Genomic DNA, 144,179 nt, shown 5'->3' with positions numbered 1-144,179 from the left:
TTTGCCTTTGGGTGAAACTTTACAACAACAGATACCAATATGAAATTGTTGGCTTTTAGCAACTATTGAATGTAAAACAGCATTGAAGTATGAAATAAAAACAGAAAATGATGGAAATACTCAGCAGGTCTGGCAGTGTCAATGCAGAAAGAAACAACATTAACCTTTCATCAGTTTCTGATTTCCTAGTTTTAGCAATCAATTAATAAATATAGGCAACAGGTGCGGAGATCACGACGTGCGATTACCCGGTCCGTTGAAAATAATGCAGGCAGCACACAAACTTCACGTCCATGATTATAGTGTGCAACCCACTGCTCGACACGTTGATGGGTGCCTGCACGCTCAGCAGGGGGCCCCCAAGTTCATGCAAGGCTAGCACCAATTAAAGCTATCCTGCACTTCTTAAAGGGGAGGTGCATTCTGACTGCAGATTTCGAAAGTGGCTGGGAAAAACTGTAGGAGCAGGAAGAAACAGGAGAAATGGTACAGCAGGCCAGAGAGAGAGAGGGCTCCTAAGTTCTCAGAGGCAGCTTTGGAGGTTTTAGTCCAGGAGACTGAAAGGGGATGGATAATGCTCTATCCTTGGGGGCCAGGAGGCCTTCCAGACATTCAATGCAAAGGCATTGGGAGCAGGTGGCCCTGGAGGTCAATGCCACGAGTCTGAACCCAAGAACCTGAATACAGGGCCGGAAGAGGTTCAATGACCTCACATGAGTGATCAAGGTCAGTGAATACAACTCCAAGTGCCATATCCTGCCAACTGCACCACCATCCTCTAACACTGCTCACTGAAGCACACTCCCATCACTCACCCATCAGAATTCTATCAATCAGGACTCATGCCCAACATTCAAATGCTTCACCTCACCCTCACACACTTAGCACTGCTACAAGCCTCACATCAACAGCTCATAGCTGAATAGCTAATAATATATGAAACCTATGACAAGCACATTACCCATCACATAGCAACACACTCACTAACACTCTTCCTTCTCTCTTGCACAAAAAGGTGGTCCACAACAGGAGGGAGCAGTCACAAACTGATGGGGTACAGGCACAGCGACATCTTCACCCTCATGGAAGAGACAGTGCTCAGCATTACTGATGCAACCATCACTAAAGCCATGGCAAGCAGTGTTATTGAAATCATCCAGGACAGTGATATGCTCCTGCCTTATGTACCTTCTGAAATGCCACTTCATCACCATCCCACAATTTGGTATGATGTACAAGCTTTAGATGGTGTAATCATGCAACTCTTCCTTTTCCGCCCCACCCTCCCCTTCCCTCACCCCAATCTTCTCCTCGTGCATTTATGCTTTCAGATACCTAAGAACTGCTGCCTAGTTAGTCAGTGGTGCCTGAAGATGAAGGCCCAGAGGAAGACAGATCTCTGAGGAAACAGCACCATCTGACATTCACAGCCACCAGTTCAGATACTGGCACTGCACATACCTTAGAGGGCAGTATAGAGACAGGATCAGCACAGAGTGAGTCAATAATGGGCTGCAGCGAGGCCTTGGGGAAAGGATAGCTTGGGTGCCAGCTCCCCGGAGGGTCAGGTCACAAAAGTGTTCTGCTGCAGAGGACTCAAATGAGGACTTCAATGGGATGGCATATAGGAAAAAGCTGATAGCCATGCACACAGAAATGCTTGGTACACTGGCAAGCCTGCCAGAAAGCCTCGTCACTATCAGGGGTACTGGCAGAGTGGCAGAGTTGGGAGCATGAATGCTGTGTTCCAGAGAGAGGACAGTTTGGCACAGGGCTTCGCACAGAGTTTGCAGCCATCCTTTCCAGCATGGAAGTGGTGGCCAACTTCACAAGGACACCTGCGGACCCTGCCATGATGCAGCACCTGATGGCCAATGTCTCAGCTTCCATTGTAGCACAGGCAGAAGCCATCCAACATCTGAGTGCTGCAGTGGAAGCTCAGGCTGAAGTCTTGAGATCTCAGCTTATTGCCATGCAACACCAGCTTGATGCCATGCAGAATTAGACTGCCGCCATCATGGCTGTAGATACCAATGCTCAAAGGAGCTTGCAGGCTCTTACAGCAATCTGCTCCAGCAGATTACTAGGATTGCTGAGGCACCACCCAGGGGAGTGGCAGAGGCTCTGTAGAGCATGAACCTGCTGTCCTCTCCCACGATGACAGCATTCATGCTCCCACCACTGCCACTCCACCAGTACCTCTCAGTGCTGTCAGCCAATCAGCCCAAACTGCTGCCGCCATGCCGAGATAGTGGAATCCAAATCCGGGCCCTCAATGCCCAGAGCTGTTCGAGGTTATCCTACAAGTTCATCTGCAGTTTCCCCCAGTGAAAGTCAGGAGCCTTCCACCAGCCACAATAGGAGCACTAGGCCAGGCAAAGGTACTCAGGAATGCACAAAGCTGAAAATTGTATTTATTTTTGGAAGTGTTGTTGGATAAAGTTGATATGGAAAAGTTGTTTTGTGGAGTCATTTATTTCAGGATTTTAGTCAAGAGGACACTGTGATGGTCCATAACAGAGGGATGGTAAAGTGAGGAAGCATGGAGCAGTGGTGATCTGGGGAGTTTTTCACAGCAACCAAAGTCTGTTGAGACACTCGAGGACAGTCCATCCAGAGCAAAAATGTACCAGCTTCCTCCTCCTCCTGAGATACTCACCAAGTCCTTGTCAAGAGATGCGCCCTCATGATGACCAGAATGCGTTGGATTCAGCAGACAACCATGAATCACAAGACATGCTCCAGCAAGGACTCAAGGGCACCCCCCGAGCCATCCCGGCAGCAGAACCGTTGCTTCTAGACACCACTGGTCTGCTCCTTGACGCTCCTAGTTGCAGCACGGCTCTCATTGTAGGAATGCTGTTCACATGCGGACAAGTGGCAAAGGGGAGCCATCAGCCATGTGTACAGCCAGTGGCCCATATCACCGAACAGCCATCCTCTGGTTCAACACGATGGCTCATAAATGGCTGGATCAGCTGACTGGTGCAGGATGAAAGCATCGTGACTGCTGCCAGGATAGCGGGAATTCACCAACATGATGGTCTGGATGTGATCGCACACCAACTGCACACTGAGGGAATGGAGCCCTCTGCGGTTACGGTACATCTCCCTATTGAGATGCAGCAGCCACAAGGCCACGTGAGTGCAGTCAATGGCTTCCTGAACCATGAGGAAGCCTGTTATCTAGCAAAGTCACGTGCCCGCTCCTTGAGGGCTACGGTGACCTTGACAGCTTCTGCCAGTGCCGCACTCGCCCTGCTCAAAGGCTGCAGGTTTGGTTCAAGGAGGTGGCAGAATTCTGCGACCATCCTCTTGGTGAAGCACTACAGATACTACTCCCGGCTGAGATCCAGGTAGGAGAAATGATCTTCAAAGACCCTAGTTGGATAAGGCCTCTTGCTGAGAGCCCTCATCTGCCCCCTCTTCAAACAGCTTCTCCTCTCTGATGCCTCTGCTCAGTCTTGCTTTGATGCTACAGCAACTATAGCTGCCATGACTGGGACCAACTGGTGTTCTCAGAGGCTTTTCCAAGCCACACAACTCCTTCCAAAGGTCCTGCACCACTCCCCCATTCCCTTCTAACTGAAAGAAATTCTGTCAACTCCTCCTCCAACAGAGTGCTTCCACTAATTCTGCTGCAACAAGTCGACAATCAAAAGTACCTTGACTGAAAGTTGGATGGTGATCCCTTTAAATACCGCTGTTGTGGGCATCCTCATGCAGCTGAACTCATGTTCAGCTGTGCGTGTTTAAGAGAGGGCATTAAGAGGGTCAGTAACATTGAAAATGGCAGCTCATGTGTCAAATCAGCATTAGATGCTAACTGACATGGACTGCCTACTCTGCGTACGTCCGGCGCAATCATGGCACGCCTCCGCGATCACCCTTCAAAACATGGCAATTGGAGCGGGCAGCACTGGAACTGTTCTGGGGTGGACCCCTACCATTTCTTTCCCGAGCCTGCTCCTGTAACGTCGTACTGTCAGCGCTATGGAGCCCAATTTTGCAGCCAAAATGTTAGTGTTACTCTCTTTTCCAAGTCCAGCAATATAAAATTCCTTTGTGTCAGTCGCACCAAGGAGAGAATCAAAATGAAGTTGCATAAACACGAAGATGCAAAAGATAGCAAGTTTAACTCCTAGGTCAATGGCATGCACATCTATCCCACTTTTTTCTAATCATATATCTGACCAGCATTGTCTCTGAACAGTTGCGTCGATGGGCCTCTTGCGCTGTATCTTTGAAGTACGTCCAAAGAGTATGTATTTGCACAGGCAATCAAAGCAGCCCTTGCTTGCTCAGCCATTTCTGCCCGAAAACATTCCTCTCCTAGGCAGCTACATAGCACCATGTTCTCTGGGTTACAAGCTAAGCCCCAGTTGACAATTCTTGTATGTTTTTTACTTTAATAAGTATTATGTCAGAGGATATCACTGGTGTGAGGTGCAATCTTTGGTATCATTGTAAATAGTAAAAAGGGTTAAAAGAATCAAGTGGAAGAAATATTTAGTGGGGGTGGGGTGGGGGGGCTGTAAAGGGGGTTGACGGCAAACCATCATTGCTCGCCACCATTATCCCACTGAAACTGACTAGAACTTTAGAATGTCAGGCATGTGCAGATTAGTGTGGAAAGTTGTGGTCTGTCACTCAGGACTCCAACACAAGCTGTGCTTTGTGCACCACCCCCTCCACCCCCTACCCCAGAGCCCGCAATCAAATCAGCGAGAAGTTCAATTTTCCTGCCCCCAAATTGCTGTTAGAAACCCCATAAAAAGTTACACCTTGTTCAATCAGGTGTAACTAGGTTTTTAACGGCGAAGTGATTAATAAAATTTGATGAACAACAGAACTGGCCCGGAAAAAATAATTTACTAATTGTAGCATGCTGTTAAATGATGAATTGGTAGATTTTTTAAAACTAAATTCTTTTAATAATTTTTTTTAAGTTTTTACAGAATATTTTAGCTTCCACCTCCACCCCAATCTTTAATTTGATCTTTGTAAACATTTTGTAAAAGTGATTTTATTTTACTATTTACTGTTTCCTGGTTGAAAATCCTTTAATGTGATTGGCTGCTTGGACAGCCTGATGGCATCACTGCAGCTCCATGCTGCAAATGTCCAGTAAAGAACGCTGCAATGAGTTGCAGCATCACTGCATGGAGATAGAGGTGATTTTCTTGCCAGAGATTGCTAAAGCCCTCAGCGAGGCTTACTTCAAGGTCAGCAGCAAGCACCTTGCTTCGCACTGACCGCAAACTCCAGACCAATGCATTGCTAATATAAGCAGGTAACGCACTGCTGAAAAGTCTACTTATACTATAATGCTGTGGTGACATAGATTTGCTGAGAATCACCTTTGCCAATAAATCTCATGAACTAATGTATAATTATTGCTCTTTGAAATCTTAAATAAAAACAACTGAGCTTATGCTAGTGTAATGTAATTCAGTTCCAGCTTCATCTTGCCTTAGCTTTACTCCAACGGAAATGAAGTAGGCTATTATGTAATTCAGGGATTAACATTGTGCCATACATCATCTACTTAATTCTACATTAGCACCGCAGCCTCACAGCTCCAGCGACCCGGGTTCAAATCTGGGTACTGCCTGTGTGGAGTTTGCAAGTTCTCCCTGTGTCTGCGTGGGTTTTCTCCGGGTGCTCCGGTTTCCTCCCACCACCAAAAGACTTGCAGGTTGATAGGTGAATTGGCCATTATAAATTGCCACTAGTATAGGTAGGTGGTAGGGGAGTATAGGGACAGGTGAGGATGTGGTAGGAATATGAGATTAGTGCAGGATTAGTATAAATGGGTGGTTAATGGTCGGCACAGACTCGGTGGGCCGAAGGACCTGTTTCAGTGCTGTATCTCTAAATCTAAAAAAAAAATCTAAAAAAATCTAAATCTAACCTCAACAAGAAGCTTTCTTCTATGTTACCAATGTTCATTCAATATGAAAGGCTGAAACTGTAGTATACAACATGATGCGTGGGTGCTGGGTTACTAACAACGAGGTTGTGAAGAAATTAGCTTTTCACAGATAATGAAGGAATCTAGAAAAAGAAAATATATATCCAGGAGACTTATTCTTAAAGCTCTGGTACTGATCCTTGCAGTAAACCTCAAAAGCATTCTTTTGCATTTACTCTTACCTGTCGACATCAAGGGACAGGATGGCAAACAAAATGAGTCATCTCAAGCATTTTTGCAAAAAGTAAATTTTATACACTTGCCTGTTAACTTAAGTTCTTAACTAGGCAATTTTAGAAATAGCTTGTGTACTTAGAAGGGAAGAATGTCCTGGATTCTACGTTAAGAATAATGGCAAGGCAATTCCATTCACTGTTAACCACGAGTAAATCGGACAGCAACTTTCAGCCTTTCTTTTTGCCTATTACCAGTTTTTATTGCTTCTCAATATTTCATTTTTATATCCTATCCACACATGCACTGCACTCATTATGGATTTGCAGCACAATCAAGAACTTAGGGAAGTATAAACGGTTCATTTCGGAGATCAAATTTCAGAGAAAATAATGTTCACCTTCTGCTCAAAGTTCTGTGTGCAGCTACAAATTGGGACATTTACATCAGACTGGTATAAATGTGTTGTAAATCTCCTGTGAATTTAAACTGGAATTCAACCATTGGTACAGTCATACATCAATGCAAATAATGTAACAGATGCCTGGCCTGAGTTGGGGAGCAGCCTTCATTGTAACATCTGGGAGAAATCTCAACCAGGTGGCTGTTATCATAGCCCAAAGTGAATACATCGCAACAGGTATGAATATTTAACTATATTTCTTAAAGGACATACGAATTAAGAGCAGAAGTCGGCAATTCAGCCCGTCGAGCCTGCTCCGCCATTCAATAATATCATGGCTGATCTGTTTGCGTTACGAATTCCACACTCCCGTTTACCCCCAATAACCCTCGATTCCCTTGCCTAACAAGAATCTATCTACCTCCGACTTGAAAATATTCAATGACCCCGCCTACACCACCTTCTGAGGCAGAGAGTTCCAAAGTCGCAAAACCCTCAGAGAAAAAATTTCTCCTTATCTCTGTCCTAAAAGGACAACCCCTAATTTTAAAACAGTGTCCCCTAGTTCTGGACTCCCCCACAAGAGGAAACATCCTTTCCACATCCACCTTGTCAAGACCGTTCAGGATCTTATAAACTTCAATCAAGTCTCCCCTCACTCTACTAAACTCCAGTGAAAACAAGCCCAGTCTGTCCAACCTTTCCTCATCAGACAACCTGCTCATTCCAGGTATCAATCAAGTAAACCTCCTCTGAACCACCTCCAACACATTTGCATCCTTCCTTAAATAAGGAGACCAAATCTGCACACATTATTCGAGATGTGGTCTCATCAATGCTCTGTATAGCTGAAGCATAGCATCCTTACTTTTATTTTCAATTCCTCTTGTAATAAAGAATAGCATTCCATTAGCTTTCTTTATTACCTGCTGTACCTGCATACTGACCTTTTGTGACTCCTGCACTAGAACATATAGATCACTCTGCACTTTGGAATTCTGCAGTCGTTCTCCATTTAAGTAATACTCTGCTTTTTTATTCTTCCTGCCAAAGTGAACAACTTCACATTTTCCCACATTATACTCCATCTGCCAGATTTTTGCCCATTCATTCAACCTATCAATATCGGTCTGCAACCTCCTTATGTCCTCTTCACAACATACTTTCCTACCTATCTTTGTGTCATCTGCAAATTTAATTGCCATGCCATCCCTCCCCTCATCTAAGTCATTGACATAAATTGTAAAAGGTTGAAGCCCCAGCACAGACCCCTGCGGGACTCCACTCGTCACATCCTGCCAATCAGAAAAGGACCCATTTATGCATACTCTCTGTTTTCTGCCAGCCGGCCAATCTTCTATCCATGCTAATATGTTACCCCCTGCACCATGAGCTCTTACTTTGTGCAATAACCTTTTATGTGGCACCTTATCAAATGCCTTCTGGAAATCCAAGCACAGTACGTCAACGGGCTCCCCTTTATCCACAGCACATGTCACTCTTTCAAAGAACTCCGACAAATTGGTTAAACATGATTTCCCTTTCACAAAGCCATGCTGACTATTCCCAATTACCTTGAGTTTTTCTCAGTGCCCAGCTACAACCTCCTTAATGATCAATTCTAACACCTTCCCCACAATAGATGTCAAGCTTACTGGCCTATAGTTACCTGTTTTTTGCCTCCCCAACAGCCCCCCCCACCCCCCACCCACCTTCTTGAATAGAGGGGTTATATTGCTATCCAGTTTTACATTTCTAGCTAGCTTCCTCTCATACTCTAATTTCTTTCTCCTGACTAACCTTTTAGTTATTCTCTGCCATTCTTTATATTCTGACCAATCATCTGAACTGCCACTCATCTTTGTGCAATTATATGCCTTTTCCTTAAGTTTGATGCTTTCCTTAACTTCTTTACTTAACCATGGATGGTGGGTCCTCCCCTTAGAATTTTTCTTTATAGTAGGAATATACTTATTCTGAGTATTCTGAAATATCCCCTTAAATGTCTGCCACTGCTTCTCGATTGATTTATCTCCTAGCCTAGTAACCCAGTTAACTTCAGCTAACTCAGCTTTCATGCCCACACAGTTGCCCTTATTCAAGTTTAAAATACTAGTCTTAGACCTACTCTTCTCTCTTTCAAACTGGATGCAAAATTCAATCATATTGTGGTCGCTGCTACCTAGAGGTGCCTTTACTCTGAGGTTATTAATTAATCCTGTCACATTACACAATACCAAGTCTAATATAACCTGCTCTCTGGTTGGTTCCAGAATGTGCTACTCTAAGAAACTTCCTCATTCAGGCTACTATTACCAATCTGATTTTTCCAGTTTATATGTAGATTAAAATCACCCATGATTATCGCTGTCCCTTTATCACAAGCACCCAATATTTCTTCTTGTGTACTCGTCCTACATTGTGATTACTGTTTGGGGGCCTGTAGACCACTCCCACTAGTGACCTCTTTCCCTACTATTCCTCAACTCCACTCAAAACGATTCTACATCCTGATTTCCCGAACCGAAGTTATCTCTTACCACTGCACCAATGCCATGCTTGATTAACAGTGCTACCCCTCCATCTTTACCTAGCTTCCTATTCTGTCGTTTTGGTAAAGGAAAGCTGGAAAAGTATTGTGTCCTGACGACAAATACTTTGTGTCATTCTTCACAGTAGAAGATAAAAAGAACATATTTGAATGTGTGCAGAACCAGAAATCTAATGACAGTGAAGCACCTAAAGTAACTAATAGTAAAGAAAAACTGCCGAAGAAATTAGTGGGACTAAAAGCCTATAAATCCTCTTGGCCTACATCCTAGGATTTTAAAAGAGGTAGCTGCAGGGACAGTGGATGCACTGATTTTGATTTTCCAGAATTCACCAGATTCTAGAAAAATGCTAGAATCTATTAATAGGGACATGGTAACAGGGCAATTGGAAAATGATAAGGCTATAGCTGACAGAGTAGATAAACGGGAACCAATAGATGTAGTATATTTGGATTTTCAAAAGGCATTTGATAAGATGCCACACAAGCAGTTGTTACAAAATATTAGGAATTTAAGGAATAGGAGCAGGAGTAGGCCGTACAGTCCCTTGAGCCTGCTCTGCTATTCAATAACAGCATGGTTGATCCTCAACCTCGACTGCACTTTCCTGCTGTGGCTCAGTTAGTAGCACTCTCATCTTGGAGTCAGGAGATTCTGGGTTCAAATCCCACTCCAAGACTTACGCACAAAGATCAAGGCTAACACTCTAGTGCAGTACTGAGGGAGTGTTGCACTGCCAGAAGTGCCGTCTTTCGGATGAGACATTAAACTGAGGGCCCCAGCTGCTCTCTTTGGTGGAAGTAAAAGATCCCATGGCAGAATTTTGAAGGAGAGTTATCTCTGGCCAATATTTATGCCTCAATCAGCATCACAAAAAAAACAGATTACCTGGTCATTATCGCATTGCTATTTGCAGGAGTGTGCTGTGCACAAATTGGCTGCTGTATTTCTAAATGACAACAGTGACTACACTTCAAAAGTACTTCCTTGGCTGTAAAGCACTTTGAGACACCCAGTGGTCATGAAAACCTATCTTTCATATCCCTGGATTCCACCTTAGAGTCCAGAAATCAATCAATCTCAGCCTTGAATAAACTCAATGGGCCGGATTTTATTCTGGTGACAGGGATCCCAGTAGTGGGTAGAAAGGCAGAGGGAGACCCCAACTCGGCCCTCCATTGAACCCCCAGTGCGATTCCATGGTGGGCAGTCAATTAACTGCCCGCCGTTAAGGAGCAATCCCTTTAAGGGATGATTTCCTGCCTCCATAGCTGCCAGCCAGCCTGAAGGCCGTCAGCTCTGCAGTACCGGCAGCGCCACTGCTCACAGTGGCGTCTGCCAGTACTCCAGGAGGCCCTGCAGAGTAGAAGATTGAAGACGACCCCGCGCGAAGTAAGTGGGATCAGGGTCATAGGGGCCAATCAGGCAAGCCCTGGCGATGGAATTGGGGATGGTGTTACTGAGAGTTGGGGGAGGCAAAGGGGTCCTCTCGGGAGTAGGGGGGGCGGGGGGGGGGTGGTCAGTGCCACTGGGGTGGGGGGGGGGGCTCTCCAGGGGCCCGGAATCACCCCCAAAAAGAAGCAACACCCTCCCCGACCCCGCTAGGAGGCCACCAGATTTTACCTGGCAGTATCTTCCCATGGCAGCGGGCCCCTCCCCTTCAACAAAATTGAGGTGGACGTGGGAAACGGCCCTTAAGTAGCCATTAATTGGTTGCATAAGGGCCTCAATTGGCCTGGGTCTAGAAGGCCATTCTCAGCCTTCCTTAACCCGAAAAAATGGCAGGGGGCCCAGGTGACGTCAGGAATGGGGTGGGGGGGAGGGCGGGGAAATGGAAGACCCCCTCCCCCCAGCCCCCGTGCCTGCCTCCAAGGACAGAACAATTGTGCAATCACCAACGAGCATCCCCACTTCTGACCTTATGATGGAAGGAACGACATTGATGAAGCAGCTGTAGATGGTTGGACCTAGGACATTACCCTGTGGAACTCCTGCAGTGATGTCCTGCCCAATGACTGAGCATTAACAGCCCTCTGGGGTAGATAATTCCAATGATTCACAACCCTCTGACAAACTTTCTTTTCATCTCAGTCCTAAATGGATGACCCCTTATCCTGAAACTATCTTTCCTAGATTTAAACTCTCCAATCAGGAGAAACAGCCTCTCAGCACCTACCTGGTCATCCCTCTCAGAATCTTACATGTTTCAATTAGATAACCTCTTATTCTTCTAACTTCCAAAGAGTATAGGCCCATTCTGCTCAATCTCTCCTCATATGACAACAATCTCATCCCAGAAATCAATCTATTGACCTTTCATTGCACCCCTCTAAGGCAAATATATCCTTCTTTAAGTACAGAGACTAAAACTGCACACAGTACTCCTGGTATGGTCTCACCAAACCTCTGTACAACTGCAGCAAGACTTCCTTACTCGTGTACTCTAACCCTATATTTTCTGGTGTTTAGAAGAACCAGAGGTGATCTCAACGAAATATAAAATTTTTGGAGGGTTTGACAGGGTAGATGCTGAGAAGCTGATGTCTCTATAACTGGGGGTCCTGGTTTCAGGCTAAGAAGTTAGACTGAGATGAGGAGAAATTTCTTCACTGAGAGGGTTGTGAATCTTTGGAATTCTCTACCCCAGAGGGTAGTGGATGCTCAGTTGTTGAGTACATTCAAGAATGAGACCATTATATTTTTGGGCACTTATGGACTCAAGGGATATGAGGATAGGGCAGGAAAGTGGAGTTGACATGGAAGATCCACAATGATCATACTGAATGGTGGAGCAGGCTCAAGGGACTGTGTGGCCTACTCCTAATCCTATTTTTTACGTTCTTAGGTCGCCCTGTTCACACAGGGCCTTCTTAGAGGGTGCCGCGCTGTATCAGATGCCTGGTTAAAGAAAGTTGCCGCATAATGAACAGTGAGCTCCATCCTTCACATCTGGCCGCACAATCGAGGTTTTCAACCTTTAATTGCCAATTTGACATGAAGACCTTTCAGGCATGTGTTGGCCTGCTATTTAAGATAACTGTTTTCTGATAGACTGTCTTACTTCCAGTGGCATAAAAATTGATTTCTGCTTTGGACTGTACACACAAACATCAGCTAGTAACATGTCTTGCCACAAGAATTAAGCTATTAATTTTGGATTGGTCTTTAACAGTTGAAAGCATTTTCTACATTGCACTCTTCTCAGTGGCAATGGTTCATTCAAAGTAGCTATTCCGATAACCTCTGACAACAGCTTGTTTACTTGTAACTTTTTTTTAAATCAGATCATGGCACACTACAGAATAAGTGCTGTATTATAAACTGCACATTTACTTGTACATCCATATAATGAAGGTCTTCCATAGTTGTATTACTTGAGTAATATTATTCAGTAACATGTTCAGAGTCCATCTTAAGAATAGCTTGGGTCGGGCAAGAAAGATGGGTATTGAATTCTCAAGAGGGCAATAAAATACTATGCTTCTCTAGTTGTTGGTTGACCTTGGATTCTCTACGAGAACTACTGGATATTGGGAGTGCATTTTCAGTTTGTTTTAGACTTAAAATTTGGCTTGGCTGTAGTTACAAAGCTAAACCCAAAAAATGTAAGCCCTAATGGCTGGTGTGCAATTCCAACCATTAAAGAACAATTATTGGAGAGGATTCTGAGAGACAGGATTTATGATTATTTGGAAAAGCATGGTTTGATTAGAGACAGTCAGCATGGCTTTGTAAGGGGCAGGTCATGCCTCACAAGCCTAATTGAATTATTTGAAGATGTGACAAAACACATTGATGAAGGAAGAGCAGTGGATGTGGTGTATATGGATTTTAGCAACATGTTTGATAAGGTTCCCCATGGTAAGCTCATTCAGAAAGTAAGGAGGCATGGGATTCAGGGAAAGTTGGCTGTCTGGCCACAAAATTGGCTGGCCCATAGAAGTCAGAGGGTGGTAGTAGATGGAAAGTATTCAGCATGGAGCTCGGTGACCAGTGTTGTTCCACAAGGATCTATTCTGGGACCTCTGCTCATTGTGATTTTTATAAATGACTTGGATGAGGAAGTGGAAGGCTGGGTTAGCAAGTTTGCCGATGACACGAAGGTTGCTGGAGTTGTGGATAGCATGGAAGGTTGTTGTAGGTTGCAACGGGACATTGACAGGATGCAGAGCTGGGCTGAGAAGTGGCAGATGGAGTTCAACCTGGAAAAGTGTGAAGTGATTCATTTTGGAAGGTCGAATTTGAATGCGGAATACAGACTTAAAGACAGGATTCTTGGTAGTGTGGAGGAACAGAGGGATCTTGGGGTCCATGTCCATAGATCGCTCAAAGTTGTCACCCAAGTTGATAGGGTTGTTAAGAAGGCGTATGGTGTGTTGGCTTTCATTAACAGGGGGATTGAGTTTAAGAGCCGCGAGGTTATGCTGCAGCTCTATAAGGCCCTGGTTCAACCACACGGAATATTGTGTTCAGTTCTGGTCGCCTCATTATAGGAAGGATGTGGAATCTTTAGAGAGGGTGCAGAGGAGATTTACCAGGATACTGCCTGGACTGGAGGGCATGTCCTACGAAGAAAGATTGAGGGAGCTAGGGCTTTTCTCATTGGAGCGAAGAAGGATGAGAGGTGACTTGATAGAGGGGTACAAGATGATGAGAGGCATAGATAGAGTGGATAGCCAGAGACTTTTTCCCAGGGTGGAAACGGCTATCACCAGGGGGCATAATTTTAAGGTGATTGGAGGAAGGTTTCGGGGAGATGTCAGAGGTAGGTTCTTTACACAGAGAGTGGTGGGTGCGTGGAATGCGCTGCCAGCGGTGGTAGTAGAAGCAGATACATTAGGGACATTTAAGCGACTCTTGGATAGGTACATGGATGATAGTAGAATGAAGGGTAGGTAGTTAGTTTGATCTTAGAGTAGGTTAAAGGTTCGGCACAACATCATGGGCCAAAGAGCCTGTACTGTGCTGTACTGTTCTATGTTCTATGTTCTAAGGGTATATTCTGCCCCCACCGTGCTCTTCCCAATACCAACCACCACTGAGGAAAATGAATACATACTTACTTTCAGATTTCCAGACACTTCCCTCATCCCTCTCAACAACACAACTTGCACTAATACAGCACCTTTACCAGAATGAAACATTCCCCAAATCACTTTACAGAAGCGTTATGCATTATGAAATTTGACAACGAACCACATTAGGAGATATTAGGCCAGATGATCAAAAGCTTGGTCCAAGAAGTAGGTTTTAAAGGAGGAAAGAGAGTTAGAGAGACGGACAAATTTAGGGAATGAATTCCAGAGCTTAGGACCTAGGCACAGCCTAGTTGAAGGAACAGCCAACAATGGTGCAGCGATTAAAATATGGAATACTCAAGAGGGCAGAATTGACTGAGCACAGAGATCTAGCAAGGTTGTAGGTCAGGAAGAGATTACTGAGATAGGGAGGAGTGAAGCCCTGGAGGGATTTGAAAACAGGGATGAGAATTATAAAATTGAGACATTGCTTGATCAGCGAGCACAGGAAGATGAGTGAACAGGACTTGATACGAGTTAGGGCACAAGCAACAGAGTTTTCAATAACTTCAAATTTGTGGAGGGTAGAACTAGGTTGGTCATTAGGGAGTGCATTGGAATAATCAAGCCTAGAGATAGCAAAGGCATGGATGAATATTTCAGCAGCAGATAAGCTGAAACAAGGGCAAAGTCAGGCAGTTTTATGGAGATAGAAATTGTTGTGGTAGTACATTAGTTAGTATGTTGAGATAATCATTTGAATATGTTTATGCAAACATATACATCACAGGAAGTGATGTAATGTCACGTGTTGCAGCCATATTGCTCAGTTAGTGGAAGATGTAAGCAAATGCCTCCCAATAAAGTTCAGTGTTCAACCTCTATGCCAGCTTTTCGACTATGTTTGCATTAGTCTAAAGCCCCAGTAAATACAACAGAAATAGATGGCCTTAGGGTTTAGTGCTAGGGAGCTCATCTCAGAGTCAAATATAACACCAAGGTTGCCAACAGTCTGATTCAGCCTAAGACAGTTGGCAGGGAGAGGGATGGAGTCAGTGACTAGGGAACAAAGTTTGTGACAGGAACTGAAGACAGTGGCTTTGGTCTTCCCAACATTTAATGGGAGGCAGTATTTGCTCATACAGTACTGGATGTCACACGAGCAATCTGATAATTTAGAGACATGGTGGCGAGGTAGAGCTGGGTGTTGTCAACGTACATATGAAAACACATTTGTCTTTTTGGATGATGTCACTGAGGGGTAACAAATAGGTGGGAAATAGGAAGGGGCCAAGGACAGAGGTAACTGTGCAGGAGCTGGTAGATAAGCCATTGCAGGTGATCCTCTGGCTACAACTGGACATATGAAAATTTAACTAGGCAAGTGCAGTCTCACCCAGCTGGACAACAGTGAAGAAGCGTTGGAGCAGAATTTTGTGGTTTACTGTGTCAAAAGTTGCAGATAGGTGGAGGAGGATGAGGTGGGATAGTTTACTTTTGTCACAGTGAACTTGGACGTCACTTGTGACTTTGGTAACAGTCATTTCGGTACTGTGATGGGAGCAAAAACAGGATTCAAACACGGAGGTCAGAGAAAAATGGGCAGAGATTTGGCAGGTGACAAGACTTCATTACTACTGCAAAATCCTAGCCCATTTGTTGCAACAATAATAATTTCAGCTAAAAATTATCTTGTATATACTTTTCAGAATACAGAGATTCGAGTGTGCTTCAAGGATAGAATGGAACTTAGGATTCAGAAGTTCACTTCTCAATATTGCAACTGAAACTAGCAATAAGATAAATCCTGATTTCACTTGAGGTCTAACTATATAAGACAGTATTGGTTGCAATTACATGGCACAGTATTTGGAACTGTCCATCTGTCACTAATCGCCACAGCCCATCTATAAAGAAACGAGAATCGGAATGGTAAAGAGACAGATATGACAAGATATTGCCATGTTTCTACAGAATATAAAGCGTACAAAGGGGTTGATAAAAACCAGCTGAGCTGCTTCCAGTGCTATATCAGCCCACTCTTTCAACCTGTTACTCACTTGTAACACACTCTGTGTTTTGTGTTCGCTTGCACTGTAACAAACACAACCCTTGGCCTGTTACTTATTTAATTCCCCGTCAGATCTCTAGTAATCTACATTTAGAAAGGAACTCTGTAGCAATCCATTGTCCCGGAAGTACTGTTCGTAAAACTTGCTTGTTCCTGTCCGAAAAAGTGAGAACCAAAGCAAACGAAAGAGACCTGTTGACAGGATGAACCAAACGGTGTAGCTCACCTGTTCAACGTAGTCCTGTACCTCCTCCAGCTCTCTGAATGTGGATTCACTGGGGGTCAGGGCGTAAAACATCAGCCTGACCCCCTGTGAAAAAGAGAGGTTAGATTGCAGTTGTAGAACCATGCTTAGTGGAGGAAAAGAGAACGAAACTCTCGACTCGTGGAAGCCCTGCTCACAAGTGTTTGTAATAGATCCGGTTTGTGTGGATCGAGAGATAATTTGTAATTGCACAATCCCGAGAGAAGCAAAGCCGCAAAGGACAGGGAAGTGAAGGCAGGAGGCGGGTCAAAGCATGTCAGTTTCCAATCATGACACAAGAGAGTGGTCGGTGGCACCGGGCCCACTGCAACATCACTTGCCTTGATTCCACTGGACGGGAGAGTAAACAGTCCTTGCACCATTACCATTAGCAAGAGTAATAGCACTTTGCCATTGTCATTCAGGAATTGGTAAACGATGTACCGCAACTCCTTCAAAAAATTGCTTTGGAGTTCCTATTAAATGCATAACCATTTTGTTTGCATACACCAATTTAAGAATTCCGTGCCCCTCCCACACAAGCACTGGAGAAGGTGCAAAAAGATTTAAAAACAAGAAATGCTGGAACCACTCAGCAGGTCTGGCAGCATCTGTGGAAAGAGAAGTAGAGTTAACATTTGGGGTCAGTGACCCTTCTTCTGAACTAGCAAATATTAGAAATGTCAAAGGTTATAAGCAAGTGAGCCGGGGGTGGGGCAAGAGATAACAAAGGAGAAGGTGTAGATTGGGCAAGGCCACATAGCTGACCAAGAGGTCACTGAGCAAAGGCAAACAATATGTTAATAGTGTGTTGAAAGACAAAGCATTAGTACAGATAAGGTATTAACGAACTGAAGATTGAACAGCAGAAAGAACAAACATGAAAAAAAAACAGTGGGTAAGCAAACTGAACAAACTACAATGACATGAAATAAACAAAAGAAAAAGCAGGACCCTGAGCTTCCGGTTGCTGGCTATTTCAATACCCCCCTGCTCTCACGCTCACATCTCTATCCTGGGCTTGCTGCAGTGTTCCACTGAACATCTACGCAAACTCGAGGAACAGCATCTCATTTTCTGATTAGGCACACTACAGCCTGCCGGACTGAACATTGACTTCAATAATTTCAGAGCATGACGGGCCCTCCATTTTACTTTTATTTTTAGTTATTTTTTCTTTTTTCTTTTTTACATTCTTTACAAATTTTTTTCTTCTTTCTTTTGTTTATTTCATTTCATTGTAGTTTGTTCAGTTTGCTTACCCACTGTTTTTTTCACGTTTGTTCTTTCTGCTGTTCAATCTTCAGTTTGTTAACACCTTATCTGTACTAATGCTTTGTCTTTCAACCCACCATTAACATATTGTTTGCCTTTGCTCCATGACCTCTTGGTCAGCTATGTGGCCTTGTCCAATCTACACCTTCTCCTTTGTTATCTCTTGCCCCACCCCCGGCTCACTTGCTTATAACCTTTGACATTTCTAATATTTGCTAGTTCCGAAGAAGGGTCACTGACCCGAAACGTTAACTCTGCTTCTCTTTCCACAGATGCTGCCAGACCTGCTGAGTGGTTCCAACATTTCTTGTTTTTATTTCAGATTTCCAGCATCTGCAGTATTTTGCTTTTATTTTAGTGCAAAAAGACTTAATAGACGTAATCAGAACTGACAGTTTATGACTATCTGGAAAGACAAAACAGGCTGGGGCTCTTTTCTCTGGAAAAGATAAAGCCGAGTGGTGACCTGATAAAGGTCTCCTGTGGGAGAGTCCAAAACCAGAGGCCATTATTATGTCTTGTAGTTCCCAGAGCTCTGAAATAATCATACTTTTTAACACATATTGGATCTTGCATCTCTTATATTTAACACGTCGCTCACGTGGCAGAATGATGCAATGTATGCTCGATACATAGATGGTAGTGCAGTAGTGGTTGATGTGGTATTATGAATATATATGAATATAGATAGTAAATCATTTTGGGATGAAATCACAATATAACATCCCTCTTTCTTTATTGAAATATCTTTTACTATCAGTGTTATTTTTCCAAAAATAATTTTTTTCTTCTCTGGCTACTAAAGAAAATTTATAATCAACTTTTACAATTATACTTGTAACTGTGAACACCTTAAAACTCTTTGATGGCTCATTTTCTTTCACAGCATTATTAACAATATTGTTCCAGTGGTAAGATATTGTGCCTCCATCTCGTGGATTTGGTTGTCGTCATCCCTCTCTGCAATGAGTTGGCATGCTGTACTGGCGGTGCTGTAGAAAATGTGCTTGATGTTGGTGATGTTGTGTCACTCTCTGGTGATGTTGCTAATGTTGCACCACTTGCTGGTGATGTTGCTGATGACTGTCTCTGCTTTACCAGTTCTGATGTAGACCAAATATGGACTCTGTTCCTTCTCATTTGCTTACTGGTTTCAGTCTCGATGATGTATGATCTCGGAGTCTCAACTTCAACAACAACTTTTGCTGGGTTCCAGGCTTTCAGGATTGGATCTTGTGCATGCACAGATTGTCCTTTCAACAACTCAAGCAATGATTTTTCGTGTTTTTTTTTTTGAAATGCTGACTTCCTTCTACCTGTGCATCAGTGATTTGTCATCTGACTTCCTCATGATCATTTAGAGGATGTATCTTGCTTTGTCGAGATGTTTTCTGCCATTGAATAACTCTGCAAGTGATTTCATGTTGACCTTGAGAGTGACAATAAGGCAAGGTTTGGGTCATCCTTTGTCCCTCGGCATTGTTTAAGTGTCTTTTTGACTGGATGTGTCTTTCTATAAAACCATGTCCCCTTGGGTAACGTGGAGACGAGGTTATGATGTTGAATCCATACTGTTCGGCAAACTCCTTAAACTGTCTGGAGGTGAATTGGGTTCCATTATCACGTATTACTCTTTCTGGAATCCCTTGCTCAGCAAACAGGACTTGTACTGCTGTAGTGAGTGTTGTAGCTCTCAAATCATTTACCTTTCTGATGAATGGGAACTTTGAGCAATAGTCTGCTAGCATAAGATACCTTTCTTGGTTATGCACGAAAAAGTCGGCTCCCGCAATATGCCATGGTCTGGGTGGTACCTCACTAACCATTATCTTTTTCGGCTGTGTATTTCTATGTTTCTGGCACACTGCATGTAGATAACTTTATTTCAATGTCTTTGTTGATACCTATCCAGTACACAGCAGATCTGGCTCTAAGCTTACACTTTTCCATTCCCATGTGGCCTTCCTGTATCTTCTGGAGAAGTTCTCTCTGCATCTTTTTGGGTGCAATGATTCTGGATCAGGCCAGCAGAACACCGTCTTCTAGTGAGATGTCATCTCTGATTGATCAATACTGCTGTATTATTGGTTGTGTTTTCTGCATTTTTTGCAGCCATCCCTGAATCACTTGCTGAGAGAGCATCTGTAACTCTTCATCTTTACTGATCTCATCGCTGATTTGACTCAATTTCAGTGGTGTCACATTCACTATGTAATGTATCTTTACACCTCGATCTTTTATCTTGTGTTTCTCATGTGGTAACAGATGAGATAGGGTATCCGTTAGCACAATTTCTCTAAAAACAAAATACTGCGGATGCTGGAAATCTGAAATAAAAACAAGAAATGCTGGAACCACTCAGCAGGTCTGGCAGCATCTGTGGAAAGAGAAGCAGAGTTAACGTTTCGGGTCAGTGACCCTTCATCGGAACTCTGCCTCTCTTTCCACAGATGCTGCCAGACCTGCTGAGTGGTTCCAGCATTTCTTGTTTTTATTATAGCACAATTTCTCTTCCTGGCTTGCATTTCAGAGTGAAATCTTAACTCAAGCCTCAAGAGTAACCTCTGTAGTCTTGCTGGTGCTCTACACAGATTTTTCTCTTGCAGATCTGTTCTAATGGATGATGATCACTCTCCACGATGAATACTGTCCCATAGAGATATGTATGGAATTTCTCGCAACCGTACACCACTACCAAAAGCTCTCTTTCTATGTTGGCATACTTGACCTCAGCTGATGTTGGAGCTTTGTATGCAAATGCTATCAGCTTTCCTTCTTGTACCAGAGCCGCTCCCACTCCTTTTGCAGAAGCATCTACTTGCAGAGTGACAGGTTTCACTCTGTTGTAGTATGACACACTTGTCTCCTTGTATATTACTTCTTTGAGTTTACTGAAACTCCTCTCATGTGAGAACATTGGTACTCATTATTTTCTCTCATCAGCTCTCATAGGTTAACTGTGCACTCTGACATGTGAGGTATGAAAGAGCTCATGCACTGAATCAAGACAAGAAAACTTCACAGCTCTTTCTTGTCTCTCAGAGCTTCCATCTCAAGGATAGCTGTGACTTTTTCAGGACTTGGCTTGACTGTATCAGGTGTGTACACCATTCTGAAGAACTGGCATTCTGTCACCTTTACAATGCATCTGTCTGTGTTTAGCTTGATCCCAGCTTTCCTGGTTCTGTCCATGGCTTTATGTAGTTGGTAGTCATGGTCTTTTCCACCTGCACCATAGATCTGGATATTATGAGCTATGCCAAGTGCTGCTTTGCATCCATGTATGTCTTATTTACTTTTTGCTGGAATACACCCTGGCACACTTTAAGGCCAAAAAAAAGATGCAGGAATTTATACCGTCCAAAGGGTGTGTTGAATGTTGTCAACAGCAAAGATTCCTCATCAAGCTTCAGGTTCCAGTAGCTGTTTCTGGCATCAAGCTTGCTGAAAACTTTTGCTCCTGCCAGTGCTGGCATGGTTTTTTCCAGTGTTGGAATAGGGTAGTGATTCCTCTTTATTGTTTGGTTAAGATCTTTGGGATCCAGGCAAATTCTTAGCCAGCCATTTGGCTTCTCTCTCACTACAATGGAATTTACCCAATCTGTATGCTCTGTGACTCTGACAGTCACTTTATTTTCTTCCATCTCTTTGAGTTCTCTCTCAAGCTTTCCTTTTAGCTCTATTGGCACTTTATATGAGGAATGAATCACTGGTTTCTTCTCCGGGTCAATGGTAATGTGTTACTCAAAATTTTCAAAGCATCCAACTGTCTCATCAAAACACTCTGGATGCATTTGGACCAGCTCTTCCTTGCTTCTGATTGGAGGGGTTTCTTCAATGGGTGTGCTACCTTCCACCTTCATTGATGCCTCCTTCATCTCAGCTGCTGATCTTCGCAACTGCTCAACCCCAGGATAGTTGGACCATCTGTTTCAATGACGTGGACCGTATAGTTAACATCTTTTCTTTTGCGTGTCCCTCTGATTTGCCTCATTCACAACTGTCGAATCTTATTTCCACCATATGGATGTTTTGGTTTCTTTTATTTCTCACGTGCCCTGTTGCTCTGCCTCTGGTAATTCCTTTACCATCTACTTTCTTTGTCCTGTGCATCTTTTCCCAGTGATTGGGGTTTCTACAAGCTCAACACATTGATCCTTATGTGTGACATTTCTTACTGTCTGTGAACTTGTAGTCGTCCACATCTCTTGCACATCTTTCTCTATCTCTGGTGTGCATTCCTTTGTTGCTGCATCAACCCTGTTTCCTTTCCCTTGATTTAACTGAAGGCTAGCCGTTGGGTTAATCAGCATCTTCATCTGTCTACTCATGGCTTCATATGCTCTGGCAGTGTCGACAGCCTGCAATATTGTAAACTTGTTCTTTCCAATTAGAACTTTTTGTACATCAGCATGTGCAGTGACCCAAATAAGCTGACCTACCAGCCTTTCATCCATGTCCTTAAATTTACACTTGCTGGCTATGTTTCGCATTCTGGTTAAGAAATTTTCAATAAGCTCACTGGTTCCTGTACCAGGCTCTGAAATTCATAATGTTGGATCCGATGGTTTGACTTTGATGAAAGATTTTTTTATTCTTTCATGGGGTGTCGGTGATGCTGGTGAGGTCAAGCATTTGTTGCCCATCCCTAATTGCCCTTGAGAAGATGGTGGTGACCTGCCTTCTTGAACTGCTGCAGTCCATCTGGAGCGCGTACACCTACAGTGCTGTTGGGAAGGGAGTTCCAGGATTTTGATCTAGCAACAGTGAAGGAATGGTGATATAGTTCCAACTCAGGATGGTGTGTGAATTGGAGGGGAAGTTGAAGGTGGTGGTGTTCCCATGCATCTACTGCCCTTGTCCTTTTAGGTGTAAGCGGTTGCATGTGTGGAAGGTGCTGTCGAAGGAAGCGTGGTGAGTTGTTGCAGTGCATCTTGTAGATGATACATACTGCTGCCACTGCACATCGGTGGTGGAGGGAATGAATGTTTAAGATGGTGGATGGAGTGCCAATCAAACAGGCTGCTTTGTTCTGGATGGTCAACCTTCCTGAGTGTTGTTGGAGCCCACTCATCCAGGCAAGTGGAGAGTATTCCATCACACTCCTGACTAGTGTCTTGTAGATGGTGGACAGGCTTTGGGGAGTCAGGAGGAGGGTTACTCACTGCAGCATTCCCAGCCTCTGATCTGCTCTTGTAGATACTGTATTTATGTGGCTGCTCCAGTTCAGTTTCTGATCAATGATAACCCCCAGGATGTTGATAGTGAGGGATTCAACAATGGCAATGCCATTGAATGCCAAGAAGAGATGGTTAGATTCTCTCGTATTGGAGATGGTCATTGCCTGGCATTTGTATGGCACGGATGTTACTTGCCACTTATCAGCTCAAGCCTGAATGTTGTCCAGGTCTTGCTGCATATAGATACTGACTGCTTCAGTATCTGAGGAGTTGCGAATGGTGCTGAACATCGTACAATCATCAGCAAACATCCCCACTTCTGTTCTTATGATGGAGGGAAGGTCATTGATGAAGCAGCTGAAGATGGTTGGACCTAGTTCACTACCCTGAGGAACTCCTGCAGCAATGTCCTGGGGCTGAGCTGATTGGCCTCCAACAACAATAAAACAATAACCATCTTCTTTTGTGTTAGGTATCATTCCAACCAGTGACTTACAGTTTTGCAAGGGCTCCTTGATGCCACACTCTGCCAAATGCTGCCTTAATGTCAAGGGCAATCACCCTCACCTCACCTCTAGAGTTGAGCTCTTTTGTCCATATTTGGAATAAGGCTGTAATGAGGTCAGGAGCCAAGTGGCCCGGTGGAACCCAAACTGAGCATCGGTGAGCAGGTTATTGCTGTTTAAATGGTGCTTGATAACACTGTCGATGACACCTTCCATCGCTTTCCTGTTGATCGAGAGTAGACTGGTGGGGCAGTAATTGGTCGGTTTGAATTTGTCCTGCTTTTTATGGATAGGACATACCTGGACAATTTTCCACATTGTCCAGTAGGTGCCAGTGTTGTAGCTGTACTGCAACAGCTTGACTAGGGGCGCGGCTCATTCTGCAGCACATGCCTTCAGTACTACAGCTGGGATGTTTTCAGGATACATAGCCTTTGCAGTGTCCAAGCCTTCAGCAGTTTCTTGATATCACGTGGAGTGAATTGGATTGACTGAAGACTGGCATCTGTGATGCTGGGGACCTCAGGAGGAGGCCGATATGGATCATCCACTCGGCACTTCTGGCTGAAGATGGTTGCAAATGCTTCGGCCTTTTCATTTGCACTGATGTGCTGGGCACCCCCATCATTGAGGATAGGGATATTTGTGGAGCCTCCTCCTCCTGTTAGTTGTTTAATTGTCCACCACCATTCACGACTGGATGTGGCAGGAATGCAGAGCTTTGATCTGTTCCGTTGGTTATGGGATCACTTAGCTCTGTCTATTGCATGCTGTTTCCACTGTTTGGCATGTAAGTAGTCCTGTGTTGTGCTGAATTTCTCAAAAATCTTATCTAGGTTTTTACTGTTGCCCTCAGTCATTTCTCAGCTATTGAAAAGATCTAATCCTTTCTCTCCTATCCACAAAAGAATGTAGTTGACCTTTCTTTCTCCACTAGTATGATTCTGAAAACTACTGAATTTCAATTTGCACTTTTACTTAAACTTCTTGAGTGCCTCCATGACGTTCTTGCCCTCCCAATTCATCATGGGCTGGAGCTGCGTGTTCATTGCTGCAGCAGCAGCCATCTCGTTTTTTCCCCACAATCAAATTCAGCATTTATATCACTCATAGGGTTTGATTTATACTCACAAGCACCTTGCTGCCACTATATTATGTCTTGTGGTTTCCAAAGCTCCAAAATAATCACACTTTTTAACACAGATACTGGAGCTTGCAACTCTTATATTGTACACATCTCTACACATGTGGCAGGAGAATATAATGTACACAGACTGTAGTGCAGTTGATGTGGTATTATGGCTTTACATGTGTACATGCATGAATAATATAGACACTAAATCATTTTGGGATAATATCATAATATAACAGCCATAAATAAAAGATGGTCACTCAGGAATCAAATAAGGAATTTTAGCTCCCCCTTGGTGAATCTTTGTTCACCAGTTTCCAATTATAAGGCAAAGAAAGCAGCACAAACAGGCTTTCTTAGGTTTAAAGAAGAAAAGTTGAAATTTATTAAATTTAAACTTAAACCCTAATTCAGTTAACGCCTACGGAAACTCGACACGCCTACGCTAGCATGCATACCTGAGACACACATGCAGATAGCGACAGAAAGAAAGCAAAAAAAATAAAGTGGAAAAGTTTGAGGCACTATCTGAGGAATTTTTTGTGTTACGGTTCTTCAAACTCACTGTAGTGTCCTTTATTGTAGGTAGATCTTGCTTTTCATTGGGGCCCACTATTCTTCTTAAACCATTTTCGCTGTAGGAGACTTTTCTCTCTTGTGGTTTATGTGTCTTCAGTGGATTTGGAGTTCTGTGAGAGAGAGATGGGAGCAGGAAGACAGCAGAGGCTGTGGCGAGCCAGGCAGGAGAGATCCTCTCAGTCTAGCAGCATTCTGCTTTCTGCCCAAACTTGTTGTACAAATTCAAAAAACTCATGTTGCCCAGCAAGTTAGTCATGTAACTAGCTGGTTTGACCATGTCCATTTGTGTATCTTAGCATCTTAGCAGTCAACCTGGAATGCGAGCTCCCCCACCTTCAACGTCTGGTGATCAAAAGTCCATTGTGGGTTGAATGTGTCAGGGAATGGCTGCTTTGTCCTTCCAAACACTGTCTGTTAATATGCAAATGTCTTTCCAGCCAAGATCTGGCAATTTTTTTCAAAAGCAAGTCAACAACTTCACAAAACTTCACTTCAACAACAGTTTGAAATTTAATGTCCACGTGCAAAATTAATATGCCTCATGCTTGGCAGGTGGGGGCCTGCATGACATCATCACACTTCATTTTCAGATCACAGGCTTCACATTATCTTGGGCTATTCCAGTGTGTTCCCAGCACAGTGTAGGCAACCTTGTTTGGAGGTGTCAACCTCTGACTGCTAGCACCCTTGCCCTTGAATCAGAGGACTGTGAATTGAAGTCCCACTCCAGAGACTTCAGCACTTATTCTAGGCTGTGAGCAGTACTGAGGGAATGCGCCACTGTCTCTAAATTATCAAACTGCTTGTATGACATCCAGTACTGAATTAGCAGAAATTTCCTTCAATTAAATATTAAGAAGACCAAAGCCATTATCTTCAGTCCCACTCTGTGCAATTAGAAATTGTTCCTTGGCTCCCAATTCACACAAACCGGATCCATTATAAACACCTGTGAGCAGGATTTCTACCTTGTCCCATAGTCACTGACTCCATATGCCTCCCTGGCAACTGTCTGAGACTGAGTCAGTCTGTTCAGAACCCTGGTGGCATACTTGTTCCTGAGATGAGTTTCCAACGACACATTTGCGCCATCACTATGATTGCCTACTTTCACCTGCTTAACATCGCCCAACTGGTATATGTTAATGATTTGGATGTAAATATAGGGGGAATGATCAAGAAGTTTGCAGACGACATAAAAATTGGCCGCGTGGTTGATAGTGAGGAGGATAGCTGTAGACTGTATGAAGATATCAATGGACTGGTCAGATGGGCAGAAAAGTAGCAAATGGAATTTAACCCAGCGAAGTGTGAAGTGATGCATTTGGGGAGGTCAAACAAGGCAAAGGAGTACACAATTAATGGCAGAATTACTGAGAGGTGTCGAGGAAGTGAGGGACCTTGGAGTGTATGTACACAGATCCCTGAAGGTAGCAGGACAGGTTGATAAGGTGGTTAAGAAGGCATAAGGAATCCTTTCCTTCATTAGCCAAGGCATAGAATATGAGAGTAGGGAGGCTATGCTGGAACTATATAAAACATTAGTTAGGCCACAACTTGAGTACTATGTGCATTTTTGGTCACCTCATTACAGAAAGGATGTAATTGTATAGAGAGGGTACAGAGGAGATTTACAAGGATCTTGCCAGGACTGGAAAATTGCAGCTATCAGGAAAGATTGGCTAGCCTGGGGTTGTTCTCCTTGGGATAAAGGAAACTAAGTAGATATTTAATGGAAATGTACAAAATTGTGAGGGGCCTGAATAGAGTGGATGGGAAGGGTCTACTTACCTAAGCAGAGAGATCATGGACTAGGAGGCATAGATTTAAAGTGATTGGTAGAAGGATTAGAGGGGAGACGAGGAAAATTGTTTTCACCTAAAGGGTGGTGGGGTTTGGAACTCACTGCCTGAAAGGGTAGTAGAGACAGAAAACCTCATCACATTTAATAGTTGCCTGGATGTGCACCTGAAGGGCCGTAACCCTTTGGGCTACGGACCAAATGCTGAAACGTGGGATTAAGCTGGGTGGCTCTTTTTTTTGGCTGGCACAGACATGATGGGCCAAGTGCCCTCTTCTGTGCCATAAACTTTCTATGATTCTATGACTGCACCCCGACCTCAGCTCATCTGCTGTTGCTCTCGTCAATGTCTCTGTTATCTCCAGATTTAACTATTCTAACGCACTCCTGGTCAGCTTGCCACATTTTACCTTCCGTAAACTTGAGGTCATCCCAAACACTGCTGCCCATGTCCTAACTCTCACCATGTCCCATTTACCCATCATTCCTATGCTCGCTGACCCATATTGGCTCCTGCTTAAGTAACGCCTCAATTTCAAAATTCTGATCCTTGTTTTTATGTTCTTTTGTTTTCAAATCCCTTCATGGTCTCACCCCTCCCTATCTCTGTCATCTCTTCCAGCCCCACTACCCTCTGGCATATCTACACTCCTCTAAAGCTGGCCTTTTGAGCATCCCTGATCTTAATTGCTTCAGCAACCATGCCTCCAGCTTGCAAGACCTAAGCTATGGAATTCTCTCTATAAACCTCTCCCATTCTCTACCTCTCTTGCTTCCTTTCAGACACTCTTTAAAGCCTACCTCTTTAATCCAGCTTTTGGTCATCTGCCCTAATGATTCCTTATGTAAGGTTAATTATTTATTGAGCAATTTGCCTTATCCTGAAATTGTTGCAACTGTACCCACTCACACATTCACTCACACACAACACACACACACACACAAGAAGAGACAGATAGAGAGGAAAAGGGGTAAGTGGTTTTCAGGTGAAGTCAGGTTTCGGGGTTCATGGTAAACATGTTGAATTCTCTCGGAGGTCAAGTTCTCGTTGGTTGCAGGCCTGAGGTGTTTGTAGATTTCTCTGTTGGTTGAAAGTTCAGTTTGAAGACAGAGGATCACTTCCAATTCACTGCTGCACAAGTTGAAAATGTAGAATTCCCAGCAGGGTGCCTTCCTTCTTGGCTTGTTGGATTTTTCTCCCAGCTCTCAGCTGGACAAGCTTTTGTGATGTTTTTTCCTGGGTCTCCCTATGTCGTTCTTCAGGGAGCTATCTTTTAAGGTCAAAAATGTTTTCACAACTTTGAAGCACATTGTTCACTTTTTTAAAAGTCCATTTTTATAACTCTTCAGGGTGAGTTCTTGTAGTTTCAATCGCTGCACTTTATGCGAGCATCGCAAAATACTGTTCACTTGCTTGCTTTATTTAAATAAAGCCATTCTTTGTTATGAGCCTATGTTTCAGTCTGGTATCCTGGATAATCCAGGAAATTATAGGCCGGTGAGCCTTACGTCAGTGGTAAGGAAATTATTAGAGAGGATTCTTCGGGACAGGATTTACTCCCATTTGGAGACAAATGGACTTATTAGCGAGAGGCAGCATGGTTTTGTGAAGGGGAGGTCGTGTCTCACTAATTTGATTGAGTTTTTTGAGGAAGTGACGAAGATGATTGATGAAGGAAGGGCAGTGGATGTTATCTATATGGACTTTAGTAAAGCCTTTGACAAGGTCCCTCATGGCAGACTGGTACAAAAGGTCAAAAGGTGAAGTCACATGGGATCAGAGGGGAGTTGGCAAGATGGAGTCAGAACTGGCTCGGTCATAGAAGACAGAGGGTAGCAGTGGAAGGGTGCTTTTCTGAATGGAGGGATGTGACTAGTGGTGTTCCGCAGGGATCAGTGCAGGGACCTTTGCTGTTTGTAGTATATATAAATGATTTGGAGGAAAATGTAGCTGGTCTGATTAGTAAATTTGCGGTCGACACAAAGGTTGGTGGAGTTGCGGACAGTGATGAGGATTGTCAGAGGATACAGCAGGATATAGATCGGTTGGAGACTTGGGCGGAGAAATGGCAGATGGAGTTTAATCCGGACAAATGTGAGGTAATGCATTTTGGAAGATCTAATGCAGGTGGGAGGTATACAGTAAATGGCAGAACCCTTAGGAGTATTGACAGCCAGAGAGATCAGGGCGTACAGGTCCACAGGTCACTGAAAGTGGCAATGCAGGTGGATAAGGTAGTCAAGAAGGCATACGGCATGCTTGCCTTCATCGATCAGGGCATAGAGTATAAAAATAGGCAAGTCATGCTGCAGCTGTACAGAACTTTAGTTAGGCCACACTTAGGATATTGCGTGCAATTCTGGTCGCCACACTACCAGAAGGACATGGAGGCTTTGGAGAGGGTACAGAAGAGGTTTACCAGGATGTTGCCTGGTCTGGAGGGCATTAGCTATGAGGAGAGGTTGGATAAACTCAGATTGTTTTCACTGGAACGACGGAGGTGGAGGGGCGACATGATAGAGGTTTACAAAGTTATAAGCAGCATGGACAGAGTGGATAGTCAGAAGCTTTTTCCCAGGGTGGAAGAGTCAGTTACTAGGGGACATAGGTTTAAGGTGAGAGGGGCAAAGTTTAGAGGGGATATGCGAGGCAAGTTCTTTACACAGAGGGTGGTGAATGCCTGGAACTTATTGCCGGGGGAGGTGGTGGAAGCAGGTACCATAGAGACGTTTAAGAGGCATCTTGACAAATACATGACTAGGATGGGAATAGAGGGATACGGACCCCGGAAGTGCAGCAGGTTTTAGTTTAGGCAGGCATCAAGATCGGCACAGGCTTGGAGGGCCGAATGGCCTGTTCCTGTGCTGTACTGTTCTTTGTTTGTTTTAAGACTATATATCCAGACTGCCTTTTAAAAACAATAGAATCACATAGAATCACAGAAACATACAACACAGAAGGAGGCTATTCGGTCCATTGTGCCTGTTTCGGCTCTTTGGTAGAGATATCCAATTAGTCCCACTCTGCTGCTCTTTCTCCATAGCCCTTTTAATTGGAAGTATTTATCCAATTCTGTTTTGAATGTTAGTATCAAATCTGCTTCCACCAAACTTTCAGGCATTGCATTGCAGATCACAACTACTCTGTAAATAAATCTTTCCTCATGTCACCTCTGGTTCTTTTGCCTAACACCTTAAATCTTTATCCTTTGGTTCCTGACTTTTCAGCCACTGAAAACAGTTTCTCCTTACTTATTCTATCAAAAGCCTTCAAGATTTTGAACACCACTATCAAATTTCCTTTTACCTTCTCAGCTGTAAGGGGAACAACTGCAGCTTCTCCAGTCTCTCCACACAACTGAAGTCCCTCATCCCTGGTACCATTCTAGGAAATCTCTTCTGCAACACAAGGCCTTGACATTGTTCCAAAAGTAAGAAGCCCAGAATTGAACACAGTACTCAAGCAGAGTCCTAACCAGTGTATTAAAGAGGTTTCGCATAACTTCCTTGCTTTCATACTCTATTCTTCTAATAATAAAGCCAAGGATCCCATTGACCTTTTAACAGACTTCTCAACTTGTCCTGTCACCTTCAAAGATTTGTGAACATACAATCCCAGGTTTCTCTGTTCCTTCACTCCCTTTATAATTGTATCATTTAGATTACATCACCTCTCCTCATTCTTCAAATGCATCATGTTACACTTCTCTGCGGTGAATTTCACCCGTCATGTGTCTGTCCATTTCACCAGTCTGTGTTCTCCTGACGTCTGTTACTATCCTAATCATTGTTTGCCACATTTCTGAGTTTTGTGTCATCAGCAAAGTTTGAAATTATGTCCTGTATACCCAAGTCCTTGTCATTTATATATATCAAAAAGAGTAGTAACCTGAATACTGCCGCCGAGGCAACACCACTGTTTTCTCCCCTCCTGTCTGAAAAACAACTGTTCACTACTACTCTCTGCTTTCTGTCCTTTAGCCAATTTTGCATCCACACTGCCACTGTCCCTATAAACCCATGAGCTTTAATTTTGTGAACAAATATCTTATGTGGTACTTTGTAAAACAACTTTTGAAAGTTCATGTAAACAATATGAACCTCAATACCCTCATCAACCCTTTCTGTTACTTCATCAATGAACTCAATCAAGTTAGTCAAACACTATTTTCCTCTTATGAATCCATGCTGACTTTCATTTATTAGCCAATACTAATCCAAATAGCAATTAATTTTTTCCCCTGATTATTATTCCAAAAGTTATCCCACCACCAGCATTGAGCTGGCTGGCTTGTACTTGCCAAATTTATCCTTTCCCTTTTTTTGAACATGGATGTGACATTTGCTCAGACACAACCCCCAAGAAGGATTAAAAAGTAATAAACAGAAACCCTGCAATTTCTACCCTTACTTCCCTCTGTCGCCGAGGATACATCCCATCTGGACCAGTTGACTTTTCTAATTTGAGTACAGCCAACCTTTTAACCGCCTGCTCTTTATTTTTATCCTATCCAATATTATTACTACATTGTCAAGAAAACACGTTATGCTGAATAAGGATTTTTTAGTTCATCATTTGGAAACCTACATTAAACTTTTAAAAAGGAAAGCTGGAATCCTACATGCAACTTTTAAAAAACTGCCAGCTAAGATTTGCAATGAAATATCTCACATTCCAGGACATCGAAGCGGAGATGCATGTCTAAAAGTCCAGGACAGGCATGACGCGTTGAGTAAATTATCTAGTATCGCCCTCGTTAACAAGACATTCAAAGGCATCTTGGAGCACACTAGTGGAAACATACCTCCAAGGGGTTAACATTGAAACAGTACAACCTGAGACAGATTTGGGATTCTTAGACTTTGGACCTCATTAAAGTAAAAAAGAAGAGAGAACCATGTGACAGTCTCCCCAGGCTGTGTGAACTTGGAGTTTTTGTTACACACAGCAGACCAGCTTTGAGAGCTAACCAGTGCAGACCCCAGTGGGGCTATCTCTCTCTCTCTCTCTCTCTCTCTCTCCAGGTAACATTGCAAGTTTCAAAACCTGTCTGCGACTATGGAACATCCGAGTCTACCATTGCTGCAGACAGAGACCTTGGGGGTGGAAAGCCACCTACACCACTGTCTCCAAGAAAACCCTGAACCAGGTGGCCCAGCTGCAAGTGCACTTCTACCAACCAGAAACTTCAGAACCATGAATTCAGCCAGAAGACAACTGAATCACGAGACCCCACAAACTGTATATTTTTTTTGTGTTCTGGACTCCATTCCAACCAAACTATTCTTCATCACTCTGTAATCTATTTGTGTGTGTGTGTGTGTGAACATTGGAGTGTAGTTTACTATTTTTACTTAGATTGGGTTTTGATTTAAGTACAATAAGCTAACCTCTTTCTTGTTTAAACTCAAGAAAATCTGTCCGATTGGTTCTTTTATGATCAGAGCACGTAAAGGGTTAAACACTCAACGAATTGGTAAACACATCCACTGTTTAAAAAGGAATAAACCCTGTTGCGATCAAAAAAGGAGGGATAAGAGGAACCTTTCAACTCTTCCTCAACTGATCATAACAGAAACTTGGGGGCTTGTACCTGGAATCAAAACCAAAAGACAAATGAGACATTGGAAGTGGGAAACCAAATTGATCCCTAGAAAACATTTAAAAACTTCAATACAGATTTTCTTGTGGTTTTCACTGCTAGAGTACTAAAATGTCCACATTTGAGGCCAGTACCTTCCTAAAAGAGCGTGAAATAACTTGGGACAGGTTAAAAGCCCTATCTATAGAAATGTTGAGGAATGTAACTGGGCAGTTAGGGATTACTATCCATCCAAAAGCTGGGAAACCCAAAATCCTAAAACTTGTGGCCAACCATTTTCACTTAAACCTGAAAACTCAGAAACAGGTTTAGAGCAGAAACAGACAGGGTAACGTTAGCTAAGATACAACTAAAACAGAGGAGACTAGAATTAGAATTCTAGAAGGAGGAAGAGGAGAGAGAGTATCAGGAAAGACAAAAAGAAAGAGCTTTCCAGAAGGAAGAAAGGGGGTTAAGGTGGCTCGGACTAACTAGGGAAAGACCCGATGCAACCAGTGAAGGCCACGCTGGAGAGGGAACAGAGGGCTGAGTGCTGAGCTCTTAAAGTTCTGATAGATGATACCAAAGTTCAATGAGGGGAAAGTGGAAGCATTTTTCATCTCTTTTGAAAATCTTGCAAGACAGCTGAAGTGGCCGGCAGAGAAATGGACCCTTTTATTGCAAAGCAAACTAACAGGAAAAGCCCTGTTGATGTTTATTCACCATTGCCCATGAGAGTTCATCAGACTATGAGATGACTAAAAATGCTATCCTGGGTGCATATGAGCTAGTACCAGAGGTGTACTGCCAAAAATCCCAAACCATCTGAAAGCAGCCTGAACAAACTTACCTTGAGTTTGAAAGAGTTAAGCTGCTTGCTTTTGACCAATAGATACGGGCACTCAAGTTACAGCACATGAATGAAAACCTCTGAGAGGTGATCCTTTTCAAGGAGTTCAAAAACTCGCTCCCCCTTTCCCATTTTTGTGGCATTTTGGCCAGTCAACATGCTGTCTTATGTGGGCTTGGTATTTTCATGTACCGACATGTCCAACCTTTGGAAGTTCGTGGACTATTCTTAGTACTTCCTTATGGTACTTCGGTGACACCACTATCTGGTGAACCACTGTCCACCCTTCATCCGCAGTTACTCCTGAATGAACAAGGATCAACTTTTTTATTGGGCTCTACGGTGAGAATAGTGGATAATTACTTGAAATTAAAACCAAACCCATGATTTCTATGTTGACTTCATCTGTGCCTCCTGTGAAGGAGCAGGGTATCTCTGACAGAAATGTCCAGATTTCCACATTTAACTGTGCAAAGAAATATTGAACAATTTCATGAAATGAGTCGCTCATTAAAGATCAAAATCTGGCATCTGCACAGTCAAACGTGGAAATCCAGTACCCTGCTCCTTCAGAGGAGGCACAGATAAAGTCAACATAGAAATCATGGGTTTCATTTGAACTTAAGCTAATTATCCACTATTCTCACTGTGTAGCCCAATAAAAAAGTTGTTTCTTGTTCATTCAGGAGTAACTGAATTTTTAATGGAACCTTAAGTCATAATTACTGATACAACTTCTCTGGCCCTGAAAAATTAATTTTACCAGCTAAAACCTCTCACCACTAGACCACCAGCACCACATATAAAAAGCAAGCCATTGAAAAACTTAGGAAAGATTTTTAAAAAGAACTTTGAGTTACTAACCATTCTGGGGCAAATTTGAAGCAGTAAACAAATGTGTTCTAAAGGCCAGTGTCTTAAATCTGCCACATAAACTGCACCTGAATTTTCCTCCCAAGAAACACCAGTTACCTTTAAAGATTGCCTCAAGCCTACTGCTCCACATTTAAGTGGGTTCAAAGTGTTGAAGTTAATTGCAAGAACAGTCCATGTGTGTGCATGATACAAAAATACTACGTTAGTGCTGGACCAGCAGTATACTTCAGGGCAGAATTTTATGCGGACTCCAGGGGCTAGAAATGGAGGCAGTGACAGCTAGATGGGGGGGGTACTAAATCAGGGCAGGAGACATCAGACTGGAAGTCTGACATTGTGACAGCCCATCTCGATTTTATCGATGGTGGCAAACATGGAAGGTGGAGAGCAAACATCGACACAGTGGGCAGGCAATTAAGGTAGTTAAGCAGCCTATTGACACAATTTTATTCCTAGTTTTAAATTTTATAAACAATGCTCAGGAATCAAAAGACTTCAGAGCCTTGACTAGTTGACGGAGGTGATATGGAGGTGGGAGCTCAAAGCTGGGTGCAAAGTGTCATGGTCCTGTAATTTTTATTCGGAATATGCAGTTTGCCTTTAAGGCTTGCAAGAGATCAGTATTGCTTTAAGAGCTGGCAAGCCTTAGGAGTTATAGGAAGGTGCATTTTTGTTGCCTTAGAAACAGCCATTTGGAGACTGCGATTCAAAGAGTGCATTCTTAATACCATGGAAACAGCCACTGGGAGTGAGCCTGATGTAACATTTGTTACAATTCAGTTTTGAACTGGCAGTTAGTAAGACAGTTTGAACACACAGACAGAAGACACAGTGGACACAGCTGTGGTGAGCACACCTGGAAAAAGAGCTCTCTACCATTTAAACTGAAGGAAAAGGATTTTAGTCTGATTATTATTATCTCTCAAAATTCTAAAAAGTCAAGCCAAGACAGAGATCTCTGGTAATTTAAATTGAAGAAAGGGAAGTTAGACTGTGACAATCTTTTATCCTTAAAAAACTCTAAATCAGATTGATTCCATTGAAACTGTTTGCAAGTTGTTAATTGTTGAAATTCGCTGAAGAAGGAAAGCGTCACTGAAGTTAGACTATGGACTGTTTTACTGTGGAAGAACCTTTTTTCCCGCATCGGACGACTGTGAGGACTGTAAATTTGCAAGGACTCTAATTTTTTCTATTTTAAACGTTGTTCACATCTTCATAGTGTTTAAGAATTTAGTTCTTTTAATTAAAGAGTTAGTTTGTTGATATAAAGACACAGGGCAGCACAGTGGTGTGCTGCCATGGTTAGCACTGCAGCCTCACAGCTCCAGTAGCCTGGGTTCAGTTGTAGGTACTGCCTGTGCGGAGCTTGCAAGTTTTCCCTGGGTGCTCCAATTTCCTCCCACAGCCAAAGACTTGCAGGTTGATAGATAAATTGGCCATTGTAAATTGCCCCTAGTGTAGGTAGGAGAATTGAGGGAAGGGGGGGGATGTGGTAGGGAATATGGGATTAATGTAGGATTAGTATAGATGAGTGGTTGTTGGTCAGCACAGGCTTGGTGGGCCAAAGGGCCTGTTTCAATGCTATATGACTATGACACCTGGTTTGGTTAGCCTCATTCAGGGGTTAATAGATGGTACAATTTGGTTGGTGTTTCTTTAATTTGGAAAGTTTTTAAATAATACGTTAGCAGATCTGTGGAATGACGGGATTGAATTAACAGTGCATTGGTCCCACCACAATCAGAATCGTATATTTTGATTGGGGGCTTTGACTGGAGCGGTCGGACATAATGTATTTATTGGGGGCTCGTTCACAACTTGAATAACATATTAATTGGGGGTCTCACTCAAGATTTGAATCACATATTAATTGGGTTCCTGGATTTGAATCATATCTTAATTGGGGGCTCGCTCGCAGTTGAATCATATCTAATTCAGTGGCTCGCGTCTGGGATCAGAATCAGACTAATTTGGAGGGCTCACAATTGAAATCATAGTAATTGCTCATCTCTGGGATAAGATAAGTATTATCTTATATGTATTTGGCATCAGATTAATTGATTTCGTGTCTGGGATCTTATCAATTGGAAACTTGATTGTTGGGATCTACATCTGACACCAATTACAAAGAAATTAAAAGAACCAGGTCTCTTGTATAATAAGGTTCAGTCTATACCATTGTTATGGCATTAGTGGTTGTCGCAGAGATTTTGGGAAAACAGAATGTTTCCCTCGGTGACTTGATAACTTTAACTAAGAACAAATTAAAAGAATTGGCAGCGAAATTGGGGTTGGAATCGAAATCAGGTGCCAAAAAAGCAGAGATAATTGTATTAATAGCCGAACATCTGGAATTACTAGAAGAAGATGATGATGAGGGTGATACAGATGAGGGGCAATATGAAGAACAAGAAAGGGAAGAAATGGAAAAACTGGAGCTTCAGCAGGAAAAAGAATTAAGAAAATTTGAATTGGAAAAAGAGGAAAAGGATAAAGAAAGGGAATTTAAGCTAAAAGAGATGGAACTAAGACAAAAGGGTAGTCTTGAATCCAGGGAAAATTCGGGTCAGGAAGAATCTGAATTTAGATCAGGACCCAGCAAGAAGTTGTTTAAATTTATACAGGCTCTTCCTAAATTCGAGGAAAGGGACACAGAGGCATTTTTCATATCTTTTGAAAAAATAGCCAAACAGATGAAATGGCCGAAAGAAAGCTGGATGCCATGCTTCCTGAAGAGGCTTCTGCAGATTATGAGGTGTCAAAAAAGGCTATTCTCGCTGCGTATGAGTTAGTCTCTGAAGCTTACCATCAAAAGTTTAGGAACTTACGGAGATTGGCTGGGCAGACATATTTAGAATTTGAGAGGGTGAAGCAAATGAATTTTAACCGTTGGATACGGGCATTAAAGATAGAAACCACGTATGAGAACCTTCGAGAATTAATTCTCTTAGAAGAGTTTAAAAACTCCATTCCTTCAGTAGTGAGAACTCATTTAGATAACCTGAAAGTTTTGAAGCTAGGCAAGCAGCAGAGATTACTGGTGATTTTGAGCTTGTGAATAAGCCAACCTATTTTGTCCGTCACCCTCATAAACCCAAGAAGGATAGAAAGTGGGAGAGTGAAAGGAAGGCAAGTAGCCGGGGACAAGAAGGAACAGCTGGGAATGCCCCAGGATCACTTCCTCAGGTGAGAAAGGAAGGTGCTGAGGGTAGAAGTGAGGTTCGCAAGCCAAAGTGTTATCATTGTAACAAAACGGGTCATCTTCGTTCAGAGTGCTGGAAATTGCGAGGTAAATCCATAGGACTTGCTGGGGTACGCAAAGTTAGTGCAGAGGAAAAGACTCTGACTGAGAATGTAGCAGACTAGGCTATAGCTTTAACGACAGTTGTGAATGTGAAACCAGATACTAAAACTAAGAGGAGTGTAGAGGTTAAGAATAAAATACCTCAGTGTTATAATGATTTTTTGTCAAAGGGGAAAGTAACTCCGTATCCTGTAAGTGAGGCAGGAAAACCTATCATTATACTTAGGGATACAGGAGTGACCCAAACACTCTTGCTGGGGAAAGATATGAGGTTTCCACCAGAGAGTGCCTTGAACGCTGAAGTTTTAGTAAATGGAATTGGCGGGAATATATACCCATACCTTTGTATAAAGTATGCCTAGAGAGTGACTTAATAACTGGGGTAGTAGCTGTTGGTGATGCCTCCCTCCAGATGCTCTTACAGGCTGCCAGGGAAAGGTGAGAGAAACTATTCCCTAGGGACAGGAGGAGAAGAACTGGGCACCTGACCAAGCAAGCCTGGTTTCAAATAGCAGAGGAGGTCAGCAGCTGTGGAGTCAGTGCCACAAGTGGCTCAATGACCTCATCCGGCAGCAAAAGTGATAACTTCTTAAGCCTTCAGCTCTTGGGCCTTGCATTTGTAAGAGGAGGAGGGTGCATTGGGTCGAGAGGGAGTGCCCATCCAGACGTGGGCAAATGGTCAGGGCATAAAGACAAATTGCCTGAGGCATGGCGAAATGGTGCTGAAAGGCGGCCTTTTGTCATTCGAGACCCTCACGATGTCCCTGGAAAGGGGCTGCATGCTGACCTCCTCTGCTATTTGAAACCAGGCTTGCTTGGTCAGGTGTTCAGCTGTTCTCCTCCTGCCTGTAAAAGCATCTGTAGGGAGGCATCACTAAAGCCTGGGGCCACCCAGGGTCTTGCTTCTGCCATCATTCTGCCATCATCTCGCCTGAAGAAATCCTTTTCCTTGGCCAGCTAACTTTGAATGCAGAGCGGGCAGCCCTTTAAATATGGAGCCAGGAGCTCCTGAGGCATCAGCTGACTCCGGTGCCTCTGCCTCTAACCCCATCCACTGTATTGGACGGCTCTCACACCTCATTCAACTTAATTGGCCAGCTGCCACTTAATTGCATGCAGCCAACCACTTATGGTCCTAATGGAAGCCGCATGTGCTTGCGGTCCTGACATCGGGATCTGTGGCTCCAACATAAAATCTGGCTCTCAGTGTGTGAGCCTCTTTTAGTTCATTGTAGTTCAAATGGCATGAGTAATGAAATTATAGTATTTTTCTTTGCAGTTTAGAAGTTAAAATGCACATAAATTCCAGACAACAAAAATGTGAAGAGAGACTGGATAGGCTAGTGTTGTTTTCCTTAGAGCAGAGAAGGCTGAGGGGGGACATGATTGAGGTATACAAAATTGTGAGGGGCATTGATAGGTTAGATAGGAAGAAACGTTTTTCCTTAGCAGAGGGGTCAATAAGCAGGAGGCATAGATTTAAGGTAAGGGGCAGGAGGTTTTGAGGGGATTTGAGGAAACATTTTTTAACTCGGAGGGTGTTTGGAATCTGGAACGCTCTGCCTGAAGAGGTGGTGGAGGCAGAAACTCTCACAACATTTAAGAAGTATTTAGATGAGGACTTGAAACGCCATAGCATATGAGGATATGGGCCAAGTGCTGGAAAATGGGATTAGAATAGTTAGGTGCTTGATGGCTGGCGCAGACACGATGGGCCGAATGGCCTGTTTCTGTGCTGTATGACCCTGTGACTCTATGTGGTTGCATTACCAAATTTCAAACATGGGAAGTCAATTACCTATTTATTTGTGCAATATTGAAGTTCTCATTACAATAAATTTTCTTTTTTGGTCATCATACTACAATAATGTGTTGACATCTGCACTGTTTTTACAATTTTCAAGACTGTTATCGGAATTAACAAGCTTTGATCACACAATCCCAGAAAATTGCCACTTTCATCATTTAGCATCATCATAATTTTAATCTGTGAGATTTGAATAAGAAGAAAGCGAAAATGAGTTAACAATAACAGCTTCAGATACAAATGCAAGGGCTGTAATGGAACAAAAAGAAAACTACAATGGAAAGGAAGGTGTCAATTAGTAATGGGAGGGGAACACAGTCTCATAAATTCCAGGATAAAAGATGGGCTTTGTTTCTGGCACCATCCACTATCTCTAAAATGGAAAAACAGAAGCCAACACCTTAATGTAGTATGATGACCAAAGAGAACATTTAATGTTGCAATGAGCACTGTCTACTATGAAACGATATACATATAATTTGCATATTCAATCACTTAATTAAAAAATCGAGTTGTGCCAGCAGTGCAAATAGCACTTTTGCAGCATCGAACAATTTTCACCATTATGCCACATAAATTGGAAGAAACACACTATTCTAATCTTGGAAGCATTGCCCTTTCCACCAGATTAAAAAATGGTGAATAAAAGCATCCATGAATGTTTCTCCAAGTAGAACACACTGATTTGCTTCTTGACCTGTATCACGATTGGCCCATGTTAATAATTGTAATAAATTCTTTATGATACACAGACAATAGGATTGCCTGTGATTTTTTGGATCAGCAAAATAACAAATTGGCACAAAGCACGGAATCCTCATTTCTTTTTATATTTTAGGCTCTTCTCTTGCAACTCAGACTCTCATTTAGCAGCAGCTTGCTGAACAATCCCAGTTTTCTACTGCTTCTTTTTACTAATGGTTGCTGCTTTCATCTACATAACTATCATCACTGAACTTTAGAGAAAATAGAAATTAACTGTGGCATGCTTTGACATGATAAGGCATTGCATTAATATACAAATTATTTTAACCACCAATATTTATCCCTGAACTAGCATCACTAAAATAGATTAACTGGTCACTATAACATTGGATGTTTGTGGCACCAGGCTATGCACAAATTGACTGCCACATTTCCTACATTACCACAGTGACTACACTTCAGAAAGACTTCATTGACTGCGAAGTACTTGTGAAAGACATTATGTAAATACAAGTCTTTCTCTATTTCTTTCTGTAGTTTCACTTCTTTTGTGCAAGAATGTCTACCCTTTTATCGTCTGCCAACTAGAGAGATTGGCACAGTCTGAGCAGCCACTTCCTCAATCATTACAATGCTGTGATCCATTCAACAACCACCTCTTGAGTTGGAATACCTCCCTGTCAGTTTTTCCTACTCCATCTTGGAGACTGTTCAATAATTGATAATACTTATTCAACCAAGACAAAGCAAGTTTGAGTAATGTGAGACTTTCAGTTTTACCACTTGAGCCAATGTATTGTCTTCAGTTCGCACTGTTACAATTTTAGTTTAGTTACTCCTCAAAATAATTTTTCAACAAGAATTACGTGGATTTCTATGATTAGGAACAGATGTCTTCAGACTCCTCTGTTATAGCTTGAGTAGCTGAAGGCAAAATGCTGTCCATTTTATAATGTGTTCACAAAGCTCTGATATACCTTGCATCCATTTAGACAAGTTCTCAGGATTCTGTTCCATGTTTTAAAACTGTAGAAGATATGCATATCTCCCTCTCATAAACACATGCACACGCACTCACACAAACAGTGACACACCGGAATTTCCTAGATTATCTACTTATGTTCTGTCAACAGTGACTACACTTCAAAAGTATTTAATTGATTGTAAAGCACTTTGGGAATTCCTGAGCTTGTGAAAGACATTAAATAAATGAAAATATTTCTCTTTTTTGTGAGTCTTATTGTGAAACAATATCCATTTGAATCAACCAATACAATGCACTTTTTAATACTCGGGCTTTTGAAAAGTCTGCAGAATGCTTCACAGTTAGTACAAGTATATTAACTAAAGTTATGCATCTATTTTAATTTTATTTTTAAATTACAAAAGCAGCAGGGTGCTATCTTGTCAAATAGTCTTTGGGCTGGATTTTGCTCTGAGTGCCAGCTATTCGTTAGACATGCACTTGCCCATAGACATTCTATGGGCTTTTGCATTGGAAGTTCCTGTCAGTCAAAGATCCAAAAAGCATAGCAGTCTCGATAGGCCATCTGGGACCTGAATGACAAGGAAAGCAATTGTTTATCTCCTTAACCAATCAGGTTGAAGAATCATTAATGAGCAGAGCAGAGTCTAAACCAGTGTCAGTTAGAAAAATGAATTTAATGTCAAATCAGGTACAGAAAGCAAAATAAAGAGAGGGACATATTGGATCAAGAGAGAGAGAAAAAAGAAAAGGTTAAAGAAATTAAGTTTTTTTCCATTTTTCAATCTTAGGCCAAAGACTTGCAGGTTGATAGGTAAATTGGCCATTGTAAATTTCCCCTAGTGTAGGTGGTAGGGGAATTAAGGGGATGTGGTAGGAATATGGGATGAATGTAGGATTAGTATAAATGGGTGGTTGATGGTCGGCACAGACTTGGTGGGCTGAAGGGCCTGTTTCAGTGCTATATCTCTAAATAAAATAAAATAAATAAAAAAATAAATTAAAATTCGAGGAATCAGACTCTACATTTGTAAAAGTTAATTTTTAGTGCCACAGAAGTTATTTGGCAATAATTAAGACTTACCATGCCTTTAAAGGGATACTTATACTGGAATGGGCAATCTTTAACTTGTTCTGGAAAGTCTAGCCTGTATCTCTGAGGTAAGTACAGGAACTTCACGCCATTAAATATATTTGAATGGTCAGAGTCAAATGGCGAGGTGCCATTTTCAGGAAATCTTTGGAGGAGCAAGGAATCTCAGATAGAACTTCTAAATTTCAATTTTTAACTGCGCATGTACTGTCAGCAGAAGCTGCGGTCTGATTTGCGCATAAATAATGGTGAGCACTGTTAGCCTCACCATTACTTTTACAGGAAAATCCAGCCTATTAAGGTGCAGTGGTGCTGTGCACTGTAGTGTAAATGCTTTGTGCCACCTACTGGCAGGTTATAAATTTGCAGTGGCAATGTTCCATGCAAAGAATTCTTAATCCCAAGGAGAGATATCGAGTGGACACCAGCAGCTTCTCCACAGGAGTAGGAGGGAAAAGTGACTACATCATCTACAGGTCACTCTGATGTATCTCCTAACAATGCTATCAACAAAGGCATGTTAAGAAAAGAAGAAACTTGCATTTATATAGCACTTTTAACAACCTCAGGACATCTCAAAGTGTTCCACAGCCAATGAAGTACTTTTGAAGTGTAGTCACAGGTGTAATGCAGAAAAAAAACATGGCTTTCAATTTACACATAGCATGGTCCCGCAAAGAGCAATGAGATTCTTACTAGATAATCAAATGATGTTTGTTGAGAGATAAATATTGGTGAAGACATAGAATCATAGAATAGTTACAGAGCAGAACGCGGTCATTCGGCCCGTTGTGTCAGTGTTGGCTCTCTGAAGGAGAAATTCACTTAGTGTTCCACTCCCCCTCCTTCGCCCTGTATATTCTTCCTTTTCAGATAATAATCCAATTCCCTCTTGAATACTTCCATTGAATCTGCCTCCAGCACACTCTCAGGTAGTGCATTCCTAGATCCTAACCACTCGCTGCGTGAAAAGGTTTTTCTTAATGTCGTCATTGCTTCTTTTGCCAATTACCTCAAATCTGTGCCCTCTAGTTTGCGATCCTTCCATCAATGGGAACAGTTTTTCCCTATCTACTCTGTCCAGACCCCTCATGGTTTTGAACACCTCTATCAAATCTCCTCTCAACCTTCTCTTCTCCAAGGAAAACAGTCCCAACGTCTCCAATCTATCTATCTGAAGTTCCTCATCCCTGGAACATTCTCATGAACCTGTTCTGGGCCCTCTCTAAGTCATTCACATTCTTCCTAAAGTGTGATGCCCAGAACTAGATGCAATACTCAAGTTGAGGCCAAACCAGTGTTTTATACAAGTTTAACATAACTTCCTGGAAATACTCAGCAGGGCTGGCAGCATTGTGGAGAGAGAAGCAAAGTTAACATTTCAGGTCAGTGACCTTTCATCAGAACTGGCAAAGGTTAGAAAAGAATTAGATTTTAAGCAAGTGAAGGGGAGCGGGTAGGGGAGAGAACAAAGAGGAAGGTGTTTGATAGGGCAGGAGAGATTAAATAACAAAGCTGTCCTGGGACAAAGGCAAAGAGTGTGTTAATACTTGTGGTGAAAGACAAAGCATTAGTCCAGAGACAGTGTAGCTAGCAGAATAATGAGCAGCTCTGACGACATAAATAGCAGGCAGATGGTTAAAAAATAAAATATTTAAAAAAGGCCAGTCATGCTCTGAAGTTATTGAACTCAATGTTCAGTCCGCATGGCTGTAGAGTGCCTAATCAAAAGATCAGGTGCTGCTCCTTGAGCTTGTGTTGATGTTTACTGGAACACTGGAGCAAGCCAAAGACAGAAATGTTGGCATGAGAGCAGGAGGGAGTGTTGAAATGGCAAGCGACTGGAAGCTCGGGGTCATGCTTTCGGACTGAAACATTAACTTTGCTTCTCTCTCCACAGATGCTGCTAGACCTGCTGAGTATTTCCAGCACTTTTCACTTTTATTTCAGGCTTCCAGCATCTGCAGTATTTTTCTTTTATTAACATAACTTCCTATTGTATTTTATGCCCCTTTTGATAAAGCCTAGGATGCTGAATGCTTTATTAACTGCTCTCTCAACTTGTCCAGCCACAGTCAATGATTTATGTACATAAAGTTGAGAGGGGAGGTGGAGGTAAATAAGACTGGCAAAGAGAGAATATGAGAATAGAATGGCAGTCAACATAAAAGGGAACCCAAAAATCTTCTTCCAGCATGTAAGTAGTAAGCAGGTAGTAAGAGGTGAAGTGGGGCATATTAGGGACAATGAGGTTACTATATGCTTAGAGACACAGGGAAAAGCTAGAATACTTCATGAGAATGGATGGCACAGTGGCGCAGTGGTTAACACTGCAGCCTCACAGCTCCAGCAACCTGGGTTCAATTCTGGGTACTGTCTGTGCGGAGTTTGCAAGTTCTCCCTGTGACCGTGTGGGTTTTCGCCGGGTGCTCTGGTTTCCTCCCACAGCCAAAGACTTGCAGGTTGATAGGTAAATTGGCCATTATAAATTGCCCCTAGTATAGGTAGGTGGTAGGGAAATATAGGGACAGGTGGGGATGTGGTAGGAATATGGGATTAGTGTAGGATTAGTATAAATGGGTGGTTGATGGTCGGCACAGACTTGGTGGGCCGAAGGGCCTGTTTCAGTGCTGTATCTCTAGATAAATAATAAAAAGAATTTTGTATCAGTGTTTACTAAGGAAGAGGAATCTGACAAAATATTGGTAGAAGCGAAGAGAGTAGAGACAATGGATTGGGCAAAAATTGAGATTTAGGATGTACCAGAAAGGTTGTCTATGCTCAGGGTAGATAAGTCACCTGGTTCAGATGGCTTGTGTAAGGGTGAGTGCTTGCCCCGGTACCCAAAAACGCCTTGAGAGTCGAATGTCTTACAAACGAGTGATCTTTATTTATGAGCATGCAAGAAGAAGAAGTCCTACTCTCACGAATGATTGTAGAGATTCTGCTCGTACATTGTTCCAGTCGTCATTTTATACAGTTTTACAGGCGGTTTACTTGATAAACCGTTTCTTAATTACATCATCTCCCATCTTTTGCCTTCCCTGATCTCATCCTGCCTTGGTTATATTATTCATCTTGTCAACCGCTTGATTACCCTATTCATAGGATTCTTAGGCTATTCATATAATTCAGGTGTTCCCCCTCCTGAGCTCGTTGCCTTCTGATTAGGTATTCATATAATTCGGGTGTCTAGCAGGCAAGCTTTCTCAAGTTACAGGGACCTAAGTTACGTCAAGAATCCCATAATCCCCATACGCCAGCCTCCGCTTACAGACCCCACCTTTTGGCCCTTGGCCAGCACCTGGCCCAAGGTAGCCATTACCCTAGAATCGTCTGCCTATCGAATTATCCGGGGATCCTACCGGTTTCAATGAGCTTCGGATCCTTCCCTAGCATCCTCTTACAACCTCACATGTCCTAGTGACCAGGCTCAGTCTGGGATTGATACTTTTTATTGTAATACATAAATTACAGTAATTTTAGTCAAGCCTGCAGTATTCCCAGGGTACACCACTTCAGTCCCCCCTTTTGGCCCTAGGCTACTAGCAAGATGGCCAACTAACGTTAAATGCTCCTTGCTCCATCACTGCGGGCAAGACTGGTGGTTAGATTTTCATGGTTACATTTTCTAAATTATGTCTAACATCTCAATTTAGGAGCCAGGGTACAACATTCAATCATAAGTTCGATAGCAATTAGCAACTGCATCACTACCAGTACATGGGAAGCAATTCTAATCCAGGGGTGAACGTCTACCCTAATACCCCAGTTCCAAACCGCCTCCCACCACGATGCGTCCTCCGGTTCGGCTACTATATCCTCTCCCAGTTGCTTGACCTCCTGTTGGATTCGGTGATACTGCTTCATTGCTGTCCAGGGCTCTTCCCTCACTTTCAGTGGATGTTCCAGCAGTTTAGGTATTCACTTCCCCTCAGGAATCAGATATCTCAACATGTCCTCCTTTGGATCATCGGTTATGCTCATCCACTCCCTATGGGGAGTCCGGATGTGAGTTATTGCCGAATGTCCGATTGTCATTGGGGCCCGGGGGCGGAAGCAGAAACTTGAGTTGATCACTGGGCAGTGGATGTTACCGTACTGTATTGAGGTTTGCTGGTGGTCACGCAGTATTCCCCTTCTCCACGATGTGCCACCTGCATCAGTTCATGGCAGGCACTGGAAATTTCATGGGTACAGTTTAGGGTGATGTTAAAACCATGCACATTTCTTGCCCCTATCCCTATAGGATGTGGACAGAGAACATTATTCCCGACACCCAGCCAGCGAGATCCCATAAGGAGGGAATTTCTCTGGGTCGCGTATTTGGGTACGAGGTAGCACTTTAGCCAAATTGCTATCTCCCATGGTCCCTGTACTGTTTACCCCGAGAGGGGTTTGGATGCCCCTGGTTCTTTAGTGTTTTGCTAGCATGTTGGTTAAATTCAAATCTAACTTAAAATTCCATTTAAACATTGCTTTGCTCAATATAAGTTAGAAGTCAGCAAGCTCATTATAGCTAACAGCTGTAATTCATTAATAAATACCGACTGGCTCGACACAATTATTCTAGCAATTCAATTTTTTTTTAAATTGAGTTACAATTGAACCAGTGAATCTGGCTGTGCAGTTCAGCCACGAAGCTAGCCAATGTGCTCATGTACACTTAATGGAGTCTAACAACCTCTCTCGTTCAGGATACAAATAATGAACAGATTACTCAAGAGGGGAGCCTGTAGTCAACATTAGCCTTGGTTAGACAATTTAATAACAAATAACTTGAATAAAACTTAATCCAACAAATAGAATAGGGGTTATAAAGTTAGAACTACATTGGGTGATATGCTAGATTTATGCATGACTACTTTAAGTATAAAAGGAACTTTCATTGCTACGCTTTGCAACTTCAGGCACTGCTGTTCTCCATTCCTAACTGCCCTGAGTTACTCCTTAGGCATACTAGTTTGTTAACCATGACATTTAATGTTCCACATGCCCAATTGCAATTGGCATTACTCCAGTTCTTATAGAACAGGCCTTGTTGGGTCCCCCAGTCAACCGACTTGGTTCCTTCTGCGCTTATGGTTGCCAGACGTATCAGCAGTACTGCAGTTTACATGGTCCTGTAAAGAGAGAACATAGTGAACGCAGGTTGTCACCGGTTAGTCCTTATTATTCATTGCATTTCCATATTCCTTGATCTGTGTCCAGTGTTTCCACCGGCCTTTCCCTTCCACATCCACAAGTATTGCTGGTCATCGGGACCTTGTAAGGTCCTTGCCAGCGAGATGCTAAGCCTGGTTTTGCAAGTAGGATCCTAACCATCACTTGATCCCCTATTCCTGGCAACTTTTCCCTGGCCTTTAGAATAACTTCCAAGTTCTGATGTTCCCTTTTTAACCACATTTGAATTGCATCTTTAACTTGCTGCAAAGGTTTGAAAGGTTAAAACTGGGTTTATCTTTATTTTGGAAACAAACTGGAGCTTCATTCCTGGTAGCCAGTAGTTTGTGCTGGTATGTCTCAGTTTTAGAATTGCACTGAAAATCACAAATTCAAGCACACAAACATCATGCACCCAAATAAAATAAATAAATCCACACACACCCACAGACAGAAAAGAGTAGCACATACATTTAAAGGAAAGGAAACAGAAAATAATCAATTACATCAACGATCCTAATTCTCCCTTCTTCAAATGTCTTGCACCAACTATAATTAGAAACTAAAGGAAAAAGATAAACTCTCACGAAGCAGACAAACTCCAAGAGGTTATGCAGCAGCCTTTCAGTCATTTTTTGATGAGTATTTGAACTAGCTGATATGCGTCCCCTTTTCTGAGGCCCATAGCCCTAGTTACCCAAGTCTTCATTTCATCCCAGGTGCCAAGAGCCATCCTCCCTTCCTCTAGTAGGGCTGAGTAAATCCTTAAGCTTACTGCATGGTCTATCCTGGTCTCACACTCTGACTGCAAAACCCAGTAGGCAGCCTTAACATCGTCTCGTTCCTGCTCAGCTTCACCACACCTCTGCTTCAACAATCTCTCGTCCGTCTCCCTCTTTTCCCTTTCCCTTGATATATCTGTACAATATGCCTTCAGGAACTCCACTTTCCCAGCCCATCGACCTGTCTCTTCTATATGTCTGGGTTGTTCCTCCTCTCGTTTATCCCTTTCTGTAATTGACTCTTTGTCCTGTCAATTATGACACATCTGTCTTCCTTCTCTTTCCTTAATTTGCTCAATTCCAATTCCAACTGTCTACACTTTTCCTCCTGCTACTTACACTTAGCCTGATAAGCCAACAGCCAGACTGCTTTCATATATCTGTCTTTACATGTAGACCCCTGCATCTACTGTTCTGCCTCACCAACAGGGTCGTCCGAAATCTGTACCACCCGGACCCACCCTATAAATTTCACTACCATCAAACAAAGCAAGTTAGAAAGCAATGCTTCTAATAACTTAAACATTCTTCTTTATCGTAGCTTCTTCTAGCTTCTTTTAACTTACACCAATTTAATACAACTTCACTCAGACGCTTCACACACATTCACATTTACCATTCAACAACTTCTGAATACACAAAGAGACCAAACAACAACTTAGACTTACACATACACACACACAAGTTTTTTTCCTTTTGTTCTTTCAACAGCTTCTTAGACTACTGTGGTACTTCCAATGTAATTTCTACCTATTATTTCTGAAACTTGTTTCTGTCTCTGGACTTGTTTCTGGACTGGCTGTTAATTTGTTTTTGCTTTTGGAAATGTTTGTGGACTCGCCAGCAGAGTCCCATGTAAGAATTGATTATGATCATAATTGCATTATCCTTCAGACCTTTCTTTTGGCTCTTCCAGCATGCTCTTTGTACTTCTGGGGGGGGTCATTAGATTTCCACCCATCCTTGTTCATTTTACTGGTCTCATCTGCGAAAAACCTGGTAAGGGATCCCTCCAGTCCCCAATCTAGACCTTCTGCACTATAGGTCATTCTGTCAGGGTATAGTCTGCCCAAGCGGTATTGACCTGCGAGATACCCTTTAAATCCCCTGGGCAGTTTTGACCTGCGGGATGCCCTTTAAATCTCCTATACAGTATATGGACCTACAGGATACCCTTTAAATCCCCTGCTCAGCTCAACCTCTTCTGAAGGTCTGCTTTGCGGTCTCTCTCAGCGCGGTCTCCTGCATGGTAACGGCCTTCGGGATACCTCTAAAGCCCCTGCGCGGCTTCACCTGCTATGTGGCTCTGCGTTGCGGCTTTCTCCGCGCGGCTCTCTGCCTGGTTCTCTCAACTCGCAACCTACTACCCTGGCGCATGCTTTGATTGCTCAGCACTCGAGTCTCCAGGCATTGGTTCTTTGATACACACTTAAAGTACCAGTCCCACGACTGTGAGGTAGACCTTTCCTAACTATGGGTGGTGAAATAAAAGGTACTCACCCCTTGGTTGGTCTCCTCGCTGTCGCAGTGCCGATGTGGTGTATCCTGCTGACTACGACAAAGGTAAGGGGTGAGGGCTTGCCCCGGTACCCAAAAACACGTCGAGGGTCGGATGTCTTGTACAAACGAACGATCTCATGAATGATTGTAGGGATTCTGCTAGTACATTGTTTCAGTAGTCATTTTATACAGTTTTACAGGAGGTTTACTTGATAAACTGTTTTCTAATTACATCATCTCCCATCTATTGCCTTCCCTGATCTCATCCTGCCTTGGTTATATTATTCACCTCGTCAACCTCTTGATTACCCTATTCATAGGATTCTTAGGCTATTCATATAATTCAGGTGTTCCCCCTCCTGAGCTCGTTACCTTCCGATTAGGTATTCATATAATTCGTGTGCCTAGCAGGCAAGCTTTCTCAAGTTACAGGGACCTAAATTACATTAAGTATCCCATGATCCCCATATGCCAGCCTTCCCTTTTAGCTTGCATCCCAAGTTGCTAAAGGTAGTTAGGATGGAGATAGCAAAAGGGCTTGTCATAATCTTCTAATCTTCCCGAGATATGGGCAAGTGCCAGAGGATTGGAGAGTGGCAAATTGTTCAAGAAAGAATGTAAGGACATTCCGAGCAACTACAGGCCAGTTAATTTAACATCAGTGGTGGGTAAGGTTTTAGAAAGAATAATCAGGGAAAATATAAACAGACACTTGGAGAGGTTCGATTTAATTAAGGGTAGCCAGCACAGATTTGAAAAAGGCAGATCATAATTGACTAATTTAATTGAATTCTTTGATGAAGTAACTGAAAAGGTTGATGAAGGGAAAGCAATGTATGTAGTCGAGATGGCTTTTAAGAAAGCATTTGACAATGTACCACATAAAAGGCTGGTGAGTAAAATTGAGGCTCATGGAATAGGAGGGGTAGTGCCCAATTGGAAGAAAAATTGGCTCAAGGACAGAAAACAGCAAGTCATGCTACATGATTGTTTTTCAGACTGGAAAATGGTAGACAGTGGTGTTCCCCAAGGGTCAGTGCTGGGATCACTGCTTTTTTTGCTATATATAACTGACTTGGATCTTGGAATACAGAGCAGAATTTCAAAATTTACCGATGATACCAAACTTGGAGGGGTTGCAAACAGTGAGGATGATATGAACAGCTTGCAACAGGACATGGATAAGCTAGCAGAATGGGCAGACAAGTGGCAGATGGAATTTAATGCAGACAGGGTGAGGTGATGCATTTTGGCAGAAGGAATAGGGTGAGGCAATATAGACTTAATGGTGCAGTTCTAACTGCAGGAACAGAGGGATTTGGGGATGCATGTGCCATGCCCCCCAACCCCGGGGCGCGGAAAGGCCAGCAGCTATCGCTGGGCGGCCTTTCACGTCCCCAGCATACCCGCTTGCCATGGGAAAAATACCCGTGGAGGTGGGCGAGGGCCCTAAGTGGCCACTTAAGGGTCCTGATTGGCCTCAGGCAGGCAGGCCGTTTCCCACTCCCCCTCCCCCTGTCTGACTGCCCTTAACTTGTCCGGAGGCGGAAGTAGGGCGGGTAGGCCTCCCGGAGCCTGTCGCTCAAATTTAAGCCTCCCCCACGCCACCATCCAACCCGCTGGGGCGATGTGAAATTCTGGCCTATGACTCTATGATATATATATATATACCCAGGTCCCTCTTCTCCTGCACCCCCTCTAGAATTGTAGCTTTTATTGTATATTATCTCTCCATGTTTTTTCTACCAAAATGAATCACTTCACACCTCTCTGCATTAAATATCATCTGCCACTTGTCTGCCCATTCCACCAACCTGTCTATGTCCTTTTGAAGTTATACACTATCCTCATGTTCACAATACTTTCAAGTTTTGTATCGTTCATAAATTTTGAAATTGTGCCATATACACCAAGGTCTAGGTCATTAATATATATAAAGAGGAGTAGGGGCCCTAACACCAACTCCTGCGGAACTCCACTATATACCTTCCTCCAGTCCGAAAAACAACCATTAACCACTACTCTCTGTTTCCTGCCACTCAGCCAATTTTGTATCCATGTTGCTACTGTCCATTTTATTCCATGAGCTCTAACTTAGTTCGCAAGTCTGTTGTGTGGTACTTTATCAAATGCCTCTTGGAAGTCCATGTACACCACATCAACAGCATTATTCTCATCAACCCTCTCTGTAACCTCATAAAACTCAAACAAGTTAGTTAAGATTTGCCCTTAACAACTCTGTGCTGGCTTTCCTTAATTTATGTGCATTTACCCAAGTGACTTAATTTTGTCCCAAATTATCATTTCTAGAAGAGTCCCCACCACCGAAGTTAAACTGACTGGTCTGTAGTTGCTGGGCTTATCGTTACATCCTTTTTTGAACAAATGTAATTGCAATTCTCCAGTCTTTGAGCACCACCCAGAGTCTAAGGAAGATTGGAAAATTATGGCCAGTGTCTCCGCAATTTCCACTCTCACTTCCCTTAGTATCCTTGGATGCATCTCATCTGGTCTTTAACTACAGACAGCCTATCCAATACCACCTCCTTATCAATTTTAAACCCTTCAAGTGGGGAGGATTCCCCTGCGCTTCTTTGAATCGTGCCATGGGATTTTCACATTCCACCTGAGAGGAAAGGTGAGGCCTTGGATTTAATGTTTTATTTGAAAGAAGGCACTGCAACAGAACAGCATTCCACTGACGTGTCAGCCTGGATTATGTGCTCAAATCTCTGGAGTGGGGCTTGAACCAACAATCTTCTATCTCAACAGAATATTACAACTGAACCAAGGCTAGCAGTCCAGGACATAATCAATGAATGGTCCAAAATCTTGGAAATGTAAATAAAATAACTTTCAAAATTTGAGGACAAAAATAAATGAGACTCAGTGATTGTGATTTAATATGGATTACCAACAGCAAATGTTTGATGTGTAACTTCAATGAAATATTATGGTTAACATTGTAAAGTAGCATTGCTTTGAGACCTACACTTCAGCCAGCATTAACTGCGTGAGTAATGTTTACACAGATTTTAGAAAAAATGTTTCCACTTCTCAGCAACACAGTTTCGGTGTTAACTGTTCATCTTACATACTGAGAATTAAGCAGCATTCCAACAATCACTATTGATTGACAACACTCTTCAGTTCAATTGACTAGTGCCAAATAGATCTTGGAAAATGATTCACAGGCATCTGTCAAAATGATATTCCACTTCAAAATATGTTTATTTTGAGATTAAAAATGTCAGTTTAATTATTTGCATGTTATAGTAAAATGAATAAATATGATAAAGATCCAACATACCAGATATTTAAACAATAGTTACTGATTTTTTTTATCTGTGTAATACTTAACATTGCAGCAGATGTGCTGTTTTGTCACTGTGAAGATATTTTCCATTTTCAAATAAATTATTCAAGTAATTTTATGCCCTCAGTGTCATCAGAACATAATTTTACTTGAGTAGTATATTTTAAATTGAAATGCCATGGCTAGCTGTGAAATAATAAATATCTTTTACTTGTGAGGCTGACAATAGCTATGACTATGTTACCAATGAATTAACGAGCCAGCCTGACTTGTGGTCATTTTCTTTCACCATTTATCAGTTTTGACTGTGGCATAGCCTGTGTTTGTATACAGTATAATGAATATTTAAAGACTTACTGAAAAATCACTCATGGTTCTGAATTGGTTTTGAACTAATATTCACAAACATGGTAAGCTCAGAATGCACACATAGTCCTAACCAAACTGAGAACCACACATTCCTTATTAATTTATCCTTGATCATCCATGTTTAATGAGGAGTATGCAGTTCTGTTTCATTTGGGCTACTATGCATATTCTTAGCCGCACCATACACGTGAACATTAATTCAAAACCCATTCAGAACCATGAGTACTTCTGTCATAAGTCGTTGACATATATGTCAGATATGTAATCATTTTTATTAGTTTTGCTGATGAGTTCTGTGATTCACTTGGTTTAAGGAGCATTTTGGTTATAATTGGAAACAAAGGATGAATGGCAATATATCTTACAGGTTTATTCCAATGTAGTGGTCAGATTGTTTAATATTAAAATATTATTCAGTGTTTTTAACTGATATTATGTGCTGTCCCCATGAGCAGTGCTCAGGGAATTCAGTGTCTGTGAGCCATATTTTCACACGCTAGAAAGTCAGTTCAGCTTTTACACATCAGTATTTATATTGGAAGCAAGCCAGACTGTCTGCAAAAAAACTGACAGAAATTTGAGCCTGGCAGCTGAGAAACAGGCAAATATCAAATATCATAATTAACAAATTACCCTTCACCAGTGCACTTTGGAAATATTACATTTCTTATTGAATATTTCCGAATTACAGCAACAGTAGACCTATTGAAACTGAATGTACTACAGAAAATTTAGTTGGATAATAGCATAGGGCTTTGTCAGATAGCATTATGGAAGGATGAGGCATTAGAAGCATTACACAAATCATTGAAAATGCTCTGCACAATTCTGAATATTACTGTGTGAAACACTTAAAATGACAACAATTTAAACTTGCAAATTAGTTTGTGTGATTTTTTAAATGTAAATGCTATTATGCATTCAGGTCAGTATTTTCATGAGTGCTATATAATGGTACTTTTGTCTCGGTTTATCACTCATTAAAAAAATTATTCCTGGCATGAAGTAGATACTCAGTACTGTAATGCTGAAGTAATGTGCCAGTGATCTCAGCTTGGTATGCAGCTTGCATAATATTCCAGTTGTTTTTTCAATTTTTACATGTAATGCTCTGAGAATGATCATTTATAACTGGCATTGCAGTATCGCTGTATTGACTGTAGATGTTCGATTCAATAAGCCATTCATACTGCCGTTGGCTGAGGAGGAACAGCAGAGGGCAGTAATTGGGATGAGTTGCCACAGAAGTTGTATTAGTAGTTTTAGTTAGGTACCATATGGGAGCAATTTTAACCCCCAGCCCTCACCCTCCACAGTTCGAGTGGGAGAGGGACTAATATTTCAAAAATGGGAAACCTGACCTCAGCTCAACTCCAACATGTTTAATTCCATTTTTAAGAGAGGCAGGTTGGGGGAGTGGGGGTGGGTGGTGCGTTGTGGTGGGTAGGCAACTAAGCTGTTCTCCAAAGGTGGGCAAATCATTTGAATATTTTCTTGAGGCTATGTGCCCCAAAGGAAGGTCTTGGAGAACTACCCTGACAGTGTCTGAGGAATGATTATTTGTAGTATTTTGTATAAATTTGCAATTCGAAAAGGTATTTTAACATAGGACAGATAGTATCCAAAATCATGGCAAACAATGAACCTAAGACTGAGGATGATGAATAAGCCACAGAACTGGCCTCCTTTGGTGCTGTAATTTCCATGATTCTAAAAAATACTGCAGGATTCATACAGGAATTGTATGAGAATGCAAAGGTAATGCAATGGCTTGGATTCACCTCTCAACGACAAAGCTTTTGCAGTTTACCTTGCGTACAGTTGACAAAAAATTTTTGTGGGCTTGTCAGCAGAGATTTCTACTAATTCATTTTTTTTTTCCAGAGCGGTGCCCTCTAAACTCAGATTCTGTGGGATCTTTGAACAGGGCAAGAAACAACAAGGCTCTTCAACCAATTAGACTGAAGAATCCTCACTGAGACATGCAGAGCCTAAACCAGGAAAACAGGAAATATAAATTACATTTAAATCATGTACAGGAAGCTAAATAAAGATTGGGAAATATGGGTGGGACGAAAGGCGAGATAAAAGAAACCGGCAGAAAAACTTAAATAATTCTAATTTTTTAAAAATCTCCAAGATTACTTTTGTTCTGAGGTAATGAGACTCTGCAATTCTAAAATTAACTTTTCAGGCTAAAGAGGCTATTCAGCAGTAATTATAATGTATTACACTGTTTAAACTCAGGTACTCCTGAATGCACTAGCCCAAGCTTTTTCATCCATCTTTAGTGTAGAAATAGTGGGCACGTACAGCAAATTCACGTCATTGCAATCATTTCACTGCTGAGTCTATTGGAGAGGACTGCAATTGCGGACTTTGTGGAAGAGCAGGGTATCTATGACAGATGCTTCTGGATTTCTGCATTTAACTGTGCATGTACAAACACCAGAAGTTGCTACCAGATTTACCCTGTAATAATGGTGATGCTGATATCCTCACCATTATTATTACAGCAAAGTCCTGGCCAATATAGCCAGTCTAGCATACTTGAGCTGAAAATTTCTCCAGAATCTCTGTCCACTCCAAACATAGCCCATAAAATTAGAAGCAATGGGAAATGCTGGTAATTTGCTTTGACACAGCCTCCCTAGCATACAGTGATCTGGACATTTTTCCAAGCCAGATATGCTGTGCCTCTCTGAGTGAGAATGCTAAGTGTCATTTGGTTCAGTTCTAACACTGTCACCTCTGCGTCAGAAGGTTATAGGTTGAAGCCCCACTCTAAAACTTAAGCCATAATCTAGGTTGATGCTTCAGTGCAGCACTGCACGAGTGTTGCATTATCAGGGGTGCATTCTTTTGGATGATATTTTGAACTGAGGACCTGTCTACCTTCAGAGATAGGCATTAACAATCTTATTTAATTTTTCGAAGAAGGGCAGAGATTTTGACTACTGTTCAGGTCAAAATAGTTCTCTCAACTAACATCAACAAAACAGATGAACGGGGCAGTTATCGTATAGTTTTTTATTGTGTGCAAACTGACTGTATCATTTGCCTACAAAACACCAGTGACTACATTTCGAAAGCAACTAATCGGCTCTGAGATACTTCTCCTGAGGATGTGAAAGACACCAAATAAATACAAATACTTTCTTGGAGATACAGCAACATGGGATATTATTGCATTTTACTTTTTCTATAGCCATATCTGATATAAATCGCCAAGCAGAACTCAAGTCAGAGTTATCTGAAATTGGTGAAGGAGTGCACACATTGCTAAGAGCAGGTTTATCAGGAATGAAGGAAATCATTCAGTATGGTCTGTTATGCTCACATGAAGTGCAGTGATTGAAAATACAGAACTCAAGATGAGGAGTTATGAAAATGAACTTTTCCCTTAAAAAGTGGACAGTGTTTTGGAAAGAATGGCCACCAAAGGTCAAAAGACCTGTTTCCTGTATATTCAAACTGTCTTACTGTCTAGTAAGAACAAAAGGATACATTCTAAGCTAAGAGGTGTCAATTACACCCATCCTGAACCCATCAAGAGACATTTTTAAATTGAATGGGTTTTTCTGAAGCAACGAAGGTGTGAAGTAGCCACATCCTGGGCCATTGTCAGTCACCACAGGGAGGGCGATCTGTGTCTCCCAACAAAGGCAAGATGTGAGACCATTTTGACTTTGAAAGTAGCTCACTGAAGAGAGGGGTGGTGGTAGTGAGAGAGAGAAACCCAGGAGAAACATCACAAAAGCCTGTCCATCTGAGAGCTGGGAGAAATCCAGCAAGCCAAAGAAGGTGCCCTGCTATGGGTTCTACACTTCAACCTGTGCAGCAGAGAACTGAAAGTGATTCCCTGTCTCCAGACTGAAATCTCAACCAACAGAAAAATCTACTAACAACCCAGGCCTGTAACTTTAAAAGAGAAATTGACCTCTGAGAAGATTCATCAACCCCAAAAACCTGTCTCACTTCACACCCCTCACTCATTTTCCTCTCTAGCTGTCTCTTCTTGTGTGTGTGTGTGTGTATGTGTGTGTGCAAGTGAATGCGTGTATGGGTGCGGTTGCGACCATTTCGGGAATGAATATTGCTCAATAAGTAATTAATCTTCTGTTTTAAACCCACACGAAAACCTGTCATGGTCTGCTTATTTGATAAATAAAACACAAAGGGGTAAAAACCCTAGGAGCTAAAACACTTGCTGCGGTCAATTGTAAGTTGAACAGTGGGAACCACCCATACCACTTACCACTTGGATGTAACAGGTCTCATGCAGATGAAAGACAGCATTTATGCTCAGTGAATGTGATACACAATGTCGGCAACATGATAGGGAAGATGGTGGATCTGAGGGCATTGATGTGTCAATGATGTTGCAGAATCCTAGCAATTACCAATTTCAGCATTACCTTGATGTATTAAACTCTTACTGGAGCTGTTCCAGTCCACTCTATGCCTAAATGTCCAGACATTAAAAGTGTTGCTTTTGACACCTTCCTCACTCCAAATTACAAACTTTCCTTTGGATGTGACTTTGTCTGTCAGTAATACTGGCACCATTGACAACTGCAAAGGATGCATCATAAATCATAAACATGTAAGGGCCAATTTTCAGCCTGGTTGGTAAGCAGCAGAGCAGATTACCTGACCTGCCTGATTTTTATCTCATGGGTTTTAAGGGGATGAAATTCAGACAGTTTCTATAACAGGCAGGCAATCTGCTTTGCTAATTTACAACCCAGATGGTGAAGTTGAAAAGTCCCTAGTTACCAATTAAAGATGAATTCACACATTAAGAACAGACATAATGGGCTGGAATTTACAGCCCACCCAACGTCAAGGGCCGTGGCAGGGGGGACGGAAAATGCCTCCGGCAGAGGCCCGCCATGGGCCTCGACGCTGGGAAGGCCCGGCCTGATATTGCTAGCAGTGGCGAGGCCTTGTGGTGACCACCCCCCCACTCCCACCCGCCGCTCGGTGGCGGGAGCCAAATTCACATATTTAAAAATTGCAAATGAAGGAATTAATTACTTACCCGCTCCCGCTATCTGTTCCACTCTGATATTGGTGCTGGTGGCTGGCAATCCCACGCCTTTGGATCTCTGTCCAGAGAGCTGAGGTGGAACACTGGTGGGGAGGGGAGGGGGGAGCAGTTAAGTTTCTCTGTGTGGGGGTGAGGCGTCAGACGAATCTAATTGGTCTAGGGGATGGTGGGAAGGGGTAAAGTTTAAAGTTGATGAATTTTGGGGGGGTGATGGTCGGGAGTACAAGGTACGTGTTTTGGGGGGGGAGAAGGCAGGTTTTTATTTCCATTGTTATGGGGGGGGGGGACGGTGGGAGAGGGTCAGGATAAATTTATTTCATTTTTACATTGTACCTTTAAAAATTTAAATTAAATGGAAGAGCTCGAAGCCCTTTAAAAATGGTGTTGCTGCCTGTGCAGTGGCACCTGATGCCATTGCCAGGGACTGACCGCCCGCCCTCTCCATGTCATCGGTGGTGGGGGAGGGGGGGGGTGCAGGGGGTGGGCAGTGTACCCTGGCTATTTAAATGAGCCGCTGCGCTGAATATCGCGGAGGCTCCACAACATGCGGTCCACATGGGTGACGAGCTTATAAAATCCAGGCCAATGGCCCAGATATTGCTGTCAGCAACAAAGGAATGGTATTTACCAAACACCTTGTTGACAGCTACCAGGAGTTTCTACGGGGTTCTCAGTTTTATTTCCTCTTATCTGGCATATGTTCCAATGTGGCACCCTCTACAAGGGATCTGTGATGTCTGTGAGCAGGGCAAGAAACAATGAGGCTGTTCACCAATCAGATTGAAGAATCTTTATTGAGACACACAGAGTCCAAACCAAGAAGTATAAGGCAGGAATTTTTTTTAAAAAATCATTTAAACAAAGTACAGGAAGCAAAATAAAGATAGAGAAACACAGATGTGATTAAGAGAGATACAAGAGATGGACAGAAAAAGTAAAACAAAAATTATTTAATTTTTTACTTTTATTGTCTGTCTCTTCTATCTCTCTCAATTATTTTGAAAAAACCCAATACATTCTGAGGGAATGAAACTCCCTACATGTAAGGTAGATTTTCAGGGCTAGAAAGGTTGTTCAACAATAATTATCACAACACAAGGCACTCATATACTTCTCTGGACACCAGTCCTATTTTTGTTAGCCATCTTTAGTGCAAAACTAGTGGACAAGTACAGCAAGTTCATGCATTGCAGTCATTTCAAAAAGAAAATTGGCGAGGACTGCAACATCGTACCTTGTGGAGGAGCAGCAGTATCGCTAACAGCAAATGCCAGATTTTCCCATTTAACTGCGCAGATGCAGACATCAGAAGTAGCTGTCCGATTTACACTGAAATAACAATGAGACCTGATCGCCACAAAATCTGGAGCATTCAGTTTTTGAAAATTTGTGCTGTTACTCAATTCATTCATCTCTATTAAATAAGGAATTTTCTAATAATTAGAGATACATATGCCACATTAAGAAGGGATAGAGTATAGTTTGCAATTATCTATAAACCTTATTTGTTCACAGATAATTATTAAATTAAGTTGGTAAGTTGATTGAGCAGATGAACACGTTAGCCAGCTCGCTACATTAATCTATACTCAGCAGCCCTCCATTATATTGCTTCAGGATGTCATAATTCAGCTATCTGAAGAGACATCTGAGGCTTTTTCATTTGTGGTGGAGGGAAAGAATCCAATTGAGCTGCAACTAGATGGCAAGCTCCCTTGCATGGTACAACCTGTGGAACAGACTATGGTTCTCCTAAAGGCTAGCAGCTCATACTTAAAATAGCAGAGAAGGTGTTGTCATAAATATTAATTTTAAACTGTTGCTGGAGTGAAGAAATGACTTGTTTTACATGAGATCACCAGATACTTGGATGGAAGAACATTTGCATACTAAGAGACAGTGTTTGGAGAGACAGAAGTGCCGAGTTGATGATCCATCTTGGCCTCCTCTTGAAGTCCCCAACATCACAGATGCCAGACCTCAGCCAATACGATTCACTCCGCGTGACATCAAGAAACGACTGAAGGCACTGGATACTGCAAAGGCTATGGGCCCTGACAATATTCCAGCAATAGTACTGAAGACCTGTGCTCCAGAACTTGCCGCGCCCCTAGCCAAGATTTTCCAGTACAGCTACAACATTGGCACCTACCCGGCAATGTGAAAAATTGCCCAGGTATGTCCTATACACAAAAAGCAGGACAAGTCCAACCTGACCAATTACTGCCACATCAGTCAATCATCAGTAAAGTGATGGAAGGTGTCACCAACAGTGGCATCAAGTGTCACATGCTTAGCAATAACCTGCTCAGTGATGCTCAGTTTGGGTTCCGACAGGGCCACTCAGCTGCTGACCTCATTACAGCCTTGGTTCAAACATGGACAAAAGAGCTGAAATCAAGAGGTGAGGTGAGAGTGACTGCCCTTGACATCAGGGCAGCATTTGACTGAGTATGGCATCAAGGAGCCCTAGAAAAACTGAAGTCAATGGGAATCGGGGGAAATCTCTCTGCTGGTTGGAGTCATATCAAGTGCAAAAGAAGATGGTTGTGGTTGTTGTAGGTCAATCATCTCAGCTCCTGGACATCAATCAGGGTAGTGTCCTAGGCCCAACCATCTTCAGCTGCTTCATCAATGACTTTCCTTCAATCATAAGGTCAGAAGTGGGGATGTTCGCTGATGATTGCATAATGTTCAGCAGCATTCGCGACTCCTCAAATGCTGAAGCAGTCTGTGTAGAAATGCAGTAAGACCTGGACAATATCCAGGCTTGGGCTGATAAGTGGCAAGTAACATTCATGCCACACAAGTGCCAGGCAATGACCATCTCCAACAAGAGAGAATCTAACCATCTCCCCTTGACATTCAATGGCATTACCATCACTGAATCCCCAACTATCAACATCTTAGGGGCTACCATTCACCAGAAACTGAACTGGAGTAGCCATATAAATACTGTGGCTACAAAAGCAGGTCAGAGGCTCGGAATCCTGCGGCGAGTGACTCACCACCTGACTCCCCAAAGCCTGTCCACCATCTACAGGACACAAGTCAGGAGTGTGATGGAATACTCTCCATTTGCCTGGATGGGTGCAGCTCCAACAACACTCAAGAAGCTCGACACCATCCAGGACAAAACAGCCTGCTTGATTGGCACTCTATCTACTAACAACCACTCCCTCCACCACCGACGCACAGTGGCAGCAGTGTGTACCATCTTAAAGATGCACTGCAGCAACTCACCAAGGTTACTCAGGCAGCACCTTCCAAACCCGCGATCTCTACCACCGAGATGGACAAGGGCAGCAAATGCATGGGAATACCACAAGCTGCAGGTTCCCATGCAAGTCACACACCATCCTGACTTGGAACTATGTCACCGTTCCTTCACTGTTGCTGGGTCAAAATCCTGGAACTCCCTTCCTAACAGCACTGTGGGTGTAACTACCTCACATGGGTTGCCGCGGTTCAAGAAGGCAGCTCATCATCACCTTCTCAAGGGCAATTAGGGATGGGCAATAAATGCTGACCTAGCCAGTGACGCCCACATCCCATGAATGAATAGAAAAAACAAATTGCTCACTGATTCAATTAACAGAGTTTGGTCTGGGCAATGGTGATGCACATCTTGTCGATGTGGGAGACAGCACGACACCCCCCCACCGAGAGCTTTTGGAATCTACAAATGCAGAAATTTGTTTTAACAGTTAGTCATGTGACTAACCTGCTGGCCAACTTGGAGTTTTGAATTGTGCTCACAGGACAGTTTGGTCAGACTGCAAATTGCAACTGAACCTGGAACAAGAAAGCTCTCTCTCCTGGCTGGCTCTCTCTTGCTTTTTCATAAGCCTCCGGACCCACTAAAGTCACGTAATCCCCAAAAGAGAAGACGCCTACATCGAAACAAGTTAAAGCCTGCACTAGGCCCCAACGCACAGCAAGAATTACCAGCAACCAAAGGCTCAACATCAAACTCAAAGGACTGTAACTACGATCCATCTATGAACTCAAACTTTTCACCTTTATTCCTACTACTTTTTCTGCCTCTATTTGCATGTGTGTTTATCGTATATGCATGCTAGCATGGACACTTCGCGTATTTGTAGGCATTAACCTAATTAGAATTTAAGATGAATAAACTTCCATCTTTCTTGTTTAACTCTAAGAAAACCCTGTCTGATTTGATTTCTTTACCTTGCAATTGGAAAGCAGTGAACAAGGATTCATTGAGGGGGAGCTAAAAACACTGTGTTTTAAAATTAAACCCCGTTATGGTTAGACCAGGCAAAGGCTGAGAGGGAACCCCTAGACCCCTATCTCACCTGGTCATAACACCCTGCAGAATACGGCACATGAGATGCATATCTAGACTCCTTTTGAATGACTTGAGGGTTTCTGCCTCAACTGCCCTTTCAGGCAGTGAGTTCCAGACCCCCATCATCCTCTGGGTGAAAAAGCTTTTCCTCATCTCCCCTTGAATTTTTCTACCAATCACTTTAAATCCATGCCCCCTAGTCCATGACCTCCCTGCTAAGGTAAATAGGCCCTTCACCTCCACTCTATCCAGAGCCCCTCAAAATTTTGTACATTTCAATCAAATCTTCCCTCAGCCTCCTCTGTTCCAAGGAGAACAACCTTAGCCTATCCAATCTTTCCTCATAGCAGCATTTTTCCAGTCCTGGCAACATCCTCATAAATCTCCTCTGTACCCTCTCTCATGCAATTACATCCTTTCTGTAATGAGGTGACCAGAACTGCACACAGTACTCAAGTTGTGGTTTAACCAATGAGTTATACATTCCAGCATAACCTCCCTGCTCTTATATTACATACCTTGGCTAATAAAAGAAAGGATTGCATATGCTTTCTTAACCACCTTATTGACCTGTCCTGCTACCTTCAGGGATCTGTGCACGTTCACTCCAAGGCCCCTCACTTCCTCTACACCTCTCAGTATTTTTCCATTAATCGTGTATTACTTTGCCTTGTTTGACCTCCCCAAATGCATCACCTCACACTTCTCCGGGTTGAATTCCATTTGCCATTTTTCTGCCCATCTGACCAGACCATCAATATTTTCCTGCAGTCTACAGCGATCCTCCTCGCTATCTACCACACGGCCAATCTTTGTGTCATCCACAAACTTCTTGATCGTACCCCCTACATTTACATCCAAATTGTTAATATATACCACAAAAAGCAGGGCACCTAGTACTGAGCCCTGCGGAACGCCACCAGAAACAGCCCTCCAGTCGCAAAAACACCAGTATACAATTACCATTTGTTTCCTGCCATTGAGCCAATTTTATATCCATCTTGCTGCATTTCCCTGGATCCCATGGGATTTTATTTTTTTAACCAGTCTGCCATGTGGGACTTTGTCAAAAGCCTTGCTAAAATCCATGTAGACCATATCAACCACATCATCCTTGTCACTTCTTCATAAAATTCGATCAAGTTGGTCAGACAAGATCTTCCCTTAACAAATCCATGCCGACTATCTTTGATTAATCTGTGCCTTTCAAAGTGACAGTTTATCCTGTCTCTCAGAATAGATTCCAATAATTTTCCCACTACTAAGGTTAGACTGACTGGCCTGTAATTATTCGGTCTATCTATCGCTCCCTTTTTAAACAGAGGTACAATGTTAGCAGTTCTCCAATCCTCTGGCACCACACCTGTATCCAGTGAGGACTGGAAAATGATGGTCAGACCTTTCCTCTATTTCCTCTCTTGCTTCTTTTAACAGCCTGGGGTACATTTCATCAGAATATAATTTATTTACCTGCAATAGCTTTTATAATCAAAGTTTGAAAATATGCTTAACAATTCTCTGTTGGGCTGCATTTTATAAACTTGTGTTTGGGGTGTAGGTGACACTGACAAGCCAGCATTTATTCCCATCCCTGGTTTCCCTGTGGGTTTAAAGCGTCAACGACATGGTGTGAGATTGGAGCCACATGTAGATCAGATGAGGTAGTGATGCCAGGTTCTCTTCTCTGGACAATATTTGTGAATCAGTTGTGTTTTTATAACAATCTGACACTTTCTGGTTCTCGACCACAAATTACCAGATTTATTGAATTCAATATCCATAGCTTATCATGCTAGGATTTGAACTCAACCTCTGGTTGCTGGTCCAGTACCAGAACACTAAACCACATATCAGTTCCGCAGGATTAGATGTTTACATTACCCTGATTGAGCATAATAATAATAATAATAAAGCTATTCTCATTGCACACAATTGCATTAAAATTAGGTCTGGAATAATATAAACAACCACTCCTGCTGTAATGACACATAGGGAGCCACTATACAAAAGTACAGAGAATTGACAGTTTCAAATTTCATGTGAAGCAAACTCACTTTACATTGCATCCATCATCATACTTAATGAACATACGTGCAACATGAACAAAAAGAAACGAACAGCAATAAGAAATATATCCTCCATGTTACAATTTAGAAATTCTTCATGGCTGAAGTAAACTTCCTAAGAATTGGATTAATTGGCCTTGTTAAGCTAACAATAGCCATATGTTATAACCCTATTGAGCCTATCGGGAAATTGCAAATCATGGTCATTTCCACTCAAGAAAACTTGAAGGCAAAATTAAATGTTGTGTAACTGCTATTAAAATTAATAACAGGTGGATTATCAAACTGACAATCATTTGACTGTGATTGGAACCTTCTTTGAAAGCCCACAGAGGGATGTGAGACTCCTTAACTTAAACAATAGCAAGAAATATCAAAATCCCAACTGGTGGACGTTTATGTGATAAACTCTGGGAAACTTAGGCAGTAGATATAGACATATCAATCATCGGCATTTGAATGAGGTTCAAACATGTCATGCTGAGGTTATGGATCATCTTTAAAAATGTTTTGAACTGGGCTTTTGATTTTGCTGTGTTAAAATCTAGACCACGGTGAGCATAAACCGGGTTTCAAATGTTGTAGTTTGCTGAAGATAAACCATAGTAAGCCAGAATTTTCTCTCAGCCATTTGTTACACTTCCACTTGCCCCCACATTTTCTATGGGGTTTTGCACCAGACGTTGTGATTACAAATCCATTTTTGTGCTGCACCCTCCACAGGGATTCTGGGAAACAACTGTGTATCTACGTAACCAATCCGATAGAAGAGCCGTTAATGAGTCGTGCAGTCTGAACCAGGAAGCATCAGTTAGAAAAGTTAATTCAATGTCAAATCAGGTACAGAAATAAAGAGAAGGAAAGAAAGATGGGATTGAGAGAAAAGAGACAGAATAATATTTCAAAAAATTAAATCTCCAACAATAACTAAAATCTGAAGGAATGAGACTCCGTGGTTGTAAAAGTAAATTTTCAGTGGCAGAGATGTTGATTGGCAGTAATTAAAATTTATCATACTGTTGAAAATTTACTTACACTAGAATGGACAAATCCTAATTTTTTCTGGCAAGTTACTGGGTACCTAGTGGGTACGTACAGTGAAGCCTGGCTCAGGTATAAAATTAAAACCCATCCCGGGCCCGACCCAACAACAGCCAACCCGAACCCGACCTGGGCCTGAGTCCTTTAATTCTTTTAAATGCCCGACCCGACCCAAACCCAACACATGTAGTCGGCTTTGGTCGGGTAGCCAGGCTTTACTGCAGATTGCGGAGTCCGGACTGCACGTTTCCCGCCTTGACGCCCTGAACGTTCATTTGAAGATTACTTCCCGGAGCAAGGCAGCACTGTCCACGTCCAGCCCAACCCGACCCGAGCCCGCATGCTGGACTTGGAAGAGACACCTGACCCAAACCCGACCCGACACATGTCGTCGGGTCTGGTCGGGTTTGGGTCGGGTAGCCACGCTTTAACATACAGCAACTTCATGATGTTTTATATGTTTCATTGCTGAGTGTCTTGGTGATGTTCTGGTGTACAGAAAACTCTGGAGAAGCAGGGCAACTTCCTGATTTCTGCATTTAACTGGCCATGTATGATTGCCGGGATTTGCTGTCCAATGTACACTTTAATCCGTTAGCCTCACCATTATTTCTACTGCAAAATTCTGTCCATTAATAGTTTAAACTGATATGAAAATGGGTGTATTTAGTGCAGTGTTTCAACTGTAAGCAGTCCATAGAATATAATCATAGAATGGTTACAGCACAGAAGGAGGCCATTTTGCCTGTTGTGTCTATGCTGGCTCTCTACTGGAGCAACTCTGCTAGTCCCACTCCTGTAGCAATTTCTTTCTCTTCAGTATGCCTTGATTGAATCTGCCTGCACCACAATCTCAGGCGCTGCATTCTAGATATAAACACACGCTGCACAGAACATTTCCAATTTGATATCAACTCATTTTTTCGGGAGTTCAGAAGGTGTCTTGTCCTAATTGTTGAAATGGGTAGATTCTGTATTCATTCCAAGATGTTCACTGCATTGCTGTCTGTTGCAGTGAAAGTTTTCTGACTGTTAATACCGATGCACACGTTCCACAAAATGTTATTTCCTCTCAATAACAAGAAGGGAGAAACACAGCAAAATCCTACAGGTCTCTCAGATTACAGGAGGGCACCATCCTTTAGTGTGAATTTACAAATACAGGCCCCCAAGTTTAAGCTTGTGCCTATCCAAATTAATTGGTCACTGAGTATCAATTACTATGGATGTCAATTACCAAAGTTGTACTGGTGGAAGACTTAAATTGGGGCAATCTTAAATTGCACCAAGCTACATAATGCATAATTTACTAGTACTCCGGATGCAGCTCTCACAGTGTAACAAACATGGGGGCACAGATCATAACCTTTGCTCCCTTTTTTGTGTTTGTTTTTGGATGATAGCTGCTTGTAATGATTCTGCATTTTCCCAATAACACCTCCTCTAGATACATCTTTTTTTTCTTTCCTTGTCCCATTACCCTCCCCCCCCTTTTGCCTCACACCATCAGCTTTTGTCCTTTAATCTCCACTGTCTTCTACCCTATCACAGACCTTCCCTTTTGTTCTTTCCCTGCTTTTATACTTGCTTTAAACCTGTGACATCCCTAATGTTTTCCAGTTCTGATGAAAGGTCATCGACCTGAAACATTAACTTTGTTTCTCTCTCCACAGATGCTGCCAGACTTGCTCAGTATTTCCAGCATTTTCTGTTTTTATTTTAGATTTCCAGCATCCACAGTATTTTGCTTTTGCATGGGGGCATTGATGCTGATGTCAGAGTGCTAGAGTGAGCAGAGGGCGGAGGTGTCCAAATTATTTTTTTTAAGGCATCAGTATCCATTCCAAATAGATGCTTTGCAGCTGCTCAGATGCTCCAACTGCATTATTGAGTGGGCACATTATAAATACAACTAAGGGGCCTAATGATCATTGTGCACAAATTGTGCATTGACTACACCCCATTTTCTTCTAAATGCCTCCATTGGGCTGTGCTAAATGCCTTGTGCATATTTTATGTGTCAGGTCTCTGGTTAACTTAACCCTATTAGCTGCTCACTATTGTATTATCGACCCAATCATAACACACAATGGTCAATAAAGGCATATAATCAATTGTAAAATACAACAGCAGTCACCAACAATTAGCTCTACCCACACTACATATGGTCAAAACGCCTAACACTCAAACGCCTGGAACTCAACCAACAAGAATGCTATCTCCAAGACAATATTTATCAATAAACATTCCATGTTACATTCCAAGAATGAAAAACTGTTACTTTAAAAGTATTAATACTAAGAGTATTAAACTTGGTTTAATTTTTTGTGTGACCTTTAATGAAAGGTCATCAACCTGATACGTTGGGCTGAATTTTATCCGGCAGGGCCTTCTCGGCGTCGTGGGTCGTGGCGGGCCACTTCCGCAAGCATTTTACAGGCCTCCCCGCCATGATCCACAATGCTGAGGGGCTGGTAAAATCAGCCCATTAACTCTGTTTCTCTCTCCACAGATGCTACTAGACCTACTGAGTATTTTCAGCATTTTCTGTTTTTATTTCATTTTTGTATGTTGTGATGGCCCACAGATTTATAAAATGTTATCACAAATCCCTTTATTTTGAACAGTCAAGTCTCAAGAAGAGACTCGCTTTGCGGAGCTACATGAGCTTATGTCATAAATATATACTAATCTCAAATGATGTAGTTCCTGTATTGTATTATATAACTTCTCATGCTAATACTGTGAATGTATCATAAATTAAGAACAATATACATTCTGCTGTTGACATTTGTACACCATTTCAGTTAAATATAGCAAACCAAAACTTGAGTTTTTGGAGTGAAATTGGTCACTAGTGGGAGTTCAAAATAGGTGATAAGTGGCTGCTCATTTTACACCCTGCCCATTTTATTCTTTTCCATTCAATCAGGCAGGGTTCAAAACAGACTGCAGATTTACTACCACCCGTTCTGATCTACTGCTGCAGACCAATTTCACCACCTATATATTTCCACAAACCTTGGGCAGTAGGCTGGAACCACAATTCATATGGCTCTGTTCAACTCACCATATTTGAATCCCAGCTTTTATCCCCTGTGTTCTGTTCAGCGACATTGACCCAAGTTGTGTAAAAGTCAACAGACTATAGCTTACCTCTGGCTGGAGAAGGAATGAGCATGACAGTTTAATCCGGACAAATGTGAGGTAATGCATTTTGGTAGGTCTAATGCAGGTGGGGGGTATACAGTAAATGGCAGAACCCTTAGGAGTATTGACAGGCAGAGAGATCAGGGCGTACAGGTCCACAGGTCACTGAAAGTGGCAACGCAGGTGGATAAGGTAGTCAAGAACCTTCATCAGTCGGGGCATAGAGTATAAAAATAGGCAAGTCATGCTGCAGCTGTACAGAACTTTAGTTAGGCCACACTTAGAATATTGCATGCAATTCTGGTCGCCACATTACCAGAAGGACATGGAGGCTTTGGAGAGGGTACAGAAGAGGTTTACCAGGATGTTGCCTGGTCTGGAGGGCATTAGCTATGAGGAGAGGTTGGATAAACTCGGATTGTTTTCACTGGAACGACGGAGGTAGAGGGGCGACATGATAGAGGTTTACAAAGTTATGAGTGGCATGGACAGAGTGGATAGTCAGAAGCTTTTTCCCAGGGTGGAAGAGTCAGTTACTAGGGGACATAGGTTTAAGGTGCGAGGGGCAAAGTTTAGAGGGGATGTGCGAGGCAAGTTCTTTACACAGAGGGTGGTGAGTGCCTGGAACTTGCTGCCGGTGGAGGTGGTGGAAGCAGGTACGATAGCGACATTTAAGAGGCATCTTGACAAATACATGAATAGGATGGGAATAGAGGGATACGGACCCCGGAAGTGCAGAAGGTTTTAGTTTAGGCAGGCATCAAGATCGGCGCAGGCTTGGAGGGCCGAATTGCCTGTTCCTATGCTGTACTGTTCTTTGTTCTTTGACAGTGAGCAGCTTGCAAAAGGGAGAAAAGTTCACCTGGAAAACTATGTTCAGTACATCTAAATTTTCAAACAAACTGCTTTCAAAATGAATAATAAATTGATAGATTTCTGAGTACAAGTAAAATGTGTAAGTACATAAGCATGATACTCCAAGAAATTCACACAATCAAATAAGGAGGATCACTATCCCAACTGAAGAAATGTGAACTCTGATGATACTGCAACATATGTTGGAACTATAGTTCAATTGCAAGTGAGATTGCACCAAGAATGTATTCAAACAAGCTATTTCCTGTAAATGGGCCAATTTTGCAGTTGATATTCTAGTACGTGTAAACAAGACTGGAAAGGATGTGGCCAGTATTTTTTATTTGATTTTTCATTTCTCCATCACAATACTGGCCTTTGCTTCCAGTAGTTTAACAGTGTTTTGGTTACTGTAAGTCAACTGGCCCCTCTGCAGTTACAGGTATTGCACCAAGTCAACCTCTGGAAATTGGAGGCTCCAAAGTGTGATGAAATTTCTTTACATCAGTCAGGCTGCTGTTTGGAATGTCCTCACCCATAGGAATAAAAATTTAATGGATTTTTTTAATAATGAATGTTTATCTCTTCACATTCCGTCCTTAGAGGTGTTCCCATACATTTTAATCATGTTTCTTTTGAAGTTTTTTTTGAAAGGTAGATCCAAAGGTAAATAGTGCTAAAATATATAAAGCAAATACAACATGATGCATTATTTCATTTTATGCTTTTTTCTACTTTTTTTCAAAAGCCAACAAAATTGAGATATTGAAATGCAATTAATGCTGTTCTGTAGATTTCCAGACTTACCCAGATTATATTTAAATCAGTTGCAATTCTTTTATGGACAAAAAACCCACATTAGAACTCTTAAAATAAATGATATATTCCCTGGTGATTACTATTTCAATGCGAATTTATTTGAGGCACATTTCAAACTTGTTTAAAATCCTTTCATTAAACATGAAACAAAATGCAAAAATAGTATTTCTTTCACAAGACACAGCAAAACATTAAGACATTTCAGTGTCCAGTGTGCAAGTATTGTACAAAGGCAAAGGCAGTTGATACATTGTAAACAATATTTTGCTAAAGGTTTGGCTATTTCATTGCTCTTCTGCACTAGCAGGAAACCATATGTTTCTCAGGTGATTACGGATAATACATTGTATTTAAATCTGCTTGAAGTTCATTAAGCAAATAGCATAATTATCATTTCCAGGAGGTAATTAATTGAATTGATTCCCTTTGATACCACCAGGACTTGTCTATATATTAATTCAGAAACCAAGTGAAATCTACCGTTAAATCTTATTTTAGGAACTGTTATATAAACAGAATTACTTGAGAGACACTATTAAGGAGTTTGACTATTGTTTGCTTAAAGGGACAAGGTCTTTATGAAAAAGACTTTGACAATTTTTTTCTTTTCTTCACTTATGCATTGGGCTGAATTTTATCAGCGCGCTGCGCTGTAAGAGCAGCGGCCTTCTGACACGGAAGTGCTGCTGCACAGCCCCTGCGATATTACGTGCGGGGGTTGACTTAAATGAAGGGGGCGGAGTGGCCGCCCCCGATGACATAGAGGAGGCAGCCGCCGGATCCCCGGCAACGGCGTCTTGTGCCACAGTGCAGGTGCTGGCACCATTTTTAAAGGCCTTCAAACCCTTAGAAGAAATTAAAATTTTTAAAGGCAGTGTTTAACATTGCAATTAAAAAATTAATTAAAAGCTGGAGGCCCTTTCCCACCACCAACACCACCTCCCCTCCCACCCCCCGCCCCCGAACCCCCATGTTTGTTTTTGGGCCTATCGCTCCAAAATTAGCTTTATTCTCAACCCGAACTTCACCCCCGCAACCTTATCACATTTGCCATTCAACCCCTTCCCACACTCCCCCATAGCCAATAAAAAGTGTTTTCCCCATTCCCCCACCCCTTCCTTCTCGATAAATTTATTCCTCCCCCCTCCCACCAGTGTCTTGCCTCGGAATTCCGTACAGAGTTCCGAAGGTGCGTGAGTTGCGATTGGTGGCCATAAAATTGAAGTGGGACGGACGCCGCCAGTAGGTAAATTCATTTACGTATTATTTATGTTCATTTAAATATTTAGATGAAGGCCCCGCCACTAAGCGGCGGTGGAGGGGGTGGTGGGTGGCGTGCGCACCGAGGTCCTCCCACCGGCAGTAATATGCGGCAGGCCCTTCTCAATGTCAGGGGTCAAGGTGGGCCTCTCCCCGCAGAATTTAACGAGCCGCCCCCCCCCCCCACCCACCACCGTTGTGACTCACGGCATCGAGGGGCTGGTAAAATTCAGCCCATTGTGTGATGATGTACGTTGTGTTGAAAACTGAAATTGCTTCACTTGTACATGATATCAGCATGCTAACCTCTTTTTTCTGAAGACAATCCCATTTATTACATTTCTGCAATTCTTACACAGAAGCTCTGAACACAAAATATATCAATAATGTTCTTGTCTTTTCTGTCATCATTTGTTATTTTAATTACCATAGGACACTGAGGCAAATTCTTTACCTGGGATTGCACATCCAGATTTATTGAAGTATATTTCTATCACGGTTGAATTTTTTCTTTATTTTTGAAGGTTAAAGTGCAGCATCACTGCAATGTTGTACTTACTGTAAATCAGACCTTCTCAGAGTTAAGACTTAACCATTTACTCAAAGCATTAAGAGAAATATTTACCAAGTAATTAATGAAACTCTAAGTTTAAAACATTATTTACAACTAATTATATATTTTGATTGATGTATGAAGCATGTTGGTGCTGCAGATACTATGATAATATATATTGTGTATGAAATTTTCCTGCAATCCATTGCATGTTATTCACCAGTAAACCTGTGAAGGAATGCATATCCACAATAGGAGCACACTCAAAATGTCAATGTGACAGTTTAAAAAAAATCATACACAGTAAATATAATAAAGCATACCAGCGAGAGTGAGGTAAAAGCTGTAACCTAATCTCTGAATCAGACAGCATTTGTAAACCTTTCTGGTGTTTTTTTTTTATTGTTTATGCATAACATAGGAATGAAGAAAAATTTATTCAGCCATCTAGTCCTCCCTGTCATTAAGCATTACATACAAGACCTATAGCCCATTTATAACGCAACCTTATTCTGGCACCAAGCTCATATTCCTGATAGATCAGGAAATACATCCTCAGTTTTCAATTGAGGTAAAACCTTGCATTTCACTCCTGAGTACCCATTATTCTACATATAATATCATAGATAAGATACTGATTGAAATTTGGTTGGGTTAGATGTGCACAAAATTAAACAGTCTATTACGTTTCAATAAATGTGTAGCATTTACTTAATAAATCTATAGTTTGTATTGAGAGTTATTCCTAAACAGCAATACCAAACATGAGAAAGCCAAAAGGAATTTCAGGATGCTATTAAACATTCATGTTTTACATCACTGAAAGCTGGCATGCAACAAACACTAGTGCATACAATTCTATTGATTATCAACATTATACATTTTAGAAGTACTTTAAAAACTTCTCAAATGTTGGACAATGTCAATAGATTATTTTGATAACACTGAATGCAACTGTTTTTGTCGTCACTTGGCTAAGACTGATAACTAATTAGTAAAACAAATGATCTTGATTGAGCAATGTCAAATTTCCAATTACACTTTGCACAGATTGGATATTCAGTTTTTTCACTACATTTGTATGACTGTTATTAATGATTGAAGTAAAAATAATTTGACCAAAACAGAATGGAAATAGAAATTTCTATTTGATCCTTGAATAAAAAAAATGTAAAATAAAAAAAGTTAAAATCTCTGCTGCCCTGAATGTTTCAAACTTTGTTTAACATTCTGATAATAACTCCTTACATTATTGATAGAATTTGATAACATTTAGCCACAGGAGATAATAACATTTCCAATCATTTGGCTGTTGACATATCTCTGATGTGTATGAAATGACTACTGCAGGGCAACAAACTAAACTTTTACTATTACTGCATAACTTTGGTATCATTCACTGGAGTAGCAGTCTGTCCGAGTTTCAAGGTTTTGTTGATCTGACTGGATAGTTTCTAACTTCATTAGCTCTTAAAATACTTGTCAGGACAACCCTATAAATGTCAATGCCTTGTGTGTTGCTGCTGCCTAAAAAGTTGTTTTTCTATTTGAATAAGTATTACACCTATGATTAAAAATACTGGTGAAGGTGTCTGCATGTTCTCGCTGTCTCTTTCAGAGCACTGTTTTACAATTTCAATTACATTGAAATGCTACATTTGCCATTACTGGGTGAGGATTTCTTCTGTGGCAGTATTTTATATTCATTTTTTATAAACGTGTTTATTAGCTTGCTCCACAGAAGAAATCTTTCCCATTTTTCTCTCTTGAATTTCTGTTTATGCTACTTTTGCTTTTTTGCATTAATTTCTGTTCTTATTTACAGTGGAAGTCAAGGCATAAATGTGCAAACCGTTCGATTGTCATATGCAAATATGGAATGTTCAGAGGCTCTGATGTTTGCACCATGTCCACAAGGAGTCATTCGCACAAAGGCTGTAAGACAATGTTGTTTGCTTTCTCCTCATGCCATTTCTTTCCTGAGAATCTGTCGAGACATTCTCTTTGTTTGTACATCACAAGTGACTGAGCTCAGTGCTGTGATCACTGTCCTGGCTTTCATCATTTGATAGAATGTCTCCAGCATGATGAGCACCTGACGTGGAGATCCCAGAGAGCTCCGAAGGCAGTAATGTCCCTTTCTTCACATTAACTAGTTCTTTTTCCCTTGCGACAGCTCCTTGTTGGCCTCCTTTAACACGTTTCCATTTCATCCTCCGGTTTTGGAACCATACCTTGACCTAAAATAATTCAGAGCTGGTTATCATGTGAAGGTAGTTATCAATTTTGGCTATGTATTACAATAGTAACATGACAAAGCATTTGGCCAATGTTTTTACACTTCTATACCAACACACAGTGACATGAATCATATTGGTTTTGGAACCATACCTTGACCTAAAATAATTCAGAGCTGGTTATCATGTGAAGGTAGTTATCAATTTTGGCTATGTATTACAATAGTAACATGACAAAGCATTTGGCCAATGTTTTTACACTTCTATACCAACACACAGTGACATGAATCATATTGGTTTTGGAACCATACCTTGACCTAAAATAATTCAGAGCTGGTTATCATGTGAAGGTAGTTATCAATTTTGGCTATGTATTACAATAGTAACATGACAAAGCATTTGGCCAATGTTTTTACACTTCTATACCAACACACAGTGACATGAATCATATTGAGGTTGATTATTATCAGATGTCAAAATGACAAAAAATGACTCATACTCTTCTTGCTTTTCTCTGTCTCCCAAACAGCAAAACAGTTTGTCAAGCATTTTGTCATGAAGATAATACTCATTTAAGGATGAAGGTGTACAGGTCAACCTATTAATAAAATAATAAATAAGGTGTGGTGTAGTGGGTTAGATGTTGGCATTTCACCTCTTAGACCTGTGATCAAACCCAGCCCGGGCTGATCCCCCGAAAGTGCCATGTGCAAATAACCCATGAGAAGGCAGGGTGCTTAGTCTCAGCCCAGTATTCTCCTGAAGTTGGAACTGAGACACAACGTTGGGGCAACGTAGCAGCATCTAACAATGTTATACCAACCTGAGAATGTTTAATACTGACACTGGGTGCCAAAAGTGGCAAATGTTCCAATGCTAGTCTAAATCAACTTGATCATTAGAAAAATTACACATAAAAGTTGAAATCAAATAAAGAAAAATTACAGCAAAGATACAAAACAAATCAGGCAAATTATACTAAACCATTATAAATCACGAGTTTAACCTCAGCCAAAGTATTGTACCACAGTTTAGGAAGGATGTCAGGGCCTTGGCAAGGATGCAGAGTAGATTTACTAGAATGATACCAGGGTTAAGGCAGAGACTAGAGAAGTTGTGATTGTTCTTTTTAGGGTAGAGTAGGTTAAGGGGTGATTTAACATGAGTGTCCAAAATTATAAGGAGTTTTGACAGAGTAAGTAAGGAGAAATTGTTTCTACTCGCGGGTGGGTCAGTAACTAGAGGACACAAATTTCATTACAGCCTACTCCTGCTCCTAATTCGTATGTTCGTATTTAAGATAATTGATAAAAGAACCAGAGGAGAGATGATAATTTATTTTCTGCCGCAACTTGTTATGATCTTGAATGTACTGCTTGAAAAGGTGGTGGAAGAAGATTCAATAATACATTTCAAGAGGAATTTAGATATAAACTTGAAAAAGAAAACATTTTTAGCACTGCGGTGAGGAATAATACTAATTAGCTAGCTCTTTCAAAGAGCCAGCACAGCACAATGGGCTGAATGTCCTCCTTCTGTGCTGTAAGATACGATGACTCCATGAACAATGAGATATTCGTGAGGAAACTTACCTTCATGTGGTAGTTATTTGCAGGTATTTGTCCTCTCTCAGAGAAACATTTCATTAGTATTGAATGCTTGCTTTCTATAATCAGTGATCCCAGTTACAGCAATATATTATGTTGATTGTTAATAAGAGTCTGCTCAGAAAAGCACATGAACAAATAAAAGCTAAACCTTTATAATATGTCTGTAGTGCCTGCCTTCAAAAATGAAAGAAGGAAGGTCTCCTTATAATGAAGGGACTCTATGTTAAAGAAATATAAATGAAAATGCTACTTGTTGCAAGCATCTCCTTCTTGTATATTCTGGGAATTTCGTAGAACATTCTTTCTGTGATAAATATGATCCATTTATATACTAATAGATATGTTTTGTTAGGAAATCCTGAAGGATTACATGAGCTAACAAAGTGTAGTTGTGAGGTATTTCTAGACTGCAAGCCAGAAATTCCTGATGTAAAATAAACTGCCTGCTCGGCATTATCCGACATGTCACTGGGCTGGACAGCTGTTGTGATCATCAGTTTCAGTGACATTTCTGCTGTCACAGAGAAGGAGATATATCTTCACGCAGCTCCCGGATCACCCAGGTCACTTAGTTCTGAAGAAGCTTTCGTCTGAAGGCACTGCTAGTCATTCTTCAAAAATACTGTAATACAGAGCTACTGTTATTGCCAATTAAGCTGATTTAACAAGTTGAAATGACCACTTATTTCATCAATCTGTTAGATGGGGTAGTAATGCCCCTAAGTGTATTCACTATTGGGAAGGTGCTGGTCCATTAATACACACAGTACCATAGAGTCAGGCTGGGTGAAATTTCAAGCCTACCTCACTTAGTTCTCAATCTCAGCCACTACATGGAGGGGAAGTAGAATGGAAGCCAACAAAGAAAGGATATAGAAATGTACAAAAGAGAAATCTTTCTCCATAATTAACTGCAATTATTTTATTTTCTCTTCTAGCTTTAACTGCTCTTCATTAACTATAATTCTCTAGTTAAACGAGCCTTCTCTGAAGCTCTTCCAATGTCACTATTGACCCACCAGCTAAGCAAGTTTACAGAAATGGTCTCCATTAGTTAGATCTTTGATGATTTCCTCTCCCCTTGTGAAGAAGAGCTGAGCTTCTGCACAGCAACTGCTCATAGATCACACAGCTAAGATTGGGAAATCATTATGTTGGAAATGCTGTGCGTGAACAGCACAGCTGGGAGGAGTGATACGGAGCAGCTTACTTTCACAGTTTGTGTTTCACAAGTTTCACTTGGTACAAGTAGAGATAAATGGGTTTGGTCAAATAGCAATGTCAATGAGACATTGTTGCATGGTGACCAAGGGTGGGACCTAAATATTTCAGGGTACTTGCCATTTTGAAAAGACAGACAAAATGAAAAAGGAGAGGGTAGCCCTAATAATAGATGACATAGGCAGTAGTGAGGAAGGATCTTAGATCGGAAGAGCAGGAAGTAGAGTTAGTATGGATGGAGATAACAAGGGGCAGGAAACACTGGTGGGCATCGTTTGTAGGCCTCCCAACAGGAACTATACTGCTGGACATGGTATTAATAAAGAAGTAAAAGGAGTTTGTAACAAAGATACAGTAATTATGGAGGAATTCAAACTTCATACAGACTATCAAATTGGCAAAACTGGTTTGGAGGACAAATTCATGGAATGCATTTGAGACAGCTCCCCAGAACAATATGTCATGGAGGAGGTTATTTTAGATCTTGTCTTGTGTACTGATACAGGGTTAATTAGTAATCTCGTAGTAAGGAATCCTCTGGTGAAGAGTGATTATAATATGATAGAATTTTAGGTTGTGTTTGAAAGTGACATACTTAAGTCCAAAACTACAGTATTAAACTGGAGTCATCTCATCTTTGGCCTCCTTGTCTCGAGAGACAATGGGTAAGTGCCTGGAGGTGGTCAGTGGGTTGTGAAGAAGAGCCTGGAGTGGCTATAAAGGCCAATTCTAGAGTGGCAGACTCTTCCACAGGTGCTGCACATAAAATTGGTTGTCGGGGCTGCTACGCAGTTGGCTCTCTCCTTGCGCTTCTGACCTTTTTCCTGCCAACTGCTAAGTCTCTGCGACTCGACACACTTTAGCCCCGCCTTTATGGTTGCCCGCCAGCTCTGGCGATCGCTGGCAACTGACTCCCACGACTTGTGATCAATGTCACAAGACTTCATGTCGCGTTTGCAGGCGTCTTTAAAGCGGAGACAAGGACGGCCGGTGGGTCTGATACCAGTGACGAGCTCGCTGTACAATGTGTCCTTGGGGACCCTATCATCTTCCATGCGGCTCACATGGCCAAGCCATCTCTGGCGCCGTTGGCTCAGTAGGGTGTATATGCTGGGGATGTTGGCCACCTCGAGGACTTCAGTGTTGGAGATACGGTCCTGCCACCTGATGCCAAGGATTCTCCGGAGGCAGCGAAGATGGAATGAATTGAGATGTCCCTCTTGGCTGACGTACGTTGTCCAGGCCTTGCTGCCGTAGAGCAAGGTACTGAGGACACAGGCTTGATACACTTGGACTTTTGTGTTCTGTGTCAGTGCGCCATTTTCCCACACTCTCTTGGCCAGTCTGGACATAGCAGTGGAAGGCTTTCCCATGCGCTTGTTGATTTCTGCATCAAGAGACAGGTTACTGGTGATAGTTGAGCCTAGGTAGATAAACTCTAGAAACTACTTCCAGAGTGTGGTCGCCGATATTTCTGGATGGGGCATTTGTGACGTCCTGTCCCATGATGTTTGTTTTCTTGAGGCTGATGGTTAGGCCAAATTCAGTGCAGTCAGCCGCAAACCTGTCGATGAGTCGCTGCAGACACTCTTCAGTGTGAGATGTTAATGCAGCATCGTCAGCAAAGAGGAGTTCCCTGATGAGGACTTTCCGCACTTTGTTCTTCGCTCTTAGACGGGTAAGGTTGAACAACCTGCCACCTGATCTTGTGTGGAAGAAAATTCTTTCTTCTGAAGACTTGAACGCATGAGAGAGCAGCAGGGAGAAGAAAATCCCAAACAGTGTAGGTGCGAGAACACAGTCCTGTTTCACGCCACTCAGGATAGGAAAGGGGTCTGATGAGGCACCGCTATGCTGAAACTGGAGTATTAAGCCAATTACATCGGTATGAGGGGCAAGTTGGCCAAGGTAAATTGGGAAATTAGATTAAAAGGTATGATGGTAGAGGAGCAATGGCAAACATTTAAAGAAATACTTCATAATTCTCAACAAGAATTCCCACTGAGAAATAAAAACTCCCTGGGAAATGTAATTAAAGCAAAAGAAGTTAAGTATAGTAAGGATAGAGAAAGGAGGTTATGTTGAACTTATATAAGACACTAATTTGGCCTCAGCTGTGAGTATTGTATCCAGTTTTTGGTACCGCTCTTTAGGAAAGATGTCAAAGCATTGGAGAGAGTACAGAAAAGATTCACGAGAATGGTTCCAGGGATGAGGAAATTTAGTTACGAAGGTAGATTGGAGAAGTTGGGACTGTTTTCCTTAGAGAAGAGAAGGCTGAGAGGTGATTTGATTGAGGTATTCAAAATCATAAGGGGTCTGGAGAGTGTAGATAGGGAGAAATTGTTCCCACTCATGAAAGAACGAGAAGGCACAGATTTAAAATGATTAGCGAAAGAAGCAAAAGTGACATGAGGAGAAACTTCTTCACACAGCAAGTGTTAAGGTCTAGAATGCACTGAGAGTGTGGTGCAGGCAGATTCAATCGAAGCATTCAAAAGGGAATTAGACTGTTATCTAAAAAGAAAGAATGTTAAAGGTTATGGGGAAAAGGGAGGGGAATGGCACTCGGTGAATTGCTTATTTGGAGAGCTGCTGCAGACATGATGGGCTGAATGGCCTCCTTCTGTGCTGTAATAATTCTGTGAGTCTGTGATTCTACTAGATTAAAAGAAGAGTTTATAGGGCAAAAGTTCAGTTTCTCCCTTTTTGCAACATGGAGTTCACGATTAGCCCACACCCAGTCCTATCTTACCCACCACACCACCAGCCATAGAGTCATTATGGCACAGAAGAAGGCCATTCGGCCCATTGAGTCTATTCCGGCTCCCCATAGAGCAATCCAGTCAGTCGCATTCTCCCGTTCAATCCACGTAGCCATGTAAGTTTATTTCCCTCAAGTGCCTATCCAATTTCCTTTTGAATTCATTGATCATCTCCACTTCCATCACCGTCATAGGCAGTAAGTTCCAGGTCATTATCACCCACTGTGTAAAAATCTGTGTTCCCCCTAGTCCTTGTACCATCAGCTAATGGAAACAGCTTTTCTTTGGCTACCTTACCTAAACCTGTCATAATTTTGTACACCTTTATCTGATCTCCTCTCAACCTCCTTTGCTCCAAGGACAGCAACCCCAGCTTCTCCAACCTAACCTTGTAACTCAAATCCCTTATCCCTGGAAACATTCTGGTAAATCTCCTCTGCACCCTCTCAAGGATCTTCACATCCTCCCATAGTGTGGTGACCAGGACTGGACGTAATGCTCTAGTTGTGGCCTAACCAGAGCTTTATGAAGGTTCAGCATAACTTCCCTAATTTTGCACTCAATGCTTCTATTTATGAAGCCCAAGATCCCATATGCTTTACTGACTACTCTCTCAATATGTCCTACCACCTTCAAAGATCCACGCACATGAATTCCCAGGTCCCTCTGTCGCTGCACACCCTTTAGAATTGTGCCATTAAGTTTATATCACCTCTCCCTATCCCTTCTGCCAAAATGCATCACTTCACACTTCTCTGTATTAAATTCGATCTGCCACTTGTCTGCAACTCTGCTAGCCTATGTTCTGTTACAGTTGATTGGTATCATCCTCACTGTTTGCCACACCTCCAAGTTTAGTGTCATTGGCAAATTTTGAATTTTTACTCTGTCTTCCAATATCCAAGTAATTTATATCTGTCGAAAAACCATGGCCCTAGCACTGACCATTGGGGAACATCATTGTTGACCATCCTCCAGTCTAAAAAGCAACCATTTACCACGAGTTGCTGTTTTATGACCTTAAACCAATTTTTTTAATCCAAGTTGACATTGACCCTCCTATTCCCTCAAATTCCATTTGTTAACCAGTCTTTTAAGTAGTACTTTGTCAAACGCTTTTTAAAATCCATATAGATAATATCCACTGCATTTCTTTCATCTATCTTCTCTGTTACTTCAACAAAAAAAATCATTTAGATTGACCAAGCGCAATCTGCCTTTTAAAACCTCTCCAAGTGCCTAATATTTTTTCCCCCTGCTTATTGTGGAAGGGAGGCAGTAATTGACATCAGAGAGAGGGGAAAGATCATCTCATGGTTATTTAGTTTAGTTTAGAGATACAGCACTGAAACAGGCCCTTCGGCCCACCGAGTCTGTGCCAACCATCAACCACCCATTTATACTAATCCTACACTAATCCCATGTTCCTATCACATCCCCACCTGTCCCTATATATTTCCCTACCACCTACCTATACTAGGGGCAATTTATAATGGCCAATTAACCTATCAACCTGCAAGTCTTTGGCATGTGGGAGGAAACCGGAGCACCCGGAGGAAACCCACGCAGACACAGGGAGAACTTGCAAACTCCGCACAGGCAGTACCCAGAATCGAACCCGGGTCCCTGGAGCTGTGAGGCTGTGGTGCTAACCACTGCGCACTGTGCCACCCCTATCTCTCTTGATTGCTACAAAATTATATAGAATGAATGCTGTAGAATTTAATTTTAGAAAATGTGCATAGATAAATGTCAGATGAGGAGGATCAAGTTAATTTATGACACCTCCAATGTGCAGGTTCAGACAGGCGGAAGAGCCACTAGGCAGAATGCAGGTGGCTGCCAGTACCTGTTAAACCATATTTTAACAGGATTCAGTGCTTTCAGGAAAGAAAGTTATTATAAGCGATGATATTGTATTAACACTTAATGTATTTGTATGAAATGCCTCTCTGATATTTTTACTGAGGCATTAACCTACTTATGGGTTAACACCTCAGTTAAAATAGCAGTGAAATGAATTTGGTACACAGCTTTTGCATCCTTACAAGAACATTGTTGAACATCATTTCCAAGCAGCAATATTTCATTCCTACCTTTGATTAATTGCCAAAATGAAACATAAAACAGCTTACAGACATTTCCCCCAGACACAAGCTGATCAAAGAGAAAAACAATGGTAACACTAATATAGCCTTTGTACAGTTTTGTTATGGTGCGATTTAGTGGAGAGTGTTCTGGATTAGCTACTATTTCTACACCAGTAGAATATGAAAGATTGATGTATTAATACACCTGTTGCAGAAAGTCAAAAGCTTCTTCTATTTCCTTAGTCGACAAGTTGCTTCGTATTTATGTCTTACAGAATGATGAATAAGCTGTTACTTAAAAAGGTTGCCAAATAAATAGCCATAAGCTGAGACTTCTGCTGTCCCTGTGGGACCAGACTTTGACAACTTGATTTACTCTTCTCAATTGCAGATCTATGTTATGGTATGGATTGAGGAATAGTTTAACAGTCAGACTGCTACTTTTTGTTTGTGTGATTCAATCATTCAAATGCAAATGTTCTAATGATAAGAAGTTTGGTTTAAATAACCCTGTCCAGACTATTCTATTTATATACAATTTCTCAAAATTCTTTCTTTTTTGCTAACACTAAGAGGAAAGCAAAATAAAAAGGACAATATTTGTCTGATTCACAGCATCATTTTATGAACCTCGATATTTTGTGCTTAACCTGAATATGTCACATTTAAAAGCTATATTCTTAATATGACACATTTAAAACATATTCTAGGCCCAAGATAAAATCACTGGGGCAGATTTTGCTCTTGGGTGTTGTCAGGTTTTTAGAATTTTGGAACACTTATTTTCATGGAAAAGATTTTGGAATGAATTGTGCTTGTTTTGTGTTTTAAAACAAAGTGAATTTATAAAGATTTAAAAATCGGGAAACGGATGGTGATCAGCTGGCATGGTGACCAGGCGGGTGCCGATCGGGAGAGAAGTGATCAAGAGAGGGGTTGCTTAGACATCAGGACATGGCAAGATTAGGATGGGGGGACAATCAGGACATTGGGGTTTGAGGTGGCAATTGGGTGGGGGAAGTGGAGGTTGAGGCAGTGACCATGAGGTGTAATTGATATCTGGGAGTGGCTTGCATTTTTAATGTGGAGCTCAAGGGTGTCCTCCTGCACTTCTTGGCTTCATGTTCAGTTAAGAATTTTGCGCAGACTGATGAGCATCTGCGACCAGTTCGAACTGGCCTCGGGAGCCAAAGTTAACCACGGCAAGAGCGAGGCCATGTTCTTTGGGAACTGGGCTGACCGATCCTTTGTCCCCTTCACCGTCAGGTCAGATTACCTGAAGGTGCTGGGGATATGGTTCGGAAGGGCCGGGGCGTGCACCAAAACATGGGAGGAGCGAGTAGCCAAGGTACGACAAAAGTTGGGCATGTGGGGGCAGCGATCTCTCTCCATTGTGGGTAAGAACCTGGTCATCAGGTGCGAGGCGCTCACGTTGTTGCTCTACGTGGCGCAGGTCTGGCCCATACCCCACTCCTGCGCCGTGGCAGTCACCCGAGCCATTTTCCGCTTCGTCTGGGGATGTAAAATGGACCGGGTCCGGAGGGACACGATGTTCAAATCTCTGGACATGGGCGGGAAAAATGTACCCAACGTGGCCCTCATCCTGATGACCACCTTCGTGTGCGGCTGCATCAAGCTATGTGTAGATCCCCAGTATGCAAACTCCAAGTGTCACTACGTGCTGAGGTTCTATCTGTCCCCGGTGTTGCGAAGGATGGGCCTGGTCACATTGCCGCGGAACGCTCCGTGCAGTTGGGACGTGCCGTACCACCTATCCTTCGTGGAGCAGTTTCTGCGGAAAAACACCTTTGACCACCGGTCCATCAGGCAGTGGTCTGCACGGAATGTCCTCAAGGCCCTACGGGAAAAGGAAACGGTGGATCCTGTCGGATGGTTCCCCGAGCAGACCGTCAAAGTCATTTGGCGGAATGCCTCATCACCAGAACTTTCAAACAAGCACCAAGACGTAGCTTGGCTGGTGGTGAGAAGGGCCCTCCCCGTCAGATCCTTCATGCACACCCGAAGTCTCGCCCCCTCCGCACAGTGCCCCCGCGTTGGCTGTGGTGGGGAAGAGACGGTCGCCCACCTCCTCCTGGAATGTGCCTTTGCAAAGCAGGTGTGGAAAGAGATGCAGTGGTTTTTGTCAAGGTTCATCCCAAGCAGCTCTGTAACACAGGAGTCTGTGCTCTACGGGCTGTTCCCAGGGACGCACACCGAGACAAACATCAACTGCTGCTGGAGGACTATCAATTCGGTGAAAGACGCCCTTTGGTCTGCCCGAAACTTGCTGGTCTTCCAGCGCAAAGAGTTGTCCACCACCGAATGTTGCAGACTGGCACATTCCAAGGTCCAGGACTACGTGCTGAGGGACGCACTAAAGCTTGGGGCAGCCGCAGCAAAGGCTCAATGGGGAAAGACCACAGTGTAAGGTTCCCCCACCAAGCTAGACTGAGGGGCTGGATCCATGGGAAACCCCTCGAACTGTATCGTTAATATTCTGAATTGCTGTAAATGTAAAACTGTAATTGACATGACAATTGAGAAACGGAAGGGTTGGGAAGAAACTCATGACAGTATTGAAGGAAACTGATCTCCCTTGCAATGTTTGTATTTTTTGGTGCTGTTTGGAAACTGTTTGGCAATGTAATTTTTACAGATTTTTATGAATAAAGTATATTTTGGAAATAAAAAAAAAAGTTAAGAATTTTTAACAAACCTTCCTTTTTGCTGGCAGCCTAAAGTGGACCCTTTAAGGACTGCCGGTTAAGCAGCATGTAGATCTGGTTTTCCTGTACACAACCAGCTCAGCAACCCAAGTTTGCCCCGGGCCATCAAACATGTCCATATGCAAAGGTCCTAAAAGCTATTTCATGTATGGGCCCTGAATGCCTTTATTTTGTCTCCACCAACATGGTGGGCAGCACACTTCCAGCTTGTAATGATCATACAATCTTTGCCCACCATATTGGAGGCTTTAACATCTGTTTAGCACCTAAATTCATGAGTGTAGCACCATATAATTTCCATGATACCCACTTCAGATCATAAGGAGAGCTTGTTATTACACCCCTGGATTACTCTGTCATGAAATTAAACATTGGGCAGAACCGACAGGTTTGATATAACTTGTCCAACTTTTAAAACTTAACCAAGTTTTATACCAGCATGCATTATAAAGTCCAAAAGCCTTTTCAACGTGAAGTCACCTGCTAAAAGCCGCAGGCTGCTTTTTTACAGATAAACAAAAATCACTGGACTGTGATCGGAAACACTTTCAGGCCATGGGATATTGGGGCGAAAGGCACAAGTCATAAATAAGGTTCAAACCAGCAAACAACCATACTTCAAAGCTTTGTTTTGCTTTGATACAAAGTTATAACCTTAGTGAAACTCTATGTTTTGCTACCTGATAAGACATGAAACTGGACACAAAGAACATGGAGTGATGATGTCTGTTCCGGGGCATTATAAAACCCAACAATGAAAATTTAGCTAACTTAAGTTGTGCAAAGTTTATTTGGAAGCTGCAAGGAACTGACACAAGCTAACATTGATTGATGGTGTCGGAGTTCGTCTTCTTTTGAAATGCAGAGAAACCATATCCACAAGAAGCTCTTTTTTAATAGGCTTTATCAGATAAACTCTGTTTAATTCACTGAGCAACAACTTGCAAGGAATCAGTAATTTGAGGGACTCTGATTGTTTAATTATCTTGGTGGTCCTGGAATGTGTGACCAGGAAAAGAAATGTAAGGAAGGTAGACAAACAATATCAAGGCGGGCTCTAATGACATGGTTTGAGCATTGAATTAGATGCCCTATTGGATAATTGTAGCTTAAGGTGGATTTTGATAGGATAGTACAACCCTGTCAACAGGACATCCTGCCCACCTTGGAAAGAAGAGTATAAAGATTATTGTAAATAAATGATTTGGTGCTGCAGCTGGACAAATTTGTCAGTTGCTGAACAGTACGATCAACAGGACCACTCACTGGGGGATTGTATGTATAACTTCTTGTCACAAATATGATACTAATGGGTGTATTATACTGCTAACTGATATTCTTACAAAACTTAGAAATTACATTGTGTTTAATTTGGGATTTGAGTGTTGTCTCATTATTTCTCATAATTCTCATATCCAAACCGTACAGTAACCTGTCAAGGGCAGAATGCTACGTCTTGCAACACTCGGACCACTTACAGGAGTGACCAGTACTGCTTTAACCAAGAGAATATCTAAGACATAACCAAAACTTGTAACAGGTATGCCTGGGAACCACACATAGAGGAAACTCGGGAGAGCTGCAAGACAAACGTATGATCCCCCGCCTGATTTTTCTCTATGTGCTCTGCCCAAGTGATTACTTTGCCCAAGTGCAAAGGGGGAAAATCTGCCTCACTTCTCCAAATTGTATGACAAGGAACACCAGTCCGAGATTCAATCCCTGGATTGTGTTGACTTTGTTGATTTCAGTGGAACAATGGTTGGGATGTTACAGCGCCCTTGGTTAGGATAGGTAAAATTGGCCAGGGTTCTCGCTTCATGATTGCTATCCAGCAACTCCATTTGAAAATGCACATATGTGGTTATCAGATGAGTCCTCTGCAGTCACATGGCCTGCCAATGCTCCCTGCCTTGGCTGGCATGTAAATAATGGCCACTAGGTAGAGATATCATTGGACATGGAACTTTATCTCAGTAAGGGAGCTAATGCGTTTAGAAAGGGAATGATTGGAGGGAGAAAAAGAAATGTATTCTGTGCCATAGGGGTAATTTTGCAAGCATGTGTTCCACTTGAACAGAAAATTATGGGGAGTGGGTGCCCAAATTTCTAATATCCACCCCGTTGGGCAAAGGTCCATAATGTGAGAAGAAATTTATAAAATTGCACATATTGGGCTGAATTTTATAATTTTATAGGGGTTGTGGCAGGGGGACCCGGAAACTGCCACGAGCCTCGACGTCGGGAAGGCCCCACCCCATTTTACTGGCGGCAGCAAGGCCTCAGGGCAGCCCCTCCCCCCCTGCCTCTGGGCAAAAAAATCCCATTAACATGTTTAAATAAATGATAATAAAGGAATAATTACCTACGTTTCCACAACAGCCGTCCCACGCCGATATTCCGGCCAGTGGCCATTCGGAGATCCAAGGTAGGGGGGAAGGGTGGAGGAGTGAAGTTTTCAAGGCAGGGGGTGGGGGTGGGGGGGGAAAGCAGGGAAAACTGTTTCAGTTGGCTGAGGGAATGTTGGGAGGGGTTGAAGGGCAAGGATCTGTACATTTGGGGGTGAAAGGTCAGGAACGACAAAACAGTGTTTTCGGGGGTGGGGGGGGGTGGGTAGAGAGGGAAATTTTAAAAACTTGTCAAGTCATTTGGTGGGAAGGGGGGGGGAAGAGCATCTTCGTTCATTTTTTGATTGTGAAAATTAAAAACACATTTGCATTTCACTTTAAAAATGTAAATGTCTTGTAAGGGCTTGAAGCCCTTTAAAAATGGCACCGGCACCCAGCAGGGTGCCGGACACCATTGCCGGGGACAGAACGCTCACCCCCCCTATGTCACTCGGGGCGGGTGTTCCGCCCTCTCCATGTTAATGAGACTCTGTGGTAAATATCGCGGCGACTCCTTGGTGCACGTCTTGTGCGTGTGCTGTAAAGCCTGGCTCGGGTATAAAATTAAAACCTGACCCGGGCCCGACCCGACAACAGCCAACCCAAATCCAACTCGGGCCTGTGTCCTTTAATTTCTTTAAATGCCCGACTTGACCTGAACCCGACACATGTAGTTAGGTTTGGTATGGTAGCCAGGCATTACTGCAGAGTGCAGAGTCCAGACTGCATGTTTCTCGCCTTGACGTCCTGAATGTTCATTTGAAGATTACTTCCCGGAGCAAGGCAGCACTGTCCACGTCCAGCCCGACCCAACCCAAACTCGAAGGCTGGACCCGGAAGCGAGACCCGACCCGACACAAACCCAACACGTCGTCAGGTCTGGTCGGGTTCGGGTTCGGGTTGGGTAGCCACGCTTTAGTGTGCCGCACTGATCTGGAAGCTCGCCAATTAAAATTAAGCTCATTATCTAGTAAACTACTTAGTCCAGCAGTTTGCTGCAAAATTTTGAATGTAATTAATGCAAAATTATTAGTAATCTGGTGTTTGAGTGAGTGTTTCGATTATTGGTAACAGTCCCCCCTCCGACTCAGAAGGTGCACTGTTTAAACCCTGCACCTGACAGTCCCGATGAGTAGAGACCAGAGACTTGGATTGACTTCTGGGTTGCCACCCAGTGAGATACTCACATTCCATGGGAGACCCACTCGACCCAAACCCTATCTCCATATATGTTGTAGGAATCCATATAACCTCCCCGGCTGTACAGGAGCTTTGTGATTACGGCCATGGAAGGAGTCTTCAGATCATGGCCTGTCAAGCTGTTAATTGGTCTGCGAGTCATTTCCACTATTTCAAACAATTCTTCAACAACATCATTTATGTCGCACCTTTACCATAGCAAAACATTCCAAGTTACCAAGCAAAATTTGACAGGTTCATGCAAGTCGATATTCGGACAGGTGATGAAAAACTTTGTCAAAGAGGGAAACTAAAAACTTGTCAGGTCATTTGGTGGGAGGGGGGAAGAGCGTCTTCATTCATTTTTTGATCATGAAAATTAAAAACACAGTTGCATTTCACTTTTAAAATGTAAATGTCTTGTAAGGGCTTGAAGCCCTTTAAAAATGGAAACGATATCTGCAGGGTGGTGCCAGACGCTGTTGCCCTGGTCAGAGCGCCCAACCCCTCTATGTCATTTGGGGCGGGCGTTCTGCCCTCTCTATAGGTAACTTCTAATTTGGGAATTGAATATTTTTTAATGCAAGACAAATAAAAACACCTGGATTATGAAGCTGGCAAAGAAACCCAGGGTGGTTACAAATAAAAGGGTGGCTCATGTTTATTTACTAAGGTCATATTGGGAAGTGTGAAGACCCCAAACAATGGAAACTTCTCTGAACATCTTGATGGAGGTGATGGGCTGAATTTGAATAGCTCGCCGCCGTTCTTGACGGTGAGCTTCAAAAAGTGCACGGTGCATGCGCAATACATGCGCTGTGGAGCCAAAACGATTTTTCGCGCGGGGGCTCATTAACATGGAGAGGGTGGAGTGCCGACTCCCGATGACATACAGTGGGCAGGCACTTCGTCCCTGGCAACGGCGTCTGGCGCCACAGCGCACACGCTGGCGCCATTTTTAAAGAGCTTCATGCCCTTCAGTTTAATTTAAATTTTTAATGATCCCGTTGCTCTCAAAATTGAAATAACATTTTAACGTCACTTTGAATCCCCTCTCCCACACGCACCCCCCCCCCACCACTGAGTACTCAATATATATTTAGCCCAACCCCCCCCACAAAACAAATATTTATTCTGAAGCCAACCTTCTCCCTCGAACTTCATTACCTTTGACCCTTAACCCCTTCGCGCCATCCCCTCAGCCAATAGTTGGAAGTTTCCCCGCTCCCACCGCCCTGAAAATTTCACTCCTCCCCCCTCCCCACCAAATGGAGATCCGAAGGCGCGGGAGTTCCGGCCACTGGCTGGAATATTGGCGTGGGATGACCATCAGGACAAAGTAGGTGTTTATTCATGCACTAACATTTATTTAAATATTTAAATTCAGGCTTCGCCCCTGATGGGTGTGGGGGCTGCCCCAAAAAATTGCTGGTGATCAAATGGGGCAGAGCCTTCTCAGCGTCGAGGCCCATGACAGGCCTCTCCCGGAAGTATTTTCCAGCCCGCACCCCCCCCACAACCCCCGATATCAGGGGGCTGGTAAAATCTAGCCTGATGTGTCTGCAGCTGCTGCAATCAGGGGTTAAATTATTCATATGATTTCCCAGAACAGATTTAAAGTTCAAAGATATCTCTATGAATGCTTCCAGAGACAGAGATAGAGAAGTGAGGGGCATAACACTTCAGATGTGCTTGTTTAGTTGGGTAGTTGGAACCAGAAAGTCTAGGCGAGTTTATTCTATCAATGGTAGCTGAATCAAAGAGGAGATTTGGAATAGGTAATAATTAGTTTAAGTTGCTTTCTTGGACATCCCAAATGTACCACATTGCTATGGAGATAGATGATGCAGGAGGTGCCTGTTGGTGTTTTGATCTGTGTGCTTGCTGACAGTCAGTTGGCTTTTGGACAAGCAGATGGCTTTTGGAAGTCTGCTGGACTCAGGAACAAAAAGGCCTGTGCTCAAGCTGGGAAGCCCAGATTCGGGAGCTCTGATACCTCAGACCTGAAAAATTAAGGAAATTGAAGTAAATTCCTAAGAGCTGTGATACACTTTGGATTTGTCCCAGGAGAAGTGAACAAGCCATCAAGATTCTGTTAAGTATAGGGGACTCCTGAGGTTGAAGTAAAGGTCAAATGGGAATGTTCTGTAAGATTTTAAGTTTAAAATATAAATTTCTCCAAATTGTAGTGTTAATTTATTAGTGTTTTGCTTTGTTTAGCTCTTGTACAATAAAGTTTTTGTTTAAAATGTGAAATCTTGTGGTGTAATTCTTTGAGAAATAACTGGGAATTTAACTTTCTCTTTTAAAAGTTAATGATCCGAAACGGGATCGTAACATTATGATGAAGTGGATATGTAGTCAGAAACTCATCTCAGGGTCAAATAGGATGCCAAAATTGTGAATGATCTGGTGCAGCATCATAGGAAGAGTGAAGATATGAAAACAACAACAACTTTCAGAACTTGGTGAAACTTGGTGAGAGTTGGATGAATCTGCCGAACAGAGTGGCTTGCTAAACAGAGTTACGCATCAGAAATTTGGTGAGAGTGCAAATTCGCTGGTAGTGAGTGAGCAGCATTGAGTGTGTTATTACCAACTGAAACTTAACCTCATTTTCTAAGTTTAAAAAATTATAAGTCACTGGCAGTTAACAGTCCATTGGATGTAAGTGTGTTACTGACTAGGTGTTAATTACTTTGGCTGCAATTAGCCAGCCAGTTCTAACTAGTGTGTTTCTGAAAGGTTATATATTAGAGGGATATCTGCAAAAGCACAAAGCTTTAACCATAGAGCATGGTCAACTTGATAAATAGAGTGGTTTGCAAAAGATAGTGACAATGGGAATTTGTGAGAGTAGAACTTTGGTGAGAATGGGAATTCGGAGCAGAGGGGGAAGGAAATGCTAAGTAATTTATATCAAGGGATGATGGTAAATTGGTAAATATATAAATAATCTGAATAGTTAATTAGATCAAAATGGATAAAATTAAAATTAACTTAGTAGAGGATACCAATTTTAAAGGGATACATATTGCATTAAATAAAAATCTGGTATACATAAATAAAAGGAGTAAGGAAACACTAAACTAAAAAATAAATAATCTAAGTAGATAAACTTCTAAGCAAAGTGATGAGACAGCTGAGAACTGTTGTCTGCAATTCCTGTGCCATGTGAGAACTTCAGAATGCTTCATGCATCCTGGGTGGAATCTTCTGGACTTAAAAGATTCTCGGGCTTTAGGACCATTTCCAGGCTCTAACCCTGATGGTATTGGAGTTCTGCCTTCCTGCGCAATCTTCCTGGAGGTGGCCACTTAGCAGGCCGCCTCCGCGTTCACCGTTCAATTAGGCAGGCAGGCTGTGCAGGTGGGAGGGCCAATCAGAACACCCGAGGCTCTGGGCATCAGCAGCACACTGGGAGAGTTAGGCACTGCCAATGGAGGTAGGAGACCACGAGAGTGGCTCAAAAAGGAGGCACCCTCTCAAAGCTTCTGGAATTCTAAAAATTAATTTTGACCACAGCTGTGAGGCCATTATTATGGAGAGGGAATCCAGCCACAGGATGACCTGCAGCCACGGCTGTGGCCCTATGATTCCCCAGCTTTGGGATGGAGGGATTTAAGGGATGGCCCCCCGACTTGGCACTGGGAGGCGCCTCAAGGCACTTTCCGGGCTTCAGCCTCAGCAGGGGATGCCAGTCCACTACTGGTAAGGTCCCAGTGGCATCACCAATTTTCCCCTAAGTGGGCACTTAATTGCTGATAATTAGTTACCCGCCACTGCTGGGTGGATAGCTGGTGTTGGTCTGACCCTGCCTCTGACAAGATCGTTCGGAGATAGGATCACATTGAGGAGTCGCCCAACACGAGATTTTCTGATTTTGCTCCCAGTCCTGCCTTAAGATCCACCTCCGCAGGACTGGGAAGGCTCCACCCTTAGTGTGAAGGATGTGCCTCCAGTTGTTGAACTCAAATTCAGGGTTTCTGAGATTGAGAAGCAGTCGGAGCCACTACACGGTACACGGGAGGCTGTGAATTTCCTGAAGCGCATGTTCCAGGAGCTGGTCACTCTGCAGCTACGGGCAGTTCAGGACGATAGTAAGTGGGTAGCCATCTGGCAGGGTAGGAAGGGGCAGGCACTGCATGAATTCCCTGCGAGTCTGGCACAGTCAAACTGGTTTTCAGTGCTGAATACTGGTGAGGGTGACGACCAACGTAGCATCGAATTTTTTTTTTGTAGTGTGTGGGTGATTGTGTTAAGTATGCAGCCCCACTAAATTTTTTATGCCTGCGGAATAACTTAAAGGGGCCTGCGCAGGAACTTTTAGGTTGTTGTTCGGCCACACGGCAGCATGATCACACAACTTTGAGGGAACATTGGTGATGACACCTCAGGAGAGGACAGTCTAGAATACATCCACGTTATTGTAAGGCAAGTAACTGGATAGGGAAGGACAGCAAAGTGTAGAAATGAAGTGGTCATAGGAGATTTAATAGTCAGGAGATAGACATTTCTACCCGCCCAAGGCCAATCAAGGTTCTTAAGCAGCCAACCATCCTAGCCCCGGAATCCAAGACGTCCCCCCCTCCCCAAATGACCACCCTAGCCTCACCAAGGTATGATCAATCCCCCTGGTGAGGCATGCCCACCTTACTTTCACTCCTGGCTCTATGTCGTCGGTTGGGCTGCAGTCCCAGCAGTGGCCACCGCTCCAGGTGGGGCAGCTGGGACTAAGAGCTGCCAGCCCGCTGATTGGCTGGCAGATCACTGAGGCGAGACTTTCTCCCTCAAGAGGGTGGAAGTCTCGCCTCGGGACAATTAAAGCCCGGAGACCCGTAAAATGCGGGACAGATCCCCGGGCTAGGCTGAAGCGGTTTTGCGACCGACTTTTACGTCAGTGGCGAATTCCTGTCCGCCTAATGTAAAATCCAGCCCTAGGTGTGTGGGCGAGGGTAAAGCAGTTGATGTAGTCTACGTGGACTTCAGTAAGGCTTTTGATAAGGCTCCGCATGGGAGATTGGTTCAGAATCTAAGAGCCCAGGGGATCCAGGGCAATTTGGCAAATTGAATCCAAAATTGGCTTAGCAGCAGGAGGCAGAGGGTGATAGTCGAGGGTTGTTTTTGTGAGTGGAAGCCTGTGACCAGTGGTGTACCACAGGGATCGGTGCTGGGACTCCTGCTGTTTCTGGTGTACATTAATGATTTAGATGTGAATATAGGAGGTATAATCAGTAAGTTCACAGATGACACGACAATTGGTGGTGTCGTAAATAGTGAGGAGGAAAGCCTTAGATTACAGTACGATATAGATGGGCTGGTAAGATGGGCAGAGCAGTGGCAAATGGAATTTAATCCTGAGAAGTGTGAGGTGATGCATTTTGGGAGGACTAACAAGGCAAGGGAATATACAATGGCTGGTAGGACCTAGGAAGTACCGAGGATCAGAGGGACCTTGGACCACTTGTCCATAGATCACTGAAGGCAGCAGCACAGGTAGATAAGGTGGTTAGGAAGGTATGTGGGATACTTGCCTTTATTAGCCGAGGCATAGAATATAAAAGTGCGGGGTTATGATGGAGCTGTATAAAACACTAGTTAGGCCACAGCTGGAGGACTGTGTACAATTCTGGTTGCCACACTATAGGAAGGATGTAATTGCACTAGAGAGGGTGCAGAGGAGATTCACCAGGCTGTTGCTGGGCTGGAGAATTTCAGCTATGAAGGGAGACTGGATGGGCTAGGGTTGTTTTCCTTACAGCAGAGAAGGCTGAGGGGGGACCTGATTGAGGTATACAAAATTATGAGGGACATAGACAGGGTAGATAGGAAGAAACTTTTTCCCTTAGCGGAGGTGTCAATAGCCAGGGAGCATAAATTTAAGGGGCAGGAGGTTTAGAGGGGATTTGAGGAAAAAAATTTTCACCCAGAGGGTGGTTGGAATCTGGAGCACACTGCCCGAAGGGATAGTAGAGGCAGGAACCCTCACAACAATTAAGAAGTATTTAGATGAGCAGTTGAAACGCCATAGCATACAAGGCTTGGGCCAAGTGCTGGAAAATGAGATTAGAATAGATTGGCTTAATGGCCGGCGCGGACACGGTGGACCGAAGGGCCTGTTTCTGTTCTGTATAACTCTATGGCTCTAAACATTGGAAAGTCATTGCCTTCAGTCCCACAACTAAAGCCATTCCCTGACGACCGACTCCAACCCACTTTCATGCCACTGTCTGAGGCTGATTCTGACCATTCGCAACCTTAGCATCCTATTTGACTTCAAGATGAGCTATCGACCACATATCTGCTTCAGCACCAACACTAACTACTTTCACCTCCGGAACATTGCTTGCCTCCGCTCCTGCGTCAGCTCACCTGCTGCTGCAACTCACATCCAAGCCTTTGTTACCTCTAGGCTCATCTATTCCAATGCTTTCCTGGTCGGCCTCCCACCTTGTACCCTCCATATAGTTAAGCTCATCCAAACCTCTTCTTCCCATATCCTAACATGCACCAAGTCCCAATCATCTATCCCATATGTTCACTAACTTACATAGGCTCTTGCTCCGGCAATGCCTCAATTTTAAAATTCTCATCCTTGTTTTTCAATCCCTCTGTGGCCTTGTTCCTCTCTATCTTTGTAACCTCCTCAAGCCCTACAAACCTCCGAGATCTCTGTGCTCCTCCAATTCTGGCCTCTTGCACATCCCCTATTTTCATCACTCCACCATTGGCAACCAGGCCTTCAGCTGTCGAGGCCCTAATCTCTGAATTTCCTTCCCTAAATCTCTTCATCTCCCCACCATTCTTTCCTCCTTTAAGATGTTCCTTAAAACCTATTTTATTTGATAACGGTCCTATGAAGCATCTTGGGATATTTACTACATGAAAGGTGCTATATAAATGCAAGTTGTTGTAGAAGTAGTTAGAGATGTTTCATGGTCTATGAGGTGCTTTCTTTCTCTTTCTCCTCCATTTCTTTCTCACTATTTAGTAGTCTCTAATAAATGTCCCATATTGTTGCAGAGCCCTGATTACTTCTCATTTCAATCCATCATTATCTTTGATAATATCTTTCTTTACTAAGCTGCAGTTATATATTAACTGGTTACTTATTCGGCTGTGATTTGCAAGACTTTGCTATATACAAATTGACTGCCATTTTTGCCCACAAAACAAAATGTGAAATGTTTTCAGATGTCTCTGAGAACAGTGGCACAGTGGTTAGCACCGCAGCCTCACAGCTCCAGTGACCCGGGTTCAATTCTGGGTACTGCCCGTGTGGAGTTTGCAAGTTCTCCCTGTGTCTGCATGGGTTTCCTCCGGGTGCTCTGGTTTCCTCCCACAAGCCAAAAGACTTGCAGGTTGGTAGGTAAATTGGCCATTATAAATTGCCCTTAGTATAGGTAGGTGGTCGGGAAATATAGGGACAGGTGGGGATGTGGTAGGATCATGGGATTAGTGTAGGATTAGTATAAATGGGTGGTTGATGGTCGGCACAGACTCGGTGGGCTGAAGGGCCTGTTTCAGTGCTGTATCTCTAAACTAAACATGATAATGCAATAACAAAAGCAAATTCTTTTTTCCTTTCCTCAATTAATATTTTTTTCCTTCTCCCTTTCCGCTTCCTCTATCATTTCAGAATATTTTGCAGCCAGGAATGAATGAATGAATGCTGATGCCAAGATTCTGTTAAAGCTACGATAGCATAGCTGCCCATAGTAATTAAGTGTTTCTAGTTCTCTAATTATTTTCCTACTTTTGTGCATTTGTATTCACAAGATTCAATTAAAGCAACATCTTGCATCCTTTAGAAGCAGAACGTCAATTTTTCCAGTGATATTTCTTAGAAAAGCATTGAAGAGAGTCTCAGATCCAGCTTATATGTCTTATTGTAGACTTTGATGATGTGGTTTTAAAAGAGCTCTGCTGCATAGAAATAAATTCTGAATCTTGAAACTTCTCACTTAATGCTATATTTGGCAATGGTGAAGTAATGAAAGGCTGGTTCCCTTTTGCCCTACCATCTCAACAAGACCAAATAGTGTGGTCATGGAAGATGACAAGATGATAGCAAGAAGTTAAGACAAAGTTTTAGACAGTCTAGGAATATTGGCAAAGAATCATTCCAAGCTTGGAACACCAGTGGTTGCATTTCTAGAGCATTATCTAATAGGTCACAGTAAGTACAATCTTTATAAATGGTTTGCCAAAAAATGTTTTGCTGGCATCTGGATCATTACAAGTTGCAGATAAAATTGGCTAGTTTCCAAGCTATCATGGCACTACCTATGTAATCATTAATGTAAGAATGCAAACAAAATAACACAAAATGCTGAATAAATGTACATTTCCATAATGTTTTAATTGCTTACAGCAGAAGTTAGCAACAGTTTTATGATGGAATAGAGGTATAATAGGCATAGTGAGATAGAATTTAGAAATAGTTAAAATATTATACCTTTTACAATTAAAGATTGAATAAATGATCAGGTTTTCAAGACTCACTGACATTCCCCTTTAAGAAGGTAGAGTTAAAAAAATTCAAGATCCCTGTGATGAACCAGAAACAAGTAGGGAAATCCATTTGTGTCTGCTGTCAGGGGCTTGGAAGATAAACACAAACTTTGAAATATCCTGTGTGACATCAGTAAGAGGTAGCAATAAACTTAATTGGTTTGTGGGTTGTTGATGTAGACAGGTAGGCTCCAGAGGTTGCTTTGGGGTGCCATAGAAAGGGCAATTATAAATAATAAAACAATAAATTGTATGGACTTACAGGAAGAAGAGGTCAAGTAAACACAATTATAAACATTTTGACCAGATAAATGCTCACAACTTTAAGAGAAAGAGAATTCCAGTAAAACATTAAGTGGAGATGGTAGTTAAAGATATGGATTTAAAAGCAGGATAAACACACACAGGAAGGTAACATCTATATGCTAAAGGTCAGATGACACTTCAGAAACAGTATGTTTCAAAACACAAGATGTTTTGAAGCAAAGATTAAAAGTGTTGAATCCTCAATAATGCTTCTCAACTATGGGAAATTTAAGGTAAAAAGTTTACTTTAGATTTTGATGAATATTCTGGATATTCTAAGATATTTTTGCTGTAACATTAGCAAGGTTAAACTTTTGGATTCTATGTTAGAAATAAGATTATGTATTACATCTTTTAGTACTATTTGATATTGATATACTTATCCACTTAGAAGTGTATTGCATGTTAAATTCTTTAATAAATCATAAAAGTTAATAAATTGTCTCATGCAGCATTCTGTATACAACTACAAAGAACCCCTTCTCTGTGTCTCTTTAAATGGAGAGATATGTATTGAAGAGAGTTCCTAGACCCTTCTAATAACCCTTCTAATATCTGGGATATGTATGACTTAGCCATAATTATTAAAAATAGGCTATCCAAAAGATGGTAACATTCTCTGTCAGTTTTCTTTCTTTGAGGGAAAGCTAGTACAATTCTTTGGACCCAAATAAGTGTCGATGAGAATTTAAAAATGAGAAATGCTGGAAATACTCAGCAGGTCTGGCAGCATCTGTGGAGAGAGAAGCAGAGTTAACATTTCAGGCCAGTGACTCTTCATCAGAACTGACAAGTATTAGAAATGTAAAAGGTTTTAAGCAAGTAAAATGGGGGTGGGGCAAGAGATAACAAAAGAGGAGTTGATAGGACAAGGTCACAGAGAAGGTCATGGAACAAAGGCAAATGGTATATTAATGGTGTGATGAAAGACAAAGCGTCAGTACAGAGAGGGTGTCAATTGACAGTAAAATGAACAGCCCTGGCCCCAAGCACAAACATGAAAAAAGGTAGTGGGTAGGCACGGTAGAAACAAACTAAAATAAAATAAACAAATAAAAAAGAAAAAAATAACCAAAAATAAAAAGGGGGGCCTGGGGGCCTGTCATGCTCTGAAATTATTGAACTCAATGTTCAGTCTGGCAGGCTGTAACGTGCCAAATCGATAAATGAGGTGCTGTTCCTCGAGCTTATGTTGATGTTCGATGGAACACTACAGCAATCCTAGGACAGAGATATGAGCATGAGATTGGGTGGAGGTGGGGTGGGGGAGATGGTGTGTTGAAATGGCAAGAAACCGGAAGCTCGGGGTCATGCTTACAGACTGAATGGAGGTGTTCCGCAAAGCGGTCACCCAATCTGCGTTTGGTCTCCCCAGTGTAGAGGAGACCACATTGTGAGTAGCGAATACAGTATACTAAATTGAAAGAAGTACAAGTAAATTGCTGTTTCACCTGAAAGGAGTGTTTGGAGCCTTGGATAGTGAGGAGAGAGGAGGTAAATGGGCAGGTATTACACCTCTTGCGATTGCAGGGGAAGGTGCCGTGGGAAGGGGACAAGGTGGTGGGAATAATAGAGGAGTGAGCGAGGGTGTCACGGAGGGAACAATCCCTTCGGAATACTAACACGGGAAGGGAGGGGAAGATGCGTTTGGTAGTGGCATCACGCTGGATGTGGTGGAAATGGAAGAGGATGATCCTGTGGATGTGGAGGCTGGTGGGGTGGAAAGTGAGGACAAGGGAAACCCTGTCCCTTTTCTAGGAGGGAGGGGAAGGGGTGAGGGTAGAGGTGAGGGAAATCGGCCGTTCATGGTTGAGGGCCCTGTCAACCACAGTGGGGGGGAATCCTCGGTTGAGGAAAAAGAAAGACATGTCTATGAGAATTTGTCTGGTTTGAACTTGATTAAAGGAGATTCATAGGAATGTACTCTGATTTGGTTTAGTCCCTACAAGGGGTTAAAGTCATAAATCACTTCAGTTTGACTATATTTAATAGGCTAAATACCAAGAGTATTGAGAACTGGAAGTGTTGTTGAATAAAGTTGGTAAGGAATGCTTGTTATGTGGTGTCTTTTATTTCAGATTTTGATGAAGAGCATGCTGTGAAGATCCGAAACAAAGGGATGGTAAGGTAGGAATGTGTTGAGCAATGGGAATCGGTGACTTTTTTTGGGGGGGACCAGAGTCTATGACTGAGGATGTTCTGGCTGCCTCCTCTCTTCCTCCTCCTATTCCTCCATCTCCTGAGTTGGTCGCAAAAGTCCTGGTGGCAATGGCTGTGCCCTAATGTCTGCCAGGTTGTGGATGAAGCAGAAGACCACCACAAATCAGGAGGCACACTCTGGCTAGTACTGAAGGGATTCCCTCGAGTGGTCCAGGCAGTAGAACTGTTGCTTCAGGATGCCGATGGTTTGCTCTATGACATTCCTAGTTGCAGCATGGCTCTCATTGTATAAGCATTCAACCCATGTGTTCAGGTTGCAGTGGGGAGTCATCAGCCACATGTACAGTGAATAACCCTTGCCACTGAACGGCCACCTCCTGGTTTGACATGGCTGCTCATAGATGGTTGGAACTAGGAATTGGCACAAGATGAAAGCATTGTGACTGCTGCCAGGAAAGTGGGATTCACTGGCATGATGTATTGGGTGTTATCACACACCAGCTGCATATTCAGTAAGCGATACCTCTTGTGCTGTTGGTATATCTCCACATTGAGATATGGTGCCCACAAGGCCACGTGTGTACAGCTGATTGTTCCCTGTATGATGGGGAAGCCCACTATACTGTCAAAGCCACATGCCTCCCTCTGCTTAGAATGAAGACAATGAAAAACCCTCTCCTGGCGTACAGAGTCTCTGTGACCTGTCGAATGCAGCGATGGATGGCAAACTGCAATATGTTGGTGATGTCACCTGCTCCAGCCCGGAAAGACCAGCTGGCATAAAAATTGAGAACTACGGTTATCTTGTTGACCTTGTTCAGCTGTGCATAGTTAAGAGAGGGCATTAACAGAAGCAGTGAGGTCCAGAATGGCAGGTCAGGTGTCAAATCAGCATTGGACACTGACAGATGTCATCATCTGCCCACTCTAGTTACTTCTGGCACTCACATGGGATGCCCACACTATTGCCATCCACAACAAAACAATTGGTATGGGCTGAGCTGGAAATGGTTGGGAACAAACCCCCGTCACTTTTTTCCTCAACTGGCTCCCATAGCGCTGAACCACTGGCACTTGCAAGAACCACTATAGCTTTACTATAAACTTTCCACAAGAGTTTTGCTGATAGAGGTTGGTTCATAACATCGTCTTTGATGTCATCATGGATAGTTTACTGCCAACTTTATTGCCATTTTGCAAATGTTGCCATGAAACAACAGTGGAAAACCAGATAAATTCCCATAAGGTAGAATAACATGATTCAGGACATTTCGAAGAGGACACACTCACTTGAAATTTATATGCAACACTCATATGGTGTTATAGAGGGAGACTTTCCTCACCCTCAAGTGGGCAGTGTAAATATCAAAATATTGGGCATGCCTCAAAAAGAATCATATCTATTTTCCCTCATTTAAATTAACTGAAGGAAAATTGGGTGCTTGTTCGCACCTGTTTGATTTTCTCATACATGCTTCTCTCACGTGCAGACTCAGGACAATTTATTGGTTCCAAAATGATTATGAATCGACTGAGAATAATTTAGACAAAATAAAACTAACAGAAAGCAGTGAAGAGCTGGTTTTCTCAATAGCTTCTTTAGATTGGATGGTGAGTATATTCAGTGTTTAAAGAAGTTCAGCTTAGCTCAGTTGGTAATGCTGTCAGCTGGGCAGAAGTCTATGGGTTCAAGCCTTGCACCAGTATGCAAACATATGAATTAAACCATTACTTAGGGACTGTTGCACTGTTGGAGGTGTTGTCCTTCAGATAAGATAGTTAAACGAAGATCACGTCTTTCTGCTCTCGTATTCAGGTGGACGTTAAAGATCTCACGATAGTTTTTGAAAAAGAGCAGAGGGTTCTCCTAATGTCGTGGTCAACATTCTGCTCTTAATAAGTATTGCCAAAAAAAACTGGCTGACTGGTTATTTATCCCATTGCTGCTTGTGGGGCATGGCTGCCTGCTGTGTTTACCAAACAACAGGAGTTACTGGATTCTAAAAACATAAGTTCACAGTGTGATGCGCTTTAAGACATTTCCATGGTGTGAATGGCAATTAAATTATTTATTTTACTTGTAAGCAAATATTTTGCTTTAAAGCTCATTTCCATCGTGGAATGTAGCAAGAGATGTTTCCATAGTGAAATGGAATAGTGTTAACTGCTCAAATGCTGATCCATTACTTTTGAAGTTAGGTCCCAAGGAAAGAAAGCATTAAATAAATTAATTCCATGTTGTAAGACATACGTATAGCACAAATGTATTTATTAGACTATATCGACATTGATACTTTTATATAATAAGGCACTGTCAGTTTGATTAAAACAAGGCTGGATAAAAAAAATGAACAGTGAAATAGCAAGTTACCTCATTTCACATTTTTTTAATCCAAAGTTATGCCTCATGGTTTTCTGTATCCCACTTCCATTTATACTGTTAGTTTTATGGCATTCTATATAACAAACCCGATCATTACTTTTTTTTCTGAGATGTCTGGTGTGAATGAGCTGTGATTTGAAATCTTGAAGTACTCTAAAGTAGATATAGGATACTTTGTGAGGTAGTGCTATTATTATACAGCCTTGCACACACTAACACACAAGGGGATTGAGGAAAGAAAAAAAACCAACAAAATAGCCCTATACATCCAAAAAAGGAAATCTGTAAAAAAATCACAATTGCTTACATATATAAAACATTAACATTTGACTTAGTATGATAAGTTTTCCAAACTAATCTTGTACACAGACCTATGCCCTCATTTGGTCAAGTTATATTTTATTTTAAGCCAGATGCATTATATTTCATTATTTCTGTAGATTTTGAAATAGAACATTGGCTGAACTCTCAAAAGCAGCATTCTAAGAGCTGAATGTCCTTTAACTGCAAAGCAATGTTCTCTGAGAATACCTTCTTTGTGGCTTTGTGAGTATTCTTCTAATTTAACTGTTGAAGACTTGTATTTATTTGAAACTGACTCTCAGTGCACTGAAGATCCCAGCATTTGGCGAACTGACAGCAGAAAATCACAAAGTGGAACAGGTATAAAAAAGAAGGAAATACTCTGTATCAATATTGAGGACTGGATCTGTATTCAAAATCTTTGTTAACATGGTTGTACTTGAAGGACTTTTACTTGTTCAGATGCCCTATAGTGACATAGCAAAGAGATTTCCTTGAAGTTCGTTGGGTTTCTATTATTGATGCCAATAATTTCACTCGCCTTTGAGACTGATCATGAGCCACATCCTTTTATTTTTTTCTCAGTCTGTGTGAATTCTGGATAAAATTTTCCAACTAGTCAGCAAGCAACTCAGTATAAATGAAGGACAGAAAAAACACAAGTTTACAATCAGGTTGAAACAAATCAAATTCATAATAGGCACCAGTTCTGGGAAGCAGATATAGTCCAAAGGGATTTCCCTTGGCTGGCATCAACACAGTGGGATGAATTTTATGAGACCTCCAGCATTGAGGATAGAGGTGGGGGTGCCCGGAAAATTCTTCTGGGAGAGGCCTGCCACAACCCCCAACGGCGGCGACGAGGCAGTGGTGTGGACCTCCTCCCCACACGCCCCCCACCAACGCTCGGTGGCGAGGCCTTCATTTAAATATATTAATTATGCATGCAAATAAACTTGCCTGGTCCTGAGGGTCATCCCATGCTGATATTCCGGCTGCCAGCTGCAACCCATGCGCCTTTGGAAAGACATTCAGAGTTCCAAGGCATGACACGAGTGGGTAGGGGGAAGGAGTGAAAATTTCAGGGCAGGGAGGGACTGGAGCAGTGAAAACCGTTCCGATTGGTGGCACGGATGGTGGGAGGGGGTTTGGGGTCAAAGGAAATAAATTTTGGGGGGCGGGAAGCTCCGTGAAAACCAATTTTTTTAGGGGGAGATAGAACAAAAAAATCAACTGATTATTCATTGTGGGGGTGGGAGAGCAGATTGGAAATGTTAATAAAATGTTATTTCACTTTTTCACAACACTGGCTCTTTAAATATTTAAGTAGCACTGAAGGGCTTGAAGCCCTTCAAAAATGGCGCCGACGCCAGACGCCGTTGCTGGAAATGGAACAGCCATCCCCTCTACATCATCGGGGGCGACCACTCTGCCCCCTCCATTTAAATGAACCCCCGCGAAATATCGCAGGCGCTCAGCGACAGCGCTTTAAGGCATGCTAATAAAATAAAATTCAGCCCAGTGTGTTTGTTTCACTATTTCACAGTGCAAAATGAGACTAATTGGCCTACAGTGAAGAGGCTGTTAAAATGAGATTATTTGATTAAAGAAAAAAATGTTTTTTGGTGAAGGCTCTTATTAAGAATCTCCCCTGATCTTCCAAAACTGTTTTGTCCTCAATATTTTTAGGTGAGATGGAATAGTGCAGCAAATTTTGTTGTAGCTCAAAAAATGGAAGAACATGAATTGCTTTGAAGAATGCAAAATCAGATAATCAATATAAAAACCTTGATTAGAAATGCATGGAAGAAATCTAGAAGTGACTATTGGGCATTCTCTACAGTTATCTGCTCCAGATTAAACAGCGCAAATAATTACAATTATTCAAGGAACTGTCAGCCATAAATGTGATCCCACTAAGGATTCTAACTGAAAGAGGCACTGGAAGATTTATACTTAACATTTGTCCAGCAACAGGATTTACTTTTCAGTAATTTTACAAATTAAACTTTCAAAAAAAATGTTACTATACTGCAGTTATTCCAGATAGACAACTAGAAAACTTCAGCTTCTGAAATTTGAATTCCAAAATGCTAGTCTTAGTAACTAGGGAAAGTGCATATTAAAATCAATTTTATATTTCAACTATTGTTCAAAGGTTGTGTAGGCAAGATTTGAACATCAAATCAGTTAATTTTTTGTTGTTCTAATACTGTCACACAACTCCATTCAGTGCAATATTTAACTAACAAGATTATAGAAATGCCTCATGTTGCTCAACAGCAGTTTTCTGAATGATGAATGATATTCTATGTTATTGAGGTATCAAGCTTTGCGTATCTCAGACAATAGCTTTGAATGAAATGCATCAATGGTTAACTTAAGTGCAGTTGTGATCATTGCTTTCCTCTTGATTCTTCAAAGAGCCACTAGTGCTTGACATTAAACCTGTGTCAAAGAGTCATTTATGGCACAGAAAGACACCCATTGGCCCATTGAGTCTATGCTGGCACTTTTTACAGCAATCCAGTCAGTCCCATTCTCCCCATAGCCCTGCAAGTTTATTTCCTTCAAGTGCCGATCCAATTTCCTTTTGAAATCATTGATTGTCTTCTTCCACTGCCCTGGTAGGCAGTAAGTTCCAGGTCATTACCATTCGCTGCATAGAAAGTTCTTCCTCACATCCCCCCTGCATTTCTTGCCCAAAACCTGAAATATGTGTCCCCTAGTCCTTGTACCATCAGCTAATGGGAACAGTTTTTCTTTGACTATCTTATCCAAACCTGTCTCCCCACAATCTCCTTTGCTCCCACCTTCTCAATCTTGTAGCTAAAATCCTTCATCCCTGGAAACATTCTGTTAAATCTCCTCTGCATCCTCTCAAGGACCCTCACATCCTTCCTAAAGTGTGCTGAGCAAAACTGGATGCAATACTCTAGTTGGGGCCTAACCAGAGCTTTTATAAAGATTCAGCATAACTTCCCTGCTTTTGTACTCAATACTTCTACTTTAGAAGCCCAAAATCTCACATGCTTTGCTGACCACTCTCTCAAAATGTCCTGCCACCTTCAAAAATCGATGCACATGCACCCGCAGGTCCCTCTGTCCCTGCACACGCTTTAGAATTGTGCCGTAAAGTCTATATGGCCTCTCCCCATCCCTTTCTCCAAAATGCATCACTTCACACTTCACTGTATTAAATTCCATTTGCTACTTGTCTGCCCATTCTGCCAGCCTATATATGTTCTGTTGCAGGTGATTTGTATCATCTTCACTGTTTGCCATTCCTCTAAGTTTGGTATTGTTGGCAAATTTTGAAATGTTACTCTCTATTCCAATGTCCAAATCATTTCTATATATCCAAAAAAGCAGTGGTCCTGGCACTGACTCTTGGGGGACATCACTATCTACCATCCTCCAATCTGAAAAAAAAAAAATTGCCATGACTTGCTATTTTCTGTCCTTAAACCATTTTTTTTTAAAATCCAAGCTGACACTGACCCTCCTTTTCCATGAGCCTCAATTTTGTTAACCAGCCTTTTATATGGTACTTTGTCAAATGCTTTCTTAAAATCTAAATAGACAACATCCAGTGTATCCCCTTCACCAACTTTCTCTGTTACTTCATCAAAAAATTCAATTAAATTAGTTAAGCATGATCTGCCTTTTACAAAACCATGCTGGCTCTCCTTAATTAGCTCAAACCTCTCCAAGTGCCTGTTGATTTTTTTCCCTGATTATTGTTTCTAAAACCTTACCCACCACTGATGTGAAACTAACTGGCCTGTAGTTACTAAGAATGTCCTTACACCCTTTTTTGAATAAGGGTGTCACATTTGCCACTCTCCAATCCTCTGGCACCTCCCCCATATCTAGGGAAGATAGGAAGATTATGGCAAGCCCTTCCAGTATCTCCACCCGCACTTCCTTTAGCAACCCGGGATGCAAGACATCTAGAACAGGCAACTTATCCATCTTCAGACTAACCAGCCTTTCTGGTACTTCCAACCTGTGAATTTTCACCCCATCCATTACCTCTACCATCTCCTCTCTGACTAATGTTTTGACAGCATCCTCTTCCTTAATAAACACCGATACAAAGTTCTCATTAACTATTCTAGTCTTGCTCTGCGCCTCTGAACATATATCACCCTCTTTGTCCCCAATAGGTCACAGCCTGCCTCTTACTACCTGCTTACTATTTACATGCAGGTAGATTTTTGAGTTCTTTTTTATGTTGACTGCCATTCTATTCTCATATTCTCTCTTGCCAGTTTAATTTTCCTCTTCATTTCCCCTCTCAACTTACTGTATTTGACCTGGTTCTCACATGAAGAATTCACCTGACATACATCATGCACCCTTTTTTTTGTTTCATCATATTCTCTATCTCATCATCCATGGAGCTCTGGCTTTGGTTCCCCTACCTTTCACCCCTGTTAGAATGTACCTAGTCTGTACCTGAAGCATCTCCTCCTTAAAGATCACCCATTGTTACATTACAGAATTTCCTGACAGTCTTTGGTTCCATTTTACCCTGGCTAGGTCCCTTCTCATCCCATTGAAATTAGCCCTCTTCCAATTTAGACGTTCGACTTTAGATCATTCCTTGCTCTTCTCCATTACTGGTCTAAGCCTAATGGATGCGATCATCACTCTTACCCAAGTGTTCACCCACAGATACTTGGTCTACTTGGACCACCTTATTCCCCAGCACCAGATCCAGATATGTCAAGTAAGTTAATAAAAACAAGAAATGCTGGAACCACTCAGCAGGTCTGGCAGCATCTGTGAAAAGAGAAGCAGAGTTAACGTTTCGGGTCAGTGACCCTTCTTTGGAACTGACCTGAAACGTTAACTCTGCTTCTCTTTTCACAGATGCTGCCAGAACTGCTGAGTGGTTCCAGCATTTCTTGTTTTTATTTCAGATTTCCAGCATCCGCAGTATTTTGCTTTTATGTCAAGTAAGTTCTCTGAACACATTTAAGAAATTCCTCCCACTCCTTCCCCTTTACTTTAACATTATCTCAATCAATATTTTGGTAATTAAAGTCCCCCAATATCACCACTCTACAGTTCTTGCACATCTCTGTGATTTCACTGCAGATTTGCTCCCCTCTCTCTCACACACTATTTGGAAGCTTATACAATGCCCCCAGTAGAGTGATCATACCCTTTTTGCTTCCCAACTCTAACCAAATGGATTCTGTCCTTGCGCCCTCAAGGACATCTGCTGTTTCCAACATCACAGTGTCTTCCCTAATCAGTACAGCCACCCCACCTCCCTTTTTCCCTTCCCTATCTTTTCTGAACACTTTATAAATTGAATACTAAGTGCCCGGTCCTCGCTATTTTTAAGCCACATTTCTGTTTTGTGGTTCTATTTTTAAACCTACTGCTTACCTGCTCTGTTCCAAATATGTCAGATCTGCTTTAAGAGGCATGTGGTTCATTCATTGGCACAGCATAACAACAAAGTTCTCAAAGCAATCTTGAACATTTTTATTTTCCAACACTGAATAGTTAAACGCCTGCTCCTTCCAGTTTTCTCCCTCACTGGGAACAACAGTTCTTAAACCAATGACCCTGTATTTCAGCACCAGTTGCTTATATTCAAAATATCACCCCAGGGCATTGTTTGGTCATTGACGTTATTAAATTAGGTCATAAATATTTGCTTTTTAAAAAAGAAACAAAATGGTCTATGAAAAAAGTAAGTGCAATATGGAGTAGCTGTATGTGTATGTCTAGTTATAAGTCTCTCTATTCATTTAATTTGAGATGACCTCATGTATTCTAAGGAGGAATTGAAGATAGTCAAGATAAACAATGTAAAATAATTTGGGAAAAGTTGGTTTTCTGCTATACAATCACACTTTTAAATTTCTTTATACAGACATATATTTATTATATATATATTCACAGTTTTGTCTTTTTCATCTGTCTTGTTTAACCACAGTGTCAGGCTTGGGGAAAGGTGTGCTCTATGCCTTTTGATCCTGTATGGGGCTTTTTCATCATGCATGTGTGTATGTGTGTGTCGGCGGGGTAGGGGGATTGATGTGGAGGAGGTGTTTTAAGGGCATGGACAAATATAGAAAAGTATGCAGCACAGAATGTCTGTTGATCTCAGCTCTGGAGATCCAGCATTGTGATGGGGCTATGCTGGATAAGTAGAACATGTAGAACAGTCAGATAAAGATATGTGTTTATCAGAGTGAAGCATCCAGCCAAACAGAATGCAGCACTCTCAACATGCATAGCTCAAAATTTAATCATTATACTTATATATAGTGTTATGAAAGTGCTTCCATTTTTGTTACATTTTTTGAGGACTCACAATTAAATGTTTGAAATGGATTTGATTTTGGAAGGCTGAAGATTTCATAGGTGCTGGACTTTATTTTGCTGTTGACAGTTCACTGAAAGGACACTGAAATGTTGCATTTGAAAACAACCTTTACTGTATATCACATGCCTTACGATAAATAGACAACAGAAACCTTGGTGATTGGGGAAGATGTTTACAGGGAAGTGACATGTTAAGATTTATAGTGATCAGGAGGTTCAGACCTGCTGTTTGGGGTCTCGCTTCAGAGATATTGTTTTGGTTCAGTTGGGGTGTGGACTGTGTTTGAAAAAGCAGTTGAAGATCAACTTGCCAAGAAAGAAACCCAAGCTCATCTTTCCTGCACCTCTCTAAGAGACCCTGAGAGGTCCAGCGTATCAGCTCCTCTTTCTTCCTGTCTTTGAAAAAACCCTGCAAAACCAGAGTGTGGTAGCGGAAGCCCTAATGCCACATTTCTCCTAGAAAGCCAACCAGATTAATTCTCAACATCTCCAGAACAAACTGCTTCTGAAAAGATCCCAGTGACCCGTCACTGTATACCTGGACACCAGACCAAAAGGGACAATTGACATCCTTCCATATTTTCACTTTTTTCTTTAAGAATTAGTAAGTATTTAGCCAAAGTATTCTTTTTTTGCAACAGAACTCTGCTGAGAGAATTTCTTTATTTTTTTCAGTGCGTGTGTGAGGTACTTTAAAAGGGACCTTTCATATTTCAATCTGTGTGTTAATGCTTTGCTTCGTTACTGGATAAGTCTTATTTTATAATAAACTGATAATTTTGGTGTTTATTAAAGAAATCTGTTGGTGTATTTTATTGGGATAAAGAATAGAGTTTGACCGAATCGGTAACTGGGTAAACATTTTTTTAAATATATGTTGTGACCTGTGAAGAAGTGGGACTAGAAAAGACAGTGCACTCTTCCCACCTTGGTTGTAACAATAAGTATATGATAGATGCCCCACTTACAACATCAATCAGAATACTTTACTTGGATTTAGTATTTATTTCTAATGCTTATTTAGAAAGCAAATTGGATTTTCCGAACAATATCTGACAAATTTGCTAAGGACAAGACCTAATAGACTTGTGTGTGTCTGTTTTATTTTCAGAAAATCAGTCATTGTTTAGATAATTTCTATTGATGCTGATCTTTTTCAATTGAACTTCATTTCCCTATTTAATAGTCAAGAAATAGTCAACATTTTGATTTTAGAAAACACAGTAGTGCTCTTCCAGTAAAAGCTGCTCAAACTCATATAGCTTCTGGACTCAAGCCAAAGAGTAGGCTCTCTGTTCTAGTCTATAGATTGGATTCCGTGGTGAAACATGTGAGAATGTTTGTTTGTGCTTTAACTAGTTGGGAAGACCTAATATATATGATTTTAAGTTAAGTATATTGCAAAAGAATTAAATGGGATATTGAGATTTCAAATAATCACAGTGCTTATAAAGGCAGGAATTAATGTTGAGGTTTTGAGAAATGTCAGTCATAGTATGAAAAGAGCGCAGTTCACATTGATTTTAAAATGCAATTTACTATTTTGTTAACACTGACAAAGCTGGTAATAGTGTATATTTTCACGGCAATGATACATAAATCTGAGGTTGAAATAGAACAACCTCTGTGAAAAGGTAAAAGAAATTGAACTACAATTCTTAAAGTCTTAGCATTCTTGGCAGCAAAGGTTTTTGACTTTTTTTTTCTTACCAGCTTCAACACTTTATAAAATTGATTTATTTTTTCTGTTAAATATTTGAACCAAGAATTTGAAGATATATAAACTCATAACTAGACATTATAAAAATTATTATTCTTATATTCCGATAACTTCAAAGATTTTGTGCAATTGGTTACATTATAGCTCAATGTTTGGCACTGAGGAAAGTGAAGTCACAGAGTTGGCAAAACATTGTTTTGACCACAGTCTTGTTACTAATCAAAATACTACAGGACGCCTGTAACATTTGTAAACTACCCCACCCATAGCTACTCAGTTAAAATTCCAGATGGTATTGTTATTGAAAGTGTTTTCATCAGGCCAACCCCATTTTGTACAGAAGGAGGATAATGTTGTCAGAAACGTTCCTGTAAAATTGGGGATTAGCTGTGAAGCGAGTCTTCTGTTATTTTGCTTCTGTCATGTTGGCAGTAATAGGCAGCTGCCAAAGGAAAAGACTAACAAAAATGTGAAATGAAATCCAACCAGATTCACTAAATATCCAAGGGAACAATTTGTATTATGCGGTAAATGTGAGATTATTACCATGAGTAAAACCGATTTCATAGTTCATGAGAGGTGGGCTACAAGTAGAGTTAAGCAGGCCTGCCTCAGTCATGCAATAAATGCAGGATTACACTCAATCCCATCAAATATTCAGTATATTGTTGCATATCTTTTTTAAGCTTTGTAAATTTGTTTTGTTTCTCATTGGACATTTGTTGGGATTATTTGATAATTTATGGACAGTGCAAAGTAAGTGTTGGGCATAATGTTCCCTCTACGCTGCATATGTGCAGCAATTGTGAAGGTGATGCATGGATCAGTCACAAGCTGTCCCCTTTAAAATACTGTGCGTATACGGCCATGCAAAAAAATTGAAAGGTACCACGCAGTGATAAAAACAGGCCATGCACAACAAAGAAAATCTTTGGTTCTTTGGATCTTTGGTTGGGAAATCATGATTTTGAGAGCTGCAAATTGTGCAACCTCGTTGGAGAAGTGATTTGAAGGCTTATTTTATTTGTGAAGCTAAGCTGAGGATTAGAATGGCCTTAATGCACTACGTGGCACGTACCACAAGCATTACATTACACCTCCATCCATCACTTTAAACATTCACTCCCTCTACCATTGGCACCCTGTGGCTACATTATGTACCATCTATAAAATGCAGCAACTCACCAAGGCATATTCAACAGCACCTTGCAAACCCGCGACTCTATGACCTTAAAGAACAAGGGCAACAGGTGCATGGGAACACCTGCATGTTCCACTCCAAGTCACACAACATCTTAACTTGGAAATATATTGCCATTCCTTCATCGTCACTGGAATCAAAATCCTGGAACACCCCTCCCTCACACCTCCAACAGCATTGTGGGTATACCTACACAACACACACTGCAGCAATTCAAGAAGGCAGCTCACCACCACCTTCTCAAGGGCAGTTAGTGATAGGCAATAAATTCTGGTCTTGCCAGCAATGTCCACATCCCATGAACAAATTAAAAAATCTTACATTACTGATATTCCTTCCCTTTTTTTATTTGTGTGCTTTTTAAATAAAATTTGAGCTTTCTACCACACTCTTTCCCTTCACAGTTATGTAAAATGAAATATTTTGTCAGGATTCTGATGGCAAAGTAAATAGTTCACAGTCATTAAACCTACACAACTGAAAACAAAGGTTTTCATCATTTTGAAAATAGTTGCCTGCTTAATTTAAGCTGTATAATTCTGCTACTCTTTCAGGAAATATAATGGAATTCTTTCAGGAAATAGAGTATGACGATGGATAAAGTTGTTGTTTGTAACCTGATTTACAAAGAGTTGGATACTATGATAATTTTAGGCAGCAAGTAGCTAAATTAAAGCTCATAATAAATCATGTAATTCAGGATATTGTTGGCACTTTGCTTATAGAGCATTCCGATTAAAAGAGGAGTGAACTGTACATATTTTACTTAAATTTTATTTAATGGAAAAGATTTAATAACTAGAAGTAAATATTTATTTTAAAACTGTTTATCATTTACAAAAATAGGTTAAATTGTATTGTTACATTTAATAATAGAAAGCATGACTTTGTAAATATATGTATTTGTATTAAGTTGCATGTTCATGGTTTTTTAATAATTTGTGCATTTAATTCAAAATATTTTGGAAGCGATTCTTATGATTATGAAACTGATCATGAAAATTTTGACCAAAATGTCACTGGAAGCCACTATTTTGTGTTTATTTTATGTTAAGCTTGTTTAGTTTATACAGACTGTGTACCCTCTGTAGCTAATGACTCCACTGAGTTGCCTCCAAGCATTTTTTTTTTAAACCTGTAACAAAGTCAGTGCTTTAACCTCTTTTTTTTAGTTACCCATTCCTAATGAGTGTGCTGTTTATCTTTTTAAAACAGGTCTAACCTTTACCTAAGCGATGAACTAGAAATCCATATGAATGCACAATTGTTTTCAGTATGTCTCAGGCTAACAGTTAAATTCATTTTAACTTACTTTTAACGAACTTTGAACAGTTACGCTACAATGATTTCTAGCCTCTCACTGCCTTCATCGCAGTAAATTAGCCAAAAATCTGAAAAAGTTCTTTTTAAAACCTAACAAAAGTTAAGGAGTGATGCCTCATGTTAAAAAGAAAGCGAAGGGAAAGCAATCAACGTTCATCTATGCCTACAGGATTGTGAACATTAAGGTTTGTATCACTCAGTGATATATATTCATAAAACTCCCCACCATGCATTCTAATAGTTTTTTTTAGTTTAGTGATACACCACTGAAACAGGCCCTTCGGCCCACCGAGTCTGTGCCGACCATCAACCACCCATTTATACTAATCCTACACTAATTCCATGTTCCTACCACATCCCCACCTGTCCCTATATTTCCCTACCACCTACCTATACTAGGGGCAATTTTTATAATGGCCAATTTACCTATCAACCTGCAAGTCTTTGGCGTGTGGGAGGAAACCGGAGCACCCGGAGGAAACCCACGCAGACACGGAGAGAACTTGCAAACTCCACACAGGCAGTACCCGGAATTGAACCCGGGTCACTGGAGCTGTGAGGCTGCGGTGCTAACCACTGCGCCACTGTGCCGCCTTCTTTACTTCTTTATTTAGAAATAGATAATTTGATAACACACTGAAATAAAACTCCAAACCTTTCTTTTTGCCTTATTCACAGTTTTTATTGCTTCTCAGCATTGCATTTTTATACCCTATCCACACATGCACTGCACACAGTATGGATTTACAGCACAATCAAAGAACCTAGGGAAGTATAAACAGTGGGGAGTTAATTTCTGAGATCAAATTTCACAGCAAATAATGTTCCCCTCCTCCTCAAAGTCCTGTGTGCAGCTACAAATTGGGACGTTCACATCAGACTGGTATAAATGTGTTGTAAATCTCCTGTGAATTTAAACTGGGATTCAACCATTGGTACAGTCATACTTCAGTGCAAAAAATGTAATAGATGCCTGTGCCTCAGTTGATGGAGAGCAGCCTTCATTATAACGTCTGGGAGAAATCTCAAGCAGGCGGATGTTATCATTGCCCAAAGTGAATAAATCTCAACAGGTATGAACGCATAACTAGATTTTTTTTAAGGAGTATCTGTTGCTTTGGTATAGGAAACCTGAAAAAGTCACTAGTCCTAAAAATACCACGTTAATGGCACTAAAGTACTGTGTTCTGACAACAAATATTTTGTGTCACTCGTCACAGTAGAAGATACAAAGAACATATTGGAAAGTGCCGTGACCCAAAGATCTAATGAGAGTGAAGAATTTCACAGAATCACAGTATTGTAACAGCACAGGAGGAGGCCATTCGGCCCATCGTGTCCCCACCAGCTCTCCAAAAGAGCAATTTATTCAGTTCCATTCCCATGCCTTCTCCCCATAACCCTGCACATTTTTCCTTTTCATATAACAGTCTAATTCTCTTTTGAATGCTTCAATTGAATCTGCCTCCACCACGTTCTCAGGCAGTGCATTCCAGACCTTAACCACACGCTGCGTGAAAAGGTTTTTCCTCATGTCACTTTTGCTTCTCTTACCAAATACTTTAAATCTATGCCCTCTCGTTCTTGATCCTTTAATGTGTGGGAACAGCTTCTCTCTATCTACTCTGTCCAGACGCCTCATGATTTTGAATACCTCTATCAAATCACCTCTCAGCCTTCTCTTCTCCAAGAAAAACAGTCCTAACTTCTCCAATCTGTCTTCATAACTGAAGTCCCTCAACCCTGGAATCATTCTCGTGAATCTTTTCTGTACTCTCTCCAATGCCCTCACATCTTTCCTAAAGTGCGGTGCCCAGAACAGGATGCAATGAGGCCGAACGAGTGTCTTATAAAAGTTCAACATAACTTCATTGCCCTTGTACTCTATGCTCCTTTTAAATAAATCCCAGGATACTGTATGCTTTATTAACCACTCTCTCAACCTGTCCTGCCATCTTCAATGACTTGTGCACATATACACCCAGGTCCCTCTGCTCCTGCACCCCCTTTAGAATTGTACCTTTTATTTGATATTGTCTCTCCACATTCTTCCTACCAAAATGAATCATTTCACATTTCTTTGCATTGAACTTCATCTGCCACCTCTCTGTCCATTTCATCAATTTAAAGTAATTAATATTAGTAAAGATAAAGTACTGGAGAAATTAATGGGACTAAAAGCCAACAAATTGTCTTGACCTGATGGCCTATATGCTAGGGTTTTAAAAGAGATATTTACAGAGATAGTGGGCTAGATTCTATGTTGTCACCACTAAGTACGGCAGCACTGCACAGGCACCGGCGCCATTTATAAACGGCTTAGAGCCCTAAATGACAGTTTGGGATATTAAAGACACATTGCATTTAAAAGTATAATAAACCATTACATAAATCTTTCCTTCCCTCTCCCCACCCCCCCCATTAGCCTTACATTTAATTCCTTGCCCACCCATCCCCCCAAAATACTTACCTTGACTATGTGACTTTCCCCCCAACAAAGTTCATAAACTCGAAGCTTTAACCCCTTCCCAGCATGCCTTAACCAATCCAAAGAGTTTGACCTCACATCCCCCTCTCCTGCACTGAGAAAATTACCTCTTCCTCCCTCCCCACAGGTGTCATGCTTAGTTGCCCCGGACGGGGGTCCAAAGTCGTGTCAGTGCCAGCCGCCGGGATGAAGATCGCAGTGGCACATAAGGAGGCAACGGGACCTTCATTAATGCAGGTAAGTTAATTTATTTAAATATTTAAATTGTGGTCGCATCGCCGAGCGGTGGGGGGCTGCCACGAGGCCTTGTCACCACCGTCAAAATTGAGATGGGCCCTGCCAGCATCGAGGTCCATGGCGGGCCTCATCCAGGGCAATCTTCATGCTCCCCCTCCCCACCACGGATCCTGATGTAGAGGCCCCTATAAAATTCAGCGCAGTGGATGCATTGTTTTTGATCTTCCAGGATTCCCTAGATTCTGTAACGGTCCCCATGGGTCAGAAGATAACAAATGTAACCTGCTGTTCAAGAAGGGAGGGAGAGAGAAAATGGGGAATGATAGGTCAGTTAGCCTGGCATCAGTAATGGGAAAACACTAGAGTCTTTTATTAGGGATGTGATAGCAGGGCATTTGGCAAATCACAATATGATTAGGCACGTTTTATGAAAGAGAAACTATGTTTATCGTATCTATTAGAGTTTTTTGAAGGTGTAACTGACAGGGTAGATAAGGGGGAACCAGTGGATGTAGTATATTTGAATTTTCAGAAAGCATTCGATAAAGTGCCAGACAAAGCTTGTTACAGAAGTTTAGGGCCTATGGAGTTTGGGGTAATAATGAGAGTAGGAATAAATAGGTTATTTTCAGGATGGCAGAGTGTAACTTGTGGAGTAAAGCAATGATCAGTTCTTGGGCCTCAGCTCTTTACAATCTATATCAATGACTAAGATGAGGGGACTGAGCGTAATGTATCCAAGTTTGCTGATGATACAAAGCTAGGTGGGAAAGGAAGCTGTGAGGAGATGCAAAGAGACTGCAAAGGATTATAAACCAGTTAACTGATTGGGCAAGAAGGGGACAGATGGAATATAGGGCTAAATTTTATCCAGCCCTTGAAGACATGATGGAAAGCGGGGGTTGGGGCGGTGATGGTGCGGCAGGGGCCAGTTCGAGGCATCGGGTGGCATGCCTAACATTCTCCTGCCACCATGCCATTTAGTCCACTGTGGGGAAGGTGGAGGACGGCCCTCCCGCCTAAGGCGAATTGAGCCACTTAAGTGGCCAATTAAGGGACACTTAAGGGCACTTTCCCACCTCCTCTCCCACTTAACATGCGTCAGAGGGGCCTGCTGCTGTGTGGAGACACCACCATGTCAGATCTGGTGGCCTCCTAGTGGGCTTGGGGAGGGGGGGGTCACTCCTTTAGGGGCAATCCATGGCCCATGAAGGGGACCCCCGGTGGTGATGGCTACCCCTGTGGCAAGAACCCCCCCTGTCCTCACCAACCACCCTGCACCCGCCTTGGTCCCAGGGCAGTGGTGTTCCTGGGACTGCTGGGCTGCCGGCCCTCTGATTGGCCAGCAGCTCTTGGGACAGGATCTTGTCCCTTAAAGGGGATGGCAGCCCCAATGATGGACAGTTAATTGCCTGCTTACCATTGAATTAGGCTGGGGGTCCGACAAATGGCTGAGGTGGGGTTGCTGAGACTCCTGCCACCCAAAATAAAATTCAGCCCATAATGTGGGAAAGTGTGAAATTATCAATTTGGTAAGAAGAATGGAAAAACAAATTTTTTTCAAAAAGGTTAGAGACTAGTAAATGATAGTATTCAGAAGGATTTGGGTGTCCTTGTACATCAATCACAGAAAGTTAACACATAGGTACAGCAAGCAATTAGGAAAGCCAATTGTGTGATAGCCTTTATTGCAAGGGATTTGGAGTATAAGAGTAAGGAAGTCTTGCTACAATTTTGTAGGCCCTTGGTGAGACTACACCTGGAGTACTATGCACAGTTTTGGTTTCCTTAACAAGGATATACTTGCCTTAGATGGGGTGCAACAAAGTTCACTAGATTGATTCCTGGGATGAGAGGGCTGTCCTATGAGGAGAGATTGAGTAGAATAGGCTTATATTCTTTGGAGTTTAGAGATGATCTCATTGAACCATATAAAATTCTTCGAGGGCTTGACAGGGTAGATGCCGAGAAACTGTTTCCCCAAGCTGGAGTGTCTAGAACTAGGGGTCATATTCTCAGGAAAAGGAGTTGATCATTTAGGAATGAGATGAAGAGCTTCTTCACTCAGAAGGATGTGACTCTTTGGAATTCACTACCTCTCGAGGGCTGTGGATTCTCAGTCATTGCATATATTCAAGACTGAGATTGATAGATTTTGGGGCATTAGGGGATAAGATAGGAAAGTGGAGCTGATGTAGAAGTTCAGCCATGATATTGAATGTTGGAGCAGACACAAGGGGCCATATTACCTATTTCTGCTCCTATTTCTTATCTTATGTTCTTAGGAATAACATTATCCTGAAACTAGCATTGCATTGTATACTTAAAGAGTGGGGGGAAAGCTTGCCGAGCAACTTCATAGGAGTGATAATATCCCTTTAAAGATTTCTAATTCATCTTCTAGCACACACTGAATGGATAATTAGATTTCACAGTGTTCATTAACACAGGTTAAAATGAGAAGAATCTGAATTATTGGAATACATAAAAGCTTTACGCAACAGGAGCACAAACAGAAGTAAAAAAGGGTGACATTGTTTCAGAAGAATGAATTGATATAAAGATAGCTGAGAAATAGGAAAAGAAAAGCAAAAGGATCAACAAATGGAAAAAAAAAACACCCATGTATCTAGTGCGACTCTCTATCTCTGGTCCCATCCATGAGCCTGAATCCACTCAGTCTTAAGGTGGCATGCCTTATTCAAGTGAAATGCAATATCTCATCTTAAGATAGATATGTCATGATAATCAAGACCCAGCTTGACAGCAATGTCACATTTTTAACTCTGATCATATATTTTTAGTAACGGTTAATAGATTGCTACACCCATCGGTCATTGATATTTGTCAAAATGTGCTGGTATTCAGAATAAATATTTATGCATCATTGTTCTGTGTCTCAATTGAAGCCCCCAGTGTCTGTTTTCTCTCTCAAACATATTTAAAATCATTGGCCATGAAATTCAATAAGACCCGAAAATGGGCACGGTGATCACGATGTGCAATTAACCTGCGCCTGTTGTTTCTGATGTAGGCAGCACACCAACTTTATGCTGCCTGCTCATTTACATGATTGCAGCATGTAACTAGCACTAAGTGTGCTGTTGAGTGGCTGCATGCCTGAGCAGGAGGTGCAAAATCATGAGAGGTTAGCATAAATTCAAGCTAGCCAGCACCTTTTAAAGGGGAAGTGCATTTTGGCTGGAGCAAATGTTGGAAGTCATTGTAAAATTGGGTTTGATCTGGGAAAGACACAAGAATGGTATGACATGGCAGAGTGGGCTCAAAGATCTTCTGATGCTACATTGGAGGCCTTGGAAGAGAAGGTACAGAGGAGGAGAGATGTCATATATCCGCAGGGGAAAAGGGAACTGCCCAAACAAACTTTGTAAAAGCAGTGGGAGCAGAAAGCTTTGGGGGGTCAACGCCAGGATTGTAGCACTGGATTCTGTGCCAGAAGAAGTTCAATGACCACAAATGCCATATCCTACCAAATGTAACACTCGTCTCACACATTGCTGAATGCACCAAAAACCCTTCAATTAGCTACCAACAATCTCTATCAATCATGGCTCACACCTAACAATCATAGCTTCACTTCACCTACACACACTTAGCATTGTTGCAAGCCTCACCCCCATATCTCACAGCCTACACAGACAGCCAGCTATTCAACCATGCCAGCCACATCAACCAAATACATTGCACCGTAATCACTGACACACTTCCATCTCTAGCAGGACAGTGTAACACATAATCAGAGGCAGCATGAGCGAACCAGCAGGGGACTGGCACAGTTGCAAGTCCTTACTCCCATGGAGGAGACATGGAGTGGTCTCTATCATTAGAGTAGATATTACTTTAAATCTGTGCGCTCTCTGCAGCCAGCAACGCGGCTGAAACCATCAAAAATGATTGTATGCGCGTATCTAATCCTCCTTCATACATCCCACTTCCCATGATTCTACAACATTTTATGATTTACAAGCTACAGATGGTGTGAGCATGCACCTCTTGCTTTCCCCCCTCCCCTCACAATAACCCTAACCTTGTGCTTTTCTCCTTTCAGATATCCAAGAACTGCCACCTGACTCGACAGTGGTGGAAGAACAAGAGGTGGAAGAGCAGGAAGACAGTGATGAAGAAGAAAAACAAACAGTCACTCATTCTCACACTCACAGCCACCAGCTCAAATACTGACACTGCAGGTAATAGAGGATCTCTAAGAAGCAGGATTGGCATGTGGTGATACACTGGTATGAGTGGACTTCAGCCACAACAGGAGACAAGGATTACACAGGTGCCAGATGACTGGAGGATGAACATGAGTTCTGCAGCAAAGGATTCAGATGAGCACTTTGATGGAGCGGCCTACAGAGGAAGGCTGAGGGTTAGGCACAATGAAATTCTTGATGCATTGGCAGACCTTCCAAAAAAGTGTGCGGTCACTGTCAAGCAACATGGAAGGATCTATGATTCTATGATCCGGCACAGGTTGGCATAGGGCTTTGCACAGAGCTTGCAGCCCATCTTCTCCAGTGTAGAAGTGGTTAATAAAAGAAAGCCAGCATGGATTTCTTAAGGAAAAATCACGGTTAACTAACTTGCTGGAGTTTTTTGAGGAGGTAACAGAGAGGGTTGTTGAAGGCAATGCAGTTGATGTGTACATGGATTTTCAAAAGGTGTTTGATATATGCTACACAACAGACTTGTGAGCAAAGTTATAGCTCATGGAATAAAAGGAACGGTAGCAACATTGATACAAAATTGGCTGAGTGACAGGAAACAAGGTGTATTGGTTAATGGATGTTTTTCAGGCTGGAGGAGGGTTTGTAGTGGAGTTCCCCAGGGGTCAGTGTTGGGACCGGGACCCTTGCTTTTCCTGATATATATTAATGACCGAGACCTTGGTGTACAGGGCACAATTTCAAAGTTTGTGGATGATACAAAAGTTGGAAGCATTGTGAGTTTTGAGGAGGCTAGTGTAGAACTGCAAAAGGAGATAAGACATGTTGGTGGAATGGGCAGATAGGTGGCAGATAAAGTTTAAAGCAGAGAAATGTGAAGTAATTCATTTTGGTAGGAAGAACATGGAGAGGCAATATTAATTAAAGGGTACAATTCTAAAGAGGGTGCAGGAGCAGAGGGACCTGGGTGTGTATCATTGAAGGTGACAGGACAGTTTGAGAGCATGGTTAATAAAGCATACAGTATCCTGGGCTTTATTAATAGGGGCAGAGTACAAGAACAAGGAAGTTATGTTGAACTTTTATAAGGGACTAGTTTGGCCTCAGCTGGAATGTTATGTACCATTCTGGACACCGCACTTGAGGAAAGACATGAAGGACATTGGAGAGAGTACAGGAAAGATTGACGAGAATGGTTCCAGGGATGAGGAGCTTCAGTTATGAAGACAGATTGGAGAAGTTAAGATTGTTTTCCTTGGAGAAGACTGAGAGGTGCTTTGATAGAGGTATTCAAAATCATGAGGGGTCTGGACAGAGTAGATAGAGAGAAACTGTTCCCACTCGTGAAATGATCGAGAATGAGAGGGCACAGATTTACAGTAATGGATAAGAAAAGCAAAAGCATCATGAGGAAAAACATTTTCACACAGCGAGTGGTTAGGGTCTGGAATGCACTGCCTGAGAGTGTGGTGGAGGCAGGTTCAATTGAAGCATTCAAAAGGGAATTAGACAGTTATATGAAAAGAAAGAATGTGCAAGGTTACAGGGAGAAGGCGAGGGAATGGCACTAAGTGAATTGCTCTTTCAGACAGCCCGTGCGGACACGATGGGTCAAATGGCCTCCTTCTGCGCTGTAACAATTCTGTGATTCTGTAGCGGTCAACTCTATGGGAACACTTTCGTATCCAACCATGATGCAGTGTCTGGTGGCCGATGTCTCAGCACAAGCAGAAGCCATCCAACATCTGAGTTCTGCAGTGAAAGCTCAGACTGAAGTCATGCAAACTCAGCTTGGCTGCCACAAAGACTCAGACTGCTGCCGTCAAAGCTGCAGATACCCGTGTTCAAAGGGACTTGCAGAGTGTCAGAGCAGTCCAGAAATCTGTCCTTCACCACATTATTAGGATTGCTGAGGTGCATCACTGGAAGAGTAGCAGCGGCACCATACAGCACGGGCCTGCTGTCCTCTCTCAGGATAGCAGCATTTGTCTTCCCACCACTGCTACTCGGTTGCCCATCAGCCAGCCAGCCCAGACTGCTGCCAAACCTGCCGTGGAAGTGTAGTCTGAAACCAGGCCTTCTAGGCCAAGAACTGCATGAGGTTGTCCTGCAAGGCTATCTGCAGTCTCCCATATTGAAAAAGAGCAGCCTTCCATCAGCCATGCTGCAGCCACAGCGGTCACATTGCATAGATGACTAGGGGCTGTATTTTGTGCTGGAGGCCGTGGTCCCGGCGCCGGGCCAAAAAGGTGGGGGCAACCTCACCTCTGCCTTCTTATGCATCCCCCCCACCCAGAGTGATCTTCTGGCCTTTTTGAATCAGCATTTTAGGAGGCAGGATCCCTGTCCCTTTAAAGACTTTAAAGGGGCGGGGATCCCACCCCCAAGAGCTGCCGGCCAATCAACTGGCCAGCCGCTCAGCAGTATTGGCACCACCACTGGGAGTGGTGGCCACTGCCAGTACTGCAGAGGCCTCGGACCCAGGCCCAGCGGTGAAACCTCAGAACAGAGGTAGGTGACGTCACCGGGGCCAGTCCAGAAAGCCCCAGCGAAGGGGGTTGGTGGGGTGGGGGTAGTCGTTCAGTCCAGGGGGAGGGGGGTACTGGGGAGTAAAGTGGTTCCCAGTGTGGATCCTCCATGGGCCACAAATAGCCCACGGAGGAACCCCCCCTCCACCCCCCCAAGCCCACAGGTAGAGCGCCTCGCCTGCGCTGGTAAGATCCCAGCGGCGGTGGAAAGAGACCTCTAATTGGCCATTAATAGGCCACTTAAAGGCCTCAATTGGCCTCTGGGCGGAAAGGCTGTCATTAGCCTATCCCGCTCCTGGGAAGATCATCGGGCGACGGGCCCTCGGCCCCGCCACCCATTGCGATACTCTGTGCTCTCCCCGCCTCCGATCCCGCCTCAAGGGGCCTCACAAAATCCCAGCCTAGGACAGGCAAAAGTGCATGGAAGATAGGCACTAAGGGAATGCACAAGGGTGATTAGTTGACTTTTGTAAATAATATGACAAAGTTTGACCTATATATTTGGTTTGGAGTGTTTGTTTTGTTGTGGCTTTTATGTTAGGATTATGGCCAAGATGGTCAGTTACAGAGGGATGGTAAGATGTGACACTGTTAGCGAATGGTAAATTGAAGTTCTGTTCACTGATACCACAGTCAGATGAGTTGCTCACTCGGCCAGCCGGTCAGAAAGGGACTATGTTGATTTCCCCCTCCCTTCCTCTTCCACCTACTCTTCTCCTCCTCCTCTCCTGCTCCTCAGCTGGTCACCACACAGCTGGTGGCATGGGGCGTGCCCTCATGATGGTGAGGTTGTGCAACATAGAGCAGACGAGGACAAATTTTGACATATGCTCTGCCGAGTATTGCAGAGTGGGTCCAGGCAGTGGAAGGATTGCTTAAGCATCCCAATGTTCTGCTTGATCACATTTTGTGCGGCAACATGGTTTTCGTTATATGCATGGTTTGCGCTCCGGAGTCATGAGCCAGGTGGCCAGCTAATAGCCCTTGTCACCCAGTACTCACCCTCTGGTTTGTTGTGGTAGCTCAAATGCAGATGATACAGTGGCCTGCTGCAGAATGAAGGTATCATGACTGCTGCCAGGATATTAGGCAATGACCTGCATGATTTTCTGCGCATGGTTGCATGCCAGCTGGACAATGAGGGAGTGGCATCTCTTTCAGTGTGGTGCAGCTCAGAATTAAAATTGGCCTCTGCAAAGCAATGTGCGTGCAGTTAATGGCACTCTCCACTATGGAGAATCCTGCAATCCTAGCCAAGTCACATGCTCACTCCGCCTAATTCTCTTGGGTAAGAGAGAATGAAACATATTCAGCATTCTTGGAATACAAAGCCTCAGTGACCTCCCTTATGCAGAAGTGCAACTGGGAGATGTTGCAAATATCACTTACTCTGGCCTGGAAGCAGCCAGGTGCCTAAGAGTTCATGACCAGGATTACCTTTGTAGTCACTGGCAATGCTATCCTTGACCTGTTGTGGCTGCAGCAAGTGGCAGATTTCAGTGAGGACCTCCTTAGTGAAGTGGAGATATCTGACACACTGTCAGGTTGGAAGATTGCTCGCTGAACACTCTGAGAAGGTATGGTCTCCTGCTGAGAGCCCTTCTTCCCCCTAACTTCCTCCTCTCACTTCCAGCAGCTTATCCTGCTCTGTCTTGCTTCTGCTCATTCTCCCTGTCATGCTGTAGGCCAATGAGGTTACAAACTACTGCACCCATATCTGGGAACAACTGCTCTGTGCAGAATCCTTGAAGTCAGAATAAAGTCTTTCAGCATGTGTCACACCACTCCCTGTAGACTTCAGTAACTTTAAACAACTCTGGAAAACACCAAACACTTCTACAATCTCAGCAAGAGCCAGAAGAAATCAATCAGCAACTAACCCAAAAGTAGTTGATGATCCTTTTAAATAGCCCTGGTGAGGGATGTCCATCCAGCTGCTGAACATGTGTTCAGCTATGTGAGGTTAAGAGAGAGTGTTAGCTGCAATGTTTAGTTCCAAAATGACAGTGCTGGTATCAAATTAGTTATATATACTGATTGATGTTACGATCTGCCTACTTTGTGTACGTGCGGTGCACATTGCTCACACCTTTGCCAAAATGGCATCTGGTGCGGCCAGCACCAGAAATGTGCACGTGCACTGCAGATGCCATTTTGGAGGAAAAACAGCACCCATAGTGCTGAAAATGTTTTGCAGCCAATACGCTTCATTGGATCCTACCTGTCTTTCAGTGAGATCCAGATTTACAGCTATCTCATATCTTCTCAGTCTGGTCAGGTAGTTGTGATGAGCAAACTCAGCTTCCAATTCTCGAATCTGTTCTTTGGTGAAGGCTGTTCTTTCCTTCCTGGGTTTGCTGTTCACCTCTCCCTTATAGCTGCATTCCTGTGTCTCTATAACCAATATAACAATAATTCCAGTTTAGATTTCTGATAATCATTTAAACAGCAAAAAAGAGTACTTTTAATTGTAAGAAAGAACTTGCATTTATATAGCATTTTTCAGAACTACAAGATATCTTAACTGCTGCTTTACAACTAATGAAATACTTTTGAATGTAGTCGCTGTTGTAATGTGGGAAACATAACAGCCAAATTGTGCACAGCAAGGTCCCACAAACAGCAATGAATTAATAATCAGATATTGTTTTTAGAGAGATGCTGTATGAAGGATAAATATTGCCTAGGACGTCATAGAGAACTCCCCTGCTCTTAGCTGAAATAGTGCCATAGGACCATTTATGTCCATGTGAGAGGACAGATGGGGCCTCAGTTTAACTGGTCTGCTACACTATTGAAAGACACACACTGAGCATTATACTGCAATATTTGTAATAAGAGTTCTGTGTCTCTAAGAATGCAAATTCCGTGTGCTACTTGTAATCAATGCTGAACATTTAATGAGAACACCTTCTGTATTGTAACAAGGTGTACATATTATGTAAATGCCTTATAGTGAATGTTAAGAATTTTCCTTTTTCAGTGAGTTTCTCAACAAAAACATAGAATGTCATTTAACTGTTAACACCAGAAGACTCCCTTCAGTTCATTACAATTATTGCCATAAAATTGCTGACATGTCCAAAGATTAATAGAAAAATATTTCATAAATTAACAAAAAAAAGTATTTATTTTGGGAAAAGGCCATACTCGTGGGATTCAAGAGTTTACAACTCATTGTTTGAGCTGTTATACATATTGGTGATACCAGCTTCAGCACAGTTAAAAATAATTCTTATCTGGTTGAGTAAAATCACAAATATGGAAATTAACTGTATACAAATCTAAAATCATAGAGGACTGAAGCTGAAATCTATATCTTCCCAACAATATCAAAAATATTTAAGTTAATGTGGTATTATTCAAATTCATTGTTGATTAATGAATATATTCCCTTAAAGACACAATTCATTTCTTATGCACTTGCATGATTGAATATAACTAGTTTATACAAATATTAACAAAAAGGCCTTTGAAGCAACTTATGTTTATTTTTAAAATATTGTGTAAAGATATTCTGTTAAATCTTATATATATATATAATTTATACTGTAAAAGAACTAAACTCTCAGATGTAAATACTCATTTGATTTTTTTGCTCTCCATTCAATGTGGCAACTAATTAATTGACTGGTTTCTAAATTTCTACTGATAACTAAAAAACAGGATTATAAAACAGAATTTTAACACCCCTTGAAAACAGGTCTTGCTCAAAAGAAAATTGATATTTAACATTTAAAATAGCCTTATATTTATTAAGTTCAATGTTACATGTTTTTGTAATCACTAGTAACATTAATTAAATATTATCAAGATAGTCATGTAAAAAGGGTTATTAACTGGTAAATTTAAAAATTGAATGTATTTAAGTAAACAAGGTAGTGAGCAAGAAATATTTTAGCTGAGAAATTTCGAAATGGAACCCATATCCGGACTTTTAAAAACTTGCCTTTTGTATTTTATTTCTGTTCCACACGACATTAAGTTATTCTCCGGTGTTTAGCCAATTGTTTACACATTCTCAGTTCATTAAGATTTTGATTTTATTTACTTTGTACGGCCAGTAGTGAGTGGTCTGCTGGAACGGGTTCTCCAGGGTGTGAAGCAGTTACCGTGACTAGGAGCAATTTCTAAGAGTAAAGAGTTTTCTGTGTGACTCATTGAATACTTGCATCTTTGTTTACGTCACGAAATGAATACAAATAATCCGAGGACCGAAATGGGTGCTGGCAGCAGGTGTATAAACAGTAATATGCAGTCTGGTCCTTTGCAGTGAAACTGAAAAGGACTTTTATATTTCCTGCCTATGCGTTATTTTTGTAAGGTTTGGTGATGAACGTGTGAATTAGAGGAAATGCAGCCCATTAATCGACGATAGATTTATTGTTACAAAATAAATCACAGTAAATTTTGGCATAAATCTTCAGAGAAAGATGATTACTTCATGAAGTGGAAATATTGTGCTGCGCTTGTTCAATCTCATTATCTACCTCTTTTAATTTAAATAGAAAAGAATGCTTTAAAAAAAAACGGGGTTTTCAGTTTAACTCACAGAATGCAGAATGTTATCTTCTAGAATATACAAATACTTTCCGTTATAGAACTTAAAAAAATTATTTGATTTTCTTCAAGCAGGATATCTGCACTTATATGTAGAAAGTGGCGCGCTTAGTGTGATGTGGTTCTGTTATTTAATCGAATGATTGTTTTAATTCACCAGTCTGTCTGGTGATAGCATTAATTAATTTAAACTATTACATTCACTCACGTTCTTGAACAATCCATTGTTTTCACTAATTGGAACAGTTAACGAGAGCAAAACCAATATTAAAAACACTATTGTAAGACTTCTGGAAATAAAATTGCACAAACACAGGTTATCAAACTCAATGTCAGGACGGAAGCATTGATTGAAAATGCCGGGATCTTTATGGAAAGTTTTTAGTTTAGTTTTAGAGATACAGCACTGAAACAGGCCCTTCGGCCCACCGAGTCTGTGCCGACCATCAACCACCCATTTATACCAATCCTGCACTAATTCCATATTCCTACCTCATCCCCACCTGTCCCTATATTTCCCTACCACCTACCTATACTAGGGGCAATTTATAATGGCCAGTATGAAAATCAAAGCTGTTTGAGAAATTAGATTTATTATTTAGAAAAATAAAATTCACATGATTTCTTTCAGATTGCAAGTATGAATGGATTGTGCCTTTTAATTAGGCAACAAGCCTGAACCTCAATTTCAGTTTCAAATTGGAACGGGAGTTAAATTTATTTCACTTTAAATGTCTGAAATGAGATGATATTGAAGTTTGAATTATTAGTCTGATTGTTCAGCAACTGTTTAAATATTTCAGAAATCCACAAAGCAACGCATCAATGGAAACGATGCTCCCAATTCATGTCTGCTAACCGCATCTTTATTTTTTTCTTTTCAGTTTATGTCGGCCGATTACAATAATCTCGCTGGCTGAAATGAGTTTGACACCATTCTAATTGTGACCCGAGGACGGTTCAATGTTTAATGTGGGGTTTGTCTATGAATCGTGTTAAATCGCTGCTTTCTTTTAATCAAAGTGTTCAGGGGAATTAAAACCTTGCAGTATTTCTATTTTACAGATTAGCTCAAAACAGGTCGGTTAAAGGCTGCGGAAAAAGTCAAATCTGCGCTTTTAAAGGAGGCTGTTCACTGGTGGGACCCACTGAATGCATCAGATCGAGACAAGGTTTGCACAGTGGTATGCCAATGAGAATAAACTGACTTTAAACAATTTATCTACGAATTGAATCTGTAGAATGGAATGAAATATTCACTTTAAATACTTATGGACAGAAATAGTTGATGTTTCTGTACAGTGCATTCACAGCTGTGAATTTGACTTATCGTGCCCTCCAGCCCCCGAGTTACTGGTCACTTACCTGAGCCGTCACTTTTCCTCTTGGAGTTTCTTTTCTCTGTCTCCGCAGGAGTGACCGCCGGTCTCCCGTAATCTCCAGACACACAGGACGCCACGTTAGGGTTGTTGGGGGCCAAGTTCGGATTGCTGTCCACCAGGCTTGGGGGGTTCGTCCCCAGTTCAGGGGCTCCTGATTCCGACTGGATACATAGTGTGTGCCTGGCCAGAGGAGGGGGCGAGGAAATCTGGGGGATGTGCCAGGTAGCCTGGGCAGCCGCTTGTTGTTGTTGCTGTTGTTGTTGCTGTGGATGGCCTCGGTGGTGATGATGTAGGTGATGATGATGACGCTGGGCTGTAAACATGTTTTCTTCATTAGGAAATCCAGTTATGATACAAGAAGAAGACAGGTCTGGAAAAGCCACATGATCTGATCTTCCATGAAGAGTTAGTGGAGACTGAGAGAAGTGGTGCAGGCTCTGGGCTGGGGCATGTGAGCTGCGCAGGCAGCTAAATATTGTATGATCCATGGGAGCAGGGTTTCAGATTCCAAGAGGCTGGAATGATATCCAAAGCACCTTCGATTTCAAAGTAAACAGCTTCCAAAAAAGCAAGGGTCTTTAAAAGCGATCTGGATCAATCGCTCTTCAACAGCCGGGGCCCTTTGAATAAATACACATACACACACACCAGCTAACCCTGATTCTCGGATGACAAGTGAAGCCAATCGCACGTTGTCCCAGGGAGCTGCTTTAAGGGGAAAATCGTGGAAGATATATAAATAGTTTGTAATGTGAGAGGGGGCTGGATCTAAGGCAAGGTCCCAACCACATGTGAAGCTACCTCCAAAAAAACATCAGCCCTATAAATCATGGCAATTAATGACCGGAAATTCGCAGGCACAGAGAAAGAGAAACAACATTTCTTCAAGTTAAGAGGCGTCTTTATTCTTTTGTATTACTCGAGATATTGTTGATTTATTACTGTCGATTTTAGAATTGTGTACGGGTGATGTGGAAGAGGAGGCAAACGTTTTTCCTAAAATTTCTTGGCACCTCCAGGGTGTCAGATGTCCATAAAGTGCCGTACCTTAGGGGGTGGGAAGGTTGTGGGGGGAACCTGTGCCTGTCAATCAGCGTCTCAAGAGCCAGGGCAAAGTCTGTCTGCAGCTTTCGGACAAGAAGTCTTCAAGAAAAGCAGCGAGGAATGAAAGAGAAAGAAAAGATTGACCCTGTCATCAGACTCCTGAAAGCAAACAGAAAAACACATCTTCAGATGACAGAATAAATTCCCAACTGATGAAGTCATGGGAATGTAAATCAGTTGATTTTCTAATTTTGGTACTGTGCATTTTTTAACAACCGGGACATTTCCCGCCCCGGACCGACCTTCCTTATTCGGTTGTCCGGTCCTCGTTATTACTAATGTGTGTGGGGTTTCTTTTTGCAATTTTGATGTTTTCAATTGCAAAAAACAAATTATGAAAGTTTTTATGTTTAATTATCACTTTTCATTACTGTTGAACTTTTTATTTTGCTTCGATGCTGATTAATTCCCCTATCCCTCGAAAATGTCTTAGAGTCTAATTGAAACGGGGGAATAAATAAAAAGGACTATCTAATGACACGGATTTGAATAGAGCTTGATATCAGAATTAAATTTTAAAATGATCTTTTTTAATAAATCGTGGAATCCGCACTGCCCGCCAGCCCCCAATAAAAAATTCAAAATATTTCTTTAGAAAAGTCATTGTCAGAATTAATCTTAGAAACGTTGTCAATGACATTAGTCAAATAAAATATAATAAGTAATATATTTAAACTACGAGGTATCTGCCCGGAATAAAATGAGACCAGGACTGAATGCAACGCGTTTTCTACATAAAAATATAATCTATATTTATATTCCATATTCCCATCGAACAGCAAAAATGCAGATAAAATAGGGGCGGGCTGGATAGCTTAATCTTGCCCTGGAATCTCATTGCTTTGTCCAAAGGTTTTCCACATTGTTGATAAAATAGTTTTAAACGTGGAACGATTTCTCGTTCATCGATAACTGTTTTACGATAATGAAGATGTTAATTATTGTGAAGTTGCAAAAATAGATATCTGAATTCTTTAAATTATTTGAACCGCACATTTATCATATATTAATTAGTGACATGTCCCAAAATACAAGCATTAAAAAGATGAATGGCATCTCATTTGCAATTAATGCCAGAATATTGTATCCACAATAAGTACACGTTCTGTATTTCATTGTTCATTCGAATATAATGTGATGCTTGCTGTCGATCCAATCTTCATTCAGGTACTGGCTGCAATGCCACCTAAATCATATTTTTCTACATGTGTATGAGAGATTTGGAATAGATTCTACAACCTGAGTGGATCGAAGCGCAGCGAATGTTGATCTTCCACTCGGACTGATTCAGGATGGGCTGAGATGCTCCGGTGAGCTGCAGGGATTTCTTTTTTTCTCCGTTCTGCAGATGTGTGAAGGAATTTCCACCGACCCCCCACCAGGTTTCATTCACATCAGCCCGACTCAGGGGCTCAATTAACACGGAAAATAGAATAGAAACTCGGGAAAGTGCAAAAGGGCAGTACTCCAGATAACGTTCCCCTCTGAAAGCATATCCATTGAAAACTGCAGCGACATCCCTGCATAAAAACACAGCAGATAATTACTGAATATAACATTAATAGCGACAGTTATATAATAATTATAATCATATACAATATACTCAACTATAAAATAATTATTTTAAATCTAGCTGGAATTACAGATTTCCCATCTCCTTACAGGTACGAGCAGCACAACTTCAGAACGAACTATCTTTTTCGCACGCTGGAAAGACCAAGTTTCCTGTTCTCCGGTCTCGTCGCGGTTAGGAACCAATATCCTTTAAATAACGAAATTGAAACAATTCATAAACTGCTTTACTGATCCCCGTTTGGCGACGCCGAAACTTAACCTGAGAGTTTTACTGAGCGGAAACACAGACACTAAAACAAACTAACAAAGAAAGGTTTTCGAAATTCCACGAAGCTCACAGCTAAATTACTCAAAGAGAACTCAGGTGCTTCCATCTGTTGAAATGTTTCAATTAAATTATGATGTGAACTCAATTGTGTTAAAGATGTCGAACTTTGTTTCTAACAGTCGGTCGCTTAAGATACTCAGCGCGCTAGAATTTGGGTTCCACTTTAAGGGTGGTTTTTCACCATCTTTTCGGGTTGAAGTTTCTGTCACAGCATTACCGCGGTAATTTTCATAGTTTCGAAATCATTCACTGTCAAGGAGCGAATCTTTCCATTTGCGGGCGGAATGTTTTGACAGTGGGGCCAGTGTTTCACAATTTTCAGACACCATCATTCTTGTTACCAAGAAATAGGAATTGTGGCGAACCGGCGTTAAGAGTGGAACAAGTAAAGGCCGTTTAGTACCTCCAAAGTTCCCCTTCCAACACATATTTGCATTTATATATGTTACACAATTTGAGTGTCTGATCATCAGTAAGAAAATGAACCTAATACAAAAGGGAAATGCTGCGAATTCTGGAAATCTGAAATGAAAACAGAAAGTGCTGGGAATATTCAGCAGATCTGGCAGCATCTGTGGAGAGAGAGAGAGAGAGACGGAGTTAACTGTACATTTTGAGTTCTGATGAAAAGTCGCAGACCTGAAACATTTCTCTCTCCACAGATGCTGCCAGATGTGCCGAGTGAGTATTTTCTGTTTTCAAAGAAAATGAACCTGTTTGATATGAATTGTTTCCCTCACTCTCTATTTAGGAAGCAAAATGCTAACAGGTACATTTTGGGAATCTCACCTGAGCTTTCGGAATATCACGCGAACAACCACCGTTATTCCCAAATTTCCAAGGCCAAATGTTTTGGTTTATTTTTTATTAATGGTTTTAGTGCTTGCCAATGTTTTTTTTAATGAAAAGCATTCTGAAATGATTCATGGCAACGTTCTTAATAACTAGACTTAAAAAGCCTATTTATCTTAACTTTAATATAAAAATGTAGCGAGGTTGTGGAAAAAGGAAGTTTGTACATTTAAACTGATTGCGGGTTCGTCGTTACCATCCGGTTTCAGGGATAAAAAGAGATCTGACAGCAAATACTGTTAAACGTAATGATCTAGACTCCTTAACACTATCTCACTAACAACCAGGCGATGCCACACACTCTTCATCTGCCAACTTGTCTGAGAACCGAGAAAACTGAGACTCGAGACTGAATGACAGGCAACCCTTCAGCTTGGACCTTCCGATGTGGAAACAAGTTGTCAATCACCTCAGTTACTGAACTTCCAAATCTCTGCTTTTTTGAACTTCAAATATTTTCAGAGGATTCAGTGAGACAGTTCATTAAAAAAACTGAAATCTTATAATTTTCAATCAATTACCATAACGCAACCAATAAAAGTCGACGTACGCTAGAAAATCAATGTAGACGGACAATTCTCAGATTAACTAAAGTAAGGGGTTGAATGCTGAACTCAACAGGTCAGTTGGCATTTGTAATAGAAGAGGAGTTACTGTAATGTGTTCTGATGAAGGATCTACCCCTGAAACATTAACTCATCCATTCTCTTCAAAAATGTTGACTATCTGCTGAGTGTATCCAGCTTTTCTTTGGAAGATATTTGTTAGAATATGATAGCTAAAAATGTCATATGTTCTATAGTCTTCCCCCTTAATCTACAAAATAAAATATTTTCCTTTTTTAATTCATTTTTTGGAATGTGAATGTCACTAGTAAGGCCAGTGTTTGTTGCCCATCCCTAATTGACCTTGAGAAGGTGATGGTCAGCCAAGTTCTTGAGCCATTGCAGTCCATATGGTGTAGGGATACCCACAGTGCTGTTAGGGAGGGATTTCCAGGACTTGATCCAGCGACAGTGATGGAATGGTGATATAGTTCCAAGTCAGGATGGTGTGTGGCTTGGAGTGGATGTTGCAGGCGATGTTGCCCACATGTGTCTGCTGCCCTTGTTCTTCTAGGTAGAGACTGGCAATTTGGAATGTGCTATTGAAGGAGCCTTAGCAAGTTGCTGCAGTTCATCTTCAAGATGATACACACTGCAGCTACTGTGCATCAGTGGTGGAGAAAGTGAATGTTTAAGATTGTGGATGGGGTGCTGATCAAGAAGACTGCTTTGTCTTGGATGGTGTTGAGTTTCTTGAGTGTTGTTGGAGCTGAACCCATCCAGGCAAGTGGAGAACATTTAATTCTCCTGACTCTTACCTTGTAGATGGTGGACAGGCTTTGGAGAGTCAGGAGGTGAGTTACTCACCGCAGAATTCTCAGTCTCTGACCTGCTCTTCTAGCCATAGTATTTAAATGGCTGGTCCAGTTAAATTTCTGGACAATGGTAACCCCCAGGATATTGACAATAGGGGATTCAGAAAAGGTAATGCCATTGAATATCAAGGAGATCGGGTTGGATTCTTTCTTGTTGGAGATGGTCAATGCCTGGCACTTGTGTGGCACCAATGTTACTTGCCACTTATCAGCCCAAGCCTGAATGTTGTCCAGGTCTTGCTGCATGTGGGCATGGACTGCTTCAGTATCTGAGGAGTCGCAAATGGTACTGAATACTGTGCAATCATCATTGAACATCCCCATTTCTTACCTTATGATGGAGGGAAGGTCATTGATAAAGCAGCTGAAGATGTTTGGGCCTAGGATACTAGCCTGAGGAGCTCCTGCAGTGATGTCCTGTGGCTGAGATGATTGGCCTCCAACAACCACAACCATCTTCTTTTGTGCTAGATAATGACTCCAACCAGGGGACAGTTTTCCCCCTGATTCCCATTGACTTTAATTTCGATTTTTAAAAATCTACAAAATACATTATTTCCCTTGCTAGTGTTCATAGGAGATGTTTGATGGTAACCACATGGGATTGACATGATGGCACAATGCATTGAATCTCCAGTACAGTGTGCCACAGAATGAAGAGACGTGGCTAACATGCTTGAAATTCTCCATTTAATCAATTTTCCAATTTCCGCCATGCTATTATTGAGAGGTACATATCAAATACTTCCTCACAGAAAGGAAAAAGCAGAAGGTCATTTATACGGGGATGCTTTCATGAAACTCCTTGGGCTGAGCTTTTGGTGAAGGGAGGCAAGCTGGTCGAAAATACTGGCACTAGCTGGCATGTTGGTTTCCCGATGCCGTTCTTGGCGTTGGCCAGTTTCACTAGGCAGGTGGAGGGCAGCCCTGCAATCCTGCCCAATCCATAATGAAGGCCAATTAAAATGGTTAAAGAGCTAATTAAGAGGCCATCAAAGCTGACATTGTGATCTTTGCATGGACTGTACGCACTGTCTGGGGCAGAGTCGCTGAATGGAGGTGAAGACACAGTAGGGAGTCAGTCATGGCTGCCCCAATAAATTAGCTGGGCCCCATAAAAGTGTAAATGGCACATTGGGAGACGGGTGCCATTGGCGCTGTGCAGGTGGCCAGAGGAGTGGGCAGTAAGCATTTTGGCAGTGCTGGGGGTTGTCACTCTCCTGGCATTGTGGGGACATACGAGCATGGGGAAAGGCTGTCAAGGACAGTTGGGCAACCAACTGACCACAAGGAAGGCAGCAGCTGGCATGGGGGCACGACTCTCAGATATTGGGCCCAGTGGTGATGAGGAGCAACACCCTGTGCAGAAAGGACAGAGCCCTGGGCATCAGGAGGGCATGGGAGAGGGACATGGTCAGCAAGGACATGGAGGCCATACCCTCAGCATAGGATCTACCACTGAAGATGGAGCTACCTGGAGATGACCAAGAGCCAGTGTTGCTGGAGACTGTGATGCTCCAGGCAGGTGCTCACAGACATCTGTGTCCTCATTGCCAAAGACCTCACACCTTACAGCCCTGGTCGCAATGCCCTGCTAGTAGCCAACAAAGTCACTGTAGCCTTGAACTTCGCTTTTGGCTCCTTCCAGGGATCTGCTGCGGACTTCAATAGCGTCTCACAAACGGCAGCAGATTACTGCATCTTGCAGGTCACTGATGCCCTCTTTGCCAGAGCTGGACAGTACATTCGATTCCAGACAGATGGGACCTTGCAGGCAGAGAGGGAATTGGATGTTGCACTGGCACTGGATTTCCCCAGGTGCAGGGCATCATTGATTGCACTCATGTGTCCATCAAAGCACTGAATGACCAGCCAGTGAGATTCAGCAACAGAAAGGGCTTCCACTTCCTCAATGTTCAGCTGCTCTGCAACCCCAACAAGAGCTTCCTTCATGTATGCGCTCACTTTCCTGGCAGTTGCCATGACTCCTTCATCCTTCGGTAGTCCAGGCTGCTGCAGCTCTTCAGTCCAATCCCTAAAGTCTGTGGATGGATTCTAGGGGACAAGGGATATCCCTTGAAGGGATGACTAGTCACCTCTCTATGACAGAGGCACAGAGGTGATACAACTGGAGTCATCTGCTCAACCAGGTCCACCATAGAGTAGGCCTTTGGACTTCTGAAGATGCAGTTCCGATGCTTGGACCGGTCAGGTGGTGCACCATTATACACAGCTGCAAGGTTCGAGCTCACTGTGGTGGTCTGCTGTGCTTTACATAATATGGCCCTTCAGAGAGGTATGGACCCTGAGGACAGTGAAGTCCTGGAAGGACACAACTCATCAGAGGAAGAGGAGGAGCAGGACATTGAAGAGGAGGAATAAGAGGAGATAGATGGGGAACTTCGAGGCATTCTGGCTGCAATGGAAGTGCCCGGGCCCAGTGTGGGACTCGACGGTCTTGTCGGGATGCCATGTACACCAGGGATCATCTGTTTCAGCCAGGTTTCCACTGAGCCCCTCTGACCCAGGATAAATGGCATAGTCTGGAACTCACTCTGAGCTGCCTGTGCTCACACTTTCATTGAAGACACAGCCTGAAACATGTAAACTCTTACTGCCAATGAAGGGTGAACATCTGTCCAGAGGTTTCACCTTTACCATTGATGAGTCCTTGCTCTCCTTCACCACTTCATACCTCATATATAATTTTCATATATAATCCAGCCATAATGAAGGGTTAGAAGGTTAAAAGGTTTATTTTCCTATGAATGAGGGATTAACATTTTTTAAAGAGGATTCATCTTCCTAAAAGGTTAAAAAAAGTTAATGGACATGCCTCTATGTTGAAGGGCTTGCCTCATCTTAGAACATAGAGACAGCTTCTGATAAGGAGGATTCACTTCCTAATGTCACAAACCCCAGCATACAATAAAACATTGATCACATAGTTTTACTAACAGTCACGAAAGCTACCACAGTGTAATAGTTGATAAGATGGTTTTATGTGGACAGCCCGAAACCATAGTCAACGGATTTTTTGACAAAATGGACCAAAGCCAAAAGACTGAATTATAATCATGAAACACAGTTAGATGACTAATGAAAATTGAGCATCACGAGCTTTCTGCTAACCTAGCCTTCCTTAAAATCAAAGAAGGTGGATTTTAACTAGAAATTAACGGTTATACAGCCTTATTTGGGAAATAAAGGGGGATCAACTTACTTGAAGAAGAGGTAACACTCCATACGTAAAAAATTACAGAATCACAAAAGAATCACAGAATTGTTACAGTACACCAGGAGGCCATTCAGCCCATCATGTCTGCACTGGCTGTCCTAATGAACATATCACATAGTGCCACTCCCATGCTTCTCCTCGTAACCCTGCGCATTCCTCCTTTTCATATAACTGTCTAATTTCTTTTTGAATGCTTCAATTGAATCTGCCTCCACCACACTCTCAGGCAGTGCATTCCACACCTTAACCACACGCTGTGTGAAAATGTTTTTGCTCATGTCACTTTTGCTTCTTCTACCAATTACTTTAAATCTGTGCCCTTTTGTTCTCAATCCTTTCACAAGTGGGAACAGTTTCTCCCTATTTACTCTGTCCAGATCCCTCGTGATTTTGAATACCTCTATCAAATTTCCTCTCAGCCTTCTTTTCTCCAAGGAAAACAGTCCCAACCTCTCCAATCTGTCTTCATAACTGAAGTTCCTCATCCCTGGATTCATTCTCATTAGTTTTTTCTGCACCCTCCCTAATGCCTTCACGTCCTTCCTAAAGTGCGACACCCAGAACTGGATGCAATACTCCAGCTAAGGCTGAGCTAGTATCTTACACAAGTTCAATATAACCTCCTTGCTCTTGTACTCTATGCCCCGATTAATAAAGCCCAGGATACTGTATGCTTTATTAACCACTCTCTCAACCTGTCCTGCCTCTTTCCATGATTTAAGCATACATACACCCAAGTCCCTCTGCTCCAGCATCCCTTTAGAATTGTACCCTTTATTTTATATTGTCTCTCCACATTCTTCCTACCAAAATGTATCACTTCACATTTCTCTGCATTGAACTTCATCTGCCACCTGTTTGCCCACTCCACCAACTTGTCTATGTCCTTTTGAAGTTCAACATTACCCTCCTCACAGTTCACAATCCTTCCAAGTTTTGTATCATCTGTAAACTTTGAAATTGTACCCTGTACACCAAAGTCTAAGTCATTAATATATATCAGGAAAAGCAAGGGCCCCAACACTGACCCCCGGGGAACTCCACGACAAAACCTCCTCCAGCCTGAAAAATATCCATTAACCACTACACTTTGTTTCTTGTCACTCAGCCAATTCCATATCCATGTTGCTACTGTCCAATTTATTCCATGAGCTATAGCTTTGTTCACAAGTCTGTTGTGCGGCACTGTATCAAACACCTTTTGAAAGTCCATGTGCACCTCATCACCTGCATTTCCCTCATCAAACTTCTCTGTTACCTCCAGCAAGTTAGTTAAACATGATTTTCCCTTAAGAAATGCATGTTGGCTTTCTTTAATTAACCCACATTTGTCCATGTGACTATGAGTTTTGTCCCGAATTATTCTTTTTAGAATTTTACCCACCACTGAAGTTAAACTTACTGGCCTGTAGTTGCTGGCTTATCTTTACATCCTTTTCTGAACAAGGGTGTAATGTTTGCAATTCTCCAGTCCTCTGCCACCACCCCCAAGTCTAAGGAAGACTGAAAAATTATGGCCAGTGCCTCCATAATTCCATTCTCACTTCCCTCAGTATCCTTGGATGCATCTCATCCGGTCCTGGTGCCTAATCCACTTTAAGTACAGACAGCCTATCTAATACCGCCCCCTTATCAATTTTAAACCCTTCTAGTGTCTGAATTACCTCCTGTTTCACCATTATCTGGGTTGTATCTTCTTCCTTGGTAAAGACAGATGTAAAGAATTCATTTAGTACCTCAGTTATTCCCTCTGCCTCCATGCGCATATCCCTTTTTTCATCCCTAATTGACCCCACTCCTCCTTTTACCACCCTTTTTACTATTTATATGTTGACGGAACACTTTGGGATTCCCTTTTATATTAACTGCCAGTCTCTTTTCATAGTCTCTCTTTGCTTCTTTTATTTGCTTTTTCACTTCGCCTCTGCACCTTCTATATTCACCCTGGTTCTCAATAGTATTTTCTATCTGGCATCTGTCGTAAGCACACTTTTTCTTCTTTATCTTAATCTTTATCTCTTTCTCTATCTCATTTGTCATCCAGGGAGCTCTGGATTTGTTTACCCAGCTTTCCCCTTCTGGGGAACATACCTTGACTGTGCTCAAACTATCTCTTCTTTGAAAGTAGTCCATTATTCAGCTACAATTTTCCTGCCAACCTTTGACTCCAATTTATTCATTCCAGATCCGTTCTTACCCCATTGAAGTTGGTTTTCCCCCAGTTAATTAATCTTACTCTGGGTTGTTCTTTATCGTTTTCCATAGTCAGCCTAAACCTTATGATACAATGATCGTTGTCCACTAAATGTTCTCCTGACACTTGATCCACTTGGCCCACCTCATTCACAAGAACGAGGTCTAGCAGTGCCTCCTTTCTCATTGGACTAGAAACATACCACTGTAGAAAATTTTCCTGAATACACTCCAGGAACTCATTTCCCTCACTGACCTTTATACTACTAGTATCCCAGTCTATGTTTGGATAATTAGTTATGCAATTTGAAAAACAATATAAATATTGGAAGCACACATTGGATTTTTAGATTCATTGGACACGCTCCAATGTCTTTCATGGTAAAGGTACAGCTGTTGGGGTAAGGCGATGATAATTCCTTAACTGGGACAGAGGTATCTTGTTAAACTCTGTAGTCTTCTACTCGGGGGTTTAAGGTAAATGTTACTTTAATAATTGATGGATATCATTTAAATATTTTACTGTAACAATATTTAGATTTAAAAATTTGACTCGCTATTAGAAACAAGATTATACTTTTTTTCTTTTCCTAGAACTATTAACGCTGTGACTGAATGATTTACCAAATGTGAATTGCATGCTCAGTTCATTAATAAACTTTTATATAATTTAGAAATTATATTGTATTGCTAACTCATGAACCCATCTCTGTACACTCTTTGGTGGGGAGGTACGTTACTGAGGAGAGATTCCCAGATCCTCATAATATCTGGGTTATTATAATCTGGCTGAAACTTGTTAAAAAGACTGTCTGGAGGGAAATAATATTCTCAGCTGTTTAGGGAGAGTTAGATCAGTCCTTCACACCCATTCAAGTGTCTTTAGGATCTGTCTTTCTCAACTTTAAGTGAGAGTGATGATCTGAGAAGTATACCTATTCCAGGATAGCCCCAAAAAGGTGCTAGGATTATTATTCAGCACACTAGGACCCCTAACAATTTTTTTGAATATGCATTTCATTTTGTAAAAGAACCTGACAGTTGATGACTTGCATCTACCCATTTAATTTTAGTGATTTCCTTTCTCTCCAGCAAGGTCAATCCTTAACCTATTCTCACTCACGCTTTTTGTAGTGTACATTATCCCACAATGAATGATTGTCTACATAACAGAGCCAGTGCTTCAGCAACCAGAGTGCTTTATATAATTCTTTTTATTTTCTTTGTTTCTCAAGCTAAAGGACAACATTTCCCATTTTCACCCATTGGAAATATTATGAAACCAGCTGTACGAACTGTGTAACAGCCCCGACAACCAATTTTATCTGTAGCACCTGTGGAAGAGTCTGTCACTCTAGAATTGGCCTTTATAGCCACTCCAGGCGCTGCTTCACAAACCACTGACCACCTCCAGGTGCTTACCCATTGTCTCTCGAGACAAGGAGGCCTAAGAAGAAGAAGAATACCCATCAGGAAGATTAGCATGTGAAGCATCGTTTCATGTTCTTTGGGTCACCTAAGGATGGGAACTTAAGTATGCATTGATCCAGATTTACATTTTTAGTTGTTTTATTTGCCCTTAAAACACTCCCTATTTTAGAGTGTTTCATCGTAGTACTTAAATCCAACACATCAAAACTAGCACCTCATTTTGTCTGAGTGCACAACTAGTTCAGCTGCTCAGAGTCTGACATTATGGAATTAATTCTGATTAATCATGAGGAATGAAACAGTTTGATTTCCATGTTTGATAAGTACTGTCTTACCGTCATGACCTATTACCTTACGAGGACCTTTTCATTCCCTACGACCCTCTCTTTTATAATACAGCAAACCTTCCAAATTAAATTTTGTCTCAGATCGTCTTTCACAATGCCCCAGGGCTCTCCAAAGTTTCTCAGAGACCTCAACCTTGATGAAAGCTCATTTCCCTGCATGTAAAACATTCTAAAGTACAGAAAAATGGAACTAATTGGAGTACCTTCCACCACGGGAGGACTACCGCATAGCACAGAAGGCAATTTGGGATTTTACCCATGGACTAATTGTTAGGGACCATACCCTCCAAACGTCTGGAGTAAATTCTTTGCATGAAATGCCCATACCAGGGTAGTTGTCAATTCTGGTTGATCAGCTAAAATTTTATGCAGTATTTCATTGAGTACCACATGATTCCTTTCACAAAGTCGATTGCTAAAATGAGCTTCAGCTGCATATTCATAACCTTCTTCTTCTTCTTTGGCCTCCTTATCTCGAGAGACAATGGGTAAGCGCCTGGAGGTGGTCAGTGGTTTGTGAAGCAGCGCCTGGAGTGGCTATAAAGGCCAATTCTAGAGTGACAGGCTCTTCCACAGGTGCTGCAGAGAAATTTGTTTGTCGGGGCTGTTACACAGTTGGCTCTCCCCTTCCGCCTCTGTCTTTTTTCCTGCCAACTACTAAGTCTCTTTGACTCGCCACACTTTAGCCCCGTCTTTATGGCTGCCCGCCAGCTCTGGCGAACGCTGGCAACTGACTCCCACGACTTGTGATCAATGTCACAGGATTTCATGTCACGTTTGCAGACGTCTTTAAAGCGGAGACATGGATGGACGGTGGGTCTGATACCAGTGGCGAGCTCGCTGTACAATGAGTCTTTGGGGATCCTGCCATCTTCCATGCGGCTCACATGGCCAAGCCATCTCAAGCGCCGCTGACTCAGTAGTGTGTATAAGCTGGGGATGTTGGCCGCCTCGAGGACTTCTGTGTTGGAGATACGGTCCTGCCACCTGATGCCAAGTATTCTCCGGAGGCAGCGAAGATGGAATGAATTGAGACATCGCTCTTGGCTGACATATGTTGTCCAGGCCTCACTGCCATAGAGCAAGGGACTGAGGACACAGGCTTGATACACTCGGACTTTTGTGTTCCGTGTCAGTGCGCCATTTTCCCACACTCTCTTGGCCAGTCTGGACATAGCAGTGGATGCCTTTTCCCTGCGCTTGTTGATTTCTGCATCTAGAGACAGGTTACTGGTGATAGTTGAGCCTAGGTAGGTGAACTCTTGAACCACTTCCAGAGCGTGGTCACCAATATTGATGGATGGAGCATTTCTGACGTCCTGCCCCATGATGTTCGTTTTCTTGAGGCTGATGGTTAGGCCAAATTCATTGCAGGCAGCCGCAAACCTGTCGATGAGACTCTGCAGGCACTCTTCAGTGTGAGATGTTAAAGCAGCATCGTCAGCAAAGAGGAGTTCCCTGATGAGGACTTTCCGTACTTTGGACTTCGCTCTTAGACGGGCAAGGTTGAACAACCTGCCCCCTGATCTTGTGTGGTGGAAAATTCCTTCTTCAGAGGACTTGAACGCATGTGGAAGCAGCAGGGAGAAGAAAATCCCAAAAAGTGTGGGTGCGAGAACACAGCCCTGTTTCACGCCACTCAGGATAGGAAAGGGCTCTGATGAAGTGCCACCATGTTGAATTGTGCCTTTCATATTGTCATGGAATGAGGTGATGATACTTAGCAGCTTTGGTGGGCATACAATCTTTTCTAGTAGTCTGAAGAGACCACGTCTGCTGACGAGGTCAAAGGCTTTGGTGAGATCAATGAAAGCAATGTAGAGGGGCATCTGTTGTTCATGGCATTTCTCCTGTATCTGACGAAGGGAACATACAGCCAACCAAATCGGAACTCAGTGATGCCATTGATTCTCTAGCCAGCGGAAAAGCCCCTGGGAAGGACAGCATTACCCCTGAAATAATCAAGAGTGCCAAGCCTGCTATACTTTCAGCACTACATGAACTGCTCTGCCTGTGCTGGAATGAGGGAGCAGTACCACAGGACATGCGCGATGCCGATATCATCACCCTCTATAAAAACAAAGGTGACCGCGGTGACTGCAACAACTACCGTGGAATCTCCCTGCTCAGCATAGTGGGGAAAGTCTTTGCTCGAGTCGCTCTAAACAGGCTCCAGAAGCTGGCCGAGCGCGTCTACCCTGAGGCACAGTGTGGCTTTCGTGCAGAGAGATCGACTGTTGACATGCTGTATTCATAACCATGTTGTTTATATTATCATACAAGCCTCTGAATTCATCACTGGCAAATTTCATTATCAGTCAGAAACTTCGCTGATGTCCCAAATCCAGTCCCTGTCTATTTCTCCATGATTTTGTCCATAATGACCATTCTGTCATTAAATCAGGTTGCCAGGTCTATAAAATGTAGAATAAAAATATCTCTGTCCTTGTCCCATACCTTTACATCCATGGCAGCTACTACATTAAAGTTACTTGCCAATGGAAGACTTATAATAGGACATGGCGGCATCATCTGACACTTTAAAAAAAATTTGTATTTCTCATTAATCTCTTTTATTAGCCTTGTATACTATTCATCAACCATAACTGCATCTTTGAGCAGGATTCTTAACCTTTGACAAGTTGGTTGGGCAAATTGTCTATGTAACTTTGAGATAATTTGTTTTTTTCTCACTGATTCTTATCACCTGGTGCCATTAATACCTGTCTAACACTCTGATGCGAAATATCAGGTTTTGTTAAGGGGATACAATAATGTCCTGACTGGGTAAACTGCAGATGAATTGACTTTCCAAAAATAATTTCTTTATCATGTTCCATGTGAAGTTTCATTTGTGCCTTCTTTGGACTGAATCTTATGGGACTCCCTGAGACAGCTTTGCTGCTGGTGGTGGGGGGGAGCCATAGAATTCAATGGGGGCAGGAGTGGAGGGTCTGTCGCCTCCCCGTTGCAACGCAATTTTGTCGGGGACAAGTTAGACCGACGATGGCCTTCCTGCCCAGAGGCCAATTGAGTCCCTTAAGAGGCCTATTAATAACCACTTAAGGGCCTCTTCCTGCCGCCACTGGGATTTAACCAGTGGCGGGGGAGGGGCCTCCATCATTTGGGGAGGTCGCCCAGTAAAACGAAGTGACCTCCCTGCAGACTTGAGGGGCAGCGTCCTCCATGGGCAAACAAAACACCTCCCTGTAGCCACCTCACCCTGTAATTATCATCCACCCTACAACCCCCCCATCACCAGGCGTTTTTATTTGAATGTGACTCCCACCTGGACAGCTAAACTTTTAAAATCTTCAATAGTTAATTTATTTAACTTATCATGGGATATGTCTCCCTGCTCTACAAGCTCTTCAGCATTAAATGTGGCTGTATCTTTTGTTTCTAACACCGTAGAGAAGAATGATATGAGAAAACCTATTTGTTCAATTTTCCACAGTTTTAGAGGTCAATTTTCTT

At 42.1% G+C, this 144,179-nt stretch overlaps 2 protein-coding genes across 2 annotated transcripts in view; both read right to left on the bottom strand.

Moving 5' to 3' along the window:
- agmo (alkylglycerol monooxygenase) overlaps nt 1-16,677 on the bottom strand; it is a 479,661-nt gene extending 462,984 nt beyond the window's left edge. The window contains exon 1 of the mRNA XM_068009453.1: nt 16,419-16,677. Within this exon, the coding sequence (XP_067865554.1) occupies nt 16,419-16,541 (123 nt within the window). The 5' untranslated portion in view covers nt 16,542-16,677. The remainder of the gene's footprint in view (nt 1-16,418) is intronic.
- Nucleotides 16,678-74,371: 57,694 nt separating this feature from the next.
- Nucleotides 74,372-128,702, bottom strand: meox2a (mesenchyme homeobox 2a). Its single transcript, XM_068051097.1, has 3 exons — nt 128,198-128,702; nt 124,494-124,666; nt 74,372-74,596 (listed from the first exon to the last, which is right to left on the bottom strand). Exons 1-3 carry the CDS (start codon nt 128,700-128,702, stop codon nt 74,372-74,374), a joined length of 903 nt encoding a protein of 300 aa, XP_067907198.1.
- Between the last annotated feature and the right edge of the window lie 15,477 nt (nt 128,703-144,179).

The sequence above is a fragment of the Heterodontus francisci genome, chromosome 2, assembly GCF_036365525.1.
Source record: "Heterodontus francisci isolate sHetFra1 chromosome 2, sHetFra1.hap1, whole genome shotgun sequence".
Taxonomy (NCBI): Eukaryota; Metazoa; Chordata; class Chondrichthyes; order Heterodontiformes; family Heterodontidae; genus Heterodontus; species Heterodontus francisci.
Note: the sequence above shows the minus strand (reverse complement) of the source record. Positions and strands in the feature narration are given on the sequence as shown.

Coding starts and splice junctions, on each gene's coding strand:
- meox2a (XM_068051097.1), bottom strand. CDS start 128,702: ATGGATCATACAATATTTAGCTGCCTGCGCAGCTCACATGCCCCAGCC. Junction 124,667..128,197: donor GAGGAAAAGTGACGGCTCAG/GTAAGTGACCAG, acceptor TATTGGTTATAG/AGACACAGGAATGCAGCTAT. Junction 74,597..124,493: donor TGGATCTCACTGAAAGACAG/GTAGGATCCAAT, acceptor GAATTATTTTAG/GTCAAGGTATGGTTCCAAAA.